This window comes from Megalops cyprinoides, chromosome 3, assembly GCF_013368585.1.
Source record: "Megalops cyprinoides isolate fMegCyp1 chromosome 3, fMegCyp1.pri, whole genome shotgun sequence".
Lineage (NCBI taxonomy): Eukaryota > Metazoa > Chordata > Actinopteri > Elopiformes > Megalopidae > Megalops > Megalops cyprinoides.
The window spans coordinates 44,693,675-44,837,853 of record NC_050585.1 but is presented as its reverse complement, the minus strand read 5'-3'; the positions used below and the strand labels follow the sequence as shown (position 1 = coordinate 44,837,853).

Genomic DNA, 144,179 nt, shown 5'->3' with positions numbered 1-144,179 from the left:
GCACAACAGAACATAACTACATCCACGCAAGTTAGATGAGCAACAGTGTCAGACCAGGTTAACAACACTCACAGACCAATGATTGTGAGAACAACAACATTTAAGCCCTACCACAAGTTAACTTGTGCAACCTGACTAGGCAACGGAAGCCAAGTACACTAGAAAACAGGATAGAACAAAATACATCACGACAATAAAATGTGCTGAAGACATTTCCAGGACAGACGAGAAACTGGAACCGAATAAAATGAGTCACCAGATAGTCTGCTAAATGAGTCATTTCTACAGAACTGACCTCTCACACTTCCACACTACTGCTCCAGTGCAAACGATCAACTGAAAATTTTCAGATATCGTACGCCTGGCAAAGCAGGCCGTCTTTAGCGCAATCCTGCGCAATCCGTGCTCAGTGAGGGTCTTACCTGCTGGAACAAGGTGGATGAATAGAATGACAGTGCCCCCCAGGAAGAGTGTGGAGGACTGGCAGAATTTTCTGGGGCAGTACTTCAGCAGTGCCAGTGCGATGAAGTACGCAGGGACCTCTGTGACAGCAGACAGGAAGCAGTTGAAGTAAGGGTCCCCATGCAGGTTGGAGGTGTTCAGGATCAGGGCGTAGTACCCCATGGTGATGATCATCCTATGTGAACAGAAAGGCTGCAATGAATCAAAGTAAAACTGACCTTTCCAAAGGATCATAAGTGATTAGACAATTATTCAATCTCTACTGCACAGTGTCTTCCACCTACTGTAGATGTTACATTTACATTTACATTTATTCATTTGGAAGACACTTTATGAAAGATGTTCAGCACTGAGGAGGTCATTTTCATCACAGTTGCTGTAATTTCATTTCCTCATGAAACATAATAAAAAAAACAGGTCAATAAAAGAAAAATAATATTTTCTTTGCGCATCAGAGGCTGGAGGGACTGGGAGTTTGGAGGAATTGCTCAGTCTGTGAAAGGAAACTGACTGTTGACAGTGCCTTGGAAGTGTAAGGGAGAAAACGACTCACCAAAGAATTGAACATATAATTGTGATCGAGACCATGTTACAGCTCCTCAGGATGTCGAGAATGTTGTATTTCCTCTCTTTCTTAGCAAGGGCACCCTCTATCTGTGAAAATAACAAATCAAATAAAATCTTTCATAAATATCAGTTTTATGACTGATTTTGGAATTAAAGGCACGGAAAAGAGGTTTTCAGCAGACTCTAAAGGTCTTCGATGTGATGTGGGGAGACAAACTCCCCACTGATGGCCATAAAACAATTAACTCATCCTGCCAGGTTTTTCTGATTTGATAGTGCCACTGTCAGATATGCAAATCAGTATTTTGAATCAGGCTGACCTTCATCCAGACATCTATGTCTCATCTGTCATCTGTACGTTGATAAAGAAGACAAGCCTTTACCAAAAACTGACAGGTATTAATGTGTTGTAACCTTGCCTCAACAGGTCAGCTTAATTGGTATAATTATCTAATTGTAATGGTCCGTACCTGGACCACCAATTTCTTTATGAGCCACAACTGCCTTGGTTGGCAGTAGTTAAATACAAATGTAGATGAAGAGCTAGAAATTACTTTTGTGAGAGCTGGGAGAGTTGTGGCTGGGTTCAGGTGACTTCTGGTCTGTGTATGTGTGTGTTTTATTTAATAAATGATGTTTTGTAAAATTCTTTGCTTCTGTTGGTTTGTTCTGGTTACCTCTGTGGGAGTAAAGATGACCTCCGGGGGAGTGACCCCATTTCTCCTGGCAGCATCTCTCAGTATGGCTTCAGCCTCCTGCACTCGACCCTGAGAGAGCAGCCATCGAGGGGACTCTGGGATGATCCTGCAGCACACACAAAAGGAAAATGGCGGTACAGCACAGAGACTCCAGACTGACTCAACTTTTGCCTGTGTTGTATATGAGGTAGACGGTAGTGTAGCATAGTGAGCAGGATGAAAGGTTGCCTGTTGTAAAAAAATTGTAACCTATGTAAGCTGCTCTGGATAAGGGCGTCTACTAAATGCCAATAATGTAATGTAATGTCGACAGGGGACAGAAGCTGGCCATTAGCTACAGCCTGGTCTACACCGGAATACTCCAATGGGAGACAGGATTGTATTTTGGACCTCATCAAAGGGAGTTTTCCCAGAAAGAAGCATTAAACACACAGACATGCCACAGCGGTGACTGAACCTCATGTTTCCCATCCTCCCAGTCTCTTTGGCAGTAAATCTGTTATTTTACTATATATAATTAAATGATTTACTCTGGATTCGAGTGTTCACCCCCTTAGTGAAAGAGCATTCATCAGAGCCATCTGAAACCTCTAACCTCAAATTACTTCCTGATTGTTTCCTCATAACACAGTTTCCCTTAGGTTCACAAAGCTAATTCATTTAGTTTTGGTCATAGCTCTTATAAAGATCACACTGTTTCTGGATCACATCTGTGTGTGATAGAGGCCACTGTCTACAGACTTTAAAGCATATAAAATACATGTACCAATTCATTATTATTCATACCAATTCATTATTCATTGTTTATCAAAATATGTTCATTTTTTGTTTATATCCCTCCACAGTATTTGAGTATTAGTTCACTGTCTTTAAGTGCAGTGCAATTCAGCAGATATATTTTATGCATACTTGTCCACATTGTACCATTGCCCACAATATTTTGATTTAGATGATGTCAGCCTAAGAGACATTACTGTAAAACTGTATGACAACTCAACAGCCAGTCATTACACATTGCGTGGATTTCAGTTAGCAATCTGGCTTTTTTCTTATATTTGTGTTTTTGCAGAAATTTTCTTATTGGGTCATGTGTCCTTCTATTTTTTCATGTTTGTGTGTGTGTGCGTGTGCGCGCGCAAGCGCGTGCCACATTGTGTACATGTACAAATTTTTATTGGTGAATCGTAGTGGTCATTTCACTGTGGAAGCAGTACATTAACAGAAAATGGCAGCCTTCACACCGTTCCCTTCACACTCACCACCACAGGGGAATGTAGATGAGTCCAGAAGCCGCCATGGGCACCAACAGCCACCTCCAGCCACGGATGAAGTAGGCCACCAGTGGCATGGCCATGTAGCCCAGGGCGGAGCTCATGAACACCCCCAGAGAGCAGAAAACCACCCGAGTCCCCGGGCTGAGAATCTCTGAACCTGTGGGTCAGGAATTATGGTTATAATATAGTTATTAATAACTATATGCACAAGTTAAAAGCGCAGGCAGTCTATTGTTTAAATTCATAGTCTCCTGTGTTTTAATGTGACATGTTTTCAAATGGATTGACCTTGACACACCTAGTACATATGCGATCATGTAGTTTGAAAATCCACCACAGCCCGCAAAGAAAAAAATGGCTGTGAACACCTCCCAGCTGGGCGAGAAGATCTGGGCAAAAATGGTCACAGTCTGTATGACCATCATTGCAAACAGCATCGGCCTTCTGCCAAACCTGCTCAGAGGAATACACAGAAAACACATACTGAACTACATAAAGCTCTACAAATGATTATGATTATGCTTTCTTCTTTGCACATTTCATTAACATCTATCAGGTGGCCCTTGACTAGTGACATGTAAAGCAGAGTGATAATGTTGTAGCATTAAATTTAAAGATCTGCTACTCTGAACAGTGTAATTAATGAACCTTGAAAACCTGGTGTAACCTAATTTCATGCCTGTGGTGCTTCTACAATATGAAGCAGTATCCAAGAATTTCTGACCAATCCCACAGTTATAATAACGCACAACAGCCTGCATGATGATGTAACAATTAGGCTGATGTTCCAGCCAGTCAACAAACAATCACAGAGCAATTGAAGGTTTAAAGGTTACAGCTATAAAAGGTTGGCCATTCAGAGGGTAGCTGTTGGTATGAATGCAGTTACATACCAGTCATTTTTACTAATCCCAGTACATACACACCTGTCTGACATCTGTCCAGAAATGAAGGTCCCCACCAGCACCCCCAAGAAGTTTATTGAGGATGTAAGGGGTGCTTTAAACTCATTGTCACACACCAGGTCCCACTGCAATGCACACAGAACATTATTCTTAGCACACCCTGGTTTCCTCTTTATGCCGGAAACGTCTTCATCATAGTCCCTACATTTTAAAGAAGGTATGATGCACTGAAATGGATCACAAATTGATCAAATGTTAAAACTCGCAAAACAATTTTGACCTGCATCACACATGTGTAATTCTGGGAATTCTGATGTGAACCTGCAAACAGTAATGGAGGATCACTTACAAATTTTACAAAGTGAGCTAGCTTGCAATCTGAAATGCTATGTAATCACACAATTTCTCACAGCACAGCAAAAAAAAACTATTTGGCTGAATATTATCCAGAGACATATTTAAGACACTAATCGAAATGTTTAACTGATTGACGATGTTTGGTCAGGAAGCCAGACAAGACTTTATTTAAAATCTCCACATAACACTGTCACAAACACATTGCAACAATCCATATGTGGAAAATGACTTGACAGTGTTATGAAGCATTCTGCAACACTTGCCTCATACTCTCTCTCTCTCTCTCTCTCTCTCTCTATATATATATATATATATATATATATATAAATATATAAAATATACACACTATATTATACAACAAAAACAGCATAAATGTGTTGTATTGTGTGTTTTTTCTTCATCAGTTACTGAATTAAAGCAGAAGGTTCTTCTCAACAGTAACTACCTGTAAGGCCAGCAGACGTCACTCTCCTATTCACATGCAGGCAACTCACACTTGGAGGGTATGTTTTTGTACATTTTAATTTGGTGATTGTGAACTGATTGATTTGCATGCTGTGTTTGAATCAATAAGAGCAATAACTCTTCGTGTTGGTGGATATATATGAGACAGTAGTGACATACATTCCCCACTGAGTAGGTTACAGGCTTGCTGAGGTTTTGGATTTTTTTAACACAACCTGATATACACTATATGGACAAAAGTATTTGGCCACAGCTGTGTTTCAGAGTTTGGGCTAGGCCCCTTATCTCCAGTGAAGGGCAATCTTAATGCTTCAGCATACTAAGACATTTTGGACAATGCTATGCTTCCAACTTTGTGGCAACAGTTTGGGGAAGGCCCTTTTCTATTCCAACATGACTGTGCCCCAGTGCACAAAGCAAGGACTATAAAGACATGGTTTGATGAGTTCGGTGTGGAAGAACTTGACTGGCCTGCACGGAGCCCTGACCTCAACCCCATCCAGCACCATTGGGATGAACTGGAACGGAGATTGCGAGCCAGGCCTTCTCGTCCTTCTCGTGCCTGACTTCATAAATGCTCTACAGAATGAATGGGCACAAATTCCCACAGAAACACTCCAAAATCTTGTGGAAAGCCTTCCAAGAAGAGTGGAAGCTGTTATAGCTGCAAAAGGGGGACCAACTCCATATTAAAGTATATGTATTTGAATACAATGTCATTACAATGTAATGGTCAGGTGCCCGAATACTTTTGTCCATATAATGTATATTGCGTTACAGATTGAAAGACAAAGGATGCTAACAGAACTGGTAATCAGAGAATAATATTTCACATTGTCAATGCAGTTTCGTAAGTTTTACTAATTCATTTATCAAGCAGATGCTAGTACGATACCTAGCAAACCAGCCGGGGAGAATCGTATCACTTTTTCAAATCACAGAGCAAACACAGAAACGTATCTGAATCCACACTGTGTGAATCAGCATTAAAAGGGAGGGTCTTTAGCCACTCCACAGAAAACAACACCCCCAATGTACCCTGCATTTTCTGCTACACAGTGAGCTATACAGGATCCTTCCTCCCAGGACATATCCTTAGTTTTAGCTCTTCACAGTCACATTGTAATTGTCAAATTAAATCTGAAAACAATTCAGCAGTCAGGTATGACCTTTGATTTGCTCTTGGAAGCATTATGTTCTTTGCTATGCATGTTCTTTCATGCTGCCCGGCTTCTGTTTATGTCCCAAGTTTTCTCCCGTTTTTTTTTTTTTTACACCGATTAGATTAGATAAGGTTGTGCATTTTGAGCAGATGTCTACCTGTCAAATTCATCTCCTTCTGAAGAATTTCATAATCTCTATTGATGATCTTAATAAATTTTACAGTTCTGAACACATGTGATTTTCATGCATTTTCATATAATAATAATAATATAACAGCTGAAAGAGGAAGTACAATGGACTACATAACCAAGGGAATGGTCATAGCCCCAGAAATCTGAAGTTCTTATTGTCAAGTGAAATTCCACTGCTATTATACAAATGCAAAACACTTGATCAAGATTAGCATACCTCAGTGACAATAGTTGAGTGGTAGATGTCGTTGCTGTACGTCCAACCGTGAAAGCATTTTTCTTGCTCTACTGTGCTCACGTTGACATGCACATCAGGGACGAGTTTGAGATCAGAGAAGTTCCTGATGACATCCAGTCTGTACCTGGTACAGGCACTGCGCTGCAGTCTCCCGTTCTGCATCACCATGGGGATGCTCACATTCCGCCAAACCTCGCTGATGTTGTACTCCTCCGGAATGCGGCACTCGTGAGGCGGAGTATCACCTACAAAAACAATATAAATACCAATGAAACCATTCGGAAGGATGCTTACAGCCAACGAGAAGAAAATGAGCCGCTGGAACGGCCCCCATGTCCCGAGGAAAGCCGTTATTTCATCGTAGTCCCTTGTTTTGAGTGTCATCTTGTAGCTCGTGTAGCTTCTTCGCCTTGTCTATGGAAAACGATTATGTTTCAAAGTGGATGGAGAGATTGTTGTAGTGTTGCAATAATGTCCCGTCACATTTGCCCTTCTGACAATACACCCACACTCGTTAGCGTCCAAGAATAGGTGTTCTCCTCATTGAAGGATCCTTTTGAAGTCAAGAGAGGAGTGAGGATAGATTATCTAAGGCTTGGTGCGCACTTCCTCTCTTCTGCACTCTAGACCAAAGTTAAACTGAAATTGCACTGATAATCATTTCTGAATGGATGATCTTTGAACCTCGTTTCACTCAACTATAAACTTACACCCACTATACACACATGTACAATAAACTACAAAATAGCAAAGCAGTCTGTTCCAGAAAAACTCTTCCAGCCTGTTCTCAGCAAATCAGTCAGTTAAGCACAGCATTGGTCCTGCTGCGTTACACCAAAGGAGTGCACTTGCATCTACTTGTGTATAGTCCTTCTGGCCACCCCAGTTCAGAACACTGAAGCTAACAGTTAACACTGTGAAGCAGGTGAGACAGCCACATACCCATGCATACGCAAAGTAAGGGGCTGTGGTGCACCCACTCCAGACAGTGAGTGAGCAGATTCCCATGCCGAAAAACTCTTCTGAATAAATCCGGACAGTGTATGATGTAACAATAATGACACAATGGTACCAGTTAGAAAAGCAGTGTGTGATGGATTCGTACATGTTCAGATGCTGTCTATTCAGTACTGTAATGTACTGTTGTTCCTGACTTTATTGGATGCATGTTTACAGACTTGCTTGGTAAGTACTCTGTATCAAAGTGTTTTTTAAATGATGAAATATTGTAAATGACACAACTGTGTTAATTTTTTTTACCAACCAGAGCCACAGTCCTGTTCCATACTAATCAGAGGAGAGATCCAAACAGCAAACCATCACTTTGAACAAAGTAACTTGATTCGTGTCTCTCTACCATGGGCCAAAGTGATGTTCAAAGTGATGTGCTGCAGAATGTTAAGACATGAAAATATTTTTATCCATTCCCTTTAAATTCTAATTGCATATCTGAGGACACCTTCATGTGAAAGGTGGAACTTGCTAATGGAGTTTTCCCAGTATTCCACTTGGTAAGGTAACTTGTAACTAAATAGGGCTGAAATGCCATAATAAAAAATAACCCAATCGTGAAATGATGTCCTGGATCTGCTTTGCTTTTTCATTATACATTACTAGATTAGCAAATAATGGCAGCGTGCTGTCTAACCTAGTGAGTCATTTCACAACTAATAAACTCATGAGCTTTAATGAATAGCTAGGAAAGCAAACCCCTTGCTTCCAAGTTGGCAGGATTATACCTACAGTAAGAAACAGTTTGAAGACTGCTGAATATTTCATACATTTACATTTATTCATTTGGCAGACACTTTTATCCAAAGCAACTTACAAATGAGGTAGTGTACAACACAAGAAAAAAACCATAAGGAGTCAACAATATTAGAAGCACTGCATGGCAAGGTTCCAATGGTTGGCCAGAGAAGGTACAAGCTAGCTGGTAAAGCTAACGAGTGCGTTAATCCCTCACATTTTTTAATAGTTTAGTAGGAAATAGTTTTGAGACATCAGAAATTCCTTCAGGGGGTAGCGTTTCAAGTGCTCAGGTGAAAGGGGAAGAGCTGTGTCTTCAGATGTTTCTTGAAGACAGAGAGGGACTCGGCAGAATGGATGAAGTGTGGAAGTTCATTCCACCATTGGGGGACAACGCTGGAGAAAAATTCTGGATAGTAATTTTGTGCCGCAAAGCAACAGGACCACCAGACGCTGTTCGGTAGCAGAGCGTAGTGGTCGGTTGGACTTGCAGTAGTGAGTTCAGGTAGCTGCAGTTTTGTTGGTTACCCTACATGCAAGCATCAAGGCCTTGAACATGATGCGGGTAGCTACAGGGAGCCACTGGAGCGAGACCAAGAGAGGTGTAACGTGAGCCCTTTTTGGCTGGTTGAAAACAAGATGTGCAGCCGCATTCTGTATCAACTGCAGAGGCTTAATAGGCCATGCAAGTAGGCCGGCCAAGATATTTCATGTAGCAGAACATCAGAAAAGATATTAGAAACCTTTCCAAATCTTATCATGCACAGCGTAAAAAAGAACATTTACCTCTATTGTTTACACATTACACGGTTACACATAGCCTGATGTAAAGTGTAAAAATGAATACGACTATAACAGTAAAAAAAACAACAATAGCAACATTTTTAAAACATGGTAGGCTACGTGCATTGTAGGCCTCCCACCATAAAGAGAAGTTCGTATGTGCTTTAACTAAACTAACAGCACAGTCTTTTAAGGAAATGAGGATTCAAATACAGCAGCGCAGAAAGTCCCTACAGCGGTGAGGAGCACATGCTTCGATCTGCTCAACACTCAAGTTCCTGTTGAAGGAGGAAACAAACTGAGGAAACTCACGCTGTAGATAAATGCAATTTATTCTCAGTAAATCCCAGTAATTTCTCTCAGTGCGTTTACAGTTTCACATGTCCAAACAGCACAACTAGATAAATACAGGTGGCTGACTTTTGAAAATCAACAAGGCATTTGTCTGGGCTAGGCAACTACTATCCACTAATATACACAAATGGAGAAATCTTTACAGCATTATAATTTAAAAATGGCAGTTTTTTTGTTTGTTTTTTTATTTAATGCACATTCAGTGAGTTGCATATGGTACAATAAACATTCAAAAACTAAAATAGGTGGCTTCACTGGTTTAGGTACAAATTCAGTTGTGTGTTGATATAATATGTAATCCTGGCATATGACAGTAGACGTACACACCATTGAGCTTCAAGCAAAAAATAAACTAAGGTAAAATAAACTATTAATCCCCAATTTCACTCAAATACTGTGGCTTCAGGTGTCTTACCAAGTCAAGTAAAAACACATATGCCTGTATTTTTAAATTGTAACACTAGATGGTGCCATTGACGTATCTCAGCATTGTTAACCATGGCCCTTATTTATTAACGTTGCGTAGAAAATGATTAGATTGTGCCTTATAAAAGAAGGTTAGAATGGCTCTACACACCAGAAGTATCTATCAAACATGCGCACGCATGCCGGAATCAGTTTTGATACATACGGGTTGTTCTTAAACTCCATGTTCACGCAGGGTCCTAATTACTTGCACGGGAAATGCCCCCAAATAACCATACATGGTAAATAAACATCCCTTTAAAGCCACTTGGAAATTGGGTATGGCACAAAAGAAACTCCCTGAAACAGAAACAGAGGTGTTCGTTACGGAGGCTGAGTCCAAACAAAAATAACTTTTTCGATCACTTAATACAAGCATGTCGAACAACTCAAGCGTTAAAATATTACGTGGGAGCATGCCTTTTGTAGGATATGTCAATTAATTTCACGCCAATCTGTATTAGGCAAAATTCCAAGTCATCAGTCAATACGTTAATGCTGAAATGCAAGAAAAGTTCAATCTTGTCTGTTGACTGACTGTGTTGTTGTTCCCCTTTTCTACCACTTGGTGTCATTGTAATAATTTTTAGCATGCAACCTATACACATGCGCAAGGTTGCTCCCTCTGTGAATGTGGGAGACTGAAGCGAGTGCCCGACGTGTCGTAGTTATCGTTATCGTAGTGGCATGGAGGGAGGTGTGGTGTTTAAGTCATTCTATCGAATAAACAGGCACGCTACAGTAGTTTAGCACTTAGTATTTTACCTCTTGTAGTACTTTTCGATTACTACTCTTAGTAGCCTGATGCACTTACTTGGAAGTCGCTCTGGGTAAGAGCGTCTGTTAAGTGACGTATTGTAAGTAGTGTCTGCCTTACCCATCACTAACGCGGACAGAAAACAGAAGAGCACATTTCTGCCTACCTTACACCATGTATGCGCGTGGTCGGCACTGTGCGAAAATTTACGCACAAAAAATTTTCTCAAGCAAACATAGAAATCGGTAAATCTCACATTTTTCTTAAAACAATCATATACACAGTTTACGCACAGGTTTGTGCGTACGCAACGTTGATAAATGAAGGCCCAGGTTTCTCAACAGAACATAACAAAGCGGTTTAGTGAAGACGGAGATGCTAATGAATACACAGGCTTATATAAAATAGTCCAGCATAAAAGAAAAAGGATGGGGTTGTCACTACCAGAACAAAGAGGTCAGTGTTACTGTTTAACTTCATCTATCCTATTCTAATAGTGACAAGCCCATTTACTCTTCTACACTTTAGATGTACAAGTAACCAGGATGAAGGCAGACAGACAGACACACCATACACCACACACATAAACACACACACACGCTGCATATTAGATTACCTCCACCACCTGCATTGCACAGACTGAAATGCTTTGGTTTCATTTCATGCTAAAGACATTCATGGTTCAAAAGTTGATATGCATGCTCATAAACAGAACATGGTCAATAAAGATCCAGCTCCATCATAGTCATAAACAGTGATTTACAATATGCTTTACAACAGGTCTCCGTAGGAAGCTCCTGTTGTGCATGACTTTGGGAGTGTTTAATTGTTTATAAATGACTATGATCTGGAACAGAATGTCTTAAACCTGCAGATGTTTTTATGTTGTTTCTCACTCATATCGGTGATGGTGGGTGGATAGGTTGTGTTACTGTACTGTGTTACCCATAAACACAGCCTACCTGCTGCACTTCAGTGAAGTTCACACCCTCCACAGTGACCGGATTCTTGGCACAACATGCAGACCAGTGTATCAATTTGTGAGAATGTAAAATATGATTTTTTTCCCCCCCACAAACTCAAGGTATCTTGTTTAAAAATGCAAACCCAAATCTGAACCCTATGTTGTGGATTAAAAAAAGAAAACCCAGTTGCTGCCAATGAAGTATTCTGATACAGCTCTCAAAAGGAGTAAAACCATGACATTACAATGATGCAATCACCTAAAGAACACACATTCTTGCTTTACTGTTCAATGAGATGTATGGTAATTAACACATTTCTTGTAAACAAGAAATATTTTAGTTCTTGTCTAATGTAAAAGTTTGTGCAGCTTCTCTCCTTAAAGCCAAAGAGTCACTGTGAAAGTGAACATTCTTTCCATCACAAAGACACCAATGGAAAACACGTGCTTGTACTTTAAACAGTCTTAAGTGGCATTTGAAATTCATGAAGCGCATTCAGGTTTGGTAAGAATGACTGCTTAGTGTGAGCACAGAGCTTGAACATGTCGCTGTAATTCTCACACTTCTTTGTGAGCTTTTTCATTTGAAAGCACCCTTTATTCAGTGTCAGAATTTGCGTTTTGTTGAAAGGAAAACAGTAGAACGATTCTAGTCTTTTTAAAAATGGATTCTGTAAACACGACTTAGAATTTGGGTTTAAAGTATAGAGCCATCTGTGTGGAGTTCAACTTACCTGGAGTGACTAAATTTCCAGACATTACTTTGAAAGCAAATCGAGGGAATGTCAGCAGACACAAAAATGTGTCTTATGGCTTCCTAAAAAAAAAAAAAAAAAATAGTTTCCTGCAGATACAGACATACAAAGGTATTTGCCAAGTGTTAGGAAAAAAATGAAATTGTTTGAAGGATCAATTATTTCACTGCAGTAAAACAAAATTTGGGGAACAAAGGATGGGGAAAAAACTACCACTGCGGCAAAGTGACAGTTTCTATCACCTATTTAAGGGGAGTTTTCTAGTAGATTGACAGAATGGGAAAACATTTTTAAATGAGAGAATGATTACGTAATGCGATTAAACTCAAGTGGTCTTAACTACCATTTGGTCAGTTAAATTTTTAAGCTGTTCAAAATGTGTTGTCGGATACTGATGCATACAAACTAGTCTTCTCAGGCTTCATGTTTTCTTCGCTGTATTAGAACGTAGAATAATTTTTTTGGAATGCTTATACGTTATAAGTAGACTAATGCTAAGGTAGACTTGTAAACGTGTCAGCCTTAACTTAATGCTATTTAACCAAAGTCATTATTTAATGCATTTCACCGATTTCACCATAGCACCGATTGCTACTTCTGAGGTGGGATCATGGGAGAAAAGTTGTGAAAGCGATGTTTTCTGGACCAGTAATAGAAGATCAGAAGAGACACCTGGCAACCCTGGTTGCAACACTCGTGCGTGGGCTTTTACGGGAACGTTATCGGATTGGGCAAAGGTTAACCGCGGGAGATTTATTCATTATACATTTACATTTATTCATTTGGCAGACGCTTTTAGCCAAAGTGACTTACATAGGTTACAGTTCTTTACAATTTTATCCATTTATACAGCCGGATATTTACTGAGGCAGGTTAAGTACCTTGCCCAAGGGTACAGCAGCAGTGTCCCAGCGGGGATCGAACCGGCAACCTTTCAGTTACGAGTCCTGCTCCTTAATCTATGCTACACTGCCGCCCCAATTGTAACTAATTGGAATATGCAGAAGAAAGTTCAGAAAATGAGAGAAGGTAGAAGTATGTAAACAGAACAGTAGAAAACAGGGAGGCAATGGAATATGGAGAAAATGGTGTGGAAGAGAAGAGAATGAGAATGAGTGAACTGAGGAAAGAGTGCATGAAGGAGACAGTATGAGGGGTCAAAGGAAGTCAGAGACTGGTATGGGGGCAGGAAAGAAAGCATGAAGGAAAAGATAAGGAAAGACAGATATGGACCTTAAAGATTGGGAGTGTCTGTGGAAAGAACTGACACAAAGAAAGCTTGAGAGGGAATGCATGGAGAGGGACAAAATTGGGGGAAGAAAGCAGAAAGGAGTGGAAACTTAAGGAGATCTGACAAAGAGGTGGACAAAGCAAGACCTCAGTCACTTATGGAGGACTGGGAGGAGAAAGTTGAAAGAGCAAACAGAACATTCAAAGCAGGGTGCATCATGTTAATGAAGGTATAGTGCAGAGGAAGTGCAGATGGAGCTGGCAGGAGAGGATATTTTAATCCACATTGAAATGCATCATTTCTGGAAATGACACAGCCATTTGTAAAAACCTAGCCCCATTATACCTGCCGGCCTGCATTACTACACCTAGAGCTAGAACACCACATGATCCAACCAAAAGTAAACAAAGTAGTATGGGTACCATACCTGGGGAATCAGCTGTGGGACGGGGGCAAGAGCGAGAGAGAGACTCCTTATGGTTTTTTGCTCGTGTTGTACTCTACCACACTTTGGATTAAAAGCGTCTGCCAAATGAATAGATGTAAATGATAAGTGTGTATTACAATTTGACAAATTTGTAATAGATCCAGGTGGCCCAGAAGAGACTACAAATGTCAGGGCACAGGCACAGACTCACACGCAGATCAAGCAAGAATGGGAGAACAGGCAAGGTCAAAAACCAAGAAGGCAGCCTGAGAAAGAATCAAAGTAGATATCAAAAAGCAGGAACAGGCTGGGTCAAACCAGGCAGGCAGGCAGACAGACAGATCAGGCAACCAAGGCAGGGTGGCAGGCAGGGACATGGTCAGAAGTCAGAGCAGGATAAACAACAATAAATAATCAGGTAGATACAAATCAGACAAAAACAAGCCAAAGACAAGCAGGGAATATAAAGGGCTGGGGTTGACGAGAAGATAGGATGCAGGTGGGCAGGCAGGCAGGTGGAGGCAATCAGGTAATCAGGTGGGCGGGGACACAAGGAAACAGTAAACAAAAGCACATGGACCAAAACAACAGCTAGGGGGCTGGAGTACTGACAACAAATTTCAAGCATACTTATTATTTTTTTTCTGTATTTTTAGGCAGTGTAGCTTAGTGGTTATAGCGAATTTATCACAGCAGGATGCAGTTATGCTACAGTTGTACCTTTAAGCATACAGATCATTTCTGATTTGCCTATCTGCAACGCCACATATTAGCCAAGAAAACAATAAAAGGGACACGGGAAGTCATTTCAAGAGGTGTTATTTGGGGTACATGCAAGGAAGAATTTTTCAAGGAAGTATTTTCAAGATCTTAAAATTCCTTATAGTTTTTTCCCCACATATGGTGACGTGTTAACTAATCACTTAGATTACATCGTTAGGGAAACTCAGCAATCGGTGGAGCTGACGCTAATGTCCGCTGACAGTTCGCGGTGGGACCCCAGTAAGACTACCGCTGTACTTTGACCCTTTCATGAGTTGCAGGTCAACTGTCGGTGAGTTCACGCTGCAAACTCCTGTCCTCGGCGAACTATAAAACACCGGCTGCAGGGATTTTCGGCTCCGATCTGTTTGGACTAATGACTTTTACTAGATTTTATTTACAATGCATATTAAGGACTATGATGACACCGTCGCATTTCTTGGAGAATGGGGGCCGTTTCAACGAATAGTGTTTTTTCTTCTAAGCATGAGCATAATCCCTAACGGGTTCACAGGTTTGTCCATTGTGTTCATCGGCGATACACCGTCTCATCACTGTCGGATACCCGTAAACATAAATATTAGCGCCGAATGGAGAAACAATGCTATCCCACTGGAAGTAGAGAACGGGGTGAGAAGTCAAAGCAAATGCAGCAGATATAAAATGGATGTGATAAAACGTTTCTCAGACGACGGATACGTGCCTGGTGTCGATGTGAATGTTACAGAAATACAACAAGAGGGATGCGAGGATGGATGGGAGTACGATCGAGAGACCTATGTTTCAACGATCGCTTCCGAGGTAAAGCAACCTTCAGGAGTGTGAAAGTAAACTGTATAAATGCTATTTGTAGCGTATTGCGTTTGGGAATGTGTTATGTATAGTGCAGACTTGAACACTTACACTTATTCTTTCTTGTCGTATTAAAAATAAACATGTTTATAACACTCATGCTGGATTACGTGTAAATGTAGGCTACATGATGCAGCTATGGCTCACTGGAAGCTAAATTACTTTAAGTAAAGTTCCGTTCAGTGTTTTCTGTGTTTTCTTTACCAATAACTCATCTTGACACATTTGCTGTTACTTGACTTCCCTTTGTTTTCGGACGTGGTGCAAACACATAGAAAACATATACAAATGTCTAAGTGACATTAAAGCGTTTGCAGAAGAGTACTGCACATGGGAAGTACTGCAGGTAAGAGTAAAAGGCGGAGGGAATGTACAAACAAGTTCACCGGCACGGAGTGATCCTGTTCAGAAGGATCAGAGCCCGCGCGTGCGTATGAAAAACTCGGGTGCTGATTTCAATGGACATTGGCGAAATCAACCGTCAGTGACGAGCTTTGAATGTCTAAAACAGCATATGCCAACGCGAGGCAGGCGTTTGCTGTAAGCAGCAGATGCGCATCTGAATCTCTGAAGCACACACGGGCACATGTAATTGCAAATTCCAGTGGTGGCAGCACGCATAGGGGGTCGGTCACGTGGTTGTGCCATGTGACTGGAGTTCGCCGGGAACTTTAAAGCCTCAAAGATAAAAACCCTGATGAAAGTCTAATGCTAATACTATAATTACTATTGTTTATTGTAACTCGCTCTAGATAAAAGCATCTGCTAAGTGACGAGGTACGAAGCTGTACCTTTCCATAATTAGGAAAACTGCCCCCTAACCATTTTCTTTGTTGCCCCATGTAATTCTGAGTTGTCAAACTGTATCTACAACACAAGTTCTTTTGTTCATGAATTTCAAAGCATTAGGACTACATCAACATCAATTTGAATGCCCTCTTTGAAAATGAACAGTCTCTGTTTTCTCTACAGTGGAACTTGGTGTGCTCTGATTCATGGAAAGTCCCTTTCACCTCCTCTGTCTTCTTCCTTGGAGTGCTAACCGGATCCTTTGTTTCTGGGCAGCTGTCTGACAGGTGATGGTGTCAAAGAATGATGTGGGTCAGCATATTACATTGTTATGCGCTTTTAATGGTGGATCATGATCAGTTTTCACAGTCCTGTGTGGGGTCCGTACAGTCCTTTACAATCCTTGAAAAGAGTTTTGTCCTGGAATGTTGTGGACTGTGATTAACTATAAGCAAAGTTCAGAAAAATACAATAACCTTTCTAGCCAAATAGATGTCAAGTACTTTCAAGCCTGGTTATCAGTGTGCTGATATTACTAACACATTGGTTAGCTTGCTGGTTTATACATTAAATCCATGATGAAAAGTCATTGGTCACTAGTATTTGCTGCCAAGTTAGTGTCTGCAAGAAAACAAGACATTTCAAAAGTACCTTCAGAGTAGCCCTGTTTCACTGGAATTTTACTTTTGCAGCAGTAAAAATAATCTGTGAAAATCTGACACTGATCCTTAAAATGCCATTGACAGGAAAAATATAAATCTGTTTTGACTGGGATCCCAGATGGCTGTAATCCACAAGTTTAATAAATGGAAGTATGCAATGTAGGCATTTAGTTTGATGGTAACTTTAGACACTACTCACTGTTATCCATGGATGAGAATAATAATAAGTATTATTTTCTCACTGTCAAATATGCTGGCCTGTGGTTACAGAGATTTCAGGAAAAAGGTTGTAGAAGGAACTTGGGAGTATTTTCTGACTCTGACTGTATTTTTTGCATTTTAGGTTTGGCAGGAAGGTCGTGCTGTTTGCAACCATGGGGGTTCAGACTTTATTCACATTCATCCAGGTTTTCTCCACATCCTGGCTCACATTCTGTGCTCTGTTCTTTGTCGTTGGGATGGGCCAGATTTCAAACTACGTGGCAGCATTTGTTATAGGTATTTTTAATTATGCATTATTATTTCATTTAGGCCGTCATTCTCCTGAAATTACAGTGGATGGACATACAGTACCAGTCATAAGTTTGGACACACTTTTCTTTCTCTAGTATTACTACTTTCCACATTTTAGAATAATAGTGAAGACATCAAAACTATGAAATAGCGCAAATGGAATTATGCAATTACCAGAAAAAGTGTTATAAACAAATCATAACTATCTTATATTTTAGATTTTTCAACATAACCAAAATATTTTTTTTAATTAATTTTTTGGGTAATTTATACATAGGCATCAACTTCATCAACATCAATTTCAGGCATTTAAGCATGTCTTTGAATACATGTTTCCTGTTATCTTAATGAGGTGTGTCCAAACTGATTGGTACTGCATTTCCATCGACCTGCTGTTCTGTTTACAGAATGACCTCTTTCTCCGAGAAGCATTGTGAGTAGACTGTGGACAAGGACTGTGTATATTTATTTCCTGATATTTATATCATAATCTTTGGGTTTTATAGTTCAGCATTATTCCTTACACACGTAAAGCACTGCAGCATTTTTCTAAATTGCTTTCCCATTGATGTCTTCTTGCCAAAAGGAACTGAAATTTTGAGCAATTCCATTCGGATCATCTTCTCCACCCTGGGAGTGTGCATATTCTTTGCCATCGGGTACATAATGCTTCCACTGGTGGCCTTCTTTATCAGGGACTGGAGGATGCTGCTGCTGACCCTAACCCTGCCAGGTTTCTTCTACATCCCCCTCTGGTGGTAGGTGTGTGACACCACATTGCCTCATATCCCTGTGTTCTCACTGGCTGGCCCCCTCTAGTCCACAGACTCGAGCAGTACTTTCCCCACAGTTAATACGGTTGCTTCATTCAAGTGTGACTTGTCCATGACTACCAGGATTTTCTTCTGTTAGAAATCACAACGCCATGTTGACACGATTGTTGCGGAGCATCTGCTAAATGCGTGTAATGTAATGATTTCACAATGACCAGCTTGTCCCCAGTGCCATTCTTATTTTTTTATTGCTTCACACTGCCATGTATGTTTAGCAGCATACCTTGACAATCAGTAGCCAGACCAAACCGATTTTGTGCCATGTTGTGGCGGGACAGGTACATCCCAGAGTCCCCCCGATGGCTGCTTTCTCAGGGTCGAGTTAAGGAGGCTGAAGCCATACTGAGACATGCTGCTCGGAAAAACAGGGTGACACCCCCGGAGGTCATCTTTCAGCCAATCCAGGTACTTCTCTCTTTTTTTTAAAGAACTTTTTAAGACATTGTTTCTGTTGGTGGTTCTAGCTGTTGTGTGTAGACAATACTGTCCTTAATATCTTTTGCATTTTGGACTTACAGCAACACTGGATATGTTTCTATATTTTTCAAGGGCCTTCCAGGCCTGTTATGAGGATGTGTTTGCTTTTTTGGTAGTGTGAAAACTGGACACCCACAGCAAGTAAGCTCCCTAGCAGTAAAGTAGAACAAATCATCCATACATAAATGGACACCCATAGATTGTGGCCTGTAAGTTTACATTAAGATAAATACACAGCCGATCAACTTAAAGTGGGAATGAAATTGTATCAGAATAACTCCAGAATTGACAATAGATGTCACTGTGCTGAAACAAATTTACAGCACCAAAGATGTAAGTCTATTTCAGAACAAGGTTTGACTAGACTGAGCACTAGGTAGGCTACTGGACCTAGACAGCACACTCACAGCCAAAGTCATGCTCTAAATGTGTGTTCTTGAGGTGCAATAGCTAGACTCTTTCAAATGGAAAATGTCTGTCTGCAGTGCTTTTTTTAGCTTATGTCTTAGTTTCTGCTGCATATCATTTAAAAGCAATGGTAAGGTAGCCATAAGTATAAACCTCATGTCAATAATGATAATAATCATAATAATAATAATCAATATGCAGTCAGTATAGTACATTATGTAAAGCACTGAAAATAGCAATAAAATCTTGCTACTTTATTTTTTTGACTACATCTCTTATTATTTTTCTTGGAGCAACTTCAAAAAAATCATCAACAAAGTGTTGGGAGGTGAGCTTCATGGTTCATAAAGTTGAGCATTATTTTTAGCTGTGTAGATTTCTGAGGAATGAACATTAATTAAGTCAGCTTAAGCATTGCACAAGTGCCCACTAAAGCATAAGTTATGCAATTAAAATTGTTCACATATTTGTGTTTTTTTTTCCCTCAACAATTTCTGAATGAACATTCAGTAACAATGGAATTATAATCCTATTGTGTGTCCAAATTAGGAAATCAGTGTTATGTAAGCAGAATTGTTCACATATTTGGAAAGTGTTTTTTAAGGTAATCAACATAAATCAAATTTATGGGATACTAATATTGTGGCATGCAACATTTTTTAGTTTATTAGGTTTGATATTTTGCCTTTGAGAGACGAAGTCCTGTTTTTAAACTCTTATTTGTTTGAATTGTTTTCATGGAAATATGCTATTTTTCTGAAAGTTAATCTTGAGCTGATGTGCGTAAACGCTGCCGTGACACCTTTGAGCAATTGTTTCAGTAAATGGAACAAGCTGTGTAAAGCTGTAAAGCTGTGTAAATGGATCATGTCTAACAAGGACAGTTATGTAAGTAACCTGATATAAAGCTGACTAATAAGCACATTACATTAATTTGAAAACAACATGTAATGTATAAACTTGTGAACATCAATATAAACATGTCACTTGCATGTTGATTCACACCAAACAGTACTATTATTTCTGTAATGGAAAAAACATGCAAAAGTGCTCTTCGCAGTGGCTGTATCCAGGATTCATGGAACAAATTGTTCCATGAGCTTCAGAAAAGACTATTTGTGTCATTCAGAAGACAGGTATCACTCCCAGCCCTTTGACTTCACAAGTGGCAGATTGTGAGGACCCCTCAAATGGGTTTCACTGGGTTGGCATAAGAGCATGACCCACATACCCCTACTGAGCCTCCAGGGATGTGTCTTTGCTCTGGGTACCAGAATCACCAGAGGTTATTTCATCGTGCATTAGAGAAGGGAGCAGAGAACTGTAATATACTTGTTCTTCTTTTCATCTCCTTGATCTCCTTCATTCTTTATCTCCTTCATACATTTTCTTAATATCTGCAAAGGGAAAAGACTTGACTGTTGGTAGCTCATGCTGTTGATGAGCCCTGGGTCTGTATGGGGCGGCAGTGTAGCATAGTGGTTAAGGAGCAGGACTCGCAACCAAAAGGTTGCGGGTTTGATCCCCGCTGGAACACTGCTGCTGTACCCTTGGGCATGGTACTTAACCCACAATTGCCTCAGTAAATATCCAGCTGTATAAATGGATAACATTGTAAAGAACTGTAACCTATATAAGTCGCTTTGGATAAAAGCATCTGCTAAATGAATAAATGTAAATGTATGATTGTTAGTTCAGATGTCCACTGGATCCAGCTGAAGGCTGACTCTCCACAGCACGTAGCATACTTGGAATAGCAGCAGGCGGCCCCATGTTGGACTGGCCCTCCGTTTTGAGATGCGGGCTTCATGTCACATGCGCACCCCTCCCACTGAGAAAGGGACGAATTCTGACTGGGGAAGCACGCTATCTGCGGCTCATAAAGTTGCCGCGTTACCTCGTTTCCCCCTCATTTTCTCCTCGGTTCAGTTTCAAAGCGACTCCGCGAACGTGCAGATGTGGGATTGTTGACGTTGTCCGCGCTGTTTTCGGCCTGGAACCGAAGCAGCCCGACCAGGGTCGCTGTGGTTCACGCGAACTTGTTTGTTGTGACACGTGTGCCTTAGGAGGAAAACAAGCCCGGAAAGGCACACCACCACAACATCTGCGATCTGGTGAGGTCCGGCAACATCCGCTGCATCACCACCACCCTCTGCTTTGTGTGGTGAGTGTCCCCGAACCCCCTGACGATGATAACAAACACATGGGGGAGCTCAGAGCCAACGACAATAAATCTGCTCTTGCAGTGTATGACCAACTTTTTTCTAAATAATTTCAGGGCGAGTGGGAGACTGATACATGCAAATGTCTTTTTTTTCCCCACCATCTTTCCAGGATGACTCTGTCCATCGGATACTTCGCGTTATCGTTAAACATCGCCAACCTGCACGGGAACTCCTACCTCAACTGCTTTTTCTCGGCGGCTGTCGAGGTCCCGGCCTACGTTTTGGCCTGGCTCATGTGTCGCTACTGCCCACGGCGCCTGTGTCTCTTCTCCACGCTCTCTCTAGGCGGAATCGTGCTGCTGCTCACTCAGGTCATACCAAAAAGTAAGAATCTTGCCAAGACAGATCCAGATGAGCCATATGAGCCATGGGTGAAGAGTTAGTCATCTGCTGAACAATTTTTCCTGTGAAATGAGGCAGCCAGACAGAGCAGATGCATAATTATGGTGTGTGAGACATTATGCAGAGCATGTCAGCATATTAGGGGAGCTATGCTTTCAAGACAAAATGGAAGAAGCATGTTTAACAGAGGAAAATTCGATCGAAATATTATTACTGTTGATTAATGTCTGGAATGCCTAGATTGCTGTGTTGATCTGGGCTGATAGGCATTAGTGCTCAATTAACTGGAAATAATTAGAGTTAATGGGGTGTGTCCAAAAAAAATATGATGTCCCTCCTTTTTTTCCATTTTGCTGGTAGACTCTCAGATTCACATGACCCTTCTGCTGATGCACGGTCTTGCGATTCGTGTTTTCGCTGCTGTCTCCTCGACAGACCTGAGCTCAGTGTCCACCACGCTAGAGATGCTGGGCAAGTTTGGCGTCACAGCGGCCTTCGCCATTGTGTACCCCTTCACGGCGGAGCTGTATCCCACTGTCCTGAGGAACACGGCTGTGGGCGCCTGCTCCATGGCCTCTCGAGTGGGCAGTATCACTGCACCCTTCTTTGTGTACCTGGGTCTGTGAGCCGACCATTACATCACCTTACATTATTTAGCATACATTACATTATTTAGCATACACTCTTATCCAGACTGCTGGATGTTTACTGATGCAATTCTGGGTTAAGTACCTTGCCCAAGGGTACAACAGCAGCACCCCAGAGGGGAATTGGACCAGCAACCTTCCCTTTACAAGCCCCACTCCTTAGTACTACACCACACTGCCGCCCCGAACGCCAGCTAGCCTCTTTCTTCTCTGACAGCTGTCTCATCACCGTCTCGCCAGACATGCCTGAACCTTAGTTTAGTTTAGTTTATTCATCGGGGGCCATGCACAGCATGTTAGCTGCACCAGATTTAGCAATGTAGCTGTTTTGCATCTGTTGTCCACGGGCAGGAAGCACATTAAAATGTTAAAATACATTACAAGCAGGAAGCCTACTGTAGCAGCTTAATATACAACATTCACAAACAACACTAGGAAGGAATTAAAAAAGACAGCAGTATTACTTTGATCATCCACATAAGTAGTCATAACAAAGGCAAATGTTAGTGACTACATGCTTGATTCTTCTTGAGCCAAACTTTCAGTGTTGATCCCCCCATGGTGTCTCTGTTCTCTCGTTAACAAGACAGCTACCCTGTACCCTAGTTTCTACCTACAGTCGACCAACCAATGCGAGTAAAGAAATAACAAAACAACATTAATAATATGTGGATGCAGTTATATCTGTATAGACAAAATGCAACAACTTTCTCTTCCTCTGCAATTTTTGCTGGTATGTTTTGCTTTGTTTTGCCTGGGGTTAAGATGATGTCCCTTTTTGCTATTGCTTTCTGGTTGTTTCATACAGGCCGCTATAACAAGTCATTGCCTTACATTTTAATGGGGGGCCTGACTGTTTTTTCGGGGTTGCTGAGTCTCCTGCTGCCAGAGAGTCGTGGAATGCCTCTTCCTGACACCATTGATCACATGCAGAAGATCCAAGGGTATGGAAGTCATTTCTCCCCAATGAGTCTCAAATACGCCCTCTGCTGTTGGCACTGTGCTCAAGCACCGTCCTGGCGACTTAAATGGAAATATGAAATTGATGGTGCCTGTGCTACACAGTACACAATCTTCCTGATGTTTACTGACGTATTGGTCAAAATGGGGAAACGTCCAGGAAGTAATTTTTTGTCTTTTGTTCTCGTCAGGTGTAAAAGGAGAGCTGCATCAGACAGTCTCACCCATGGTGCAGCCGAGGAGGAAAATGGCTCAGAGACTTTATAATGCGTGGATCACCGCAGGGATATTACTCCTCTCAGATGTAACATGTATGTGTCACTGTTTAGGGTATAAGAACACACTCTGCTGATATAGATTTTTACTACAGTTTTTTGTATTGTATTATGTTTTATTAGACACAGAGTATTATTTTTTATGTTGAATCTAATATGCAACAGGGATGTATACCCTATAACCCCTGTTTCTGGAGAGACCCAGTTTCATGATATAAAACGTTCATTCACTGATTTTTATTTTTTTTTGTAGAAAATGTTATTAACCCATTACCGAAAGACAAAATACAGGTGATAAAACATGGCTATTTTAATAATGGATTGTAAAACATTGTGTCTGATTCCTGTATTTTAAAAACATTAATACAGTGCATTCTGTAATGTTTGTTGTACAAACAGTGCAAGACTCAAAAAGGCTAAAGCCATCATACTTTAAATAAAACAGACAGATTATTAACAGAAAGATTACTCCCTCCAGCTGCACAAATACAGTGGTAATTGGCATTGATAGGGGCTTGACGTGGACACGTCATAGACAATAGATTCACCCATGTAGTTCATTTTGTCATATGGCTTTTGTATATATACATACACATACAGTGCTGGCCAAAAGTATTGGCACCCCTGCAATTCTGTCAGATAATGCTCAATTTCTCCCAGAAAATGATTGCAATTACAAATGTTTTGGTAGTAATATCTTCATTTATTTTGCTTGCAATGAAAAAACACAAAAGACAATGAAAAAAAAATTAAATCAATTATCATTTTACACAAAACTCCAAAAATGGACCGGACAAAAGTATTGGCACCCTCAGCCTAATACTTGGTAGCACAACCTTTGGACAAAATAACTGCGAACAACCGCTTCCGGTATCCATCAATGAGTTTCTTACAATGCTCTGCTGGAATTTTAGACCATTCTTCTTTGGCAAACTGCTCCAGCTCCCTGAGATTTGAAGGGTGCCTTCTCCAAACTGCCATTTTCAGATCTCTCCACAAGTGTTCTATGGGATTCAGGTCTGGACTCATTGCTGGCCACTTTAGAAGTCTCCAGTGCTTTCCCTCAAACCATTTTCTAGTGCTTTTTGAAGTGTGCTTTGGGTCATTGTCCTGCTGGAAGACCCATGACCTCTGAGGGAGACCCAGCTTTCTCACACTGGGCCCTACATTACGCTGCAAAATTTGTTGGTAGTCTTCAGACTTCATAATGCCATGCACACGGTCAAGCAGTCCAGTGCCAGAGGCAGCAAAGCAACCCCAAAACATCAGGGAACCTCCGCCATGTTTGACTGTGGGGACCGTGTTCTTTTCTTTGAAGGCCTCGTTTTTTTTCCTGTAAACTCTATGTTGATGCCTTTTCCCAAAAAGCTCTACTTTTGTCTCATCTGACCAGAGAACATTCTTCCAAAATGTTTTTGGCTTTCTCAGGTAAGTTTTAGCAAACTCCAGCCTGGCTTTTTTATGTCTCTGGGTCAGAAGTGGAGTCTTCCTGGGTATCCTACCATAGAGTCCCTTTTCATTCAGACACCGACGGATAGTACGGGTTGACACTGTTGTACCCTCGGACTGCAGGACAGCTTGAACTTGTCTGGATGTTAGTCGAGGTTCTTTATCCACCATCCGCACAATCTTTCGTTGAAATCTCTCGTCAATTTTTCTTTTCCGTCCACATCTAGGGAGGTTAGCCACAGTGCCATGGGCTTTAAACTTATTGATGACACTGCGCACGGTAGACACAGGAACATTCAGGTCTTTGGAGATGGACTTGTAGCCTTGAGATTGCCCATGCTTCCTCACAATTTTGCTTCTCAAGTCCTCAGACAGTTCTTTGGTCTTCTTTCTTTTCTCCATACTCAATGTGGTACACACAAGGACACAGGACAGAGGTTGAGTCAACTTTAATCCATTTTAACTGGCTGCAAGTGTGATTTAGTGATTGCCACCACCTGTTATGTGTCACAGGTAAGTTACAGGTGCTGTTAATTACACAAATTAGAGAAGCATCACATGATTTTTCAAAGGGTGCCAATACTTTTGTCCGGCCCATTTTTGGAGTTTTGTGTAAATTGATACTTGATTTGACTTTTTTTTCTTTCTCTTTTGTGTTTTTTTATTGCAAGCAAAATAAATGAAGATATTACTACCAAAACATTTGTAATTGCAATCATTTTCTGGGAGAAATTGAGCATTATCTGACAGAATTGCAGGGGTGCCAATACTTTTGGCCAGCACTGTACACTATATGGACAAAAGTATTTGGCCTCACCTGTTTTTCAGGGTTTGGGCTATCTCCAGTGAAGGGCAGTCTTAATGCTTCAGCATACCAAGACATTTTGGACAATGCTATGCTTCCAACCTTTTGGCAAAACAGTTTGGGGAAGGCCCTTTTCTATTCCAACATGACTGTACCCCAGTGTACAAAGCAAGGACTATAAAGACATGGTTTGATGAGTTCGGTGTGGAAGAACTTGACTGGCCCGCACAGAGTTCTGACATCAACCCCATCGAGCACCTTTGGGATGAACTGGAATGGAGATTGCGAGCCAGGCCTTCACGTCCAACATCAGTGCCTGACCTCATAAATGCTCTACAGAATGAATGGGCACAAATTCCCACAGAAACACCAAAATCTTGTGGAAAGCCTTCCAAGAAGAGTGGAAGCTGTTATAGCTGCAAAAGGGGGACCAACTCCATATTAAAGTATATGTTTTTTAATACAATGTCATTACAATGTAATGGTCCGGCGTCTGAATACTTTTGTCCATATAGTGTATGTGTATATACTGTATGCTCAGCCTATAGAATCCCTTCTCATGTCTTTGAGGAATTTTTGCTTGAGTGGCCAAACATTTTCTACACACGATGCATCACGATGCATTAGGCAGTAAATTGTCATAACTCATGCATAAAGTCAAAACATGTGATACATTTCGCATGGCTGATCTGACCTGAGCTCGCTTGAATCAAGAATCACAAGTGAGGGGTCATCTTGTGTTAAAACTGTCAGAAGAATGCAGTGGCGTAATATTGTGAAATACTGTAAAGAACTGGACTATAAATGTATTTGACTGCAAGGTTTTGACAAGACAAAAAGTTTACATTTAATAACAAAAACACACTTTCAAAAACATTGTTTGGTGAAAGTTAAGACAGTCTTGTGACTACAGCTGGCTTTCCAAAAGGGTCACAGGACTGTTGACCTGTTCTTTAGGTGGGTTTCTTTGTTCACCATTGAGACATGTGCACTTCAGCCTAAAAGAAAAGATGAAAAGGTAATCACACCAATGTTATCATCGTCACCAGATGCATCATGTGACTGTTATCTTTGGCCTCTCACCGCTCTCGTTTGTGCATCTGGGCAATGGTCTCTGGTAAGGGCCGTCCAAAGCTCTCTGGCAGGAAGACTGTGCTGGCTGCTGACAGCAGGGTGAGACTTCCCAGCAGAATGTAAGGCAGGTACTTGTGATATGCACCTGTCAAGAGAGGGAGAAATAATTAGGTGTGTGTGTGTGTATGCGTGCGCACGCCTGGTTCTCAGCTTCAAAACAAATCGAAGAACATTGTTGGACCAGAGCATTTGAGTTTCACTGAGAACATTTTTATAGCAGCCTCACTCCCTGCTTTATTTTGAAGCTGTTACAACAGATCATTTGCGTTTTCACGATAGCTCCCTTCTTTACACGAGGACATTGAATGGCTTCGGTAAGAAGCCGATACATAGTCTTGAAGCAGATATGAAAAGGGAGACTTTCTATCACATGGCATAACTCGCTGCATCTCGTGCTATTGACAGGCTCGTGTGAAAAAGCTTCCGTATTCTCCTACCCAGGTGGATGAAGTAGGGAGCGATGGCACTGCCCACTCGAGAGACCATGGTGCAGGCCCCCACGGCCGTGTTTCTCATTACTGTGGGGTACAGCTCCCCCGTGTAGACGAACATCAAAGCTGTACCGGTGGCCATGCCGAACTTCCCTATCATTTCCAGGGAAATGGACAGGACGGGCAGGCCTGGAAATAAAGTAAACAGAGTAATCTGAGCATAAATAAAAGCACAGGATTGTGGGAAGGGCACCCTGTTTATGGGGTCAGATAGAAGGCGCTGATAGTGTCTTACTTGGCGGTACGAGCTGAATGAAGAAAAGCACCCCTCCCCCTAGCAGCATGCTGGCAGAGGAGCACAGCCTTCTGGGTAAATATCGCAGGGCCAGCCAGCTGGCAACATAGGCTGGGACTTCAATGGCAGCTGAGATGAAACAGTTGAGGTAGGGGTTTCCATGGAGATGGGATGTGTTCAAGGACAACCCAAAGTAACCCATGCTTAGAGTCCACCTGAAAATACAGAGGCACAGAAATCCCAGAGAGTCATTGTATTGAGATGCTGTGGAAACTCAAAGTTAATTTTGTTTTCAAAGTAAACAAATTGTCTTAAAAACACCACTGAAATGGCATTCAACAAATGCAACGAACTGTGATTTATTCTCCAGAATGTATAGTGTGCCCCATTGTGTACAACAGCTTAAAGTCTAAGTCTAAGGAAGACTTTGCTGGACACATCATTTAAATAAGACCATAAAATCTGAGAGTCTTATATGATATTAAAATGTTTAGAAAACAGTCAGTTTCTGTTCATAGGGCACATCCAGGAAGAGCCTTGGGGTTATTTCCCAGTGCAGCTTTAACTTAGTTCAACAGATGGCTTTAAAAAATGTTTACATACATTATCCTCAAGAAACATTACAATTAGGGATGGTTTAGAAACTTATTGACTATTGTCACAAATAGTTTGCTGCCTTTCCCTGTGGAGACTATCCATTATGCCCCAGAGTGAGTCAGGCATCAGATCCACAGCTGTTTTCCATTTGGTTCCTATCAGAGCTAAAACTTTAGTCTAGTTTCATAGTACTTTCTATGGAATTGCTGACATCTTTGTAATCTTTGCAAATCTCATTTCTTATCTCATTTTTTATCTAAAGATAAAGCTAATCTTATCTGGTTTCAAGGCAGTAGTTGTCCCTTGACTATGTACAGTATATGACATTATTTGTTTTATAACTTAATCTTTAAAAACTTAATCTTTAAAACCCTTAGATTATAGACACATGCATTCAAAGGAACAGAAACAAGACCACTCATTACATTTGGCGGCTTGATTGTGTTTAGCATAGCCCTCAATGACGTCGTACACGCCAGAGATATTCTGATCCTGATTTTGTAAACTGGCAAAGGCCCAGTAGATGTTTTCACCACCTGTGTCATTTAACTAGAAATCTGACACTGTTTACCCAAAAGTTAATTTAAACGCAGAATATAATATTACATGCAGCGCACAGCGGATGTCAATAAAAGCTGGACTCTGACCATTCTCGCAGCATAACATCTTCACAGAGAGACCAGGCTGATAAGGGGGAAATATGCAACCCGTTCACAATGGCTAACTGTTGCTGTGTAACCTGTAGGAGGGGCTGACAGAACACATGTAGGAAGGAGGAAGACAACCCACAGCAGTCCTCTGCACCTGTCTTTGATGCTCACCACACTAGAAACAGTATGACTGTGGTGTGGCGGATGTTACGGCTCCTCAGCAGGTCAAGGAAGCTGTGGCTTTCCCCTCTTTTACATGTTCTCTCTTCACCCTACAAAACACACACGTTAAATGTGATGATAAAAAAGTGACTTGAATGTATGTGCACATGTGAACTGAAACAAGCATTTAGTGTATGCACATGATAAAATGTTTTTTTTTTTGTTTACCCTGCTATGCAGTTAAGGTGGAAACCTGCAGCATTGTTTATCCTTTCAAAGTAATCCAAACCACAAAAAAAGGACTACCTCTGTGGGAGTAAAGACGAACTCCGGGGGAGTGACCCCGTTTCTCCTGGCAGCATCTCTCAGTATGGCCTCTGCCTCCTGCACTCGACCCTGAGTGAGCAGCCATCGAGGGGACTCTGGGATGAACCTGTGGCAGACATACGTGTCAGAACAGGCATCATTTCCGCGGTCATCTTCAGAACACCTGCTGCAGGAGGCAGCCAATGATAGTCCATGATTTTACACTCACAAGCTGTCAGAGGAACATCATGTCAAAATCCACCTGACTACCATTTAAAAACAAGTTTGGACCTACACATTCAGAAATGACCACATTACAAAAGGTTTTTTTTTCTTGTTTTAGTGAATTACATTAACCAAAGCTGTTTACTCAGCTGCACTGAAGTGACGTGAAGATAAATGTCTGAGGCTGTGTTGCTGCAGAGATTCCACACTTTGAATTTGGTTACCGGCGCCAAACCCAAGAAGTAAATCTAACCTCAAATAAAATTAGCTGCAAAAGCCACTGTGAGAACAAGTGAGCTGACTGTCCAACGAACATGTTTTTATCTGGAAAAAATCACTAGGGGGTTTGTGCTTAGACAATGATTAAGGACAATGGATCTGAACAGCAAATGCTCCAAACTTGCGTCCATGATCTACCAAAGTGATCCATGATCCACTTGTGTCCATGATCCACCAAACAGCCCAAATCCAAACCATTTGCATAGCCATCGCCATAGATCTTGAGAACAGCACAACTTATAAAAGGAACTTCCAGAGAACGAATATCTGGGGACAGGCAGAGTCAAGTGGGGGCTGGTGAGTAGCTTTCAACAACCTGCTCTCCTTCCCCTGCCCAGTTACGTCTGGACAGGATGATACATGTTCTGAGGTTGGTAAGATCTGGTATTCAGTGATTTAATGCCTCCCAGCATTGCTATAATTTTCGGTTAAAATATTCCTTGATGTGCTCGTGTACTGTTTTTAAATAATGATTCATCCCTTGACTTGCTGCCTTGGGTTTTGTGTTGTCTTGTGGTGTTGTAAATCTGTAAAATGAATAAAAAATTCAGCCACAAAAAGTGTGTACTCAAAATGTGGGTGAGGAGAGTGAGGATGATGGATTTAGCTCATTTTTCAATGGAGTATCATATGATATGCAAAACCTAAAGGTGTGCTTTCTACACTGATGCGGGAGCTCAGCCCATGGAGTAAAGGTTTAGCCTGTGGAGATGGCAGTCCCAGCATCAGGGATGTCTTCAGCTGTGCAGCGGAATATTACATTACATTGGCATTTTGCAGATGCTCCTATCCAGAGCAATTTACATCAGTTACTGTTTGTTTTATAATGTTATCCATTTATACAACTGGATCTTTACTGAGGCAATTTCAGGTTAAGTACAGTATCCAAGGGTACAGCAGTGTCCCAGTGGGGAATCAAACCAGCAACCTTTCAGTTACAAGTCCTGCTCAGTAAAAACACACTGCCAATATCAGTAAATGATAAGGCTGTCATGTTGACCACTGAAAGGTATAGGGGTCTAAACATTGTCATTGGGGCCAATCTAGAATCTCTTCATTTGTACAAATGCATCACTTCTGAAACAGCTTAAGACAAATTTACATTGCTGGTTACGCTAGGATCAATGACCCTAACTCCGTCCAGGTCTGTGAGGAACCTGGGGGTAGTGATTGATGACCAGCTAAAATTTACCAACCACATTGCTACAACTACCAGATCATGCAGATTCACGCTTTACAACATCAGGAAAATCAGGCCGTACCTATCTGAGTATGCTGCACAGTTCCTTGTCCATGCACTGGTCCAGGCTGGACTACTACAATGCTCTTTGGCTGGCCTACCTGCATGCACTATTAAGCCTCTGCAGTTGATACAGAATGTGGCTGCGCATCTGGTTTTCGACCAACCAAAAAGGGTTCACGTTGCACCTCTCTTGGTCTCGTTCCACAGGCTCCCTGTAGCTGCCCATGTTATGTTCAAGGCCTTGATGCTTGCGTACAGGGCGACCAGCAAAACTGCACCTTCCTACCTGAACTCACTAAGCCTATGTGCCCTCCTGACCACTACACTCTGCTACCGAACAGCGCCTGGTGCTCCCGTCGCATTCTGGCACAAAATCACTATCCAGAACTTTCTCTGCCGTTGTCCCCCAATGGTGGAATGAACTTCCACACCTCATCTGTTCTGCTGAGTCCCTCTCTGTCTTCAAGAAACATTTGAAGACAAAGCTCTTCCGCTCTCACCTGAGCACCTGTAACACTTCCCCCCTAGACGAACTTCTCATGACTAAAACTATCTCCTACTAAACTATAAAATAAAATAAAACAAAATAGAATCTGATGGTTTAACACACTCATCAGCTTTATCCGCTAGCTTGTACCTTGCCTGGCCAACCTTAAGAACTTTGTCATGCAGTGCTTCTAATGTTGTTGACTCTGTATGGTTTTTTGCTTGTGTTGTATTGTACCTCACTTGTAAGTTGCTTTGAATAAAAGCGTCTGCCAAATGAATAGAAGTAAATGTAAATGTAAATGCTGGTTTGAATGGCAAATTTATGCCTCTCATTTGCACAAAGCACAATGGCACAGGTCAGCCAAAAGTAGACTCATGTACTCCAGTCCAGCTATTATTAATCGCAAGAGTTGGATATTTCCATTTTACACCAGGAGCCAGACTCACCACCAAAGGGGGATATAGGCAAGACCAGGCACAGACAGGGCAACCAGGAGTGTCCTCCAGTCCCGGATGAAGAAGGCAATGAAGGGCAACATCATATAGCCAAAAGCAAAGAACAAACACACCCCAAGAGAGGAGTAGAGCACACGCACAGACCCAGTCAGGATCTCCGTGCCTATCCGCAACAGAGACAGAGAGGAAAAAATAAAACATTTCAGCATGTCTGTTACAATCTCAGTGAGCTGCTGTTACCGCTCCATCCTGTCACTGAGCAGAGTGGTTTTATATTATGCGTCTTCTATTAAGATCCTACAGTACAAAGCAATGCAGGGGTGTGGTTGTGTGTCAGGCACAGTGAAAAACTGAAAGTGCCAATATACCCAGTACGAATGCCGCCACATAGTTGGAGATCTGCCCCAGACCCACGATGAAGAAGAGTATGGAGAACACTTCCCAGGATGGAGAGAAGACCTGAACAAAGGTGAAGAGTGTCTGAACCGCCATCGTCATGAAAAGGACTGGCTTCCTCCCAAATCTACACAAAGCACAAGATTGCGACTTCAAACAAGGTGGAGATTTGTTTGAACAATACGCAACCAAGTGCAATTCACAGCCCAGCCACAGTTTTATTCTTTAATTTTTCACTTTAATATAATATATGCAGTACAATGTACCTGTCTGACAGCTGTCCTGAAAAGAAAGAACCACACAGTACACCCAGGAAGTAGACAGAGGAGGTGAAGGGCTGTTTCCATTGATCACTGCAAACGAGGTCAAACTGCAACAAGTGTATTTACACTCAGTAAGAACAAGCCTTGCAATCATCTGAAATTATCTCAAGAAATCTGAGCCTGTGTACCATTAGTCCATAACAAAAGCACCTTTCTCCCTCCTTCTATGGTATCAGTTTTACAACTTGATTCTGCAGAGAAAACTTTTGGACTGAATGGATATTCTACGTGTCAGCATATAAGTCATAATGTTTCATAAAAAAGCACATGGAGACATTACTGAGTTCCGATCAAAGTTTTTTTTTTCTTTTTTGCATAATTTTGTTACAACACATTTTACTCTCATAATAATAAAAAATATTCATGCATTTAAAAAAAAGAGAAACAACACAACATCACATACATGCATTCTCTACCTATTTCATTATCCATTACTAAGAAATATAATGTCTGTCAGCTTCCATGCAAACTAACCTATGTCACAAAAATATGAGCCACGCAGGCACAGAACCATGTGCTGAGCTGAAAGTCATTCATAAGTCAATCTTAGTGCAGTGGGGAAGTACAATGGGGAAACGCTCTACGTTCAAACAGTGTGATATTTATAGAAGGGGTCCTCACCTCTGTGACGATGGTGGACTGGTAGGTCCCGTTGCTGTACGTCCACCCGTCGACACAGCCCTCCTGCTGCACGTCAGTGAGGTTCACATCCTGTCCGGGGACTAGGTTCCGGGCCGAGAAATTAGCGATCAGGTCCAGCCTGTACCGCCTGCACCTGCTGTGCTCTATCTCCCCGTTCACCACCTCCGTGGGAATGCTGGCCCTCCTCCACTCCGCGCTGATGTTGGCGCTCTCTGGTATCAGGCACCAGTGTGGTGGGCTGTCTCCCAGGAATATGACCGAGAAGGCGCTGAAGCCGTTGGGGATGGTGCTAGTGCAGAGCAGAAAGAAAACCACTCGCTGAAAGGAGCCCCATTGCCCCAGGAAGGCTGTGTCCTGGTCATAATCCCTCATGCTAGCAAGCCTCTGACGGCTTCTCTCCTCCTGTTTTTAATGCGTCTCAGATCAATGCCACAACCATGATTGCCCAACCACCTCACCTAGTCAGCCTGAGTATTAATAGACATATTGTGTGGCATTTTTTCATGACTATTCATTAACTACACTGCACCAATGATTGACAGCTTCCACGTAGGAACTCTAAAGGTACTTTCGCCGTTTGAAGGAAATGGGAATGAGCTGCCTTGTAATCCTTGTAATTGAAACATCCCAGCACATCTCTCCATGTCATTCCTGATCAACCATTTCTTGACTATTGGGTTTAAAAGTCTCAGTTAAGACAGGCTATATTTAAGAAAGCCTGAATGAGTTTATCCTGGATTCGGCCTGGTAAGCCTCGCTCAGAAGTCTGGCAGTGCCAGGGCTGTTTGTGGTGATTCTTTTCCCAGATTTTCAGCCATTATTTCTTTTCAGCCTCTGCATTGTCCAGTAGGTATTATGAAGTATTGCACAAAAGACCCCCTCATGCAACATAACATGTTTTGAAAATGATAGATTGACTTCTTCTGGCATTGCTTCCTAAGAATGTATATATATGGAAATGTAAAAAAAAAAGCTCAAAAACACATTTGATAAGTGTTCATTTTTAGCCATGAAACTGATTTAAAAGTAACAATCAGATTTCACACAAGCAGTACTATTCCCCATCAGAGAAAATATAAAGGCAATATGATTCAAACAATCTTGTCTGTTCTACACCCTTTTCTTACAAAATGCTTTGGGAGCTAATTTCATGTAAGTGTATCAATGAGAATGTAGCCTGGCTGCCTCAGTACACCTTAAATTGGTGTTCCATGTAATATCTACATGGGCCTCACAGAATGAACATAGTGATTTTTCTTTCCCGGAATATTGCGTGAAGATTATTCAGACAGAATCACACGTTTAGTTCTGAAACATTCATGGGCTAGTTTTAAAGCTCACATCATAAAATTTTATAGCTGTTCAATATTGCCAATACTGATAACTTGCCTAGATATAAAATGCCCTGATTTACACAGTACAGAATACGATAGTTTTTGATTTTGATTTTGATTTTGATTCCACCCTACATTGTGACAACAGATAACCAGCTTCTCTAGTTCAATGTCAAGTCGTGCTTTTAAGCCAGGTTAGATGCTTTCTTTTTCAGTGCCATATGTAAGCGTGACCCACTGACCTCAGTTTCAGTCCTGATAACCTTACCCCCAGTGCTTTAGATAAAGCTGAGATCTCCTTACAGAGCAGGCTAACAGTAAGGCACCTTACATCGCATTTAGTTTATGATGAGAATGCACCTCCTCTAGGTGGCATCAGAACCCTGTTTAAAAAAAAAACAAAAAAAAAAAAAAACAAAACAAAGTTAGGCCCTGACTGCACTTTCTTTCTGATTCCCAGACCGCTGTATGAGTAATGTTTCAAATAAAAGTGGATATAAAATGATATTTTGGAGGTAACAATGAAAGGATTTAACATGTTTTATGGGGAATTAAAATGCCTTGCACATGCTTGGTTTTGATTCAGTAAATGTATTTGTAGATTACTTGTTCAGACTTGAAAACCTCATAATGGAAGCAAAGGCACCAATGAGGGTGTAGATGAGCCTGTTAGGGGTGGAGCCATGAAGTCTATACCTCCTTTTAGTGGACTGACTGTGAATGAACCCTGTTTGCCTCTTTGGTTAGAGATTAGTATGCTAACAAGGTTTATATGGTTAAATTAGTACTAGGTCAGCATATTGCCTAGAGGTACTGTAGCTAGCTTGCTGGTCATATATTTATAGCTATTTTAGCCTTGTGACAGTGATCAATATATTCACCCTTTTTTGCTCACCCCTAACTTGGAATTGCCAATTGTACATAAAACTGGCCATACTACAAAATCCTCTATGCACACATAGAAGTTGAGTTGCGCACAGATGCAATCCTTTGATACACTTGCACACAACAAATGGCTATTTTTTTCACACTTCAAGTCCCACAGTTTATAACAGTGGAGCAGATGTCACACAGGAACATCTCCATTGACGTCATCCAAGTAACTTGCAGTTGCACTTTGCGCCCCTAGAGGATGCTGCTGAGCACTGGGACAAGGGGAACCAGGCTGACATAAGTCACCCTGTCCCTGGAGGAACAAATCCAGTCCTGTTCCACCACTGTGAACACCCCTGTCACTGTAGAGTAAGGACATAAAAGTGAGGACTGGGCTGTAGGTATTATTCTGTGTTAAGGCAAGCGCTTTAACTGAATGAGCTACTCAAGAACTGTAAGAGTATCAGTGAAAGAATTTTATACAGAAGAACAAAAGAACATTAGAAGTTAAATGACGCGAACAGGTCATTCAGCCCAGCTAGGTTCAACATTTTATCCACAGACTAGACTATAAACCTGGTCTAAGGATATCTGCTTCAAATAAAAATCCCAGCATGCTTTTTTGTGCATTCATAACTCTTGAGATGAAAAAAAAACTTCAGTAGTATCACGTTTTACACCTATGTCGTCTTGTTCTGCTGATAGAGCTAATCTTAAAATAGTTTCTGTGGTTCACCTTATGTATCTCTTCTAAAAATGGAAAAACTTCAGTAAAATCTCCTCTGACTCATCTTATGTATAGGCTGAAAAGATTAAACGTCTTAAGTCTCATACCTTACATGTCTGACGCAGGAAACCAGGAAATCTTGTCAGCCTTCTCCGTATTTTTTTTCCAGACCCTTCATAGTATGGTGCCCAATGCTGGACACAGTACAAATGGGTCTAACAGAGGCATTATGTAATATTAATATAACCGCCTTTGATTTGTAATCAATGATTTTTGCTTTGTATCTCAGTATCCTGACTCCCTTTTTTTCACAGCTCAACTTCAGTGCAATGTTTGGAGTCAGTGTATGCCTCTGCCTTGCTGAAATGACTGCAAAATGCAATACACAGCCACTGAGAGTAACCTCACTGCTGCTATCAAAAGAAAATAAAAATCAATCAACAAAGACAATGACAAAATGACCATACTTTACCTTGTATCTCACTGAAATTAGCCAGCTAGATGCCCTTTGCAATCAATGGGAACAGACAGGAATTCTCAACAGCCACATATCTCAATTAGGATTGATAGGCACACCACTCACCTTGGCCGCAGTTAAATGTTTTGCAGGAAATGGTCGAAAGACATGATAGAAGTTATCCTGTGTCAAATTCTACACTCAAATACCCATGCCTGTAACACTTGTGTATTCGGTAGTTATAGTTATGTAGCTTGCTGTGAACGTGTATGTGTGAATGTACATACACATACACCTGGTGGTATATACCTTGTAGATGCCTTACTTGAGGCTACAAGAGTAATACTTTTTGTAAGACCTGAACACGCAATCCTCTGGTTACAAGTTCCTTTATATGATGATTTGATGATTTAGAACCGCTATATACCATCCAGTATTGCAGTTGTTAGCATCTTGTGTAGAGCACTAATGAGGCAACATGACCTTGTGGGAGGTTATGATTATGTGCAGTTATATTACTACCCCTTCCTCCAACCCCACACAGTTCCTCACCACAAGAGAGGGCAGGGATGGTTCAAACGCTTTAGGTGAAAGGTATTATGCTGCCCTTTTACAAGGTGGAAAAGCACACTTATCAAACTGTGACAAGGATCCTGCTTTTCTGTTCTGTTCATGTGAGGAAAAAAAAAAGGAGCCAAGTGGTTAACGTCTGGTGAGTGTTCATGGCACATGGTTTTTTAAGCAATCCTAGGAAAAGACCACATGAAATAACGCTTACCAAGCTTTGATTGGTGGCTGCTGGGAATCTCTAAGGGGCATCCCCCCTGCAGGAATCCTCGTTTGTCATCGAAAACCCTGCCGCCTCTATGCAGACACGTGGTCTGCTTAATTGTGTTTAAAGCTGAAAACTTTAATCAGCTAGCCTCGTAAAAAAATCACTTTCTCCTGCTGTTTTGTTCAAGCGCCTCACAAACTGGATCACCTCCAAAAAAGCGCCCACCCAAACGGCCATATGGTAAAATACATTGGTTAGTTCTCGCTCTGTGTATCTGGATGCTACCCACAGCACACAACCAGGGTGGGGTCGGCTCGCAGGAATGCCAACATCAGAATATTGCAAGGAGACAAAAGAATGATGTATTTTAGATATGGTCTTAAAATAATAAAAATTGCTGGCCTTGCCAGCATTTGCTGCAGAAACACTGCCTTTGTGTAAGTGTTTAAAAAAAGCTATTATTACAGAACCTCAGTCATTTGACGGAAGAGACATTGACCTTTTGTAATGAAGTGGCTGCATTGTTGTGTAATCAGTGGTAAGCAGATTGCTGTTCAAACCTCTGACCTCCATGGATGGTCAGCATGCCTTGTTTTTTTCCACACAAGGTCACCCCTTCCTGACATATTTCTTCCTTATCTGCATTCCAGCCACCAATTAAAACAGCGTAACACCCTCCCCATAATCATGAATCTGTTTTTATTTTTCTTTTTTTTTCTTGGCTGTAATGAGGTACAGAGGTCAAGGTCCGAAGAGAGTTATCGATATGGCTGTGCTGACAGAAGGACCACGGCCAGTGAACTCTGAAAACTCTTCAGGAACCACACAGACAATGATTTATTAAGGACTAGGAGTGGATTATTTGCAAAGTCAGGGGTATTTAGCATTGTTTCCACTTGCTCCAAGGAAAACAAAGGCTTCAATCTTCATCTACTCTCAATATTTCATTACAATCAGTCTTTGTGCATGCAGGGGCCTGTGCACTACAGAACAAGCTCATTTTAAATGAACAGGGTGTGGCGTTCAACATGTGCTGGAAATGCTAGAGACACGGCAGCTTTTGTGTCACAAAGAAGCTTTTGCGAAAATCAAGAATCCCTTTCAGGAGTCAAGCAGCATGATGGTTGATCTGCAATGTTTCCGTCCAGGCCAGCACTGTCACCCGGCATTTATGAATTCTGTTCCACTTTAAAGGGCCGCAAGTCCCCTCTGACTTTTTAAAATCGCTGTCGACAAATGTGGTCCTGGGATTGTGGGGGGTGGGGGTGGGGGAACAGTGGGGGCCCTGTTCGCAGCCCATGATCAGAGAGCCTCCAACGCATGAGCGGCCTTAATCAGAGCTGCCATTACGTCACGCGAAACGCCGGAGAAGCCCGGGATCCGTGTCCAAAATGTTCGGGTGTTACTGTTACTGCAACGGTGAAGAAAAAAAAATAAAACAAGAAAACGACTGTTAAAACAGCTGCAGAGGATCGCGGCTCCCCGCTCTTCCATGGAAACCGTCGGGCTGTCGGCAAACAAGTGCTTCCCCTCCCTGGCCCGGGGAACAGTCCCGTCGTCATCCACCGTGACCTCCCGTTGTGTCGGCGGACATGCTGAAAATGCCACAGTAACATTACACCATTCATCTGTGCAGTGGGACCATGGGCCAAAATCTCAGAGGAAAACAGCAAAAAAAAAAAAACAGTACGCGCCGTGTCAGCTGCCCCAGCTTATTTCGGCTAGGTGGTTTTGGCCTTGCAGAAAGCGCACTGCCCTCATAGTGGCTGGAGACACTGAGATGACAGTACAGGTTGTGTATGGACACAGGAAACAATATATAATGAGAAATGGAAGGGGAGGAGGAAGCATTTGGGTAGGCATATAAATGGACAATACAGAGTGGCACTGGGAGTAGCAGACACTGCAGCTAGTCATAAGCTAATATGACATACATATTACAAACTCAATACACAAGAGACAGTTCTGTTTATAATGTGTGGCTTACCTGGATAATTCCCTGTTCTCCTTCTGGAATGTTTTTTTCATATCTGCAATGTATATTCATAAATATAATAATGGTATAAATATAATAATATAATGATGCACATTACAATCCTATGCATTATAAAGGAAAATTTGATATACTTTCCTTGATATTAGCAATCTGAGGTACTTTTGAAGGTTTTGAGTGATGATATAGTCAGTACTATGCAGGCTATGCAGCTACCACCATTCACTGAGTTTAATCTCTGTTTATAGTGGTTTATCTATTTTTTGTCTCTCTCTGTAAGAGCAGGATCTTGAACAAGCAATCTGAACTGAGGGGTTTATGAGCTTGTTCTGCACTGTCCCAACGATGTTTTCCAACAGCACAAGATTGATGGAGGAACTTTGCTTTGCCTTTACTTTAATATACAATGGGCTTTATTTATTTTTAGCCTCCCCCTCACAAGACTCATGGAAAGAGTCATGTCTTTTTTCATTTCCAGGAGTCTGTTGTTAATCTAAACCATATTCCTTGTCCCTCTCTCTCGCTCTCTCTCTCCCTCTCTCCCTCTCTCTCTCTCTCTCTCTCTCTCGCTCTCTGTCTGTCTCCCTCTCTCACCGTGTCCAAAATAGGACGTGTCTTGTGTTCCCAGAAGCCTGCATTCTCTGACTCAGCACAGCGGAAGTAGGGTCTCAGATTCTGGAACAATCCGCTCCCCTCAGTAAAAGGAAAATGTGGCATGAGGCAAAGCCGAAGGATTCTCCTGGATTTCTCTTTCGGTGAATTTGACTCACCGCTGACTGCTCGGGCAGATGAAAGCTCCCTTTTTGTTGGGGCGAATAATATGAATGTTATTGTGATGAAGAAGGGAGGGGTCTCTCTCTCTCTGGGAGGGAATTCCTCAGATAGTTATGAACAGCTCTCTCTGATGCCTGAACAGTTTTATGATTAGGATTTTTCTTGATTTTTAAACACAAAGGACTGGTTGACTTTTTCGCAGTAGTTTCTCCAGCTTTTAATTGTGTCCTTGCACAGCTCCCAGCCTTATAAATAAACTGATCCTGTTTTCTGAGCATTAAGAGGCTACATGCAGGCCGTGCTTTTTGGCTTCACTGGACATTCTCAACACAAGGGAGAGATTGAGGGGAAGTGAATTAAATTTATTGATTTATTTTTTCTGGCAAGCACTTAAAAGGTTTCTCTGCCCTTGTAAGCCAGAGAGACAAGCATGTCTTTATTTGGCTCTGCGTCCATGACGGAATGCCTGAAAACCTCAAAAGCAAGGCCAATCGAGCAGCCCAGGCCAGGGGGATCCTTTTTATTGCTGCACAGGAGGACTAATATTAGTGACGGATCAACATGTCATTCAACAATGCTCTCACTCGGCAGTGTTTGGGGATGCAGCGGCCACAAGTGGGACATGAACCAGTCAGGGGATGTCAGTGCGCTGAACACCTGTAGCAACAGGTGTACAAGGGTTCCCCCTGACTCCCCACTGGTTCTCCTGCCAAGAGAGTGCATTCATTGAAAGAACTTTTGGGATATAACTCAACCATGTCCAGATCATAGACTCTTAAAATTCTCAGCGCTGCCCAACACGCTACATAATTATCAAGGATATGGAGGCAGCTTCTAAGATGGTATGCGGTAGCACATGGGTGCTGAATGGCAAAACTTTCAAGGCCTCTTCTTTTGCTAAAATATTTAATCTCCCCGGCACCATGCCCATTTACTATTGGCTGAGAGTGACTTCATGCCTTTAACTGCATAATATATAGATGTGGTTTTACTCAAGTGGTCTTTAGGAAAACCCAGCACATCTGTAGATGCCTTGGCGATTATGTCATATTAGCTGAACCATAATTAAACCAGCCATGTAATTTCAAGAGTAGCTCTGTGGATGATATGTATGAATGGTCTCTACTCTTGGAAATGCATCTAGGAACATTTTTTTGTACCATGAACTTCTTACTGTGGTCAGTACTGGAAAGGCGACAAGGCAAAAAAAGCAAGTTCTACCGAGTCACTCAAAAATCCCCAAAAATATTCACATGCAGTATATTTTATAAGTTGTGGAAAGATCAATGAAATAGATTTCAAAATGTAACATTTAAATGATTTTGTGAGAACCAGCCCCAACCGTACTCATATTCTTTAAATCCGGTGGTGAACACATTGTTGCCCACACGCGAAATAATAAAATGTATGCCTCATCAAATTGTTACTCTAGTATTTTTTTTCAGGCCACATCTACAACTAACCGTGTGATCTGAGATATGGCTGTAAGTGGGTGAGTCCCCCCAGAAGAATTGAGCAGTCAGAGGCAGGCATATCACTGGCAGAGAAATTCCATACACTACTCTGTAATAAAACAGGAACTTCCAGCTGTGGGTGGCCTCACTAACCCCTTGCTGCACTGCATCATGGCTATTTATTCCCGATGTGAAGTGGGTTCGGGGGAAGTACGTGTTTCGCAGGGTATCGGCGATGGCGTGTGTCACGGCAGCCCAGCGCTCATCGTGTTGATTTCAGCGCCTCTGGAGTGGCGCTCCTCGAGCTGTTGCTAGGCCACGGAGCAAACAGACCCAGTCAGTGCTGGGGAAAAGCACACGCCTGGCTTGCCAGGCCATTGTTTCCAGACAAAAAGAGACCTCCGGTTCTGCACACAGGCTGACTGCTTCCTGCCTCCATCGCTCCATCTTCTGTTCATCCTCTTTACCGACTGGAATTAAGTCCAAACATTGACTCACCCTCTTTTTATAAAAACAAAAAGCACTGTGCCAAACTGTGTTGTAATGACTTCTTATAGGTATTGGTTTATCCTAAAATCTGAATATATTATATTATATTATATTATATTATTATATGCTTTTGGAAGTTGCAGTTAAGGAGAATACTAAAAAGTATATTTATGTGTATATTTATTCATTCATTTACTTTTGTTCATTTGTCAGGGACTATGCTCAATGCTTTGTATAAATGGTGACATTTGATGTACTGAGTTACTGGAGTAGCTAACTTTCATCACCAGTACAAATGAAGATTACTGTAACAAATTTAAAAATCCCCCCCCCCCCCAAAGTCAAACCACTGACAGTCAGCAAATTACACACCGTCACTTGAAGTGGTGATGGCACTAGGCAGCCTTTCCATCGCAGCTTCAGCTGGGCTTGCTTGTTTATTCATATGCAATCAATAGCATTGCAGCTGACATGTTTTTTAAACAGAAAACATCTGCTTAGAGCCTACAGAGTTCAGAGCACACAACGTATAGTCGAGTTATTTGGAAATGCGCGTAAACACATACTATGTGCGTAAACAGTTGCAAAGTAGAGCTTGCTAGCCTTAACAATCTTGGTGAAGGCAATCACACTGCTAAGAGTGAATTTCTGCAGGGTTATGTTAGCATAGCTCAGCGCTGCCCGGGCGATGCCAAATGTCCACAATACGTGCTGAAGCTGCACTGCTTACTTTGGCCCACAGACGTTTTCAAATAATTTTTTCTTCCTCGGTTTCTCCTTTTTCATTTTCTCCCTGTATAGCCAGGAGCAGGTTCAGCTCAGGGAATCATAAGTGCTTGCCCAGTCTCTTTCACAATCTCACTTTGAGGAACGAGTCCAGTGAAAGACCCCAGGGCCTTTTTAATTGCTTATTTTTCGTCAAGGAACGAATGTAATTTCGGAGAATGCTGTTACTCCACAGAAATATGTGTTTGAAATGGGAAAGGTTTGAGATAATGGAGTAAGGAACACAGTGGAATTATTCCCCACTCTATTCCCATGTCCAGACTTGAACATTGACAATTTAGACAGCTTTATTTGAGTGAAAACTCACAGGAGAATAACTATCAACATGGAGTCATCTCATTTGCGGGGGTTGGTTTCCCATAACAAACCACCATGCCTTGTCTGACTCGGCCAAATACCTTTCCAATTCCCTACCTGATAATCCTGCAGCTTTAGTTTAAAAATTGAATTTTAACACTTTTTACCTGGCACATTTCTGTCCCAGCTATTTTGCAAAATGCAAATAAAGTTGTGTGGTGTGAGGTCCCTCTCAATATGTCTTGTTTATATAGTAATGTAATGCAAACAGACAAAAACACAAATGTTTTTCCTCAGCACTCCACAGCATGAGTCTGTTTCTCTCTGTGACCTGCGAGCTGGCCGACAGGGACCAACAAATGTCTGACCTTGAAAAAGAGCTGTTTAGAATCATCCAGAGATCTTACATATGGGACCTGGCCTGTGTTCACCTGTAATATAACCGAGGAGGTTTGCAGAGGGTGAAAGCACGAAACCCCAGAGCAAGTCACCTTTTACACTGCTGAGTAAACTAAGGCAGTTTCACACTTCTTACCAAGCCCTTATTATTATTATTATTTTTGTTATTATTATCATCATTAGTAGTAGTACTAGTGGTAATAGTAGTAGTAGTAGCAGTAGCAACAGCAGCAGTAGTGGTAGTGGTAGTAGTAGCAACAGCAGCAGTAGTGGTAGTGGTAGTAGTAGTAACAGCAGCAGTAGTGGTAGTGGTAGTGGTAGTAGTAACAGCAGCAGTAGTAGTAGTGGTAGTAGTAGTAACAGCAGCAGTAGTAGTAGTGGTAGTAGTAGTAACAGCAGCAGTAGTGGTAGTGGTAGTAGTAGCAACAGCAGCAGTAGTGGTAGTGGTAGTAGTAGTAACAGCAGCAGTAGTGGTAGTGGTAGTGGTAGTAGTAACAGCAGCAGTAGTAGTAGTGGTAGTAGTAGTAACAGCAGCAGTAGTAGTAGTGGTAGTAGTAGTAACAGCAGCAGTAGTGATAGTGGTAGTAGTAGTAGTAGTAACAGCAGCAGTAGTGGTAGAGGTAGTAGTAGTAACAGCAGCAGTAGTAGTAGTGGTAGTAGTAGTAACAGCAGCAGTAGTGGTAGTAATGCGGTAGTGGTAGTGGTGGTAGTAGTAGTAGTAGTATTAGGAGCTGTTGCAGCAATAAAAGTGATTATATAGTGTATAGTAACAACAGTAATGTACCCTCGTATGGCACCCATTGAATTTGAACACATCAGTTCCTTATTGCCCTGATCTAATTCAGAAATGTTGCATTACTGGGAAATAATTGAAATGCCACAACCATGCAACACATGGAGAAGTTTTAACCTCAGGTTTTGGGAGAGATTCTCTCAGCCAAGCGCCACAAATCAAATCTGACAGAAACAACAGGTCTGCACCAAATGGGAGCAGAAGAGTGAAACTCTCCTGGAAGAAATAATGGGATTTAGGCCTGGTTTGAGGGCTTGGAAAGCTGCCTGCTTGACAGCCTGCTACAGTAAGCACAATGGCATTCATATCAACTGAAAAGTAGCACTCTTATCTGATATGGTTGCCTGCAATCATTACTGAGGAAAGTGTGAAGGGAGATGGACGACAGAATACCTTTATATTCTTCATGGTTTTTTATATTAGATTTAATCTGCCTGCTTGAAATGCATATGGCTTTGTTGGAACATCTGAAAAAAAACTTGATTTGTATGGTTATGAGACATGCAATACTTGACTGAATGGAACATTATAATCAAGAGGACACGACAATATTTTTTTAACTCTCAAAAAGGTTTTACTCACTCTACTGCCTCTTGGTTTGACTCCGCCGAAGATATGTGGACGCTGTCTTCTCAGTATGCCTTCTTCATAAAATGTTTACTCGAAGAAACTCTTCGCTATTGTCAGACCACTGATACTTGCCATATAACACAACACAGACTGTCATTAAGTCATGTGAAATGTTTACTTACATTCTGAGCTCAGTGTTTACACAGTAAAGAGAGACATGTTGAAACACAGTAAGAATTAGTTCCATAAAGCCAAGGGCTCTTTCTCAATATCATCATGCTTTTATCATCAAATACACAATTGCACTAAAATGTAGGCCTACTTGACCAGTTCAGTTCGGTTGACATGAAGACGAAGTTGCAGTTAGCAACTTCAGAAGCAAATTTGCTTTTGTTGTGGTTTTCTTAGCATTAGCACTTAGCGTTCTACATGCATGTCTAACGATCAGTGAGACAAATATATATACAATACTGGAGCAGCTGTAGATTCTAGCCAAAAATCTGAATGTTACAGAAATGAAATCTGATAGTGTTCTTTGTCCAAGAGAAAAAGACCTATGGTAACAGTTTGGGAGGAAAAAAGCACTCTGAACAAAGATGGAGGATTCCCAGAGGAATTTCCACACAGGATATTGTGTTCCAGGATATTGTATTCTGTTTAGTTTTCGTCTGAGAGGCGCTGCTTCACCACATACATCAATGTGCGTGTCACCAATTTGGAAAACTTTACGTGAGCGCTTTTAAGATCCATGTTCAGGGCCCTGTAAAAAAGTCACTGGCTGTTTACCACGCTCGCTAAGCTGCTGCGGTATATTGCTAACTGAATTCTTTCAATTAATGCCTGTTATTCCAGAGCTTTCTTCCTAGGCTTCTGGGTAGTGCCGCTGCAGCAGTGCTAAAACGTGTTTAATGAGGTATGAAAGGGTCCCTTGCCTTCTGGTTCTGATTAAGAGACAGGCCATTAAAAGCAAGCCATACATCACAGTTGTGTGCTGCCCCTGTCAGTCGCCCTTAAACAAACCACGAGCCTCTCAAGTTACCCTGCACTCCCACTGCTTTCTCAACAAACTTCGGCATAAGAAAAGGATGTTCTAGAAGCAAATGCAGCTTCACCAACTAACACAGAATCGCTAGGGTTAGCCAGAGAACTGGTAGTAGTGGTTTGCACAACACTAAATGTTGCCCCAGGTTTGTTTAATTTAGATGAATAATGATCAAAATTTTTAATGGACAGTTGCCTCAAAATGAGACATACAACACCTAATCATTGTGTAATGTGTGTGTAATGTGGCATCAGTCTCTTATCAGGAAAAAACCAGAATACTTCTGGTCCGTCAAGGGGCTATTGAGCACGAAAAGCTTGCACACTGCTGGGAAACTCCAGTTTGTATGTATGAGTGATGTACTGTACTGCTACAGGTGAAACTTCCTTTAAACAAGAAATTCTTCCGTCGAACAAGTACATGTTTTATCACTGTGCAGGGGCAATAAAAATAAATCTCAGCAAAGATGGAGTGCAAAACAAACTCGGTGCACTCCTGGGTGGTTTTGCATTTTTTTCCTCTTTATTGACACTGAAACCGAGTGGAAGAACCAAAACAAAATATGTTGACAAAACAATAAGTTAAAACATTCAAGACAATTCTTGCTATGGTCTGTTAGCATTTGGATGGTGCAGACATGTGGAGGCAAAAAATGTAATGACATGTTATGTTTGTTAAATGCGTTGCAAAAACATATAGCCAAAAAAGCAACAATAATATATACACAATAGTCAGGACACTGAAGAAGAACACATTTTACTGAACCATTCCACATAATTTACAATGTACCACTCCATCTCGGTACACCCATGATGAAAGCATGGGTCTCTCTAAATGTTTCAAAAGGAAAGTAAGGCCTTGCACACATTTTTTCCCATTAGTATTTCTTTCATTCACCCATAGCTAAAAAACACTTTTCTTTTTGATCTTTTAAATATATTTCAAATATCTTACAAACTTCATCTTTCATCAACCCATTAATATTCAGTTTAATTAGTGTTATTGCCAAGGTAATGCATAAGTGGCAATACTCAAAGCAAATTGATAAAGAATGTTTCCCTAATGATATTAGTAAAAAAAAAAGTTATTAAAATTGTTACACAAAGCAGGGGACATTTTGGCCCCTCTCATTAGCCTGTAACTTGAATCATCCCCCTCCTCAGGAAATGTCAAAAGTCCAATTTGTAAAGCTGGCCATTGTGAGACATTTCAAATTAAACACTCTTTCAAACCCAGCCCATTATCCAATGAGGACTGTATCTACAAATAAGTGCCAAAACCTAAACAAATGAATATTATTTCCACATGTTCATAGGTTCATGGGCTGACTTTCGATTATTTTCCAACTTCCCGAAGCTTTTAAAAGCTGTAGTGAGGAGACAAAAGGCCTTCTGGTGTGGCACAGGAATGTATTTAAACAGATGTAATAAAGATGGCCTTTCGTGAAACTATGTACATCGAGGCAGGAAGGTTAGAGTTCCATTCTCAGCCATGTGCTCCTGCCCTGCCATTCCATGTCATGTTATATTTTTTTCATTTGATTTCATACAGAATTTGCCCCAAGAAAGATGCCATTTATCTGCATATCCAGGTATTTTAAACCACTTTTTTTATGAGATGCCATGGTAAAAGTGCTACTGATGTAGAAACAAAATCATCCCTCTTCTAGATCTATGGGTTGCAATGGCCTAATTCATTTCAGGTGTGCAGAGAAACCAAACCCATTAGGAGGAAAACCAGCCAACTAAACACACAAGTATAGTATGCTGTACTGCAAGTGCGACAGGCAATGAGAGAAACACACACACCTCTGAAATCTCCATCTCCTATCCGTATCACCATCTCCCCAGGCGACAGCTTGGATATGCAGTGCATAGAAAACCAAAAAAAATGTTACTTAGGAGGAAGATTCTGGGCGATGCAAAGGGTGACGATCTGGGGTGGGTGGGAGCTTAGACCAGCTCCACTTTGGAGTTGGGGTAGACCGCGACGACGTCGTAGCCCTCAGGGGGCTGCACCCGGGCCTTGGCATGGGTTTCGCAGTAGAGGTTCTCTTCGATGAAGAAGTACCCCCTCTGCTTCAGGTTCAGGCCGCAGTCATCGCACATGAAGCACTCCGGGTGATACAGCTTGTCTCTCGCCTTCACAATCGTGCCCCTGCGTGTGCACACAAGATTGCCAGTTACCAAAGCCTGAAGACACAGCTCTTCTGCGTTCACCCTGAACACCTGAAACACTACCACCTATGTATTTCTTACATCTTAAACTTTACTTTCCTTAAAAAATTTCTTTGGTTTCATGTACTTATATCTCTACTAGCTAGCTTGTACCTTGTCTGGCCAACTACTGAAACATGGTCATGCTGCGCTTCTAATATTGTTGACTTCTCATATGGGTATTTGTGTTGTGTTGTACTCTGCCTCACTTGTAAGTTGCTTTGGATAAAAGCATCTGCCAAATGACTAAATATATAAATGTAAATGTACCAAACAGCAGCGGACAGTCGTTTTCAGTATCGTTATTTCTGTTCACCTTAGCGTGGCTTGCTTTACTCAGCCTTATCCCCCAGGCAGAGGATCTGGCTGTGCTTCAGCATTCAGCACCTTACGCAATAATGACATGACATCACTGTTTACCCCTGGTACTGTCTAATTTGGAAATTACTGGTATCTCTTGGTTTCAAGGACAGAGTGGGTGGAGAGAAGCCTGTCATAACCGAAAGGCATATGTGCATTATGTTTCTTTATGTGTGTATGTGTGTGTGTGTTTCTGTCGACAGGCATGCTGGAGCAGGCCAGCGCAAGTGTCCCTAATTGTGTACTCACACGATGCCGTTCCCACAGCGCGTGCACTGGGGCAGCTTCTGCAGGCCGGATATGGGGCTCGGGATGGGGCTCCCCAGTTTGGGCACCGGGGACCTGACGGGCGACCTCAAGTTCCTCAGTCTGTCGGTCGGCGAGACACCTGCAGGGCAAACGCAGACAGAAATGACGACAGTCAGGGTTAACCTCGGCCGGCGGTCATCGGCAGGGAGGAGTGTTCCCTGACGACCCGGTGTGTTCTTCACACATCTATCCGAGTGCTGAGCTCAGGCGGCCTTCCACCGCAAAGACGTATCTCGACATCGCGGGTGCGTGTTACTCCCGGGGGCCGAGCCGGGCCGTCGGCCAAGGAGTGGCCGGCTCCCCCTGCCAGAGCCCTTCCTCGATTCACATGTTAAATATGGCCGCCGCGCCAGGGCTGGCACAGCAGGGGCGCATCAATTAGGAAGAAAAACGCAGCTGTTGGCAGTGCAAACATTCCACATTAAGGACCAAACACTCGCGCGTAAGTGTTACAATGGCGTTCTCCCCGTGGCCCGCGGACTGTTGCCGCGCCAAGCCGGGGCAATTAGCTCAGCTCTCTACCTCCCAAAGTCACTTCAAACCAGGGGAGGACTTCAGAAACAGCGTATTACACTGCACCTGCGGCCAGATGGTTTCCATAAGTCTGCGCCTTTAATACACATACTTTGCTACACTGACAGGCGGGCCTGATTTCAGCCGCTCATTAATAAAATTCTCTTTGCGGGGAGGCAACATGAGAAATAGCGCCACATGATCCCCCCTTCTCTGGGCCAGACTGATTTAATTTGCTAATCCTCCCAACCTTTTTTTTCCACATGTGAGGAGGGCCGTGCCGTTCGCCGGAGTGAAAGTTAATTTTATTGGCTGGGGGGTACTGATTACTGACACTGGGAGAATGCAGAAAGCTTGCGTCTCACACCCAATTAGAAACGCTTTAAATGCATCACCCTCCCCGATTTCCCTCCCGTGACACTCCCACAGGTCTCAAAGTGAGGAGGGGAAAGGATGTGAAGGATGACTTCATGTTTACCGAGACCTGAGGCCTCTCCTTTGGTGGGGTGGATCGCAGCTTCTGTTTGCTTGAGCTGACGCGAATTCCAGTAAATATTTCAAAATGATACGGATTAACAGAAAATGAAGGACTAAAACTGCAAGCCTTACAGGATCACACTGCTCAATGATTCAAATGCGTTTTTTTTTTTTTCAGCCCAGGTAGGAGGCATTGAAGAAAAAAAAAAAACACGCTCACAAGTAATCCTTGTTCTGAAATGTAAGCTAAGCCCTTGTTTCTAGCCTTTTTCTCATGCAAGACCAAGAGGACATTTCATCCACCCCAGAGCCCTCAGACACTGCAGATTGCCAGGGCTCACAGGAATGTGCCATTTCGCTCACATGTTTGGTTTTGCCTGCCTCTCAACTTTTAGCTGGACAAAAGCCGTCATTTTCAACACAAAGACGTACATTACAGCAGCTGTTGCCGTCACCAGCAATGTAGCCTTCCACACTTAAACGATGGGATTTCAGTCGGATTTTCCACCGGCAGACAGTGCACAATAACTATGACAAGGGCTTAGGGGTGACATTGTTTCCATCCAAAGCTTGTCACGACTTGCTAAGAGCCTTAAAGTGTCGTGTCAATGTAACCTTTTGGTAATGAGAGAAAACTGGCATTGTGACTAAAGGTGGTTTAATTTTAGTCTGTTACAACATGATTTTATACTTGTTTAATCCCTTTAGCACCTGTGAGTGATTAGCAGCAAATTAAAAGAATAACATGAATTGGCAATGAACCAAACCAGTCACTGTAGCTAAGACACTGTGCTGACTCAAGGACTTTAATTTGTGTTGCCGTTGATATATCGAATAATGCTTGACCTCGCAGATCTCAGACACACTATTTCAAAAGTGCACAAGAAAAAAAAAAACAATATTTTACTTTTTCCAAGCACTGTACCTCATGATACTGTATTTCAATGAGAAACAGTTGCTATTAAACCAAGCTTCAAAAGCTTACTCTTTGACATATTTACTGTCTGTGGAAGGAAAACTTCAAGTTTATGCTGCAAGTCTAAATTCTAAAGTACAAACTGTTCTACATGTCAAGTCACATCACTGGGGGAAATCTTACACCTGGCGCTAAAGAGACATTGGCTAAATTAATGCTGCTTTTCATTTGCTCTCACTGTACAATAAATGAGCAAAGCTTAAATTTATGAAGGACTCCCTCTTACCTCCATCCTCAGCTTCGAGTATGCCCTGGAGATAGCGGAAAGATCCGGACTGTTTGGGTGCGGAGACGGGCTCCTCGTTGTCCTGCAGCATCTTGTAAACGTCCGACTCCGTGTTGAAGCCATTTCGACTCCCCGGGGAATGGACTCGTGGCTCGGGACTGAAAGAGACACATTGCTGACGCCTCACGCTAAAGGTTTGGTTTAGTTCAGTGATCTGTAAGCTCACTAAGAAAGCCCCAACTCCTTTAACTTTGCACTCTGTCCCATGATATGACATAAAACAAGTCCAGTACTAATGCATCACTACACTGCTGCACATGGTAGTGCACTACTGTGACCACATAATAGTAGCTACTGTTACCTGGATAGCGCCTACAGTTACATAAACAGTTCCAATCTAATGAAATCATGGGATTGTTTTCTGACAATAAAAAAAAAAACCCAACCACCAACTCATCGGCTTTTATAAAGAGTCCGCCTGAGAAGATAAATTGTGCTGTGATGACTGCAGCCCAAGGCAAGCTTTGTTCTGCCGGATATCTTCAGCGCCAACAGGACATTTACTGCTGAAAGTGTGCAGGACACATGCTTGGCTGAAGCCTAGTGAAGGGTTCAGCTTGTATGTAAACAGTCACGTTTTGCAGGGGACTGTAAATTTCAAGCACAATTCAGACAAACGTCATAAACATGTTACCGAATCCCGGCACAGATTGTCTCCTTCTTTTTTATTATTTTTATTTTTTTTTTTCCAGGGACAGGTCAAGGTACGCTTAACGAGGCAGATGCGAGAGAGAGCGCAAGGCGCCAGAGAGCGCAAACAAATAGTGAGGCGTGGCTGCGATTTCCCCGCGCGCGGGGGAGGTCACGCCTTGGATGTGCGCACGCATTCATCACTGATCTGAGACGCCAGGCAACAGCGGGCAGCACCGGGAGGCACGGGGCGCTGCGGGCTGCCCGGCACGGCTCACCTGTGGGGAGAGCTGAGGCTGAGGCCGCCCATTTGTTTTGGCAAGGCCCCGTCCCCGTTGTTGTTCGCGTAGAGCCCGCCGGGGTTGTTGTACTGGGCGTTCACCTTCGTGCTGCCATTGTTGAGCGGTGCTTCGGGGACGTACGGCGCCGGCTTTCTGCTGGGCGCGCTTCCGATCGGCCTGAAATCCTGAGAATAAAAGGACAAAATCAAGTCAGAATACCGTCAGAATAAAGGCCACGTTTGTTCCTTCCCTGCATTTCAGTTTGCAGGTGGCAGGGTTTTTTTTTTTTTTTTTAAATATATATATATTACAGAGTTCAAGTGTAATCCACACATGCATTAACTCGCACAGGTGCTAAGCAAACAACGCCTTCCTTAGCTTGGGAAAGAAATACAATACCCTCACACTGTCCTAAAGCTCCTGGGTGAGTAAGTATTTATTTATGTTAAAAGTACAATAATCTGGCCACAGCTGCACAAGGAAGACCAGAACGGTCAAAACTCTGCACATAAATCAATATGTACACATTTTGGAGCTTCGGATCAGTATTGGATATTATTTATTTATTTATTATCTTTGCAGCAGAGCTTTCTGCCTTAAAGACAGAAAAAAAGGCCCCTGGTGTCCAATGAACTGAACAGCACTGTTAACCAAAAATGACCACTGTCACCCCCTGTGTTATTAAGCTGACAGATAGTATATAACACTACATTTGCATGACATTTTGAACGATTATATTCTTATATTCTGTTGCGTAGATATGTTTCCAATAAAGTAAGAGAAACATCAAGCTGAAACAGCACAGACTAAAAGCAGAGCTGTAAGAATCTCACTTACGTCATAGGGTTGGACTTCAACATTTATGATGCAACGCTAATACTGACATCCACATAGCACAGAGATAAGTTCAACTGTTTACAATTTCACTTCTCCTGGACTGAAGATAAAGAATCCCCCACCGCCTTTAAATGATCTAAACTGCTGGCATGGAATTTATTTGTATCAGTTTACCTCCAGAAGATACACATTCTAAATGGCTATTGAAGCATGTGTACTCCCTGCTTCTCTGTAAATATTTTGTCTGAGCTGGAGCGGCTTGTTTGAGTTGGAGCTGGAGATACGGAGAGGGGGGGTTGGGGGGGGGGGGGGTGTGTGTGTGGTGGGAACGCGCGATGCTGTGTCATCCCAGCCGCCCGGAATGTCTCCGAGAGGGCGGTGATTAGTCGGAGGTGACTCCGGGGGTGACTGCCCCCGGGAGGCTGAGGTTCATGGGCTCTCGGCAGGACGCCCGTCATCGCTGCTTCCCCCCCACCTCGCATATGTGGCCCCTCCTTGCCCCTTTCCGTGGACCACCCAGGTAGGGCCAGCTTCAATCAGGGCCCCCCCACACACCCCCAACAACCCACGCACTGAACTCGAGCCACCAGGCCATCCAAAGCGCTCCCCTCTCTGGAGCTCAGACCGCACGGGCTGCACAAAAGCAGCCCTCTCCCCCCCTATCATTCCAACCTTTCTCCTCCTTCTTCCAGGAGATTACTACCTACCGGTAATTGTAGCAGGCCTGCCTTTTCAAGTTTCTGCGTCAGTACAATAGAAGGAGGAAAAGGCTACATAATGCGGTATTGCATTACCGAGCGTTCCTGTAGCGACACGACACTGAGATTTTCCTTTAATGACTTCTTTAATCTGAGCAAACATAACGTGTGGATGGATTCCAAAGATGCGCTCATTCTCCTACACCAAGGAAGAGCACAAAAACGATTCTGTGCTCTCAACAGGATGAGGTACTCAGGTGCTTGGCAAATACCCAGACCTCAGAAACTTAAAAAACACTTTGTAGTATTGACTTGATGAGGACGAATAATGGCTTTGGTTGGTTGCTTATATCTCAGCACAGTTTTTCAGCTTGACACTTTATAACTGGCGCATTTCTTGCCCCTACATATCCAGGCCCTTGTTACTTTAGCTCTTATGACATGCACTGTATTGATCTTGCCAAGTCGCTTTGGAGCAGGGTGCCTGTGCCAAATAAATGGATAATAAGAAAAAGAATCCATCAATCAGGTCAATTGCACGTAAAAGAGGCGTATTTAAGAACCTTCGTTAATCGTCGTGCTAATGCAATGTGCACATTTTATATTTGCGTGTTGAAAATACAGTGGACATGTTGCACAGACCTTTCCATAATCTCTACTTTAGCGGTCTCTCATCTTCTGCTAATAGATATTTGCTTTGAGTGGATGGCAGATTTATTAGCCAGCACATCTGGTACAAGCCTTATAAATGTGCTGGTATGATAGCTAGCTAACGTTCTAGACTCTGGGCTGTTTTTTTTTCTCCTTAACTTTCGAGTTCCCTTTAGATAGAGAGGCTTAAATTTATTTCATTAAACAAATCATGGTACATAGGGTCTCTGATTAAACAAATTTATTTCCCCTATTTGGGGTTGTTACAAGGATCTAAAAACAGCAAATGTGAAGCACACTTAATGATAGCAGCGGTCAGTGTTGACACACTCAGTCCACATTTCATATGTACCATTTTTACGTCATATCACAAGATTAATAGCCTGGCAACCTTATCTTGTTATTTTGTCAATACGATCCAGCTTACTGCTTAGTTGCTAGGCCCTGGCTGTTACAGTGCAGCTCTTCAACCTGGGTTTCACAGGTATTGTGAATTTGGACAGCTACATTTCCAGCTATCAAATGCTCTGTTACGCAATGACTTGCGTAACAATGCAGCAAATCTCCCCAAAAACAAACGAAGGAAAAAAGGTTTTGAATAACCGGGAGTAACTTGTTTTTAATGATGAGGGGGGTCATTTCTGGTCATGAATCAAAGGGTCATCGGATTTTGCTGACCTGTTTTGCTATGGCAGCCAAGCGTAGCCCCCAGTCCCAGGTGACTGAACACGATGACCCTGTGTTTGAGCTGGGAGCATGGAGAAACAGAGCCCATTCCATTTTGAAATTGAAGCAGCTATTGGTTGACGGTCTCACACACAAATAAAAACCTAAATGTGCAAATAAGTGTCTGACAGCAGCGTCAGCGTTGCGGCCGTCATGCACAACAAACGCCGAGCAGCTTTTGTTTGAGGCAAAGTAGCAGGAAGGCCTAATTGAAGTCATATGTCTGCCTTTCGCCTGTGAGCTTTGCCTCTCTGACAGTCTCCTCTTGCCTCACAGTAATCCTCAGACCTGAGAAATTAAGCTTTTCGCATAGCGCTCCGCACTGCTAACCAAACACAAAAAAGGCCTTTACTGCTGCTGTTTAAATTACCGGGTGTGCACGACGGCGGAAGCCACCAAGACGAAAACGCGTTTGAGGCAGCAGGCGACGGCTGCGGCCTGGGAGATCTCTGTCGCTCCTGAATGTGCTGACAGAGGACTGACCATTCCGTCCAGTGAAAATAAAGATGTAGACATTTCCCGGGATTAGGGCTTGATTAAATAATTATTTCACCCAATTCTTAGACCTTTCGGGAAAACAAACATCAAAATAAGCTGGGTCGCAGGTTTTTTTGATCTAGAGCAGAATATGGTTCCGGTACGATGACCGTGACCTCTCTGCAGCACTGTGTTGATTAGACGTTTTGGCAAGAGGGAGAGAGCTGAATTGAACCGAGAAACATAACTGGCAGACATACTGTATCTGAGGAACCACATAAAAGGCACCCCGTTGAGAGTGGAAATTTTAATTCTACCTGCAACACAGCCTTTACCAGGCCTTCTCTTTACCTACAAATCGTGATAGGGCCATATCAGTTGGGAAAATTGTGAAAGTAGATTTTGAATACTGATGTCTGGTGTTTAAGGAATTCTTTCAAACTGCAAAACTGTCAATGTAAAACTGTTTCTTCTGTCTTACAGTCAAGTAGGCCTAAATTTTCAGTGGAAAAGTAAGGAAATCAGCTTCACACACACTAATAATTGTCTGATGAACATGTAACAATTAAATATGAAAAAAAGGGAAATCTCAGAGAAAAGCAGACAGTCATATCTGAAATAAAAGCTACTTGTTCCATTCATGAAGGAGATTCTGTCTTGTCCTGGCTTTCTGAAGTTACAAGAATTCCGAGTAATGAAAAAAGCCGTGCTTGACCCTAGCTGTCAGAGCTAATAAATGCTAGCTGAGAGAATTCCACCTCTCCTGCCAGCTTGGCAGAGTGTTTTGAGAATACGACTGTAGTGACTTGTATTTTATGGTTTCCACATTCTCAAATTCCGTATTTTCCATGGCCACTGCAAGTCAACAATAGAGATTCCATCCAGCGTCGGTGAAAAGTCAAAAGTGACTTCCCCTACTGCAGATCATATCTGTTCAGCTTATTCTTGGTGTACGTTATCAGAGCAGATTTCATGAGCGGTAACCAGGGCATATGGCAGAACTCCAACAAAGCCTGTACCATAGCCTTGGAGTAACCCTTATTTTTTTCTTTAATACAATTAGAATAAGCCTTCAAATAGCTAGATGGGACACAATGCCACAAATGGTAAGAATACTCATGTAATTTCCCAAGGACATAACCTCCGAATGGAGGATCAACTTGATGTGGAGCACAAAGAGGACACACCTCGTCACTTCCATATGTCACTTCCTCTCCTGGAAATGGGTTACATTCAGGCCAGTCGGTCGGAATTTCCACTGAGGCACTTGGAAGGTCTCTGGCACGCCTCTGATTATGACTAATATTTCTTGGAAAAGATTTGCATTTAAGGTGCCATGACCCTTTTATCTGACATCATCACCATGTATTTAACCACTGCAGAAATCTACTATAGGTTATCCAGTAACCCTAGGAGACCAGACGTCTCCTTTTCAGGTTTGCGAGGCCCCATTGTTGCCACTGATTGGATCCCCAGCTGTGAGTATGAACTGGCCTGAAACAGTAGCCAAACCTCTGCGTTTACCTGGCAGAAAGCGAGTAGGACAGGACTCAACTCTCAAACCTTTCTGTGTCAACTTCTAAAAGCAACAGAAAGCAACTCCTTTTCACATCTATATGTGGCTTGCGTGCATGATCCCCATATGTGGATATGATGTTCATGTTGATCCTTCCTTCCCTACAGTCTGGAATTTCCTAATGCTAATCAAAGCAAGATTTTCACTTTTGCTGAGGTGGGGAAATACAATGTTCCCTGTCCACTCCCTCGGTCAGTAGTAAGGGATGCATTGGGATTTTCATAATTCTTACCTATTGCCATGTAGGATTTGACATCATGACCCATTACCGTTTACACAGTCTGAGTTTATTAATATTTATTGCACCAAACACGTACCTTACCATAAGATTTAAACAAGCACCTTATTTCAGTGCTTTAGAATGATGAGACCTTCATAAAATCCTATTAACAATTGCACAATAAATCCAACAAATGCTTTTGTCTGCACTCAGTAGTAGAGCCAATGACAACAAAGAGCTTTTCTGAGCTTGTTTTTACTTACAGTGGCTACTTCAGGGCCTGTAATAATAGAATAATATATTGCCTGAGTGGATGTGTTGTTCTTATTAATTATGCAAAAACCTGTCTTTCATTACAACGGTTTGCTCTCCACCGAGCTGTTGATATAAGCCACATGTCTAGAACAGTATTTTCTATCTCCGTGTTTTCTATCTCTGAATACTGCAGCGTTGGGAGGAATGGAGGATGTCTGAGTGTTGCGCGGGTGGCAGGCAGAATTCTAATCTGTTTCTGGCAGACGCTTTTATCCGAAGCGAATTACAAGTGAGTTTCTGGATTATAAACATCTGACTAAACAACACAGAACTGCAAAAATAATTACTCGCATATCACAAAAATAACCACGCAAGTCAAACAAACACTGCAATGTTGCCCTTACCACTCTATACAGTGGGCTGTAACTGGCTGCATGCAAAAGCTCCCCATGTAGTATTGGCCTTTGCTTAATGAAACATTTGTTTGATCACACAAATTATATAGTGTATAAATCTATCTACTTTTTGGCTTTCCTGTGACTGCATCATTTATTGTCACAGAACAGTGAAATATATCTACATCTATATTTATATTTATTTCTGTCATTGGAGAAACTGATACTTTAGAAAATGAGCAAAAGGGTGACAAATGGCCCTAAATGGTGTGATTTGTGATTAATGATCATGAGACTATTTTCTGTGTCGCATATTTTTTAGTTACCCGTCTCACATTCATCATCGTGTATTTTACATAGCTCAGCTGCTTGGACAGAAACTTGGCAGACTCAAGTGGTACTTTTTGCAGGGGACAGTAACAGTCAAATCTTGCTGTCGCCTCAACAGAAGGCCAGAAGCAAATGAAGAAGAGCTTTGCTTCTTATTTGGTTCTTGCTGCAGCAAAACAACGGCGCATGACTAAAAACATTTGCCTTTTGGAATAGAGGTTGAACCAAGAACTCACAGTGGTCCTTACAGATCCCTCGGGCCCTTATTTCAAAGAGCTGGGGGGTCCCTGGTGTCCAGGCTAAATTCCTGATCTCAATCTGCCGATCTAATCACCCCAGTGATTAGCATTGTAATTAGCCAAATAATTAATAATGATTAATAATTAGCCAGCAGTAGAATTAGCCAAATACATCCCTCCCCGTCCACCACAGATGGCGTGTGGTGAGTGTTTCAAAATGGCTGCCATGCATAAGATAAGTTGATGTGGCATAATGGTGGTGGCTGAGGTGAGTCACCTCCTCCCCCCATCCCCCAAACCCTCCTGCTGCCCACTCTCAGAGCTTTTGAAACTCATGAAAAGTACAATATAAATGCAATCCAAATTATCCAAAGCATTATTACACCCTGTGTTTATTTTAATATCTATTCATGATCATGCAAGTGTACTTCCTACCTGCAGCTCGGGTTCCAGGTTCGCTCTGAATGGACTTGTTTTTCCATCTTCCAAAACAACGGGAGACCAGACCTTTCTTTCTGACCTGGAAAAAAAATGGATCCAGAAGGAGGAATTAGGAAGGTCTCCTGTCACGCCGGTGCTGGAGAACGTGACATTTTCCAGTGGCCGGTGTTCTCGTTCGGAGGTCTGATACAGCGAGGTTCCGCGGGCCTTTCCGCTCGGTCCAGGACTTTTCCTGTCACAAAGCCTACCCTAATGTTCTGCATGGCATTCAGCTGTTGGTCCTGCTACTGCAGTTTCCCTTCCACAGATATGTTTCAGAGGGCTGCCATTAGGGGCTGTTTTTACTGGACACATTCCTTTGCAAAGGGACTTCAAATATGGGATCAGAGGCCTAAGCGCACAATAACGCACGCTGCACTTACACAATATGACTCAAGCAAGCAGAGAAAAATGATGACACTAACCTTTCATTAAATACCACTAATAACAGTCAAATGCAAATGGCGGAGTGGTGGGTTTTAAATGGCTCATTGTATTCCAAAGTAAACGTTATTGCCTTTTTTATACTATATCCAGTGACAACTATGGTGGAATGCTTATTTTTTTCTCTCCCTTTCTTTTCTGCAGGGTACGGAAATGGAAGAAGGGCTGTGTTTGCGCTGTGCTGGACATATTCAGCGCAGCACAGGCATGAGTTACCATCCAAGCCACCTAGTGCGGTTCCTCCGCACCAGCGTGCTGGTCTGGGACAAACCAGGAATTTCATTAATCATGCTGCGCGGATGGCTTACAGTCCAGCACAGAGCGGTCATTTAAACACAATTCCTCATCCCATTAGAGACTCTCCCACAGAGTGCTAAGAGGAAGGCACATTAGCAACATGCCCAATAATGGCGCTTTATGGATTTCTTCCATGACTGGGAACGCCACAGGTCGCATTTTGCCCAGCATAACTCTATGTATCAAAAAAAGAGACTTCAACTCCACAGTGAAATGGTTTCTGGCCAATCTGACCCAACTGCGCATGAGAAATCAATGTGGATGGCAGCACTGAAGCTATTGTAATTGCACAGAGCTGCAAATGCCTATGGTTATTAGGCAAAAAGATACAACTCCGTAGCAGTTCAAGCAAGGGCAGAATTTGCAAAGCTTTGTGTTTTGTGAGTCAGGTGACATGTGTTTTTCAAACTGATGTATTCTGCATGCTGGGAGAGGACCCTCAAGACAATACTGGAATCATTACGCATTGTTCAAAAAACTGATACTGACAAAAACTGAAACTGAAAGATTCTCTGCTCAGGTTCTTTCCCGGACAAAGTGATTAAAAATGTCCCCAGCTAAATGATTCAATCCTGAAAAATTGCAATATTCATTTCATCAGAAATCAGATCTTGCATCGCAATCACTTTATGTAGTTCTTTCTTTATTTGAGCAATTCGGGTGAAGTATATTGCTCAAGGGTAAAATGGAAGTGTCCAACTGGGAATTTTTCCAGCTCCTTATCTACTACATCACACTACCACCTTGCATATACTTTGTGATGCAAAAATGTATTCTTTAACTCCTTGCCTCACATTTACATAACTAAGAAGGTCTGATTATGCATTTCTCTAACCCACAAAGTGAAACATAAGACTATGAGCCCATGACTAAACAACTGTGGATGTGAACTTTTACAACCAAGAACACTATAATTCACAGCTTATATGTGTTTCTTGGACAGGCCTTAAAATTTATTGTATATATTTCACAAACCAGACATGTAGAGTGAATTCCTCACAAAGAGCAAAGTGCCTGTAGTAAAACCAATGCTTTAAATAACGTGTCTGCTCACATATTAAGACCAGCAAATGATTTAGGATAGTCTGGCCACTTCTGGAAATTTCTGACCATTAAAGAGAGAGGCCTGAGCAACTGTTTCAAATTCTTCGGAAGCTGAAGACTCTTATTCGTATGCGTGTTGATATTACATCTGCAGCTGCAATGCGTTTTCCAAGCTTCCAAATGGACCGGCTGCATGACATCAGCTCGCCCCAAATGGACGCGGCCAGAAGGCCGACAGGCGAGATTCTTAAAAAACAAAGCGCCGTTCCGCGGTTTTCCTCTGTCCCGGGTCAGTCACTTACACCTACACAACAGCATGCCCATGGAATGAGCGCAACAAAGAGGCCTCTGTAACCCTTCCACTGGTGGAAAATTCACAGCTCGCGGGTTGATGTCACCCCGACTCCGCGGAGCAGGGGCTGTGGGGCGGGATGAGGCAATGCTATGGAACGGAGTGGAGCAGACAGAGGTGCTCGTATCTCAGCGCTTTCGTGTGGGCGCCGCGGATTGACGACCGCCGGGTCCGAGGGTCACCGTTTCGGCCCAGCCGAACCCAGAGGGTCGGCCGTGATGTCCTGTATCCTGCCAGGGCCGGGCCTGCAGACAGATCTGGGACGCGGATTTTTTACTCGAGTGTCTCGTTTCCGTTCGCTACCCGAACGTTTGAAATGGGAAAGCACCCCGCTGGGAAGGAATATTTCATTTTCCAGCCTGGTCAGTTTTGCAGGATATGTGTTTCTGCTGTGTTTTGTGCAGGGTCAACTGAGGTAAGGACAAAGATGGAAATAAAAAAGAGCAATTATCCACCATTGTACTGAGTTTAAACAACAAATGGTTGATGTCAAATGCAATATGGATCACTATGCAACACTCAATAAATATCCACCTGTGTGAAAAGTACATAAAAAGGATCTAGCACTGAAATGCAGAAAATACTGTACACATATTTTATTAATGGACACTGGGTACAAATATGTTTACTAGCACTGTGGTGGTGGACAACTGATGTCATCATTTATTGCATAATAAGCTGCAAGAATGCATAAACAACAGGCATGGATACTAGCCAGACATTTTCACATAACAGATTGCATTTATAAAATACATTTTGAAGATCTGGAATCGCCTTACAGTGAAGAGGGAGGTGATTCATATAAACAATTACCAATGTGTGGCACCCTCTTAGGTAATGCACATTAATTTTGCACCAGAACTTTCAGCATATATCATTTGAGGTAAAGAGGGAGGGATATATTTAGGTGTATTGGGGCCTGATTAGATGGGCAGATTGACAGAGTCAAATTTTTGATTCGGCCGTTACACCAGGGAACTGCCTAATCTTTTCAGTAAATGCCATGGGATGTTTAATGAACACAGTGAGCCAGAACCTTGGTTTGATCACTCATATGAATCATAGGTACTAATACACAAGTAGTAATAAAAATGTTACGGGAAAAAAAACTGATCAGGGGCATCTATGCCCTTGACATTTAACCAAAATTCTGGGGAATGATGAGGAAACATTTGTGTCGAGTTTTGTCAAGATCCACACATAACCAGTTGAGTCATGGACCGGAAATTGGAACAAATAATATCAGCAGCCTCTGTAACGTTGACCTTTGACCTCTGAGTTATGGGGAAAAGGGAGGACAGTATTTGTGACACTTTTAATCAAAATCCATGCACAACCCGGTCCTTAGAGAGAGCGGAAACGGCTTTTGTGACAGAAGGACATTGGACTTCGACAGAGGGGCCCATAGAGAGGGAGCTGGAGACAGAACAGGCAGACATGTTCTGATAAACACCAACTGAAAACACTCAATGGAGCATATTGTTTTCCGTCCCAGTCAGTAGAGCATATCCTCCTATATTGAGTCAATATGCGAGGGATTTGAAGGACTCTGTGAGATTTCAAAGCTATGCGGAGCACTTGGGAAGAACCTGCTTCTTTTCACTGGGCATCAGTGCCAAGGCTGCAGGAGGAGGGCTGGGGCGGATATTCCCGCAGAAAGGTATTTGCTGCAGTGAGACTCGCAGAAAAGGAAAACTGACACCTTCCCCATATATGACACATTCAATCTGCTGTCCTGCCGTTCCCAGCTCATAAACGGGGAGCAAACACATATATCACACCAAAAAGAGACAAAATAAAAATCTCGCAAGTCCCCAGTATGCATCCGGCCTTCAGGTCATCGTTACTACTTTTCTAAAGCATTATAACTTTCCCTTGGTAATATTTTCCTCCCTCTGGCTATTCTGCCCGGCTTTCATTTCCTGATTCTGGAGATTTGACGGAGGCTGTGAACGGTTTACTTTGGCTGTGTGGGGTTTCGCTCACCGCATTAAGCGGAGGAGAGGTTTGCCACAAAAAGAGATGCTGTGCTGCAGCACTGCCATTGGGTCATTTCCTCCCATCTTTCGCAGCTTGGATTGAAAACTGACTGCCCAGTATTTTCTACTTTGACTCTTCCATGCTTTAATTGGGTGATTTTTTCTCCCCTCATGATAGCTATCCTGTACAATAAATCATATATATGGGTCCTTATGAGAACAGTGACTGAAATAGCCGATTTGACATTTGACTCAGCCCTTCCATGAGAAACTGTTTTGATTCCACAGCACACGCAATACACAGACAAAAAACAAGCTTTTTACAACCCCCTTATCAGCAGGGTCAAACAGCCAGCGTCTGACTAAGACAACAAGATCGATGCCAGAGAGACATCCAGAGTCATCTCGCCCCGGCTCCACTGCCGACACCGCCTCAGGATCTTGAGGCTTTCTCCCTTTTTTTTCCCCCTGAGAGGAACCACCCCGCCCCCCAGACTTGTTCTTTACTCACGACGTGTCATCACGAGTCACCACCATCGAGTCATGGTCACAGTCGGCAGGCCCTCCCTGCCCAGACCTCATGACTCGTGCCTCCTGAACCTTCCAGGCCAAGAAAGGCTGGCGATGACATCATGCCACTTCTGAGGAACCGGCTTTCCTCCGTCCCAGAGCCCTTCATGGCCGCAGCGCTTTTAAAAACGAAGAGGTGGAGGCTCTCACAGCAGGCTCACATCCTCAGCGACACGCCAGGAGAGAGACGTTTGCGACTCCTTGGCAACGCGGTAAAAGACGGCGACAATGTTTCAGTGGAGGCCCTTGGCTTGCACACGGCACTGACACCGCGGTGAACTCGGAGTGCGCCTGCTATCCGAAATGCCAAATCTTTCCCAGCGAGCCCCCCACTTTGAGGCCACTGCCAGAAATACAGTGCAGAATTTATGGAGCAATATTAATTCACACTGCCGCATTGAGAGATGATATTAGAGGCTTCGAAAAGTGGGACAGCTAAGCTGAAACAGGCAGCTTCAGTTGTTCGGAAACGGACCCGCCGCCTACTCCCTCTTCCCTCTCACTGTAATACATGTGCTAAAAAGAACACCCCTTGATCCCGACGTAACACTAGTATTTGAAGCAACATCTATTTGCCTGCTAGAGCTACACTCCTGGCTTCCTTCAGTGCAGGATATATTTATATGTCACAAAATGAGGATTTGCGCTTGCTTCACTCAGTTTCAAGGTCTCCAGTCAGACATGAAGGTCTCTGCTGCTGCTATTTTAAACGGATCGAGCAGAAAAAAAAAAAGGTTATGAAACAATACAGAGGCATTACGACGACATTCTTGTACATAAGTGCCTCAGGCTTTGCTCCTCTCGCAGCAATTTGGGTTCACAGCAGACGTGCACGCTCATATATTTACCCAGAGGCACCACCAGAAAATTACAGATTTCCCTGTCTTGGCTATTTGAGTGCCTTCAGTTGTTGTTATATAATGACAGCTTGGTCTAGCGCTCTCCACATCATAACTCTCTGCGACTCTCTCGGCACAATTGGGTTTTATTTTGGAGGCGCTTGCTTCACTGCATTTCCAGTAAACAGCATTCTCATCAAGACGAATGCCATGTACTCTATGAATTCTCTCTCTAGCTCTCTCCCTCCTTCTCTCTCTGTCTCTCTTCCTCTCGCTCTCTCACCATTGTGTATTATATTTTATATATTGTATGAATAAAGCTGACATGCAAGGAAGAAGTAATAACTGATATCTTCTAATGTAAACTCCTACTTGGCAAGTTTCTCTGGATAACAGGGCCTCCTAACTGAATGTAAAGACTCCATACATTTTGGATTTTGGAATTTAACATCGATCACTTTTGAAAGAGAGAGGAGTAGTTCAGACTGAGGCTAGATAATCCTCCGCCTGTGGAATTTTATTCTAAAAGCTTGTTTCTTATAACTCATTCCTCAGTCATTCCAAAAGACGTCACAGAGAACTACATGTCAAGATGTGCAGATGCAGTAAAGATGCCACAACTGCAAGCTTATCAAGATCGGAGATCCACAGCTCATATTTTCCCTGTTTATAACGTTGACCTACATCTTTGTATCACCTCTGCTGCTTGGGTTACCCGATGTTTGAAATTCCCTCTTTAAGTTACATAAAGGGAAAGAAAACTGCAATGCCTCAAAGCCTCTGCTCCATGGAGTGAAAGCTAATGCTGCGCTACGCTATAAAGTCCATGTAATTGAAATTGCAGCCACACATAGCACAGCAGAATCTGGGCTGGTAAAGCCATTCCAGTGCCCTCCCCGGATTTTTCCTCTCAGGAAGCTACGGTGCTCACCTCTCTGCCCCCGTGTGCATGCACGAGCAACTTGGACCACTTCAGGAAGGACTGGAAGTCTTATCTCTGCAATCCAACCCGCCCGTGGCTCAGCAAGGCTGTTCAACAGTGTTTGCTCATCGTTAACTGCCTGGAGGTCACGTACCAGCAGATACCAGGCCTCGTTTTGCATTGAAAAGCCATTATGTGGCCTAGTTTCGGTGTGCGATCATGTGAAGCCACGGAGACAAGATACGAAAACAGGCTAACTAACAGATGACGCGAACAAAAGCAATTATTCACTCTTTTCAAGAACACTAGCCAATCATAATTTGCTGTTGCGCTCTCTGTCCAATTATATGCTCAGCTGCCTGGCTTGTTGAAGAAATATACTTCTCTGTACCACTGAAAATGCATTTAGGAGTAGATGTGTAAAGTGTATATCAGAGCGAGTTTTAAGGGATAGATTCACAAAGGGGCGATAAATGTCTTGGAGTTATTTGCCGTGTCATGGAATTTGATGAAAGCTGGAACAGGAACAGGAACTCAGACCCCAAACTTCTATAAAAAGCCACAAGAAGCCTCCCGCCTGTCATGTCTTTTTATGGGAGTGCAGTTCCCAGTCTAACTAAATTTCATCACTTTCATCATTGGACTAATATATCACCCCTTTTTTAAATCTACTCATTATACTCCACTCCAAGGCAATTTCTCTGAAACGCCTGGCTGTTGCTAGCGCTTCAATAGGACTGCTCATAAAGTCATTCTAAAACCATAAGGTAAAACATTATTATGGCACATCTGGGTTGTAATTGACACCACCCTCTAACTATTTCTGAACACTTTACATGACACCAGATTTGGGCGAAAAAATAAATCTCACATTGATATTCATTCAACAGACAAAGTCTCTTTATGGGCAAATGTTACCCTCTGAGGAATATCGGCTGCTCGTTCCCTTATTTGGAGAAAAGCAGCAGAAAGTTCAATCCCCCATCCTTGTCATCTTAGCCCCAGCTTCCTCGTTTGCTTCTCATCTGAGCCTTTGAAACCCTTGACCGGTGCGCTCTGGACAGTTCCACATTCCTTCGGATTTATTCTACATCCTCGGCTGCAGTGGAACAGAACCCCAGTGAAGAACGCAGATCACCACTGAATCCCACTTTTCCAGAATGTTAATTACTCCATGCTTCCATTACCCTCCCGAGAGGAATGTTCCGGACAACCTCCAGTGCTGTCAGTCAAATTGTAAGTGGCGGAAGTACATATCTGGTATTATCTACAGTAGAGTGCCTACAATAAATCCCTTATAAAAGTCTATCACATTGACCAATCACATATTTCAAAAATCTGGGATAACTGTCATAACTTTTTACATGGCTCACTCATATTGACCCTGATAATCCGGACCCAAAGTGTGTCCCGTGTCACCTGGACACAAAGCACTGATCCTTACGTTATGTGGATGGCCCAAGAACGGGCACAGAGCATGAATATGAGGCATCCAGATGTGTGAAAGTTCAGAGAGGCTTCAATGCTTCGTGTCAGTTTGTTTTACAGTGTCATGCTGCGCAGATGCTGCACAGATTCTGCAGAGATTCACTGATCCTCATGGCATGCAGGTGCAGAGAATGGCATGAGCCATCCAGATGATTTAAAGATCAGTGAGGCTGTGCAAAAATGGCTTTAAACACAACCATACTTAAAGCATGTACCACTGATCTGGAATATCGGCTTCCGCTTGAGACAAGGTAGAATGTAACTACCTAAGGGTTTTAAGGTAAGGAAAAATACTTGAAATTATGATTTTTTCCCTCATTCCCTCAATCTAAGGAAGGAGACAACATGCAACCATGATAAATGCAGCTCCTGCAATTTGGAGGGCTCCGTTACGTTTCACATTAACTGCACAGACAGAACACTAACTCAACAGTACTTGCATTTTCGCTGAATCATTTTAAGAATGGTGACCTTATTCATTCATAGTATATTCCATATCGGTTAATGTGACAATCATTAGCACTTCATTAATGGATTGAATTTAGACATATGCAATGTAAAAAAAAGCAGTAGCAGTCAGCAGTATTTTAACAGGGGGTTGATACTGTGATGGTCTAAGCAGTTCTTACACTCTGCAGTTAAGAGTTCAGATGAACTCTGACCCTCGGCACTACCTGTTGACGGCCAGGACGAGTTTATCGGTGGAGGCCTTGATCCTGTTCTGGGCCTCCATGTGTGTCATCGTCTCTGTGGCGTCCCCATTGATGGCCAGGATGGTGTCCCCGGGGCACAGGTCACTCTGTGCGGCTTTGCTGCCAGGCGTAATCTGACACAGATGAACAAAACGGGAGAGAAACGCACACATTAGGGCGGTGTGTGTCACACCTGCGGAAAGGACAACAATGTGGCAGCATATGATATTACACCCGTTACAGTTCCACCATTTGCTCCCGTCAGTTCCAAGACAGCAGCACAAAGGCACACAGCAGGAATTGAACGAATCCCAGCAGACATAATTCAGAGATCCAGCTACATCTGGAAGCTTGAAACAATCTTTTCACACTCTAGCCAGGAGAGTAATACAAGTGAAAAAACCAAAATACAGCAATGTTTACGTCACAGTTTTTTTTTGCTTAATGAGGGAGTTAATGCAAAGTGAAGTTCAACACACACATGGCTCTTGAAAAGCTGGATGACAAAACACAGCTTCCCTTTCTGTTTGCTCTCAACCCCTGACATATTGTGACTTTGTGGAAGTCCGGAGAAAGGTCCTCTCAGAGGGGGAGGTCTCACCTTCAAGAGGGGCCTTCGTTTACACATGTCAACAATTTTTGGTAATTATCCCACAATCCCCTCTGTGCCTGCACAACCGGTCATCTGGATGTGGCGGCAGAAGAGTTTAAACAAAAACCCGCCCATCACTACATCCTTCGATACCACCACGTCTTTAGTTCTGTGCTTGCCTCTTCACTCTACTCCATCTGGGAGGTTCTCTGAGGCATTAAAAATAAAACAACAAGTTTTGCAAATAGAGCCAAAATGGCGGGAGGAGCTCGCTGCAAACTTTCGTTGCCAAAATCGAGCATCAGTAAAATGCTGGCAGGCAGTGTGAAAAAGCTGATGGAAGACACAAGAGAACCCCCTCAGAACACACTGTTCTCCCAAGCATTCACAAAGACAAGGGGATCAGAGAAAAACATGCAGATCGATCACCCTGATGACAGACTGACACTGTTACGCACTTATTTCTGCATTATTTCCTTCAAGGGGAATGATGCATAGCCACTCAGCTTCAAAGGAGAGTAACCACAATTAGATTTTTTAAAGATGTATAATGCCTTCTAATGCGTTGTCTGCCACTCACTGATGCAACATCAAGCTGTGTTGCTGTTGGAGCCAGTGCTTGGAACGTATCTGCACTTTGAAATAATATTTTGACACTGCAGGAGACAAATACATTGCAGCCCACTGTATGAAGGTTCTTAGAAAATGCACTGTGAAAATGTGGTAACTTTATACCTTGACAGCAAACAAGTCTTCGGTCCCTTAAAGAAGAAGACAAGTTGTTACTTCTCATGGAAAAAAAAAGGTTAAAGAGCTCTGAGTTCTTTTAAGAAATGTTTTTTTATGCTATGTTATGCTTTATTCCATGCTAAACTTTCAGTGAAGTGTGGAAGTATGCAGGCACATACTTCAGTAGCAAATGAGCACAAAGAAAAAGAAACATTTTCTTTATTTCCATCCACAGCTCATGCGAATGAAATGCAGGGGGCCCAGACGGCGTAGGAACCCTCATTTGGAGCTCTTGATTCTAATTTTGACATAGGCTCAACTGTGAACAGGGAGCATTGAGCCACAGGGTCCCTGCCTGTGAAAACAGTTGTGTATTGTGAGCCCTCTGGCAGTGGCATGTCATGTTCGTGAGTGTGTTATTTCAGTGGGACCAAGCCAACCTCGGGGTCAGGAATGAATTGCCATCCATGACTCACTGTCCCGGCTGGCTTGTAGAAAAGCCCCTAATTATCAACACACACACACACACGCGCACACGCACACACACACACACACACTCACACAAATGAATCTGACACTTTCAGCGGAACAAGCAGGCTTTGTTTAATGAAAACGTCTGGGTTTCCAAATAGACAGGTTTGAAAAATGTTCACGTTGAAGGATTGTCATATGAGCACAGGCCTGTGCATTGACTCCACCTCCTCTTTTTGCAATTCAATCCCTTTCAAAGTGACTTCTGTATGACACATTTTTGCTCTGAGTCAACTACACTTCTAAAACCTGCAGTAATGTAAAATAACAAACAGAGGGCACATTGATGTGTAGAGTTAATTCCCTATGTAATATGAGAAATGGAGGGTTTCCCTATGTAATATGAGAAATGGAGGGTAATTAGTACAACATTTATTAAGTAAAAAGAATGAAAACAGAATCAATCTTCAAAACTTCATATGAAACCTTATTTATGACCTACTTAACAGCCAGCCAAACAGAGAGACAACAGCCTGCTCTAAGCCTTATTCAATTAAATTTCTCAGACTGAAAGTGAAATTTACTACATGGCAACTAATGCAATCAAAAGAACTCAATGTTTCTTTTCTGTAGAAAACTGTGATATAAGCAGTCGTTCTATGCTGGTTCTACACTAAGTGATAACTGAAAATTATGGTAGCCTATACATTTACTCACTGGCAGATTTTTTTTTTCCAGCAATAGCCACATACCGCATTTTGAAAGTGACATACAGCAAATGATATAATGCAGCACAACAACCAATCGGATTGCTAGGGGGAGCACACCCAGCAAATAAACATTTGCTGGGCAGATGTGGGATCAACGTCGCTCAGTCGTGTGCAAAATGTTGACAGGTCAAAGCTTTCTGTGGTGTCATCACTGCACATAAATATCCTGTTTGTTTGGACAGTTTATTTTGTGGTCCCGAGAGAGTGCCACATTGTTAGAGTGCTCAGGCAAGCACAGTGGTGGATAATGCTGGCTTTTCGGCATCGGCATTTGATAATACCTCTATTGTTTCCCGTGTTTAATGTCTGAAACCGTGGTTCTAGATCTGGAGACATTTCAAAAAAGCATTAGCAAGTAAGCAATGAGAATTCAAGTGATATGTTACACTGACTTATTATATTTATAAACTGTCTAAATTCTGCCAGTGACACAAAGAGAAGCAACTGTTGAATAAATACTCTGGTGTTATTATTAAAGAGAATGAAGTGCTGGGGGTAACTGATTCCAATAAACATAGTAAAAAATGGTTATGTGCATACTTCTAAATATAACTTAGTTAACTAAACATCTGCATCACGTGGATCCACTGCATATCCAATTAGTATGCCACCAAAGGCATTGGATTGTTCTTTCTTTCAATTAAAACTGAATTTCTAAAACTAGAGGTATACATCATATACATACACTGGAGGGTTTTGTGGCACTATGAAATACATCCACATGCTAAAAAGATCAGTAGCCATTCGTACCTTGTTGAAGGTCAACTGATGCTTACAAAAAATGTCACATGTTTGTCATTTGTTTATGAACACATAAGCTAATCTCAAAGCACAGCTTGCCACTTAGCGGAAACATAAACTGTAGAAACCCTAGACCTTTTCAAATAGAAACCATATTGAAGATGCTGAGTTACTGCAATTCACCGCAATATAACCAGTTCAGTTTCTATGCTTACGCAGTTTTGCTAGGGCGCCTCTCCCCTCTTTCCCCTGACACATAAAAATATCACCAATTTGATTAAAGATTGCTTTACGCCCTGAGAAAATAGCAGCCGAGGAGAAAAGGGCTTTGGGGACAGCACGTTGATAAATCTCATTTCCTTTGAAGTCACATGGCACTCTGGAATGCGGGAGGAATGGTGGAGAAAACGCTGAAGAGCACAGGAACAGAGTGGCCTGCCCAGAGAGGTGATGGAAACACGTAGCCTCACTCCCAAAACAAGTGCAAGGCCTGCTATATTACCACAGAGAGGAAAAGAGAAAAGAGAGGGAAAAACAGACACAGGAAAACAGCCACAGCAGGAAATGTCTATCAAAACAGCGGCGTTTGTAGCCGAAACAATTACACCACTCAATCAAAGATGTGAAAATAGAATTTTAAAATGCCTGGTATTAAATTGAACTGACTCTGGACAATACCTGTTGGTGAAAGTCTTTCTCAAGCTAAAATGCTTGAGGGCACTGGTGCCTTGGATGTACAGTATGTGATACCTGTTACGGCAGTATGTTCTCAAAAAAACCTGCCTGGGCAATGAATCTTTCAAATGAGTGATCCAAACTTGCTAGTCAATCCTGATTAATTGCCTGATTGAGAAATCTGTCCAAAAAAAGCTCTAGAGCTGTTTTGACCTTGTGCCATTTTCACATTTATTTAACCTGGTCACTGATTGGGAGTGTCGACTGACATTGAGCCAAGAGTGAGCTGTCGGCTTAAGATGGAGACTGTGAGCTGTTCTTAACACCTCTGCTTTATGTTACGTAGCCAGAAGTTGTTCTGGGAAAGAGTGTTTGTTGATGCACACTGTGGACTGGCAGGTTTAGTTTTTGAGATTTCGTCTGTTTCAGTGAGGATTTATCGCACAACTGCAACTTTCCGCACACTCCCACAACATGCTTTAGCGATTTGGGCTGCGGTCTTACTGGCCCCTTTTGCTCCATAGACAGTAAATGAAGTTCACTTACGCATGTCATATCCTATCTGTAAAAGAAAGATGTTACACATTTTTTTTAAAAAATAGCACCTTTGCCACAAACAGCTGCTACAGTTCACGCAGTCTGCCAGGACCCCAAATGTTCATGGCCTCAGAACGCAGGTGTTTTAGATCATTAACTAGGAGAAATGTACTGTGAATCTCTGCTACTTGGATAGCGCTGGCTACTTAAGATAAATGGAAAATCCTTGCAGTGTTTCACTGCTTAAATATGTCAGCTTAGAGCTGGGTAGCTGCTTGGAGTAACTTGAGTAACTAATTTGTAAAGGAACAGTTGTATCATATCATGTGAAAGGGTTGTGTCTACATCACATGTTGGACGCTGGGAACGGCTACATAATGGGACATGCTGTGCAGCACGGACTACAGCATTTGCTTGCTCTGCAGACGTCCTTATCAGAAAGAACTTACATCACCCGCATTTTACACACCAGCAATTCGTACAGTGAGGTATTTACCGAAGCAATCTGGGTTAAGTGTGTTGCTAAAGGGTACAACAACAGTGTCCCAGCTGGGAATACAACCTGTTCCTTTTCAGTTGCAAGCCCAGTTCTTTTAGCAATGCACATCACCTCGTGAAGCAAGGGTATCGGTTGCATGGCAAGAAAATGCAGGCCCTGGATAGATGAACAAATGGGATTCCTCTTTCACTTTCTTATGCTCGGGCAGTTCTTGTATTTCTATATGCACACACAAAAAACATAACACATCTATAATACACAAAATGGAATTTAATTACATACTTGGTTGAAAAATATACACTACAAAATTGTTTGCTAATATTTTCAAATTAAGCAAATAATAAGGCAAAAGAAATATGCGCAAATCTATCCTGACCACTAGAGCTAGGCTGTGTTTCTTGGAATTCCTCACTGACGTCATTGGCTAATATATTTTGCGAGAAGGCTGACTGCAGCAGCTGAATCCTACTGGTAGCACTGCGGTGCAGAATTCACAGTGTTACCATTCTTGTCTGCTATGACATAGCAGCACATAAAACCAGCAGAGACTTGATGGAGTGCAGCTGATATGAATGGCAAACTTCATGTACATCCTCTTTACTCTTCCTCAACAGCAGTAATTATACCAACGGTTGGAGACACAGTAATGAAAAACAACCATTAAACTGGTCACTGCAAATGAGATTTAGGATTATACCCTCTGGTTGCTCAAATGGCTCAGGAGGGAGGGCGGAGGCAAGCAGCCGTGGCAACACCTGGAACCTTTCAAGCACACCACAATCACTGATGACAAACAAGAGTCAACACCCTTCCCACGCTGAGTGCCAAGCACTGTTTACACTGCAAGACCGACTATTCTCCTCTGCCTCACTTCTTTCAATGCCTTGTTAGTGAGCTTTTTGAACCACACTCTTACCCCACTGCATGCCTGTTTGCATGGTTTACTAATAAAATGTCACTGGAGTTTTATGGGTATGGCCATTTAGTGAGCACACAACCTAATACATGGGCACATATCTTACACTGCGCATTGCATGATTGAAAATATGGAAGCTGTTCACATAAAGGACCTTCCTCCAGAGTCCAACAGTTATGCCCCTCCCAGGATCTGAACCTGTATCCTTCTGGGTTCAAGTGCAGCTCCAAAATTTCTATTGTACACTTGCAATTCTAGAGACAGCAAGAAACTGCTCGTAGAAGAGGTCTGGTATCACCATACAAGGCTATAAAAAGAATCCGCTTCTTCGCTCTACTTGTTTTCTTGATCATATCACCTAGAATTAAAACGTTTGTAGTTCATAAGATTGGGGACCGTTCGCTGCAAAACGTTTTTGTACACGCATAACTTTGTTAAGGAGTAACTTAAAGATCAGCACGTCCGTTAATAGCACAGAATTACTAAATGTTAACAAGCACAAGGAACAATGGAAAGCTTTAGGCTATCGTTATTGAAGCGTAGCATAGAGTAATGAGTGCAGTGCTTCAGTTTCTAGTAATACTACAAGATTCATTCATTCCACATTGCCTAGAGAAAGAGCATTTCATTTCATTCAGCACATTAAAAACTACGCACGGACTGTAGAGGTCCTTGAACAACGGATTCCTTCAGCAATTAATTAAAAATATAACAGTTCGTGTTCAGATAATCGAAAAGTAAAATACTCATAAAGGACGAACCCTCAATAATTTCTTGACTGTCACTTCACTCATTTTCTTCCTAACCTAACGTCGATACAAATCGTTAAGGACCAAGGACCAAAAACTAAGAATTCGATATTTCAAAACCTTTTGTATCAACTTCAGCTTACGATTCGCATTAGGTTCACGACTGTTAAAATTAGTTAAACTACGCTAACTTCCCGCACGGTCAAATCCAACGCTGGGTTCAGTTCTGACCACAGGGTGAGCACCGCTCAAAGTAAAAGAGGAACAAACTCTCATGAAGTCACCGGCAAATTTCCTTTGAATACGCTTACTCCGTAAGTTTATAAGCAGGCTCGACACTCCGCCTTCCTACCTAATATTGAAGGAGAAAAGTAAATAAATAACAATAGCTATTACGTACCCTTGAAATAGTTAAAGGTGTACTAAAATCCCTTCCACCCACAAGCCGAAACCCCCAAGGTGAGGGTCCGTTCAGGGTTACAGTCTGGGACATATCTCTGGGGTGAAAATATCCAAAAGTCCGCGCTGAAAACTTAGGTGCACTGCCTAGAAGCTGCTAGGCAACACTGTCTCTCTAAGAAAACTTTCTTCGCTCACTTGATACAAACTTAAATAATAAAAGCCCTCCTGACGTTTCAGAAGGGGAGTTGTACTTTGTAGCCGCCTCGCACGGGATTGAATGGGAGGGTGAAACGCGGCGCTATGGCAACGGTCCGGATCTTTGCGGTTGGCGATGACAGTCCAGACGGTTCTGCCCATTGTAGTTTCAGAGCTGAAGGAGCCAGTGTCGGAGACCATGTTTCTAGACAATTGCACTACAGTGCCCAGAGGGCCGCGGACATTTCTTATTTAAATAAGGTGTGGTTTAACCGTGGTCGAAGTGGTACTGGCATGATGAATGAACAGTACACGTGTGATTTAGCGCATATGTGTGCAGGGAGAAGCTATTATCGTCGCATTTTTTTCGCTGTGTATTCAAGAAATTATGTGATCTGAAGTAGGTTTTTTCGATGTAGACTGGTCGTTTTTGTTCATTAAATTTACACGGAGGTCATTTCTATTTGTTATGACCGAAAAAGTAAGTTTTTTTGTTTGTTTTTTAAACCAAGATCACGTCCTTGACCGCATGCAGCTACTCAGCACTGAAAATCCGTTCATTCATACACTCTGTGAAATGTCTGTGAAATGTTCTTGAAGCCCGGTAGTGACTAATCGTCATTTTGTCTTCCTTCTTTTGTCATTTGACGTAATTCCCAGACATTCCTGTTGTATCTTGTGCCTCTGTCTGAATACAGGATGACGTGTGCGCTATTAATCTAGTTCATATCATGGTGGACAAGGTGAATGACCTTCTCAGTTTAAAGAGTTTTTTTTTTTTTTTCTTTGAAAAGTGCAAGTCATCATCATCACTTAATCTCTCTGCAAGCATAAACACTGCCTTTGTCAGGGTAAATATCACTACAGGATATGAAATTATGCATTTCATCTTTCACCAACATGACTAGTTATTTCTCTCCCAAGAGTATTTTTGCCTGGATTCTTTCTTTATGTTAAAGCAAATATATTTTTCAGTTATGATTTTATATTGGCAAAGCATTTTATTTGCACCTTTCAGAGTATATTGGAAGTGAAAAACATAGCACATCTGCTACATTATTTACAAACGGCCATGGATTGAATATATTTGAGAAAACTGTCTACTGAAACACCTTCCACTTTTGGGTACCCTGAAATAATATACCACTCCTACATGGGTTTACTTCATGCTTACATGTGAGGTGGGATCGACAAGTCTTTATTGCAAGCTGTTAACAGGTCTGCATGTTATATGCTAGCATGCGAAGGTTGTAGAGACTAAATAGGTTTGAATGATGTAGTAATTTGTTTCTCAATATCTTTTTACTTTGATGTTGTGGGTGTGTATGCGCACGTGTATGCATGCATGTGTCTGTTCATTTAATGATTCATATTTCTTATCCAGAATATTTGCCTACAGAGCAGTTCTATGTCTGGCACTAGCCAGAGACCAGAATTAATACCATCAGTCTAGGACATTGTATATTGCCTGCAGATGTACAATTGGTAACATTTTCTCGGCATAAAAATGAAAAAGGCTTGGCTTGGTGGCTTACAGCGAGCCTGAGAGAGAGATTTATGTCCCCTCACAGCGTTGAAAATTATAATTCCTATGACACGTACTGGAAACAATGGTGATACTAAAGATACACTGCATAGGCTCTCTTGAGGAAATGAAAACATTTATGAAAGTTATTTCTCTCGATTAATGTGGGAAGAATAAAGGTCGGCGGAGAACTGGCAGCGGATGCAAGCGCAGGACTTGCAAAAAGGAACCGCCATAGATCAGAGAGTGACCGCTAGTAAATGTCAGCACGTCCATTACCAAGGTCAGGGGGAGCTGTGAGCCCCATGATCGCCTGAGGGGCGAGTGCTGTTGGGTTGGTTTTACTACGGACTGGCTGAGGAAAATGAATTGCCTCCACTGTCTATAGCAGTGACTTTTAAATAAACAAGCGCCCCATGTGCTCGGTTGTGTCGGGGGATGTATGCCATAAATACAGCAGGTGTTTTAGTTGAATATTTAATGATGCATGTGGATGAAGCAGCAGGAAAGATAAACAGATGGAGATAGGCGTTTGAGCTGAACACATAAATATTAGATTTGATCAGGGAAGAGTGATGTTCTTGCAAACTCACCATGCCCTTCATCGGTGGGTTAGGCAGGCAACAATGAACGCTACAGGCCACATATATGAGGATCACACTATTTCTGCAAGTGTACTACTCTAGTTGAGAAAACAAGTTGTCCCATTTCAAATGGCCTACACAGGCTCCCTCATTTTTATCCAGAAAGGGAAAAAAATTTTCTCCTTCATGATTGGAGAGTTGAAAAATAAAAAATGAACTCATATTACATAAATCATTCACCACCAAAACTGCAAGATAACATTTCAGTTCTCTTTAGTCTGTCCATGGAAAGGGGTTTGGAAATAAATTTATTAAGCCAATGAACAGGCTATTAAATCATCCTTTAACTTTAGAATAGTCTGTCAGCAAGTAATCAGGAATGTTTAAACAACAATGAAAATGTATCCTCAAAGTTAAACTTCAACTCTTTTTCTTAATGAGAAAATGATGTGGCTCACTTAAAATAAACTTATATTAGTTTTGTAATGGGTACACACAAGCACAGACAGTCTGCTTAAATTTTGTCTGTGCTATCATCTTATCAAAATAATGGGATTACCGGGAAACCAGGATACTGTGCAGTACAATACCTGAAAATACCTGAAAACCACAGCAGATTTTTTTCCATCTCTGTACAAGGGAAATAACATGTGACAACGGAGTCAAATGGGGAAGTCCAGGCCAGACAGTTTGGCCCACTGTACAGTTTCAGGTTCATGCATGAAGGTGCCAAAGCAGGTTAGACCATGACGCTGAGTTCCAGCTAACGCGCTGAAACTCATGAAACAAAAATAAACCTACAGTGGTGTCATAAATCTATTTCCTCCAATCCCCATCCCTGAAATTCCTATGCAGGTAAGTGACGCAAGGCATGCATTTTCTTTCTAAGAGACCATAAAGTCCATCTTCCCTCAGTGAAGAGCCAACAGCCCCTTCATTGGCTTCACATGCTTCTCTCCTGGGTTGGGCATGTAAATACTAAGAAACACAAACACGTTCAGTCACAGAGCAAGCCAGAGCGCCCATGAATGCTTCCAATTATACATGACATAAACCCCCAATGAGAAAGCGGTGGAAGGGACCAGATCAGCCCCCGGAACGGCAGCGCGGAGGAGGGCCGCCCTGGACGCTGAGCTCAGCCCGCTACCCCACTTTGTTCTCCCCAACAAAACCACCCCCCACAGCTGAGCCCCATCCGCCGGTGCCAGCGCGCTCGCGTCAGCATCGTTTTGCATTTGATGTGTCATCCAAACAGATTGCGTGGCAGCTGGTGGACAGCTAATTACTTAAAAGGGGGGGTCTGAATGCTGTAATGGGCCCGGGGCGTTGGCCGGTTTTCTAAACCTCTCCCGACCTTATTATCGATCTGCTCTCGAATAACGCCCTGCTGTGTCGGACTGTGTCTGAGTGCATTTCCCCTTATGACTGTTTGCTTTCTATTCTAGTTAGCCGTTGGGACAGGGAGAGATAGAAAGAGTGAGACCTTTTATGGGTAATTATTGGGCATCAGAGATGCACCATATGACAAAGGCATCGGGTACTCATGCAAAACAGGACAGAGAAAGCTGAGCAGAAGGTGGAATTGCTCTTTCCCCAAAGAGGACTGAAATGTTTAGGAATGTGCAGTAAAGGCCCTATTACATAAATATTTTGAATGACTCCATATTAATATGATGAAGTGTAGTTAATTTTACTAAACCTCTCATTTACAGTGTCATCTGCTAGACTGTTGCATTCTCATATTACAGTGTTGATTTACTTAGGCACGTAGGGTTTAATGTTTGAGGCTAGTATTTAATGCTTTTGGAACTATAGCTGTAACTAAGTACAAAGTTCAACAGCTGTTGTATGACCAGACAGACAGAGAGATTAAAATACAGTAAGCTGTTTAAACCTTGTAAGCTGTATTAGAGATTAACTGTGTTTTCATTTGTTGAGTAATGTACTTAAATTGAATTAAGGCCCAGGCAGAGTAGCTATTTAAGTGTATTAGGAAAAGACAACATGTACTAATTTCATTTTAGACGTACAGACCAACAGAGGACATTAGGAGCCATAAATAGCCTGAATATATTTATATTCTACAAATGGAATTCACGTTCCATTATTCCATCCAGTTATGGGATCATCTGAGCACGAACGTGCTCACCATCTCATATTGAGCAAAATCCGCAGGTTCCGAGGGACAAGGAGCAGTTTTCGTTCATGTCTACAATGAAAAACATGTTGACAGGTATCCTCACATCCATAGGTCTGTATTTTGCATGTTCCAGCTGCTAGAGCCAAGCTCTCTAAGCTGTCCACAGTGAAAGCATGGTAGTACCTCTGGACCTTGACCCTTCCCATTCAGAGAGTGTGAAAGACAGGAACTGGCACACAATGACCTGGACATCAGGCACGGCAAACAGTGCCCCTCCAAAGCTACAACACTACATAGGTGATGACAGAGGCCACACGCTTACAGGCAACCATAAGCCATATCCAATGTTACTGGAGCAAACGAATTTTTATTATTATTGTTATTTTTATTATTATTATTATTATTATTATTATTATTATTAAGCCCCAATAAAGACTAATTGGCCGCAACCTTCCATCCATGCATAGGGTCACAACACCATCTGCAGGGCATGCAAGAGCCATGTAAAATACATTTCAGATGTAAAAGTGGGTGACCTGGAGGACTAGCAACTGTTCAGAGTCCAGATCAGGCCCTATCCTTAGGAACAGAACTGTCAAAGGTATCAGGCAGCAAAAGCCATCCTCCACCAGTATGCAGTTGGCAAGAGGGTAGGGTGAGATGCTGGATACAGTGGACACAGAACCGAAAGTAAATCAAAACCAAGATGTGAGCCACCAGGTGCAGATTGCTAAACAATTGGAGTAGAAGTGAAATTTTGGGAAGTGGCAAGCAGGAGGAACAGAGGTGACCCAGGGTCACGGCTCAGGACCCCATGCAATTACTTCTTAAATTGTGGCTTTGAAATATTATACTATAAACTGCTATTACATTTCGTTTATAGGGTTTCGTCACAAAATGAAGATGTGAAAGTTTGCTTTGGATATAATGTGACGTCTGGCAGGCCATTTGGAAAAGTATGCTGGAAGGGAAGTCCTTGTTCTCAAATAATGCTCATCTTCTCGGCACAGAAGGGCTGCTAGCAGTTATGCTCAAATTGCTTGATGACATAACACCACAGATTATGTGGTCAAATCGCATGTCTACAAAGAAGGCCTGTCTAGCACACTCATATGAGGAGAAATGCAAAACTGGTAAAAGCAGGATCATCTCTGACCACAGTGACAGTGCTGTGTGCTCTGAGGAAAAGCATTTTTCATCCTCACCATCTTCAACACTTCTCCAATGGGGATATTAGTCACCGAGTGATTCTTCTGTACATTTTTGAACCATTTATTAGATATGAATATCTTAAGGGTGATTAGAATATGAATTGCACTGTGGTCTCTGCCCACATAGCTGAATGTGCAAAGCACTAGTGTGGAAGCTTTTATGTTGACATGGAAATGATAAGCCGAACAGACCGTTTCGGCAACTTTTAGTTAGCTGGCTAGGTAGTTTTCTGTATGCTTAACTCACTCTCTAGAAAGCACATGAAAAAACAACAGAGCATTTCTACCTAATCTGAAGTCTGAGCATCTTAATCCAAAGCCAATTAATGTCAGCTAACTGTAATATTTAGATACGATTACAGCATTTCCCATTTTAGACAGCATTACCTCAACCAGAAAATGACTTAGTCACAATGATCTCAACATGTAATGTTACCATTAATGCAGACGGTTTGTTTGTCCACTTCCATGTGTCTTATTTAAATTGAGATACACTCTTGTAAACACTCGGGCCTATTTTTCTTGCTTCATTTTCAAACTACCGACATTTCAAGTGAGTATGAATGTGAAGTAATGAGATGCGCTTTGTACTTCTACTTTGTAACTTTGAACTTGCACAACTGAGTTAGAGACACGTTTGTACATCTTTTGTTGGATGGAAACTTTGATGGCACAGATGCTTGAAGACAAATCTCCTTATGTAAGTGGCAACATGGAGCCTCCTCCCACACGCGCAACAGGAAGACTGCGCAGACACCAAGCAAATGACATGACATGTTTACACCCAAAAGCAGGACTGTTTCTTAAGTGGCAACCATAAACTGCATTTGTTGTACCTGCAATGAAAAAATGTTACCGTATCAAAGAGAGATTGTGGGAGGGGCCGAGGAGAAAGAGATCTGCACAGTCAGTCCAGATATCTGCAGTGGTCCTTACAACACCACTTGCCTGTTCACTTACTTTATAATGCCATGACATGCTCCCTGTAATAACACCAAAACAGGAAAGGCACTCTCATACAGGGGCGATCATTATCTTCTCATCTGACAATGCCAGCTGGAAAAAAAAAACCACAAATAACTTTGTGAAGCAATGTCAGGGCGTCTGTTTGACATGAGCCCCAGTATAATATCTGGCTTGTAAAAATTATATTGCTTAATAAAGCCAAGCATGCATGCAGAACACAATCCGCTTTTACAAGTTTTGGGACGTCTTTACAGGTTTTTTTTTTTTGCTGTAGGTAGCTACGCACAATGACAAAGGTGAGGAATTCAAGAAAGTAAGCAGTAAAACGCATGTTATTCATCTTGCTGTTCCCTCCAGCCGCTGATAACACAGAGCACACCGGCTCCACGGCGGGCCGGAGAGACCCCTCTCCTGAAGGAATTCTTATTTATATTCTGGCCTCTAACCTCCCCTGTGGAATGTCTCCCAGCGTTTATGTAAAGCGCAAGGCTGCAGGAGCTGCCAAAGACACACACCTACAGGAAATGGCTGGTCTCTATTATTTCTCGCTGGCTTTTATTCTCCATATCCCACTATGGAGAGGTATGAATACCTTTACTTCTTTGTGAGGGTTTCTTTCAGGAGAATTAACTGTACCTTACTGCTCAGTTATACCACTGTAATAAAATGCACAGCTATGCAGTAAAATAAGGAAAGAAAGAGAGAGGAAAAAAAGGAAACAAGCTTGTAATTTGAGTTTATTGTGGTTTTGGAAACAACAGAGATTTTTCCCCTTATCCTCATACTTAAAACGAAACATAGACTACCCAAGGCAAGAAGAACCAAACTCTTCACCAGTGCATTCTCGAAGTGTTTACATTTCGATCTTGTTTGTTGGCATCTACCAATGTGGATGTACCAGTGTCTCCTATTTGCAATTTCCTTTGAATGGCCGGACTTTTGAGGTTTTTTGAGAGTCTGTAACAGAATGCCTTACCTTCTTTGCATAATCGCTTCCAGACTATCTTCTGTTCCCGTCTCATTAAACAGCATACCTCTGTTGGGGAACATCGGGAAGTTTATCTGCTCTGAAAGCTGACCTCAAAAGCTGTCATTTGGTTAAAATAACAGTTGAAAATAAATCAAGGGAACATTCTGGCTGGTTTGTTGTCCTCATTTAACCTTTTTTTTAAAGTCCCTCAACACTTTTGATTGATTTCAGTCTCATTCAGACCACAGACAGAAAAGAAATTGAATTCTAGTTGTATAATTCTGCATAAACCATATATTTTTTGTTTTCTCAAAAGCTTTAAACTCAACAACACAATTATGTATTTTTCCATTTTACACTGAACAGGACCTCAATATTCTAAAATGTACTGCCAAAAGTAAAATTTCTGATCAATCCTGTGTATGTAATTATCAATTAACCGCAACGTCAGTCAATTAAGATATTATGCAGTATATTGTGAATGGCAGACTTCAAGGTTTTTGTGGCATACTGGAATCTTTCACTCAGGAATTTAAATCGCTTTTTAAACAGACTGTGGTGGGGAAGGCATGACTTTTGGTCTGAAGTGATCAAATACGATTTAGAATGAATTGCACAGAAGACCTGGGGGTCTGGAATCTCTCTCTCTGAACTCCACTTTGAAGAGTTTCCATGCATCCTTGTGGCTTATGATTACTCCAACACATGTCACAGAAAATATATTTTTCTCTTGGTCCATGAATGTCACCAAGACAAACCCTGTTCTTCAAATGTAAATGGATTATTTAACATGCATGTTAAGAGGGCAGCCCAGACCCAGAACTGAGCATCCCCTTGTTCCCTCCTGTTTTACTGAGCCCACTGCTAAGCATTGTGACTTTCATTTGTCTTACCGTGTACACCAAGCTTCAACCTGGCTAAACCTTTATCAATCTAAATTGAAGCATTCCCTCACTGAACTTTGACCTATCCCGTTATATGTGCCTAAATGAAGAATATCCAGTAGCAGCTGCATTGTGCCTCATGGTCGCTGTCTTCTTTCTGTATTTTCTGCAGTATAAATTGTGGGATGACTTGGGAGGGTAGGGGGCTGTAATCACGGCTTGGTGCGCATACCTCAGGTTGACCCACAGAGTCCCAGTCAGCGTAACCATCCCTCCCGTAGCTGAATCACAGACGTTTCAGACATCTGGGCTTTTTGTTTAGTCCCGGGCTTCTCCCACTGCTCTCATAAAGCTCCGGGTCCCGCAGTCTGGAAATCCACAGGGGTCTGTGCCACTCCGGCAGCAGCTCCGCTTTTCAGTTTGAGGAGAAACATCGAGAAGCTGGCCTCAGAGGTCTCTCTGAGTCCCGCGAGTTATTTTTAAGAGCTGACTCTTTGGTGGCACCGAACATGTGGGCGCTGCAGCCTCTCGTCTAATCGAAGGCAGCCTGTGTCAACATCGCCGAGGCCATTAACTCCGCGATACTGGAAACATTAAAGTTCCAGAATGCTTGTGTGACACGGTTATTACTCCAAAGGCACACATTACTAGGCTGCAGCTGCCGACAGCACCAGATAAGGCCGCTAACCACACAGATGTGAGACGTGAGCAGTCTTACGGAGGTCTTGGACCGTGATATGTGGGACAGTCTTGAAGCGCTGAGTTTGTGAACTTTCCTGCATGTGGTTGTTATAGCGAAAGTGTGACAGCATTGAAATGACTGCCAGGCCGGCAACACCAGCCTGCTGTTGGAAGCAGAGTGTGAATACCACTTTGTCGCCTCTCTCCCTGGAGAACTCATTTCTGCTGTGCTGACTGACACATTTGAAACCTGAAGCCCCCATGTTGACAGGTCACCTCTGAGTCATTCCCTGGCAGGGCCTGACATGGCAATTCCCTCCCTAAATCTCTCTGTCTAAATGTCTTTTTATCAGTTCATTGTTTCGCACTGTACTCTGGATGCCACACAAGAGATGCACGGTCAAGACGGCCAAGTAATGCTTGCTGTTATTTTTTCCAATGAGGCTTATGAGAGAGTATGAAGTCAAGAGGGGACTGTGTGTCCCTGCTCTGGAGTCTCAGCAACGACCCACGGCATCTACCCGCGACCTTCCGCCCTGCTTATGTATGACTAACAAGGCAAACCCAAGACCAGCGTAAACACCATCGTCTGGAACCGCTCTTCCATCTGGAAAAGCTTTACTAAAATAAACGCGTTGGGTAGGAGCTGCGCCGGCTTTCTAGCAATGCTGACATGTTCACAAAACACAGCTACCTGTAGTCAAACGACACCGCTAACACACGTTATGCTGTATTGTCAAGGCTAAAAAAAAAAAAAAGAAAACTTGTGCTCACATACTTTAGATGGTTATTATGCAATTGTTCTGTTCTTCATATTTTCAAATGGGTTTCTGTATTTCAAGATGTGTGGCATGCTGCACATTCATTATGCAGCCTGTGTAATTACCCCCATTGCCCTGCATTCCAGAGTCCCAGCTCAGGTGGAACATGCAGTCCAAGAGGTGTGTTATTTTTCTCAGACTCAAACCGTGCCCAGCTAATTCCTTTCTACATACTTCAGATTGACTCTGCGTCAAAGACAAGCTAGCTAAACCGTCTCGGTATGGCAGGGATGGGCAAGGTAATGCAATGCAGGTTTTCACAAACTTTGACTGGCATCATGCCATGGGACTGTACCAAAGGAGATTGGCATTTAAGGCCCAATGGTTGAATTTCCATGGAGGGATTTTTTTATGGAAATAAAACCCTTTTGAGGACATGTATACAAAGCATGTGCTTTAAACCAGTTCCCAGGGTATCTTGTACATGCGTAGGCTTTGGTTAAACAGGGGCCAGTTGATATATAACAATGTTGTGTTATATTTTAGTATTGTTATTAATGACAATGATGATTATGGTGATGGTGTTATTTTGTAGGTACGATTCCATATGATGGAGTCCAGGGTGAACCACAAACTTCTGTAAAAGTCATGCCCACAATGACTTCTAGCAATGACATCCTCTCCTAATGCCCCTGTGGTACCGCCTTCATGAGTGCACACGTAGGCTACACTAGTCACATGTAACTAAACACATTTCAAACCGTGTAAAATCATGTGCCGTATGCAGTTACATTTTTCGCCAGCTGCCTGCTGCCTGCTGCAGGCAAAACGGCATCGTTTGGGGTGTGGCTCAATTTGTATGTCTGTGTTGTTAATTTCTCAATAAAAATGCAGAATACATTTATGATTTTAATTGTCAGTTGTAACTTTTATTTAACTCCAGCAGTTAGTCATATTCTCCGGATACGAGACAGTTCAAATGTGAAATTGTAATACGTAAGGTAGTTTTAAAAGCCTAAGTAAATATGAACCGTGTATATAGCTCCATCTGCTGACAGTTTCCTAGAGTGCACTCTCTGTTGTTCAAACAATTATTTACATATAGGGTCCACGGTTTTCAGTTTTTATTATTCAAAAATTCAAAAATATCATTATTTATTTTATATCAAAATAATGTGTGACAATATGACAAAAAAATCAAAAATGTAAAAATCTATGTGATAATCGGAGTTATATTATTCTTGCATGAAAGGTGGGTAAAGTCAAAACCATCGTTACCATATTATCAATATTTTAGCATGACTTACCAAGCGCTAAATGTTTTGTCAGTATCAGATTTAGTTCATCTCTGTCGCGATTTCTCCAATAGATGGCGCTGTTACCTAATTTAAAAGGTTGCATTAATCAGATCAGATGTCAGTTTCACGGGCTACGTGCCTGAAAACATGTGGGTGAATAAAGTCATAAAGCTGGGTGAAAATCGGTTTAATCCAATTTGGTATTTTCAAACGTCTGGGTATTTCAATATAAACTGGGAAAAACGAAAATGCTGGACCTTATCTATGTTAAATAAAGTTGGTTGTACACACATCATTACACCTGTATAATATACTATAAATGAAGCTAAGCAAGTCATCATTTTAAAGTTTTTTTTAATGTATGCCAAGAAGATTCAAGCTTACAGATAGAAAATGGAATTTCTGCAAAACATGAAACAGATCTTTGCTATAGGTATTGTCTTTAAGTGTCACTAACATAGATTAACATCTGTCACTCAAAGGACAATTACTGAAAACACTTAACCAGTTGTACAAAAGAAAGAAAGAAAGAAAGAAAGAAAATAGTAGTTTTAATGCAAAATCAGAGCTATGTGACTTCATCAACATGACTTTGGACAGAACTTGAAATTATCAAATAAATACATGTTCCATTTAAAATGTTTACACTTTTCAGCGGCTAATACCTTGTAGCCTAAGGTACAGCCACACCAGGGTTTTAACTAGTGCCAGCATCTGTCCTCTCAAGCTCAGAGGGTGATTTTTACATTAGCTTGCCATGTCTCTCCCCCAAGCCAAGTTAAATATTTGGCGGGATTGGCTCATGTGTCTTTCCCATACATTGAAGCAGTGGGAGGGCTCAAAATACACTTAATGCCTACTTTCAACACATCAAACTGAAGCACGGACTGGCTTCAAAATGGCAAATTCTTGCCATTTTAACACAGGACTCCTGTTGAAAAACAATGACTTCCTTCGTAGCTTAAATTCTCAAGCGTGTTTATACCTTAAGCCATATTCCCATAAGTGGCACAATGTCTCCACCTGCAGGTCAAAAAGCTAAAAGACAGGATATAGACATCACAGGAAGTTGACCTCTGGAGCATACTGTAGCTGATTTACATGTCAGTGACAATTCACACTGTCGTGATAATAATCAGACACAGTTGTTATAACAATGGACTGTAAAGTCTCTCAACTTGAGAAAACAATCAATGGTTTTGCTGCATCATTCTCAGTTAAAAACACCCTCTCTAGTCATCTATTTAAGAACATAAGATGTACTTTCCACAGTAATTTTAACACAGACTGTTCAAGCAGACACTGATTGGTGGTTTGTTCACTCTGTGGATGGCAATGGCTACCTCAAACAATATGTATGACTGTGTTGTGCCATGGTATCCTATCTCTCTTTGTCAAGAAATGACAGAGATGAAGAGGGTGCGAAATGCTCCACATCAATATGAAAGGTGCTGTCTGTTCAGCCATAAATCTGTTTTCCTGCCTTCCCTTCCTTGGATTGAGGTCTGGAGACTGAGATTGCCAGATTAGAATATTTTTTAGTACTCAGTTACCAATTTATTTGTATATTTGGATGAATATTTTGGATCATTGTCATACTGGAATGTCCCTTTTCAGCCAGGGCTCGATATTACTGGCAGGAGAACTGGGTTTTTAACCTTAACAAGGGCTCAGGACCTGTAAATGGAAAACAACTGAAAACATACTACAACACCTCCCAGATTTCACAGAAAACACAGGTTATTTTTCTCACAAGCTTTTTATGTCAAACATAATTCTGATAAGATGTCCAAAATGGTCAATGCCAGTGTTGGCTGACCATAAGAAATGCTTCAAGTTATGATTCAGAAGTAGTTCAGGGCAAGTATGTTTTTGGTTTGCCTCCAGAAAAGGCTTCTTCCTACCACAGTCATGAATGTTGCATTCATGCAGACTTGCCTCCTGAACCACTTGTCCTGCCTTAAGGGAAGGCACACATATATCCTCATACATCCTGGCAGGGTTGCACTGTACTACTGGTAGCCTTAAATTCATTTATTACTGTGGGTGGAAAGCAACAACCTCCCATTCAGTACCAGTACTATTTTCTTCATATGGTTGAACAGAGTTGCAAAATACTGCTTTGAAGCAGTCAGATTGTGGTCTGACTAGAATAAATCATAGACATGGATTTATTATATTCTAGATTCATAAACAGGTTCTAATTCTAAATAGTACATTGGTCAATTTGTTGAAGCCACCATTTACTTAATATACTAATAGCGATGTGCTGTTTTGTTTTGGATGCTTTTTAGTCCCCAATATGTTAGTGCTACCTTTTAGTCTTTGGCATTCCTATGTGGCGAATATGCAGTCAGCTATCCCCCCCCCCACTCAATTGACCTGACAAATTATTGTTTCAATGATAATTCAGATAATATTTCAATAATACTTTGGTGCCTGTAAAACAATAGCCCTTTTGCAAATGTAATTTAGTGCAGCTGAAGGCAAGCCTGCTCACTGCACCCATTCAAAAATAGGCAGCCATAAATGCATGGCTATTTCAGGAATGGATAATCATGCCTTGCGATGTTGGAGAAGCAGGAGAAGTTGGTCCCCTCCCCAGTTTGCCTCTGGTAAGTGTACTGCAAACGTGCAGATCAGCATGGCTTCTTTTACCGTAATACCATTTACTGTGTGGTGGAATTTCTCTCAAATGACTTACAGCTAGTCTTGACCTTCACGTGCACAAGGAGTCTGTTTTTGCATACGTCCCCAGCTTGCAGTTTAGCGTGTGCTGCCGCGGGCAGTCGATGCATTTCAAGTCAAAGCAAGTGCAACCAAACAGCGCAATCATAACTGCTTCACTTTTTAAAAATACAGTGAAGGGCAATCCACGTTTTCAAACAGGCAAAAACACATTTGCTATTTTCACATTTTTTGTTAAATTACAGTAATTATAATTAAGCAAAAAAAAAAAAAAAAACAAAACCACTAACCATGAGGTCATTGCATTTGCAACCTCCCCCCAAAGTCTACAGGGTTTCATTTTCATATATGGACCCATTTATGTAGGCCTATACGTTTGTAAGCGTTTGTCTTATTTGTTGTAATGTTTAAAAATTCTCCTGTTTTAAGCCCTTTATGATTCCATTTTTACTATTCATCTAGGTTTATTAATTTCTTAAAATTTGTTTTAATTAAGATTTAATTTCTGACTATTTCCAATAAAGTTACACTCTTGGCGGTCCAAATACGTCTACGTGTACTGGGATCAATGGTAAAACGTCGAAATCTGGTAGGCGCACGTGATTCGCAAAATAAACATTGCGCATTTTGCAGAAGGCTTACGTTCTAGTAGAGTTTGTGAGGGTTGAAATTCAGGGGAGGTTCCATACGTGGCAGCGAAAGAGAGCTGTGCGAATCATAAACACCAGAGCAGGGATTTCACCACTTTCGCTCAGCGAGGTCTGAGGAGAACTTCAAGTTGAAGGAAAGGTAAGACCTGCATGTTAACCGCATCGCTCCCGATATACTCATCCAAAACGCCCGCGACACGTAGCACGCTAAAAACCCACTGCAGCATGCTGGAATTGTTTTGAGTCAGACAAGAATTGCGTGTTTCCCCGGCATCCTAGAAGGTTTATGTTAAGTTGTACCCCGGCTTTGCACTTTCGGAATTAATTTGCAAGTTGTTTAGTCATTACTTGTTTATTTCGGAATGTTAGCTGCCATTATAAACAAGCCTTCCACATGTCTGAAATGGAAATAAAGAACAGAACATTTCGTACTGGCCAGCAAGTTGATACCAGCTAGTTAAGGAAAAGTTTTAAAACAGAAAACAGTGTTGATGGATTTATAACGAGAGGTTAGATATTTCGCCCATTTGTTATGTACGGCACTATTTTGTTAATAGTTGTTTGTTGGCAACAATTAAAAAGTTGTGTTTAATTAATCTCAACAGCTTCATCAAAATATTCGCAAATACTTCCTCGAGCCGGCTGTCGGGGTTTCCAGAAACATCCTTTAGCTGGCGGACGCAACTGAGACCTTAGTTACGTAGCAGCGAGAATGTTCTTCAGATTTTGAACTGAATCCATCGGCAACAGTTGGTCAGGCTGAAGTCAAACTTTGTGAAACTTACACAGCTGCGTTAGCTGCTAATGGCGTTGTTTGAACTTATTTCTTGTACCAAATAGCAAGAGTCGAAAATGTTACCTATATTACATCATCACTCCAGCTGTGTAAGAGATTTTATTTCGCCCTTCTGAGATAAGACGGCTAGAGTTGATTGCTTGCCTGCTAGTTGCAGAATTCAGCTAGTTGGTAGAATTGTTCTTTAACGCGCTTGATTAGTCCTAATTAATATTCGACACGGAGTTTATCCAAAGGCCTGTAGCGTGTTAGGCTCTTTCACATTAATTACAAGAGCATGCCCGGTTCTGTCTTTAGCAATATTTGGACTAGCCTTTTGGAGCTGAACTTACTTCTTGATGGTGTGTAGTTTATTAGGGTGTGGGGCAGTTCGTTCTGCGCTGTTTGTTACATGAGTGGAAATGAGCATCCTAACGGAATGCAGATGTGTGGATTGAACATGGTAGGCGCACGTACGTGGAAACCGCTGTATGTGTTGAATGTGTATGTGTTGAAAGTATAGTATAGTATAGTCGAGATGCACAAAAAGAATTAATGCGAATATAGTTGGTTGTAATTACAACACACTTTTCAAAAAGGACACAAGAAATATGAATAATTGTGAGAAATAAACCTCATCATTCAACCGTGTTTTCTTACTGCTTATCTCTTTAATGTGAATGATCATGCAAGCAAGGATGTCAAATACATCTAGTAGTTGTTTTTTCACATTCATAGCTTGTATAATAATATTATCTTTCTTGATATAAAGATGTGACTTTGAACTACTCTCTGTTCATACTGCTTTCTCACACTAAAAAAGCAGTAGCCTGATAATTTTAATTAAACTCCATGAATGGCTTTAGAATTTGGGCATCACAGATTTTTATTTATTTATTTTTTTTTCCCACTCAATCCCTTGATATGTTAGGGTGCCACTCGGATATGATACCCAGATGCCCTGATGACCTGTCTTTACACACTTCTCTTGGCAATGTCTTCGTACTGTTTTTTTTTACTCTCTTATTTTTGCTCATTTTCCAAATTAACTTAAGTCCCCGCAAATGCAGCGTGTCTCTGGCTCTGTTGCCTTCAGAGCTTGTCAGCTGTACGCGTTCTCCGTCGCTGGCTCCATGGGGTGGAAAGATGTTGACGGAGTCTGCGAGTCTGTGTGCCATTAATGTTTGCACGATGGATGCTTGCAGAGCAGCACGTATGGGCTCCAGGAAGAGTCAACATGTGCAGGCTTTTATGCGCTCTATCCCTAATGCACTTAGTCCTTATTTTTTTAGTAAGGAATATAAGTGTTGCTGTTTTTTTTTATTTTCCATCTCTCACATAAGTTTATGAATGCAGTGGTCACTGATAAAGCAGTCTCCACTGGTTAAAAAAAAAAAAAAAAACAGTGCCACAAAAATGCTGAGGTTGATTGACTAGAGACCAGATTAAACATTCACTCGATGGAATTTCAGTGATAACCTACAGGACTGTACCCCTCAGACAATTAGTAATACCTCAGCATTGTGCTTCTCTATTAATAAAAGACTAATGCCTTTTATGAGGTTGAGGCCCCATCCAGTCATTTACACCAATTAAGCAATTAAGACCTGTGATGTAATGGAAACCAGGGATCCCTGTGGTCCTTAATGACCCTGGTTGTAAACGTGTTTTCCATTATAGCCAACACATGTCCGATATGAGGAGCGACATGGCTGTCCCAATGTGTATCAGTCTAAATCCAACCAGGTCATCTAGAAGCAGGTCACTGTAGCACCCGCAGGCATCTACCACCAAGTGCTCAGAACTGTTTCTTGCGGATAGCTGAAATCTGACAGGCTACCTAAATGGCAGCTGTTGTACAGAGTGCTTCAAATATCACAAAGGGTGTCACAGGATGAGATGAAATGGTAGCATTGGTAGTGTCTTAGTTCAGTATTGAGTTGTTAGTGCTGGAGAAGGGTCTGTGCTTGTTTCAGGCTCATGTTTTCCTGCCGCCTGTGTTCTCTCATATTCGTCTCTGGGGGAGACTTGGATATGCTCGATATGAGTACGCTAGTGGGAATGCAGAGTTGGCGGATATTTAATGGGAAGAGTTGCCTGTGCGTTGTGTCCAGCGAGCATGTTCTGTTGAACTGAAACAAGTATACGTGTCACACAGCCCCATTCAGTTTGTCTCCAGGCAACATAACTAGGTAGATATTGCATGACGTTAATGCTTTTTGTACCTGTTTGTTCCACCATATGAATATGGGTTGTATAAAAGTGCATGCTGCTGTTTCTAAGTATTCATGTTTTTGTGAAAATCATTCAGATTTCTGTGGATAGAATTGCATTACTCTACCCCACGCTTTCAAAAGAAGTTATCTGGCTGTCCGCCTGCTGTCTTTGTTGGAGAACTGTTCTGGTTCATGTCTCAAAGTCTTTATTTTTTTCTTAGATTGGTCTTTCACTTCAAGTGTAAACAATTTTGACCTTGACCTTTGCAGGCTTTTTCACACTCCAGAGAAAGGTATGCTGTCCCTGATAGAAAACAAAGACAGGACTGAGTAAAGGGGTGTGGAGTGATTGCTTGGGTCCTTGGGTACTGTAGAAGCTTTCTTAGGTAAAGGAGTTCCCTGCTATGTTCACCCATTGCAAAAATGAATACTTTCTGGGGCAAATGCGTGTAAGGGGAAGACTCAGATTAGGTGTAGTCTTATTGCTTTGTAACAAAAACCATGTATCGTTGGCTGCTCTCTCCTAAGGGGGTGAACTATTTAGAGCGCATTGGGTGTAGTCCTATCTTTCAGATTTATCACAAACGTCTCCTCCCTTTCATTCCCTGTCATTTTAGGGGAACAATAAATTGCATTTGAATAAGAGTTAAAGAATGCTGTGTCTCAGAGTGGGTCCGTTATCCATCTTGCAGACTTGGGCTGTTAAAATGCTTCAGGCCTCAAGGCAAGTGAAGACCACCAGCTGCTTGAGGATAAACACAGATTGACAGCAGGAAAGTGTATGGATTCCTAGAAAGGTGCCAGGGAATACTAGATTCTGGGCCCTAAATGTGGTGTAAGAAGTTGTGAAAATAGGGAAGTGGTTAAAGGCAGACATTTAGAGGTGATTTTTCTTAAGGACATTGTGAAAGAAGGAGAGTGTAGGTCAATGTTGGCAGGCAGCTCATGCCATCACTGGGGAGCTATATACAAGAGAGAAGGTGGAAAATAAGTATGCCAGACACTGATGATCTCAGCAGGCAAGATGGGAGTATACAGTAGGAATAACAGTTGGGTTAACTATGGACAGCAACAGAATGATCATCACGGCAGTAGACAATTGCAGGGGTTTCAAACTCAAATTTGAGGTGCAACAGGGAGCCAAAGCAGGGAACTGAGAATGGTAGCTGTATCAAAGAGTGATAAGAGGAATGAGGGAGAGGGACCAGGGAAGGAGACGAGCAGAATCACGGGAGAAGGACGATGTCCTCGCTAGAAGAGGCTAGCTAATGATAGAACGATAGTTTACTTTGAGCTGTGCTGCTTTGGAATCTCAGTGAATGTTGTGTTTGCCTAATGACTTTGGTGGTCATTTAGCAAACGAGACAATGTGTTTGGTTTGGTGCATCTAACCTATGTTCACTTTTGTCGACTTTTTCCGGTAAGGTAATGTCATGTTTCAGATATGTGCTTTAAATAGTTATTATGAGGTAGATTACTGAGAATTTATATATGAACACCCCTAGGCATCTCTTATGTGACAGCCTACAAAAATGAGTGTAAAATGACAGGACGGACTTAATCTTAAGTGGGTTGACTATTATTAGATTTCACGGGTAGTTCAGCAAGAGTGCATATAGATAGAGAGGCATTTTTTTTTCCAATTTGTGTAATAGTCTTCCAATACCTTTCACTATACCAATTCAGATGCTGAGCGCTCAAAAGCGTTTTTTGTCATTTGATCTGAATCTGTAGGTGCATTGTCCTGCGTGCTGAGCAAAAGTTCAGCCCGTTTGCTCAGCAAGAGCTTTCCTGGTTCTCCTCCACGCCCAGCTAACACAGTGTGATAAATCTGACTTTCTTCTCTGGAATCACGAAGCTCTTGGAATGCCGTGTTTTGTTCTCGCCAGGTGCTTTCGGCTTTCAGTCCAAAGCCCCCAGATGGGCCCGTTAGCTTTGTTTTTCCCCTTCCAAGTCTCAGGTCGCCCCTTCTTTCCTTCCAGGCACAGAGAATAGTGTCACAAAAGTGTTGCACGTGCCATTTTAGATTTTAAAATCTCACCCTGGCAGCTGTCTTCCTTGCCCAAGGCTGACACAGATAGCATCATATTAAGTACATGAGTGTTATTAAAGAAGGGAATATGCCCACTGGGTTGAACACTGAAGGACATTCTGTACTTTCACATTAGGGTGTCATATAAAAAGATGGCATTTCAGGCAGAGTTGCATTCCGCACATGAGGTGAGCTGTGTTTAATTAAATCAAGAGACTAAAGAGTCGTTTCAGAAGTATGAAGTGTGATTGCAGCTGGCCTGAGTTTGGAGCCAAGGAATATTTGCTGATTTGCTGTCAGGTGTAAGAGGATTCAATCAGAAGGAACCTGCAGCAGCTGGAAAAGAGCATGTCTCACACGCAGCCAGAACAAGGGTGTTCTTCCAGTGTGATTCTGATATATTTACCTTGCTGATTATTACTGCATAAAACTTCTAAGTTTTGTGTTTCGTTTTTGCCCATTTTTCAACTGACAGTGGAAGTGTTTCCCTTTTTAAAATTGCATCACACTGAGGCTTATTGCATCACACTGAGGTTTTACTTTTTTCGTGTACACTATAAGAAGTATAAAGTATAAGAAGCTCTTGCCTGGTGGTTTGCCTTTTTGAAGCACTGAATTATATCAGACTTTAAACTACATAACCCAGCCTCTGTCTTGAAATGGGCTGGGTTTTTTGTAGAACTTTCCTTCAGGCACGGAGGAGAGAGGTGAGCAGTGTATTCAGGCCCCCTTTTCTCTGCGGTTCTTGCCCAGATGTGATTGGTAATTGGGAGTCTGCTTGGCACGGAGCGCCGATCGGATGATGTAATTAGGAGTACTTTTTCCTCAGGCATGCCACGGTCACCCGCAGGCAGGCCCAGACCTCAGCAGCCACATATAGCACAGAGGACTCCCCATTCAAGCGGTGACTAACCTACAGGAAAGAGCTGCTGGAAAATATGAACAGGGAGCATTGTTAACCAACCATCTCAAAGTCCTTTTTTTTTTTTTTTTCTCAGCACAGCGGTGGTGTCTGTGAATAAGCAGAGTGTACTGCATTTGAAGCCTCTTTCCCTCTTTATATGTGTTTTATTAAGATGACCTTATCCAAGGCAGCTTGTAAGGCAAGCAGTTGAGTACCTAACCAAGGGGGCAACACTTGGGAATCGAACTACACTCGTCTGATTGCAAGCCCTGTTTCCTAACCACTGACTGTACCATACAGTCTTATTAAAGATGTACTACATGTTGGTGCCCCTCATGAAAAAACAGCCTTTGCTACAGGATGGAGACCTGAGGGACATGACTGAGGTTTCATTTCTCTACAGGTTCTGCCACGGTGAAAATGAGGATGATGAAGAGGTGGATATTCCATGCTGCTGTGACCCTCTGCTGGGTTGGCTGGTTTGCCAAGGGAGAGGTCTTCACCTCCATCGGTAAGCTTTAAACTAATAAAGTTCATAGTTAAACAAGTCATGTTTCTACAAAGGTTTTAGAGTGACCGGCATTGACACCAGCTTGTATCAGTCTGGAATGTGATCCTATTGTGTGGCTTAATCTCATCGTCTTTTTTAAAAAAGTGTATCACAGTTGCTTTCCTTTTTGTGTCTAAACCAATTTATTTAGTTAGGCTTTTAATGCAGTATTTGCTCTGTGAGTGACTTGGCCGGGAGAAGAAGGAGTAAGTCCAAAGATAGCATGGGCCTGCACACACATCCCCTTTCAGACATTAAGAGTAATCACCATGCCATTACATGTAAACTGGAAAATGCATTCACTGATGCTAACTTTGTTTACCTCAAGCAGGCTTAGAGTAAACATGTTATCTGAAAGCCAGCAAACTTCCAGGCTTGCAGGTCAGAACCAAACCACTGAGGTGTGACTTCAGCAAGCCTATGAAGAGATTTTTCAATTCCAGCTCTTAGAAGCAGCGGTCAGTTTGCAATTTGCGGCTTTCACAATAATTTTCCCGACATTTCAGCCCATGATGTTTTTAGCCAAGGTCCCAAAGCTCAACTTGATGGTAATCTTTTCCCAGCACAAGCGCAACTCTCTGAAGGCGTGTATTTCTTGCTGTCGCAAGCCGACACGTCTGCTGAGTCCTCAGACTGCAAGATAGAACACGTAACCTCATTTCTCCCTTTTGGTTGCTTTTGCAGTATTGGCAGCTTCGATTGACGCTTAGCCATGTTTGTTCTGGATTACAAATCATTTGGCTTTCAAAGTTAAAGAAAAGGCAGCACAACATGCATTGTGTATTTGTTTGGAAATAATTTCCTCTCATCACAGTGATGTCCTCCCTGACCTTGAGATGATGATAAATGTCAAATGTTTGAGTAAGTCTGGCCTTAGAGAGTGTAGCCTCCTTCTCCATAGTTCTGCTGTTTGGAAGTGCTCACTCTCTCCTTGGATGTAGGTTGGATTGTCATAACACAAAATGCAAATACACAGTAAAGCTGTCTCCATGGTGTCCACAGCAGGTTCACTTCAGTTCGGGGTTACCATGGCATTGTTTTCTGTGTGCAGCTGTCTTGCCGCCTATTGCCTCCAGAGCTTGTGGCTGCTTTAGAGTCAGTCTGGTGACGCTGAAAATGGAAAATGGTATGCTCTCAAAAGAGGTCACAGACAAGGTCTTCTTGTGGGAGATTCTGACCGACCAAAGGCGTGCACAGCCTTTTTTTTTTTTTTTTGCCATCCACATTGGAATGTCATGCTCAAAAAACCAGTCAGTTAGGAAACGACTGCAGCTTATTTTAATACATTTCTCTAACATGCTGCCCTCTGCATCAATGGCTGATTTTTACAGCAATAATAATAAGTATAATAATAGTAATAAAAACGATCACATTCCGTTACAGTCAACAGTGTTTTTCAGACAGCTTCCACTGTCTCCATGCTTTTCTCCCTCAGTGTGATTTCTGCCTTGTCACTTAGCGCTTGGCGATTTCTGCTCTAGGAGGGTAATTCATTCAGGAGCCTCATAGATTCATGGGTCTGTAACCACAAATTGCATGAGCTGCAGGATTCTGGTCTGGAAGCACAGTGCATTGAAGCCCATGCAGGAATAAAGGACTTTTAATGTCGGTTTTCTAAAAATTAGCTGAGTATTCATTATGTGATCCTGACCAGCTATGAATGTGTGTCATGTGTGTTAACACATCTGTTGTGTGATACTGATGAACGAATCAGTGGCTTCGCTTGGGGTTTTCAGCTCAGTATCTTTTTTTCCCTTCCTGTCCTCTCAGGTCAAATGACAGACCTGATATACACAGAGAAGGAGCTGGTCCAGTCTCTCAAAGAGTACATCCAAGCTGAAGAAGCCAAACTAGCTGCTGTGAAAAGGTACACCTTGATGGAAGATGAAATGAAGTGCAGTTCTGCTAGTAGTACAGAAATGTCTGAGTTTTGCAAGGAAGAAATTTTATGTATGTTTTAAGGAGTTGTCATTTTATGTATGTTCATGCATATCACTTTAGCACACATTTTAATAGACTTGTTATTGTTGTTTTATTTATTTATTTACTTGCATGGAGTTTTGCAGTATGGTTCAGTGGGGCCGTACAGTGCAGGTCGAGGTAGAATGGTAAAAAAAATTACAGAGATGCTTTCTTTCTGTTTTGGTCAGCTGGGCCAATAAGCTGGACACGCTGACGCAAATCTCGACCTCTGACCCGGAGGGATACCTGGCGCACCCGGTCAATGCCTACAAGCTGATGAAGAGGCTGAACACGGAGTGGTCAGAGCTGGAGAGCCTCGTCTTGCAGGACTCTTCTGATGGTAGGGGAGGGGATGGGAGAGGAGGGGGCCAGAGGTGGTCATTTGAGGGTGCGAGGCAGTAAAGTGTCACCTCGGCAATGCAGGTGACAGCCCAGCATCCACACATCTGCTCAACTTCCAGCAGAGCAGCTGGAAACCTGCACTAAGCTTGTCCTAACACTCGTGTGTGTGTGTGTGTGTGTGTGTGTGTGTGTGTGTGTGTGTGTGTGTGTGTGTGTTTTGTCTTCCTCACTGTGGGGATGGCATTCCTGCCTGTTACTGATTATGAGGATCTTGAGGTCATATTTGGGTCATTTGTTATCTTTACGTATACAGTGCTGCAGCATCTGCTGCATATTTAAACCTTTAAACTTTAAATTTCAGCATTTGACTTGCTTATATTACTCTGTGTGTTGATTCTTTCCTGGAGTGAACGCAGATGTGGTACGGATGTTTTATCTAAAAATAAGTCTGATTGTGATTGAACCCATATGGTATAGAGACTGTTTAAGCCACTCTCGTGTGTGTTGGCTGGCCTCTCCACAGTGTTCATCGCCAACATGTCTGTACACCGGCCATACTTCCCTGATGAGGAAGATGAGAAGGGTGCAGCGAAGGCACTGATGCGTCTCCAGGACACCTATAAGCTGGACTCTGAGAGCTTCTCCAAAGGGAGGCTGCCAGGTAACAGGGCATGGCCTTGGTGTGTGAGCCACTTTACAAGAGGCCTCCAGGCATATCTCTCTCTCCTTGCAGCCTGTCACACAAGCCTCCAGTTACAACCGTGATTCCAATCAAGTGTACAAAGTACACCTGTTTAACAATTTACCCCCCCCCCCCCGCAACACACATTCACACACAGACAGACAGACACACACACATGCTCAAGACAGATGTTCACAAAGCGATTCTTGCTTTCCCCAGTGATTTGCGTGGCTCCTGTAGAAACGCAGACACGCAGCCTAATTCAATTAGAAAGCAATGCACATTGTGCCTAGAAATTCATCCCGCTTCTCATGACTGACCAACAGTGTGGCGTCAGTCACTGTCAGGGTGTCCAATCAAAACGAATGGAACAAATTGGTCTATTAAGGGCTTGATTTGAAAAGGGTGACAGCACTGAAACAACCTCGGCCCTCACGCAGACATTCTAGGCTTCTGATTAATAGACTAATGAATCAGAATACCGGTGGAGATTAAATTGCAAGTCATAAGCGGTACCTCTGGAGTTTTAATTTCCTTGAGATTATTATGAGGCGGCAGCTCACTGGAAACAGGCACTACGTGGTATTTTAAGTGCCTGTCACTGTGTCGTAGAAGCTGATGACTCTGTGCGGGTGCCTGCAGGCGTGCGGTATAACGCTCACCTGACAGTGGACGACTGCTACGACATGGGAAAGACGGCCTATAACGAGGGGGACCATTACCACTCGGTGCTGTGGATGCAGCAGGCCCTGAGGCAGCTGGACGCGGGCGAGGACGCCGTAGTCTCCAAGGCTGACGTCCTGGACTACCTGAGCTACTCCGTCTACCAGATGGGCGACCTGCCTCGGGCCATCGAGCTGACCAGACGCCTGGTGGCCATCGGTAAGCCTCACCTCCACACCCCCCTCTGTGTTGCCTGGTTACGGTCTCAACATCTGGTCCACTGCATTGCCTCCCTAAGTTCCTGACCCCAGCTCATACACAAGGGGCAGCAGTGTGGGGAAGTGGTTAAGGAGCCCGGCTGGGAACCCAGAGGTTGCAACGTAGGGCACTTCTAGGGTACTGCTAGGTACTTAAACTGAATCCCCCTCAGTAAGTAGCCATGTCTGTGGATCCATTCCCACAAAATGTACTTCTCCCATTCATTTAACGATGCTCTGGAACACCCAGAGATATCCTCCAACCTCCTCGGTCCTCTGCATCAACAGCTGTGTGGGAGCAATTCACACGCACTTGTGAGGTGAGGGTGAGAGAAGCTCGGGTGGAAATGTTTGGACTGGGTTCTTTCTTTCTGTAAACCCTCTCAGTTGAGCCCCAGGCCTATTCTCTCCTGCTGGGCCGCTGAGTAGTTCAGTAGTTCAGTTGTCTCCTGCCGAGCTGTTCAGTAATCGGCTGATCATGGTTCACTGCTTCCCCTTTGCTGTGACTCCTGTGACCCCGGCACTCTCTTCCTGAGCAACAGGGTGGTGTCAGATTCTGGCTGCAGTTTATTGGCTGCTATTTTTCAACACTTCTACATCAAGGCTGTGATTAGTGGTAGGAGCCTATGATTATGGGGTTTTGACTGTTTTGTTGTTCATGTGTAACATACTTGCTCGACAACCAGACATCTTAACCAAGCATTGTTAGTTTGCCTTAAAAAGTTGAGAATTGTCAGGGTTTTTTGTTACCCACTTTTAACTGTTTTCCTCTGATTGATTCTGTAGTGAATGCATTGCTGCTCGAGGCTCCTGGGGCATCAATTATCAGATGTGTGTACTCTCAAATGTTCGCATATACTGTGGGAGTGCTGCACATTACCTTGCATGAGAACAATGGAATTGTTTAGCAGAGGCAAAAGGAAAAAGTGTACAGAAATGGCATACACATTCTAATAAAAGTGAGTTATTTTAAAGATAAAAAGGTATTTATTGAAAATATCCATACATAAATTTTCATATGAAACTACATTTTTCAGTACTGAGTCAGTATTCACATTCAGATTGACTTGATTAAGCCAGGCAGTGGAGTGTCCCGCATAATGCCATTGATTCTTTTGTGCAATGAGAAGATGTGCGTGCTGCCCTGACCAACTCCGGGTCACAGTAAGGCTGCTCTTAAGAGCCGCTGGATGTTTTTGCAGTCACTTTAACAGTAAACCATTTCTTTTTTTCTCTTGGACTCTCGGATGTGGCGGCATTTATAGTCGCAGTGATCTGTTGCCAAGCAGTAACTTTGCTCCAACCTGTTACGCCTTTGCTTTAGTGAGCCAAATAAAACCTCTTAGGCTGTGTCCCCTTTAGACCACAACAGCTCTATTTAGGATTCGGAGGAATTGTTTTTTTTATGTTTTTTTGGAGTATTCCATTGTATTGACAATGGGTTTCCCATAAAGCTTTAAATGACTTTAACATGTGTTGTTTCTTGGGGCGGAGTTTATAAATGTTGATTTTACACAGTTGTACGTGGGTGCTAGGAGCAAAAACAGTCTGAATTCATTAATCAGTGTGTGTATGTTGGTCATCATTTTTTTTTTTTTTGAGAAATCACGCATTTCCTATCTGTATTATCATTCTGAATGCTGCTCATAATCCTTTTAAAAGGCCCATGTTTATGTACGTTTTGCAAATGAAGCTCCTGGCCTTTTTGTCTTTGTTTGCTTTGCTGCTGTTGGGACAGATTCCCCTTTCTCTTCACAGCTTAACAGTGCAAAAAAACAAATGGCTGCAGACACTGTCATCCACAGACAATGTCAAATTTGTCCTAGTTTTTTCTGTCAGATAAAATAAACTCATAAGTTGGAAAGAAGTCCTAATTGTTCACCATGGTAAGAAATTATATATATGTAGATATGATGTGACAGTAGGTTGTATGTAGTATGTATATGTAGTGAATATATATACTTATACAGTATATATGTAGACAGTATATATATGTAGATATGCTGTGACAGTAGTCCACTATGAAGAACAAGCACTTGTAAGCAAGTGTGAATTGGTTCAGTCAAGACAAAGGTGTAATGAGGTGGTTCTGTCTGGGGCTGGAGCTGGGATCAGTGGCCTCCATTTACATAATTGCATTTGACCTTGCCTGCCATGACCCTAAGGGTGCATTGCGTTGCCATAATCAGTGATGCCAGAATCAGATGTGCTGGAATAAGATTTTTTTTTTTTTCTTTTCTACGCTATGCTGCACTATTGTCATTTAGCAGACGCCGTTATCCAGAGCAGTTGACATAGGTTACAATTTTGACATGTTGTCCATTTATACCGCTGGATACCTACTGGGGCAATTCCGGTTTAAGTACCTTCCTCGGGAGTACAGCAGCAGTGCCCCAGTGGGGAATTGAATCGGCAACCTTTTGGTTAAGCACTCTGCTCCTTACTCCTATGCTGCTCTTAACGCCAATGTCTTCCAAGTCACCCTCTTGCTCTCTATTTGCTGTGACAGACCCCAGCCACCAGAGGGCAGGAGGGAACCTGCGGTATTTCGAGGGGCTGCTGTCCAAAGAGATGCGGGAGAGAGAGAGGTCGGCCCCTGACCCCGCCATGGAGAGGCCCATCCAGCTGGGCACATACGAACGCCCCCGAGACTACCTGCCCGAGAGGGAGACCTATGAGGCCCTGTGCAGGGGAGAAGGTGTCAGAATGGTGAGTGTCCTGACAGCTTCCCCTCCGCTGTAATTGCACAAAAATAAATCTCTTTGTATGTGCACCTACTGCAGTTATACTTTGTAATGACACATTGTATCTCCTGCGGTCAACTAATTATATTTGTAATCCATTTATGTTTATAAAGAACAACCACTGTAATATCTGTATTTGGCGTGTTTCCATGGTGTCTCAGGTGTGATGTCTTTGCAAGTCATGAGCTTGTTAAACTTCACCAGAAGTGTTAATATTGTTTTCCAGCCACTTCACTTTGCAAAGTAATAGGTGTGGAAATTGAAAAGCAAAGAACTGTTTTCTCAGTGCAAAATATCTGAAATTTTGTTCCACAGTTTCTGCTCATTTCGATGTCAGTGTTAATATTCATCTTGTTTACTACATATGTAATGAGAGGACAGCCATTTTTTCTGGTTTCCATATGAGCTGTGAAATCATATAGAGTTCCCTGTCCGGAATCAGTTAAACCATTTTATTAAAGAATTGATATTTCTAAAATTATAGTTGAAAGCTTTTAGTTGAATCTTAGGTAGCCTTTAAGTTGGTTTTTGAAACCACTGCAGATAAGTTTCTGTTCTTAGTCATTAAAATTAATGAAGAGCTTTTGATATAGATATTCTCTATATCAGAAGTAACCAAGAGAACAATACACTTTGAATTTACTGTGAAGTATTCCTTTATCTCACAGTGATAATTATTTTGCACTCCCCTACCTGTGTTTGAACATTTTTATCAGCACAGCCAGCAGGTTTGAATAAATGAAAGAGTAGAACTGAATAAGTCGGTATGAGATCCTCTTTGTCAAAGTGTTATTCATGAATATGACCCTCAAACACAGCTCGCTTATTAAAAATGTCAGGCTCTTCCACAAAACGCTGTAGACACAATACTGTTTAAATGGAGGTAAGAAAAACTAGTTCTGCAATATGCTAGAACCGCAGTGGGGACCCCCAGAGCTGTGCTAATGATTATGCACTTGAAGCATTGTGGGAAACAGCTTGGGTACCACAGATGATCTAAATCATAGAGGTAGAAGCCTTGATGGCTGATCAGCACACTCCTGTCTTATGTAACAAAATCCCAGGTATGTACCTGAATTTATCTGATTCATCTGATAGGCAGTGATGCAAGTGATGCAGGGAGCAAATGAACAGTGTGCCAGCATCACAGTGCCAGCGAAAAGGTGACGGTCCTGTCCCTGTCGCCCCCTGCAGACCCCACAGAGGCGCAGCCGGCTCTTCTGCCGCTACCAGGACGGGAACCGGAACCCGCGGCTCCTGCTGGCGCCCATGAAGGAGGAGGACGAGTGGGACAGCCCGCACATCGTCCGCTACCTGAATGCCCTGTCCGATGAGGAGATCGAGAAGATCAAAGAACTGGCCAAGCCCAGGGTAAGTATCCAGCAGTGCAGCCGCACAGTGATGTGAGAATGGGGGGACAAAAATTTGGTCCGTCACTAATATATTTTTCCTATTTTTGTAAAGCTTGCAAGGGCTACTGTTAGAGATCCAAAGTCAGGCGTTCTGACCGTTGCAAATTACAGAGTATCCAAAAGGTAAGGATCATCTGTGTCATCCTGATCCGTGTCTGAGGCTGGAAAAGAAGAGCTGCAGTTCACTGTATTTCATCCGCGTCTCTGTCTGCAGCGCCTGGCTGGAGGGAGAGGACGACCCCGTCATCGCCCGCGTCAATCAGAGGATTGAGGACATTACTGGCCTGACAGTGGACACGGCCGAACTGCTCCTGGTCCCCTCCACCCCCCCCCCCCCCCCTCCCTCAGCCCCACGTCAGATCTCCCATGAGTCCCATTGATTTCCATTTGTCCTCACATGACTTTTAGCTTGATACACAGCTCCCTCTACCAGCACCCCCTCCTCGCCCCCCGCCCCCCCAAGCCCGCCATGTAAGCCTAAAAATAACAGTACATCTAACATCCAAGACATGATCCGTCTGCCTTTCTGTGCGTGTTTTGGCCCTGAGCTGCAAGAGCTTTTGCTGTTACTGAGGCTTTTCTCTCTCTGTTGTCGAACAGGTGGCCAACTATGGTGTGGGAGGCCAGTATGAACCACATTATGATTTCTCAAGGGTAAGCACACTGGACAAGGACCCTTCTGTGCTTTCTGGGAAATGCCGCACAGTTAAACAATCAGCTTACTCCATATTAATGTTTGATGACACATACAGTTGTCTAACTGGTGTAAGGAATTTCAAGAACCATCAAACAGGTGAAATCTATCACAAATATATGATCAATACAGAATTGCTCAGAAAAGCTCAGGTTAAAATTTAAACCTTAGTCAATTCAAACCTTTCTGTCAGCACCTGAGACTCATTTTATTTTTTTTATAGCTGAAAAAGCATTATAGGGAAACAGCCTGGGATTGCAAGGGAGGGGAGTTTATCTGCCTTTTATGTGATGCTAACTTCAGATAGCATTTTGTAATGCTCAGAAGGAGACGGAACAGAGTGAAATGGCCTAGATTCTTCAGTGCAAGGCTAATACCTTTTGACCAGTGCAGTCTACCATAATTTTAACAACTGGTGACTGACAAGATGACCAGCAAGCAATTCACATGTTAAATGTGTGTGTGTGTGTGTGTGTTTGGTATTGCCCATTTATGTGACCACCACAGCAATCAGCTTAGTTCAGTTTTCATAATTTATTAACAAGACTTAATTCATTTATTTATAATAATATATCATTATTTATTGTACACGTAATTGCATTTATTTGTAAAGCATGTAATTTATTTACAAAAAATGGGTCTATGTACCTCCAGAGAAGAGGTAAGGGGACCAAACCAACTGAGATATCACATTACTTTATATGGCATCAGTGGCTTTTTAATATCCTGTCAAACCTAGAAATTAGTGTCCCACCTCTGTAAATCTGCAATCACAACACAACTGTTTACTGAATCTTATTTGGGTATTTAAGTCATATCAGTATCGCATAGATATTTGGCTACCTTGTTTTGACATGTTGATATGTTCACTTAACACCTAAAATAAAATTTATATAAGTGAGCAGATTGTGATGAAAAACAATGTCCCCTGCACTGACAGAAAAGACTTATGTAATATTGATGTTCCCATCAGTGCTACATCAGTACTACACATTAAAAAAAGACCAGTTGTGAGTCCTCTCCTCCTAGACTGGCTCGGGCTTGACCTAAAGTATGCATCTAATCCTTGTTAGGCAAAAGTGGCGATCCTTAGGATTAATTCTTGCACTTTCATTTTCTTTTGTTAATGTCTTGAAATTTCAAACACCAGTTTGACACACTGTATGACAAAGTCCTATGGTTGGTCCCAGCATGAACAATCCTTTATTTTCAAGGCCAACCTGGATACATTCAAACTAGTAATGCATTCATTGGGAATGGGCATAAACCTGACCTGTGCACTTTTAATAATCTTAGTCACCTTTAATGATATTTAAAGGTCTTAAGCCTGTCTCAAAGGCTGTCCTGTTCTGTCTTGGATGCCCTCAATTGAGGTTTCTTCACCTTCAGAGGAGCACTTAACACTAAATTCAAGCAATTGCCACCCTAATGGAACAAATTGAATCATCTTCCCTAGTTCTGTGATTGGTAGTCATCAGTGCCCTTTTCATTGTATTCCTGGCCTGTTGCCTTCTGTTGGTTCCCTCAGCTCTTAAAAATTAATCAAAATCTTTTATTAGGAATAACCCCTTGAGATGTACCATCTCATTTTTGAGGGGGTCCTCAACGACAATAATACAGTATAGACACAATTTGACAAAACATTCAACATGAAATGAGATTTGAGTCTGTAAGCTGTAAGCAGGTTGTATTTATCCAATGTGAAACCAAACTCATTTCTGTCTTCTCCTGTAGAACAAGAGTAATACATCAGAGGGTAACAGGCTAGAAAGTGAATGCCAGTGTCAAAGGGGTTTTACAGAGTGAGAGGTAGAAAACGTAATGGAAGATCAGCATTGGGAAGCCCTGGTTTAGGTGACCAGGGCATCATCAAATGTAGTTATGAGGAACTGACATTGTGCTTTGATTGGAAACCATGAAAAAATGTCTCATCTGGAATCCTAGCCCTGAGTCTGATCCTCATGTGTGCTAGCCCCTTCCCAAAGGCTGTGCTTGAGTAGTCTCTGCGCTTGCAGTTGTCACTACTCCACTGTTTTTTTTTGCTTGTTTGCTTTCGTTTTTTAATGATCCAGCCCTGCTCTTTCCTCAGAAGATCTCCCAGTTCGATTGCACCATCTTTCAGAAATGAGCCGTGACCTCTATCAGCTGTCGTCCATTTGCACTATACTGACATCACAGTGTCTCTTCCCTCACCCACACAAAAAGACACGTTTTCATTTGTACAAATTCACTTGTTTTTTGTGTGAAATCATGTGTGAGCCATGCATATTTCCATCCCAGTTCTAACTCTCAGATGTTATTTCCATCATAACATCTTGCTTTTTACCACCAAAATACGATGACTATATTGACGCTTCTCAGACATTTGATTGACGGAGATCATTTTCTCGTGTGAGGAAAATGATCGGGGTGCATGAACACCAATCGGCCTATTACCTCAGTCTTCCCTCCCTGGCCAGTTGAATGCTGGGTAATTGTTCCCAAGCCTTGTCCAGCAGGGAAGGGACAGCTCCACTGTCCACTTTGGGTTAAAGTTATACGCATCTGTTGCAGCGACCTTTTGACAGCACCCTCAAGACAGATGGAAATAGGCTTGCAACCTATCTGAACTACGTAAGTACATGTGTGTGCTCCCAGAAGACCCTTAGCTGTCCCTGCATTTATTCTCCAATTTTATCTTCATAGAAAGATGAGCCTGATGCTTTCAAAAGATTAGGCACTGGAAATCGTGTGGCTACTTTTTTAAATTATGTAAGTATGCGCGCACAGTTGCTGGTGTGAATAAACTTGAAGAAATCATGTTTTTTTTTAACCTGACTTTGCATAGTTGCTTATCTCCACAATACATGATCTTGTTTCAATATTGCACTTCAATTGACTGATCTGCCAATGGTAATCTCCCATTCGGCACACAATGTTACTGCATATATTTGAAAAGAGCAGTGACAAACTGGAAAAAGCAGCAAATTCTTCAAATGAATTGACACCCAAAGAGTGCTTGTGTCAGTCAATTTTAGTCCATATTGTGGAGACTGTTTTACCTCATAACATGCTGCTATATCTGACATCGTAACTCTATATTGAGCAATGTGTGAGAGTGAGAGGGAAAAAAACCATGAAATGCAGCAACCAAACCAGTCTTCAGATGATTTTTGTATCTGCTAAATATTGGCCTCAAAAAACAGCTTTGCACCAAAGTGCCCGTTCCAGAGGACCTTATAGGTAGTTCTCTGAACAGCTGTTTGGCTGATTTATATTGCAATAAATGCTTTTCACTATAGTCCTAACTAAGCGGCTATCTTAAAGCCGTGCACCACCAGCTCTGTCGCCGTAACAGGCAGCCAATTAGGGCATCCGCTGCAGTCGGCTAGCTACATGGCCTGCTCTTCCTTACGGACTGCTGGCTGCAGCTGTGGCAACCAGCAGTGCCTGGGGCCTTCACCGCTCAAGGAACAGCACAGTGATGTATTCGCTTTAATGGCACCTTGTCAGACTGTTTTTTGAAATGGCTGCTGCTGTTAGCTTCATCCAGCTCGCTGCACACGTCTGTCCCATGCTTCATGTAGATGTGGCGAATGCGGTGAATGGTGTATGCTGCCTTTCATTCTGTTGTGTATGTCTGTGAGTTGTAAGTACAAGTATGGATGTGAGATGCATAATTACAAATGTTACTTTATTCATGTTCACGTTAAAGAATATTTCTGTAGTGGGAGTGATGGCTCCCTTTTGACTGAGTTTTGTTGTATTTACATACCCAAATGGTCTGTATATTGTCACTGACAGGTTTAGTGTTAGATTCAGGTAATAGAAACCAGGTCAAGAAGAACTGAGTCATTAGACTCCATTTGTGACAATAAATCAACAAAAAGAGAAGAAAGACCATATTAATGTGTCAAGGTTATGCAGTTTTGTGATAGGAAACTGATTTTTAAATTTTTTTTAATTTTGATGGTCAGATGAGTGACGTTGAAGCGGGAGGGGCCACCGTATTCCCAGATTTTGGTGCAGCCATCTGGCCCAGAAAGGTGAGAGGGACGTGCTTACACACCTCTCTTACATTACACACTTTCACTCATGACCCCACAGAATCACATTTCTGATGCGTGCACAGCTGGACTTCTGTTTCGGAGTGCAATTCCGAGGCAGGCCGTCCAGACAGCAGCGGTGTCGTACAGTGACTCATCTTGGTGCTCTTTCTGTGCTCCGTCTGCAGGGAACCGCAGTGTTCTGGTACAACCTCTTCAGAAGTGGTGAAGGAGACTACAGGACCAGACATGCTGCCTGTCCTGTTTTAGTTGGAAGTAAATGGGGTAAGTGCACTGGAAACTTTCAGTTATAATTAACTCTCACACAGAGTGGCATCAAAGCTTAGTTTAGTTCTAGTTTTGGGCTCGGGTAATTCGGTGAAACCAGCATTTGTCTGGTGCCTGTCGTTAACGGGCGATGACAGTCCTGCCATCCTCACATAATCACTGTGGCTCTTCATAAGTGCAGAAATGGCTTTTAATGTGATGCACATTCTGGCATTCCCGGCAGCAATGTGGCATAGTGGTAAGGAGCAGGACTTGTAACCCAAAGGTTGCTGGTTCGATTCGCTGCTGGGGCACCATTTTTCTACCTTTAGGCAAGGTACTTAACCCAGAATTGCCTCAGTAAATATCTGGCTGTATAAATGGATAACGTAAAAATTGTAAAGTGTGGAAGTCCCTCTGGATAAGAGTTACAGTAAAGTAGTGTAATGTAATGGCTGGTAGTTGAGGCAACAATGGACAGGGGAACAGGGGCACGTGTGGTGACTTTTGTGACTGACGGGTGCCTCTCTCTCTCTGCTGGTAGTGTCAAACAAGTGGATCCACGAGAGGGGCCAGGAGTTCCGGAGGCCGTGTGGATTGACGGAAGTGGACTGAACCCTGCACAAACCCCCGCCCCGCCCCCTGCAGGCCTCGAACCTGACCACCGCACACACTCCCTTCTCCCGCTTCCCTCAGGACTCGTGCTGCTCCTGGAAGCCACACAGACCTGACCTGGATTACCTGGAAGAGCTGTCTGATGCGTATGGAAATCTGTGGACAATGGCGCTTCCACTCGTAGCCCACGGACAATGGTCAGATGGTGTGTAAATACAGGTGTTTGTCTTATTTTGAAAGATTTTTTAACCCCTATTTTTCATACAACAGACAACAATTGTGCCATAAATATCCACTACAATCTAAAAAAAGAAACACCATAAAATTGGACTTTCTGATCTAATCCGTGTATGTCACATATTTCAGGATTTATTTATAACCTGTATAAATTATTGCATTGTACCATAATATTTTCTTGTGGTGCACTGAAAATGTTTGTGGTACACAATAAATAAATGTTTTTTTTTATTTGATTTAATACAGCAACTTTGTGTCTGTCTATTAAATATTCATATGTCCCTTTTTATTTTCTGTCTTTCTGTGTTAAATATTTCTATGTCCTCTATTGCCATCATACACCATGTATTTTTAAATTACAATAGACTCCATGCTCCACACAAATGTTCATTTCAGGCAGATGAGTTTCAGGAAAACAGACAATGTCGAATGAATCCATGGTGTAATTAAGCCACAGCAAACAAGCAGCTGTAGCAGAGTTTTTCCGGAGGAAGACACACACAATCGAATGTCTGTTCATTACCTAATTAACTTTGCTTTTATTTAGACATGTTTTGTTCTGTGGTAATCAAATCACATCGGACATTTAATGATATCCAAAGAAATGGTTTGTTAGAAAAAAATGGAATTCACATTAAGTGAAACAACAAACCACAAGTTACATTTTGATGAACAATAGCTTTTTCAGTGTCTACTGAGCAAATAGATAATATCATAGATATAGAAATACAGAGTTGAGATTTGATGTGGATATTTCACAGAATCGTCCAACCTATGATTACTAAACTCGTAACCAGCAACAGCTCTACTGTTCTGTAGTTCTATAACTAAATAGCTAAAGCTATATGACTGAATAGCTTGGTCAACTCTAGGATCAGAGACTACAAAAACCAGATTGCTGGCAGAACTGGTGTTACTTGACTAGTAGTGGGCTCTCTTACTTTGATGGCCAATACCTCAACACAGTCATGGGGATACTTCTGTCGGGGGTGTTACCTGTAAGGGTTTAAAACTCAGTTTTTATACCTTCCAAACGAGGCTCTTGAATTTCTGTGGTCGTGAAGAAGGCTGTGATGTATGAGACATCCTTGCTGAATTTTACACTCCACACAGCATCTGAATCATCCCCTGCACCTAAGTTATACACTATGTCCTGCATTGCAGGTCAGCTTTGCAAGGAAGAAGAGAATGGGGTTATCTGTCAAACCTTTAGGTTTAAGACATTTTGAAACATTTTGACCTCTCATTCTTAGAAATAGCCCCAGAGAAATTTACCATGTGCAAGTACTATTTGTTCTCTTGTCAAGGCATATATCCTGTTCACCCATCTGAAAGCAAATTTGTCCGCTTTTGGAGATTTTTTTTTTGTGGTTCAAAAAATGCAACTGTAAGCCATGGTACCCAAACAGCAGCTTAATTGTAGGAAACCTCATGGGTGGAACGTTAGTCTCTTTCTTGATCCTATGATTAAGGCAGTAGGTGTTCCTAGGGCCTAAATATGAGGCAATGACATTGCCTAATCCCTAAACATCCTTACTTGTTTCCCAAGACCCAATCTGTAATTCATATAATTAGCACTGATGTTATGAATTAGATGCCTTTAAATCATCACTGGCCTCTATCCCAGGATTGGAGTGGAACCAGGAAGTTCCCCCACCTTTGTTCACCTGCCTGCAGTTCAGCTCTAACAATAAGAAAAAAGAGATGAATAAGCATAAATGGATGCATCTAGCTCTTGACATCATCATTTACTTACACACAGTGTACACATAGTTGTGATTGGTCTACATATATCACACAGGAGGATTAGACTAGGACAGTATGCAATAAGCACAAAGTAGAAAGCAACGTACCTATACGACATTGTGCCAATCCAGCTTAGCATTTAGATTAAAATAATGGATTTTCTTAATGATTCTCATCATTTGTATTATTGTACATTACCATTATTTACATGACCAGATATAATAACATAACTATATACTATAATGGGTACAAAGCCATGTGTAGGTTTTTGGTGTTATGGAATTAAAACCATGTCATCAGAGAATTGAATTGAAATTGATTGGGTTTGAATTTGTTCTGAGTAAATTAATGATACAATCTGAATGTCACTGTTTTAAGTACAATTTAATAATTAAAATTGAATGTCATCACTGAATGTCCCCATTTGACATTGAATTTTATGTTAAATTATATTATTAAATTAAATTATAATTTAAGATATGCATCCTTTTGCAACTCCAAATGCAAACAAGCGCAAAATACCTTTTTGCAAATGCAAACAATTGCATTCAAACTCTCAAATTCACTTTCCTATGTTCAAATTCAAAAAGTGAAAGTTTTCTATGGGGAATGGTAGTAGAACACACAGACATACTTAGAATCCCTTTTAAGTATTGATGTGATTGGCCTAAAACCCTAGTATGTGCCTACAGCACTGCACTAGTATATCAGTCCACTCCTTCTTTCCCTCTATCGGCAAAGTTTTGTACGTGTAGCAAGATAGCGTTTGAATATAGCTTTCAATTCAGTTTCAAACACAAAATCCATGGTATGACATAAATAATAAAAGATTTAAGAAGTGTTAAAAGGGGGGAAAGAAGTGTTAAAAGGGGGGGGGGGGGAGAAGATATCTTGATGATGTTTCTCACAAGGATAAGCTAAGTCAAGCAAACAAACAAGTATAAGTACAAGATAAACAAGTATTAAAAATCCCTGCTAGTAGCAAGCAGGAACTAGACCAAAATGCTCTGTTTTGTGGCAGAACCCCTTGCTTATTATGGACAGCTAAAACTCCAGAGTCAGTCAAGTTTCACACTTTCACAAAGCACACAGCTCTATAAACACCATCTGCACCACAAGAGCTCAGGTACTCTGGTGCTGCAAATTAACATTACATTACCTTAATTTAGCAGAAACTCTTACCCAGAGTGACTTCTAGCACAACAGAACATAAGTGTATCCATTCAAGTTGAATGAGCAATAGTGTCAGACCAGGCTAACAACACTCCCAGACCAGTGTGAGCATAACAGCCCTGCCCTAAATTAACCTGTGCAACCTGACTAGACAAGTAAAGCCAAGTACACTACCATATATAAGTCACTAGATCACATAATCCAAAACACATCGCAATACCACATGTAAAATAAATAGCAAGTACTGCAAGTAGCAGGTGCTAGGGGGCAAGGACTGAGGTGGACAACCAAGATGCAGTCTGAAGAGGTGAGTCTTCAGTCTACATCGGATTATGGCCAGTGATTCTGAAGTTCTGGCCACTGTGTGGGACATGACTGGTAACTGACTTCTTGCAGCCCGTTTGTTCACAACATGCGCTAATGTGAGGCTGAAAAGTCTCGTTCAGCCTCATTACTTGTAATTTCGCGCATCTCTGTTTGGCAGGATTTGCAAGACAAAGCGTATAACACGTCTTTACTTGTGTTGCTTGCAGTGGTAATTTGGTTTCAGTGGATTTAAGGTATTCCCTCTGCAGATTAAGACACTTAATGAGTCAGTGAACCTGTAGCTGCAGGACTGCCCACTTTGATTGGTAGCTGCCGGTTTAAAAGGCAGCAGTTTTACCCTCCCTGACTCAGTAAGGCCGATGCAGCAGGTATGTTTTAGTGAAAAATACCAACTTTATGGTAATCAGAGAGCCTAAACGTTGTAAGTGACTTCACGGCTACACTGGTCCCAGTTTTTTTTTTTTCATCACGATCAGCCGTGGAAGAATGGAAGTCAAATGGCTACTTTCCTTGTTCCTGTACAATTTCCTTCTCTGGACTGCAAATGCTGAGTTCTATTCCTCCATAGGTAATATATTGTCTTATATGCATTACATATTAATCGTACGCTTGCCATTTTAAGACATCTGTGATGATTAGGGTTGGGTACCGAAACCCGGTGTCGTTCCTATACGACTGGTGTCTAGCGGCCCTAATCGCAACGCAGATTTCGGTCCCTCATTTCGGTGCCACCTAACCCTTTCGGGGGTACGATCACACCGGTGTGATTAGCCGTTTACCGCATATGCTAAAACCGGTGCGATTAGAACACTAGATTGGAGAAATTCTAGCTAATATTAGTTTTAAGGAAACAGCTATTTAACGTCAAAAATATAGCAGATGCTAACTGAAAACTGTGAGAAGCTTAATAACGCTAATGAAAACACAAGGAACCATGTAAGGTAACACCAGCGCTACATAGCATAAAAAATAAATTACGTTCGAAACGGTTGTTAAGGCGCCACTGGTATGTATTCGATGTTGATATCACAGCAACAGCACTATGCTGCTTCCACGTGGTAGATAGAAACACATGACTACAAAAGAGTGAAAACATATGCCAACAATGCGATCATTTTATAAGTGTTTTGTATTTATGTATATTTATATATTTAAGTATACTTTAAACTGTTAACCGTTAATAATATCGTTCAATTTCAAGTTCAAATTTGCCTTAGCAATAAAAAGCCGTTCTTTAATGTCGTCGACCATTGTTTTGTGTGTTGTTGTTTTTTTTAAGTATCGGTTCAGGCACCGGTACCGTTTTAAAAGTATCGCTTTAAAAAAAAACCCAAACGATACCCAACCCTAGTGATGATAACCCACTTTCTATTAATATTAGACTTGCTCTGATTCACTAAGCACCTTAACAAGAGACCTTAAAAGCAACAACTTTGGACATAGAAAAAAACATATTCCTGCCATTCTTTTTCCAGACTTAATGTCAGTTTCCTTACATTTTCAGCTAAAATGTCAATGCATAGAATGCATTTTCTTTATTTTATGTGGCTTCTGTCCTTCATGATTACATGATAAATATATGTTTGAATAGCGTTTTGCTCACACTTGCCTGGTCTGAGACTCTTGCTCATTTCAATTGAATGGGTACACTTATGTTCTATTGTGATGGAAGTCTCTCTGGATAAGAGTGTCTGCTAAATGCATGTAATGTAATGTTTGAGGGGTTATTGTAGAGAAATGAAAGTATCTTGTGCTGCGTAATGATCTGATATTTGAACATTGGAGCTAATTACACACAATAAATGTTAGTCTGCACTAAATATTTGAACTAAAGTCAAATCAGTTAGTTAAATATATGAGTGACTGTTTAGTTGTCATGAGACTGTTTTGGGTTGTGATGAATAATCTATAAATGTAGTGTAAAATATACCTTTCCTGGAATTTGATCCCACAAACTCCTGTTGCAAGTCTAAACTGATGTGTTAATCTTTGCAATAGATGAGTGTGGTGTGTTGCAAGACTGAAATGTTTTCCAGGCCCATCTAACAACGTGTCTCTGTTTTGACAGACCACATGACTAAGCTTGTTGCTACAGAAAGGGACCTCATTCAGTCCTTCAAAGATTACGTCACAGTAGAAGAGGCCCATGTAGCACATTTAAAGAGGTGACATCCTTCCTCTGGTTGTATGTATTACTGTAACACAGAGACTTGACTAACACAATGTTTTGGGTAGCTTTTCAGAAAGAACAAACAAGTGTTGGTAAACTAAAATTGAAAGGAGTTTCCAGTTCACATACCTGAACCTGAACATACCTGAGAGAATGTCAGGTTGAGATCTGTTAACCAAATACACCAAGAGCCAATGCCCACTGAAGTATGTCATGTTTTGTGGTATCTTTGTTTTTCACTGTGGTTTTAGTGATGTGAGTGACGTCTGTTAACTGAAATGAGTGAGCTGTTAAATGGGTAGATGTTCCACAGTTAAAACATTGCTCCATCTATGGGCACTGATCTACTCTAAGCATGAGCTCTCTCAGTAAATGTAAGCTATTTCATCCACGGCTCAAGCAATGATGTAAATACGACCTTTGCAGTCACAATGTATCTTCCTTTGACATCCTGCTCTGTGAATTATTGTTATGTTTGTGTCTTCCTGTTTCACAGTTGTCTTCAGCTTGTTGAAAGCTTTCCCAGAGATTTTCCAGAAGACCTTGAGAAATATATCAGTAATCCTTTGACAGCCTACAAGTTAGTGAGAAGACTGAAGAGTGAGTGGATGATGGTGGAAAAAGTAACCAAACTGAGTCCCGCACCGGGTAGGAGACTATCACCTTTGCCTTCACCTGCTTAATCAAAAACATGTAGAAATGCATTTGCATGCTTAGAATCAGTAGTTGTGACTTGCAGAAATCCTGTAGTAATACTGATTTTCTCAGCCTCTTTAGAATGAGTGAAATCATTTCAATTTGGAAAGAGACTTGACTACTTCTCTGTGGATTTCTTACTTAGAGTTTTTGGATAGTTTATCAGTAAAATTCCAGCAGATCCCCAGTGACGAGGATCTGGATGGAGTCGCACTGGGCCTGGTGAGATTACAGGAAACCTACAGACTGCAGCCAAAGAACATACTTGAAGGAGGACTCATGGGTAAGACTGTTGATGCATTCTGTGCCATCAGAAGGTCAATTAGAAACACATTTTGTTTTTTACAGAGATGACATATGGAAACAAAGTGGGAGGGAAATTTCAAGGTCCAATCAGCTGTAGAGGAGATAAATAGGTGACCAGATCTGAGTGGCAGTTTTGTGAATTAGAACAGGACACAAAAACTGCTATACTTTCCGTAAGCGTCATCGGATCCGCAATAACCACAATGTGTCAGGATCTCCGTGTAATATCTCATCCAAAATAAGTAACCTCCTCCAGCACAGACTACTCATCTCTGCATTGGGGCACTGGATTGGCATAGGCCAGAGAAGTGAGAGCATCATGATGGCTTACTAAAACGACATACAACAGAGGGTCTCTCATCCAAGTCATAAGCAGGCCCAGCCCTAATTAGCTTCCATGGTTCAGCTGGCATGACTGGTATGACCTGTATGTGCTCGACCGGGTATAAAAAGATCAGACATCAAGGTAGCCTTGCCAGACCTCCAGCTGTAACTGAGAAAGATCTGAGCCACCTGTGGTAGTCAATCAATATGCTTACACCACTTAGAGATTCAGCATGATTACCATGGATTCAAAACAGCATGTGGTGTGTTTTCAACGTATAACTCAGCTTAGAGCAGTGAATAGCTAATGGGCTGCAGCCTGCAGTGTCAGTGGCTGTAAGTTGCTGATTCCCTCAAACATGTCATTTACTCCAATCCAAATCCCTATTCCCCTCAGCAATATATTCACTTTATCAAATTGCAGATCTGGTTTGCTGAGCTGAGAAGAGTGAGATTGTGCTGGAGTGCATGCTGGGGCATATTCTGTAGGACTACAGATCTGATTAGGGATAAATACTTGGCCCACAAAAGTGCTGCTTCTGTATGAGTGCACTTTGTGTTAATAGATCATTATAGTAATTTGTGTTACTGTACTTTACAGAACTGGGGACCATGGAGACTTTAAGTCCTGACGAAGCCTTCCACGTTGCAACAGTTGCTCATAAAAACCTGAAGTTCCACTACGCCTTCTTGTGGGTGCAGGAAGCTCTTAAACAGCTGGAAGAAGGCAGCGTGGCCAGGGTCACCAAGAAGGAGGTCATCAACTTCCTGGCCCCGTTCAGCTTTCAGATGGGTGACCTGGCACAAGCCATAGATCTCACAGAGCAGTTGCTGAAACTGGGTGGGTGTTCTGACCTCCGTCTCTGCTCCCATTCCATTCTGTTTGCATGGAATCCAAGCTGCAACACGTTCATCTGTTCAACTCTGATTCCTTTCCCCAGATCCCAACGATTTCAATGCAGCGAACCATTTGAAATTCTATAAACACATGAAAGAGAGCATTCAGAGGAACAGGACTGAAACGCCTGATTCAGGTGCACATATTTATGTGCCAAGCTTTCCGACAGAACAACAGTCATACGAGGCCCTCTGCAGGGGAGAAGGCATAAAAATGGCGAGTAATCTGTGTAATTAATTAATAGGTTTATGACTGGGTTAATTGACTGGACTGGGATGCTACAGAAAGGCTAATATCACCTTTATAATGTCTTTACACAACAGACCCCCAGAAGGCAGAGGGCGCTGTTCTGCAGGTACAGCACTGGTGGTGGGAACCCTCGTCTGATCTATGCCCCAATCAAAGAAGAAGATGAATGGGACCAACCACAAATCACCAGATATCATAACTTCATATCTGACAAAGAAATTGACGCCATAAAACGACTTTCCAGGCCAAAGGTTAGTCAGAATGAGCAAATGGATATAAGTAATATTATTGATAATATATGGGTAGCACATAGTGTAAATAAATCTACATTTTAATGATTCAGTTTCTGGATCAAATAAGTGTCTCATCGAAGGACACAAAAACAGTAGCATTACAACTTAAATTTAAGTTAATAATTGTGGTCTAGGGCACCAATGTGTACTTCACACAACTGATTAACATATTCTTTATCAGAAGTTCAAAAAAGCATCTAAATCCAAGTCTATTTAAGGAAACAAAATCTACTAAAACTGAGATGATTCTTAATCCCATTCATGATTCTCAATCCCATTCATTCTTAATGAATTCTTTATCCTGTTTCTAATCCAAGCTTGCAAGAGCAAAGGTTTTAGACCACATAACTGGGAGGAACTTTTCTGCTGAGATTCGTGTTTCTAAAAGGTGAGTTCAGTTTTTAAAGATACCACCTAATACACAATCTGTGTTTTAGTTAAAGCACTCCATAAATAACTCCACATATGACTCAACCCCAAAATAATGCACCCCACATTAAATATGCTTTCTGATGCATTGAACATTCAGTTCAAAATCCATCTTTTGAGCTTTGTGCCTTTGCATTCAACAACAATTTAACAGCATAAATGCATAAACCTTAAATATACAGGTATACAACATCTAGTCAATACTATGCTGTTGAAGGGTAGCAGGAATTATATAGAGCACATATGTATGAACATGTGTTGCATCAAGTTCAATACTTTGGATTTGTTCTACTAAAGACTCTTTTTTTTTCCAGCATAGGCAAGACCACAGTGACACATGAACATGAACAAATATAAACAGCCTGAGTCATGCAGCTGTTTGTGAACCTTTACACCTTAACATTGTTAGTGTATGCAAAAAATATCTTGATATATCTGCTACAGTGCTATGTTCTGGCAGTGGCAAAAAATGTTACAGCAAAGTATGACCACATAAACCAGAAAAGATGTTAAGAGTGCCTTTCTCAAGATATGCTTTTCATTTTATTGACGACACCATGGCTTGAAAAAGTTCCCTCATATTGTGCTGATCAGATAACATCAGATGAGGGTATAAAGAAACTGAAGCTCTCTGAATCCGTTACAAAATAGAAGCTTTTTTTAAAGGTGAATTAAACAGTTGTGTCATCACTACAATCGGTTGTAACACACCCTGGATGGCATCAGAATTTGGACATATTGAGCATGTTTTACATTGAGGTGTCACGGATGTGTTTGATTTCTGTATCTCCTGTTTCCAGCACATGGCTGACTGAAGATGAAGACCCTGTTGTTTCCCATGTGAATAAAAGGATAGCTGATGTCACTGGTTTGGATATGCAGATGGCAGAGGAACTGCAGGTATGGTTTTTTTGCATTTTTGCATTTTTTGCATTTACAGAGAACTTTACATCAGACTATGTATAATTTTCTGTTTATTTATATATTTCTGTTTATTTATTGAGTCAGTTATTTTTTTTTTAGGTTGCGAACTATGGCATTGGAGGGCAATATGAACCACATTATGACTCAAAGGTACTAACTAAAAGTAAGAGTAGTCTCTCAATACCCTTACAGGTGTTTGCAACTGACAATTCCGTTGAACTAAAAATCATTTGTAACTTATGTGGCAAGTGTAAAGATTATTTCTAATGCTCAAAATCTAACACCCAATAGCTGGCTAACAACTCCGAGTTAGAGGCAGTTGGGGGTAGGATCGCAACCACCTTGATCTATGTAAGTTATCCCACCTTGGTATGTGAGTCTATCCTAATCTAGAAAATCATGTGAAATCATAAATGTGAAATCTCAAACTTTGTAAGCCCAGTGTGTTTTGACTGTGTTCATTTTTTTTTCCTTAGATGTCTGATGTTAACATGGGAGGAGCCACTGTGTTTCCTACCATTGGAGCTGCCCTACAACCCAAGAAGGTCAGTGCTTGTAGCCATGTATTGTGGCAGTTATGATGTCATTACACTAACAATGTCCTTTCATTAGAGCCAAAATCAGATATATCCACACTCATAGAGACCACCAATATCAAGACATGGGTTGGGACATGTACGAATTTGCGTATGGACCTCTATGTTCAAAACATGTCTGTTCCACCAGGGTTCTGCGGTGGTTTGGTACAACCTTTTGCAAAATGGACAGGAAGATCAGAGAACCCTACATGCAGCATGCCCTGTGCTTGTGGGCAACAAATGGGGTAAGTTACTCACAGGACACTATAAACTATCCCTTCTCTGAGTAGACATACCTTCAGATTAGATCTGTGATGGAATGTTCAATTTAGGGCAAAACCAGATGCAGCTCTGTACGGCAGTGTACCCACTGGCATTCACTGTGAATCAGAACATGCAAGTTGTTGCAGCATAGGTGGGTTTTACTCTTCTTAATCCTGATTTCAGTCTCCAACAAGTGGATCCGGGCACGGGGCCAGGAGTTTAGGAGAAGGTGTGCTTTATCAGAGTCTGAATGAAAGCTGAAAACCCACTGGTGGACAACTGGCTCTGTGCATGCACACCATTCTTATCTATGAGTGAGATCCTCAGCTTCAAGATGATCACTAACTGGAGCCACATGCCCCTGATGCCATGCGACAGTGATTGTATCATGGGGCAAGATGGGAAAAGGTAACATCGGTATATGGGGATGTGTATGTGCGTGTGTATTTTTTTTTTTTTGCACTTCTACATGGTAAGATCAGGGACTTTACCATATTCATTGGGTAGAAGTGGTAGTTCAGTGAGGACATTGTTTTACAAGAATCATGAAAGAATATTGCCTTTCTGGGATGTGAACATTTTTGTTGTCATTTTGTCTGCAATTTGTTTAGTTCTGTGTATTTTATTTTAATCTGTTTTATTGGTATGGTTATTCTCCCCTATACCTTTGTCTTTTTTCTTTGTCATATGCTTTTCTAAGAGAAAGAAAACATGAAATTAGTAAAAGATAACTACTATAACTTTAATACACTATGAATAATTGAATTAAATTAAATATAAATTCAGGCCCAAAAAAAGGCCCAACAAATGACCAACCTCTGAGCAGAATGAAATGCATATGCTCGACTCGCAACTGGGAAAATGCCATGATGCATTTGGGCCACAGCTGCTTCACTACTACTAAGTTATGTGTGAGTTGTGTCTTGATTCACTGTGCCATTATTGTCTAAATAAAAGTAATAACTGAGGATGATTGTTGCCTTTGCAATTATACTTGTAAGTTATATGTGTAAATTGGTGTAAGCCAGAAAATGCTGACAGTTTCTCTGCCGCTTAATGTACTACCTGTTTTACTCAATCTTCATGAGTCACTAGAAAATATAGAACAGAAAGCAAATAAAATAGTAAAAACCAAAATTGAATCATGTTTCATCCCTTTATTGTAAGATTAATTAATTATCATTATTTTACCCATTATAGAAAATACAGTTCCATTAGGTCACATGTGGATTTTAAGTTGATGCAAGATTTATTTTACATTAGAGGACTACAACTGAAGTACATTTCTACTGACTGTACATGATCAATTGACCACCAAAAATATTGAATGACGATTTAAAATGGCAACTTTTTAAAATTTCAGATCAGAACAGGGCTCATAACCAAAAGGTTGCTGGATCACTTTCCCAGTGAGGCACTGCTGTTGTATCCTATTGCTGTGAGCATCTGCTAAATGACAATAATGTAAAGTAATGTCAACCATGTTCTAAGAACAAGAATTGGGTCTACATTTGATCAAAGAGCATTGGAGAGGAGGATGAGAGAGAAGGACAAGGAAAGACAATGTTATGAGGCAGAGGAAAGGAGAAAGTGCGCAAAAGAGGGGAAAATGATATGGTATCATGAGAAAGACTGCTAGAGATCACAGGGTGATGTGTTACCATGCAGACCGTTGGTGTGATGCAGAGCCAGCAGTATTTCGTCACGGGCAATGGCCTGTAGCCAATCATGTTCTCGACGTTGCTGTAAAACCGCTCCGTCCCTGTGGAGTGTATAACAGACATATGGATTCAGAACAGATCTGGAATGTTGCCACTGGTCCATAAACCACAGATCATAACCATCTCAGGCCACTTTTAATATCCACCCAGACAGCACTGCAAAATAACGATTCATTATTCTGGATGCATGAATAATGAACATGCAGGAGTGGACACACCGTATAGCCAAGCAATGCCGACGGACTGACAGGAAGACAGGAGCAGCAGTGTGGTTCCACTGCACAGGTAATGATCAAACAGCTGGAGCAGGTCTACCCTGTGGAGGAACAATGCTCTCATCAAATGAACAAAATCACGAATGATGATTCTCATCACAACACACATAGTCATAAGGCTTAAGACTTACAGCAGTATCATACAAGAACCTAGTCTCAACAGCTCCACTCCACATATTTGGAAATCATATCACAAATCGCTGACATGGAGAACTGAAGGAGGAGGGTAGGAGGCAGTGAAGGTGATGAATCTCTGGAATACCTACATTTTTTGAATAAATGGAATACCTGAATAAATGGAATACCTGCACCTGTACTGTGACCCTTCCCCTTATCTCCATTTCACCTGTGCTGTGACCCTGACCCCTCACCTCTGTGACCCTGCTGAGTCCCAGGGTGACACACACCAGACACACTACCAGCAGCAGCAGCTCCAGTCAGAACCTTCTACGGAGGGCTGTGGGGAACAGGTCAACTACGGAGGTCATCGCACACTCCAGACCCACAAACTACAGGCAGACACACAGACAGGGAAAGAGAAAGAGAGTCGATGAGAATATCTGTGCAGGTCATCAGCCAATCAGTCAAAAAGCCATCAGCCATCATGGAGATGTTCAAATACTCCTTTACACATTACACTTCTCATTATGACCCGACTGCAGCAGGAATCATTGCAATATCTCTTGAATTTTATGTGCTGTTTATGCTGAAACAAGGTGAGGGAGGAGATGTGGAACTGGGAAATGGGAAATGGGAAATATTGCTGGCAAATAGTGAGGTGGCAAGGGTTTGTTGGGAGGTTAGGGACAGAAGGAGGAGATGGACTTACTGAACCCGCGGCTGTCCAGCCCCAGCAAAATGACCATGATGAAGAAGCAGACGGCCCAAACCTGGGGCAGGGGCATTATGGCCACCACTCAGGGATATACAATGACTGCCAACCCAGCTGTCCTACCAGATGATGTATGGTGGGACACTACCTTCTATCAAAGGTAATTTAGCCCTTTTTTAATTGCCTCCTGTAGCTACACATTTAATAATCCATTATTTTCAGGGTAACCCTCCACAACCAGGAACTAACATTTATTACAGGTAAGGAAAATCTTGTGTAATTTAACATTTTGCCACCCAGATGGGTGCGCTGATACCATCTAATGTCAAAACCAACATTGTCAAGTTGTGAAATGAATCATTTGGAATCATTTAAGCCATGAGATTGACATACAGCTTGGGGGTGAGGTCCTTTCCTCTCCTACTCCTTCATGTTAAGCACTCTAATTAAGTCTAAGTGTGTGTGTGTGTGTGTGTGTGTGTGTGTGTGTGTGTGCGAGTGCGTGTGCGCGTGCGTGTGCGTGTGTGTAAACATTTTTAAGTTCAGCAACAGTGAGTGTCCATTGACTTGTAGTAATTGATTTGACGTGTTGTACATGTAGCTGGCCACAGAGGTCAGGAAGCCCAAAGCTGATGGTGTAAGAGAGGATCTGTTTGCCTGTGGCCATAATAACCTGAAGCAGAAAGCACAGACTCACTGCACAGGTTCTGAGATAATGTACATGCAACTATGCCAAGGCCCAAGGGTGGACGCTGGTGGTACTTTGTGTGATGCTACATGCCACATGAGGCTTACCTGCAGGTCAGAAAGGCACGGTCATGTCTCCATTGCATTCAGTTTTCACTTTTAACTTCCAGGATGTGTCATTTGAATAGGACAGTACTTCATTTTTGTAATACAGGTTTCATTTATCATGTCTATGATCAAGGGGGGGGGGGGGGGGGGGGGGGGGGTTGGTGTTAACTTTGCTAGTAATTACTTGTATTAAACAAAGTATCACTTAAAAGTAAGGGTTTGGGACAACGGGTTTACAGTGCAGTGCCGTTTGCGGGGAGAATGTGACATGGCGTGCACACACTTGCATAGGAAAATACCTTTTGGAAAGAACATCTTGTTTTTACGCCTTCCTATCACCTCCCTTAGCTGAGCGAGTCCTCTAGCCTACCTTATGGCATTTGGCAACGGAGGACCACTACATTTGCGGCATCGGTTGCCCTATAGCTTTACCAGCAGATGTCATTGTGGTGCGTGCTTCAAAACAATGTACACTGTATGATCTCAATATGGATATATTTAGCATTTCAACTATGCCACAATTGGTTCAAATAGGTCATTGCTTCCAACCAGTCTGTGATCCTCATCACAGCTTAATTTGAGGAAATATCCATTAGTTAGGGTATGTTCTCTCAGGTAGATGGTTGATTATTATTAGCAGTAAATATAGCCTACATTGACCAATGAAGGTGAATGTGTGTGTGTGTGTGTGTGTGTGTGAGAGAGAGAGAGAGAGAGAGAGAGAGAGCACACAGATCAAATATATTTGAAACATACACATATTGGAAATTTCACAAACATGATATACTGTAGAAGCACAGAAGGTACCACAATGGTAGACTGACCAAGACAGAAACTGTCGATGATGACGTGGATAGAACCAAGGAGCTATTTCTGTAATATAAAGCAATGATATTCATGGGGACTTGTCTGTCTACGGAACGCTAAACAGGAGTTAAAATACTTGCAGATACTTCACACACTCATTCAAGACCTTGCTAAAAGTGTGAACAGAACGCTCAAGTTAGAATTCTCTCATCCATGCAGAAAATACATTCATCTGGGGAGACTGCTATTTTGAAATAATCAGTCGATTCTCTTTACAGCCGGAAGTTCTCCTCTGTTGCTCTGCATACGAGAAGCACCTCGCTTCACGAAGCAATCCGGAGCACCCCCTTGCACACGAACGGTATTATCAAACAGCGAAGAAGCCGAGGACAGTAAGTAGTTATCTTCGCTAATACGTTTTTTTTTTATCCACGTCAACGCTCGTCCTCCGTTTATTTCGATAAGAAAGGAATCTGTTATTTACATTGGCTGAAGATCCGCAGAAGTGACTCGTTCTCTGCTGCTGAGCATGTGATATACATCATGGGGGTCTGGCCGTAATTGACACACACACACAACTGGACAGATGCTTGAAGATGGTTTAAATCAGACATCTTGACATTGTTACTATTTTGCACCTAGCTGTCTTGACTAGCTGTCGATCTATGAGCTAAATCTTACACTGATTTTTTATATTTGGATGCAGCCTAGATACATCCACTCCAAAACAGAACACAGAGAATGGTAGCATTTTCATAGTCAGCTTGGAATGGAAAGTTCAGTAAAAATAGATTTTCTCGAAGCGCTCATCGGAGTCGTACGATTGAATCTTGGGTCTGTTTTCCAATGAAAGGTACCTAAGCGAGATATAAGTAGTAGCAGTAATACAACGTACTGTATCCTTCCAGGTTGCAACAGTGTGTGGAGTCTAGCTCTTCTATGAGCAAGCTCTTATGCCACCGGTGTTAGTTGATTAGCGAGCTGGCTAAAACGGTTCGTTTTAGGGTTAGCTAGTTACTTTAACTGCAGCTTGCAAAGCGATTGGTTGAACTGCAAACACGAGATCTAACTGACACACATAAATCGCGTCCTTTTAGGAACCATTGTTTTAAACATGTTATACGTTTTTTTTTCCGTGCATTTGTACCATTAAATTCTGACTCGGAGGGTCGCAACTGGAAGCGCTCTTTCTGGAATGAGAAACATAGAAAATGGTTCATTCCGACTGTTAAATTGGTGTTCAGTTTGGACGCGAGTTGGTGTTTCTTGACCCATATGCAATCACGGTTGTCAAAGATGGGAAAGTGAATCACAAGCAAACGTGCCATCGCACAGATGTGCAGATCAGAAATGTAGACACTCATCCGATTTGAGTGATTAGGTAGACCGGTGTTACTCGTCTTATTGACACAGAAACATATTTGACAATTAAGGGAATGTAAATCTTACGCTTATGTAAACAGTATTGTGCACGATCTATTTTCTTGCTGTTTATGAAGCCTGCAGTTTGGTCTGCATGCAGCATGATGAAATCTCTTAAAATTATTACACCAAAGATGGCTGCTGGAACAGAGCAAAGAGCAAGAGGCATCCTATCTGAAGCACTTTGTACTGTTAGCTACCTAGCTAATAATTGTAGTCCCTTGTTACTGGACAAGGGTCCATACCAGTAACAATCTCACAGAAGAGACGGGTTTCCCGGAATGAGAAGACACGGAGGCACGGTTGTACTTCGTTCTTGTTGCAGCTGTTTTTTCATCCCTATCTATGAACACGTTGAGTATCAAGATTGGTTAGCCAGCTAGCTACCTCCAAAACCACGTCTTTTGCCTTTTTGCACAATAAATGCAGCTGTTTACGTCATAAGTCTGAGTGTTCTAAGGCCAACATTTATGATCCCTTTTTAAAAATATGTCGCTGTTGATATGAATACGCTTGAGTAGCGTCACTATTAATGATTTAAATGTGGGAGAAACGTTTTTTTTGTCATGGACCATGGGGTCATCTGAAGTCATTGCATCTTATTGATATTACCGTACGGAGCAAGAAAGGTTAAATAGAACAGGCCATTACGTTCTAAACTGTGCTGTAAACCTAGATTGTATATTAACTGCAGGCATAGATAATCATGCCATGGTCTAAAACAACATGCCATATGTATTGCCTACTTGGAAGGAAGTCGGTCATTGATTGTTTTAATATTATTTATTAAACAGATTATTACAAGATCATTGTATGCGCCCTTGAGAGATGACCGTTAATTTAAAGTGGAGGAAAAAGTGTTGTATAAAATTAGTATAAGAAGATTTAAGATTAAGAAACGATTAAACTGTTGTGGACAGCAGTGAAAAAGCTGCTAATATCTTAGCATGTTTAGCGAACATCTCATCACATCTGCATTCTTTTCCTTTTTCAAATAAGTTGGATAAGAAATGGATCACATATCAAGTAGGACAGGTAACACCAGAACTTGAATACCTGGCGATGAGCCAAGTTGTAACTTTGAGTCACAGCTATGTTGCTGCTTTGAGGATTTATGTAGCGCAAAGCTTGTGGTGATCTTACGCTAATACAGTATTATATTACCAAGCATGTTGCAGATGTGTACCACTTTATCGGATTAGCAGTGTTCGTTGCAGTCTGCCATTGCTGTTGTAAAAATAGCTCAACTGCAATTGTTCTTTTTTTTTTTTTTGCTCTGTAACTGTTTCGCAGGAAAGCACAGCCTATGGCTAATTTAGAACCTGAATAAAATAGCTACTAATATAGAGAGGATAAAAGATGCCTCGGTGTTGTTAAGACGCACTTTGTTTTAACTAGTTGCTTCGTGTCATATAAAGGTAATCCTCCACCCACTGAGATGCGGTTTATGCTTTTGATCACGGAGGTTGCACATTGTCCACAGAAGCTTGTTCCCCAGTTTCCGCTCCGTAGTGTTAGGTTTTTGAGTGTATGGACTGACACTCACGCATGAACTCATACCCATCAGACTGCTAGTCAATTAGCAGCCCTCGATCAAACAAATGTTCCTCCTTTTGATGACCCTTCAGGCCCTGTAATTAGAATTTTCCTCCTTTCACAGATGCAAGCAGCATGCATTCCCATTGTCATCAGTAACTTGGCTTTGTTAGATCATAAGTAATATTTCACCCTGGAATATGCTTAATATTGATGGGTCTGTTTCGATATTAATTTTTTAAACAGGAAAATAATCGGACATTAAAAATTGTACTGTTACTGCTTGTAAAATGATTGGATTTTATTACAGGTGATGCAGTAGTTAAACGAGTAAGGGTGAGCATCTTTGTATTCTTGACCTTCTAATGAAACGGCACAAAGTCAAGCACTTCATTGGAAGGAGGAAGTGATGTAAGCAAATACAGTAAGCCAGGTTATTTGCTTCTGTGCTGCAGAAAAAGAACAGGACAACAAAGCTGTTATCCCTCTTTCTCTTCAGTGCTCTCCGAGCCTGCCAGTTTCAGAAACTGCACAGATCTGCACATACTTAAATTATCTGGATAGGCTCATCTCTTTTGCAACCACTGTTGGCCTATGTCGCCAGGAAATCACTTGATTTTGTTGCAGACGGAAAAGAATTTATTGGCCGGCAGAAGAGAAGGGCTTTTGATTTTCATGTCCAGTACAGTTTTTTCTAATGATGGGACAGTTTTTTTTTTTTTTCAAGCATTGGTTTGAACGACTGTCCCTAAGGGATAGTTTCGGTTTGACCCCTTGCAGTACTCGGAAAAACCACAATAGTGGTTGCAGATCTGGGGGAATGATTAGGAGTCTGTTTAAAAGTATAAAAATATGTGCTGCCTGACATACTCAAATGGACAAATGGTGGCAGTCACAGTTGTCTTTAGAAGCCCAGGTCAGCGGTGGGGTCATGGAAGGTCCATGCGGCCATGGAGAGGTGTGAAGGAGGCTTTGATTTAGCTTTCCATAATAGGGCCCGTCCGTTAGTTTCCATAGCAACACTGCTGAGTCAGCAGGTCTCCTGTAGGTTTTCATTAGCGCTGTTTTCTCTTCCCTTTTCTTCTGAAGAGACTGGCTGAGCTTCGCCATAGAGCGTGTGCACGCGTGCGTTCTCATCACTCCGGCGAGATGACACAGGCGTTCCTGTCTTGCAGCTGGCCGGCGACGTGCTTTCTGCTGTGGCATCAAAATTTCACAGCGATGGTCTGAAACAAAATACCCTTTGGAAACCCTTTGACCCTTTCATGGTCATAAAATTTCTTTCTGTAGCTAGTTCATTTTACATTTACTGTGTGACAGTATCGTCACTTTCTTGTCCCCAAGACAGTTTTAATTCCCTGTGTTCCCTGTGAAAAATAGACCCGTTTAGACTCCCCCTGTAAAAAAAAACCCCATTCCCTTCCTGCATTGTGGTTTCTGTGAAACTCCCCTTTGTACTCCATAAAACATTTCTGATGGTTAATTAGGGCACGTTCCACAGTTTTCACAGCAATTTCATACATCATAACAAGATTCAGGGTTGCATGCAACTGCTGTGGAGTTTTAACGTATTTCATTTATGTGTGAAAATGATGGTTTCCAGGATAAAAAAAAACCCATTTGAGATTCAATAAACAGTTTTTGAGGGGTCCCTGTGGTGGTTGTTTAGTAATACATAAAATCAAACCAATAAGCAAAAAAAAAAACCCATAAAAAAAGACAGCATGCACAGTTACTGGAACTGTGGCATTCAGCTGCATCGAAATTGTTCATTTTGAACCCCCTTTCTCCTTTATGCATCTCTCGTTGGAATTGCCAGGCTTTTATTACCACAACAACCTCCTGCAGTCGCGCAGGAGCACCGAAGCGAGACTGTGCATATTCATTCATTCATTTCTGAAAGTGACCCATGTCTGACATCGGTGTGAACGGACCTCCATTCTGAAATGTCCTGTGGGGGCTATAAATAACAGCAAAAGACATCGTGTCTGTCTAGTCACGCAGAATTATAACGACAGGAGCAACCTGTCGCATGCAGAGTGATGTAAAAATTACTTAAACATGCTTGATACCAATTTGAGCATTCCACACGCAGGTCACACATAGGCCTCAAGGCTGGATATTCGATTTATTTTCACATATTCATGTGGCCCAAATTGGAACTGAAAAGATTAGACTTCATGTGGTTTATTTATTTATTTATTTATTTTTTGCTGTTCACACTGTTCTAAAAACATCCCAACTGGGCCACATATGAAGGAAAAATTGGAATTGGGCTGCTTTTAGCTGCAGTTTGAATGTAGCCGTAGACAAAAGATTAGGAGTGTGTTTTAAGTTGTGCTATTAAAAGGATCACCATTTGAGCTAAATTAGAAATGACATGTAGCTGCCTTGCTCTTCCTACTGTTTCTGTTACTTCTGTTGTTTTCAGAGTGCACATGGATGAAATGTGACCTTCACTATCTTGTTTATTTTTTTTACTCAAATCACGAATAATTGAGCAAAATAAACAGGTTCAGTAGCTTCAGGGGTGTTGAATCGTTCACTGCAGTGCAGACTCTGTGTGTTCAAGTTATTCCCATCTGCCTGGACATGTCTTGCATGCTGAAGAATGATAATTATAGTTCATCTTCACTGGTGCTGACCTGTGGGGTCGATGGCCTCAGTTGACATTGTGTCACTGTGTAAGTCAGAAATGTGTTTCCTTGTGCTGCATTGAAGTGGAGTTATCTTCAAGAGGACAACAGATGTCTCCTTTTCCCCTGCCTCCTTCAAGGTGTTAAACAGCTACCAGCCAGTGTGACTGCTAATTAGCCAGGTGGAGAAAAAACAATTCAGCTTAACAAATTTAATATTCTCCTGTCTTGCTTGGTCTATAGCATTAGAAAATCTTAATGTTGTTCTCTTTTCCCATGCTTTAGTATTTTCTTTCATATGCAGCCAGCTAACAAGCATGTATGCAGGAAAGAGTGACTGAAAGGAGACCACGGTTGTCTTCCTCCCATATAGAGAATGCTCATTTCTTTTTGTGAGCATGTACAATTCACTTGGTATCGTGCCTGGCTTCTTTTTGTCCATTGGTTGCCTAAACATACCTACTGCTGCCAAATGTAGTGTAACCACACCCTAGTCACATCTGGCACACAGCTGTACTTAGAGTGACTCGCATTCAACTGCTCCTCACCTACAGCTGGCTTTGAGCGGAAGAGGCATTTTTGTTGTTTAACACTGTACTTAAATACATGTCGCTGGAAGACATATGACACCATAATTATGATGTGGAGAGCTATTGCAATGACATTGCTGCATCCTCTGTATTATACAAGGATACGAGTGGATCAGATTAGCCAGATCCCTTTCCAATGCTGTGGTGTGAAAGGTAATAGTGTAGGTAATGTCAATCTTCCTACCATTACGTGTAATAGCCTCCTGGCCTAAGGGCTTTTGAAGGACAAGAATGTGGCTTACAGGGCTCCACTGAACCGGGCCCTTGCTACTCAACATGACTGTAGCTTAAACGTATAATTTGCATCATATTGAATTCAGCTTTACTGTATATTACTGAACAGATGGAACAGATGCACAGGGAATACATTTTTCACAGTCTATGCTTTGCAGCCCACACGTATTATAGGTCTCAAAGAAGAGTGTCACAGTGCCAGTGCCAGTAAAACTATACAAAACTTTGATTGCTCTCAAAGTCAGGCTAGCAAGCATTCCTGCTGACCCCAAAGCAGTGACAGCAGAATTTCTCCTAGCTTGGCTCATCAATTCTGTGAAACTTTTCTCTATATACAGGTGTAAAAAAAAAAAATGAATGTCATGATTAGGTTCATCTGCAAAGAATTTCATTAACATTGAGCTAGCACCTGAAACACCTTTAAAACTTGGAGCCCAACCTTCCTCAAGGACAAAACAGCGTTGTCCTCACTGAATTAATGTAGAAGACAGGAACTGAGCTGTATGTTATTTCGTGAACTCCCTGGTTCTGTAATATGACTTCTTCATACTGAACTTCTGCTTCTGTACGAAGGATGGCAGCAAGCAGTTGCCCCTGCATTGTGGCTTTGTGTTCATATGAGAGCATCCAGCTAGCCAGATCAGATCACAGCATGCAGTCCTGACTCTGAATATGTCTGCCCTTTTTTTCAAAGATGAAGCTGTACCTCAAATATAGTCCAAGTACAGAGCATTTGCCAAGTTGCCATGCCAACTTAATGTGAAAGAACATGAGTGGACAGGGGAAGCTGGGTTTTTTTTTTTAAGTGTAAAAAATACATACTCACTTTTTTCAATAAATTGTGGGAATGGTAATAGTAAAAGATGATTATGATTTTTAACATAAGAAATGTATGTCCTGGCTTTTAAAAAAGTGTATGTGCAGTTTATTCACTGCACAGAAGTGCATTTTCCAAGATGAAATCCAGAAACTTCCAGAGTTTCTAGAGTTTTTATTTTTATAGATTTTTATAAAGCAGAATGTGCTGTTGACTTCCTGAGAGGCTAAAACAACTCTATTTGTGTGAGGGGACAGGTAGTTCCATACTCACTTTGACTTCTTTGACTTTTTATAAATCAAAAACAAATAATCACATTTCAGCATAGTGGGGATCTGGATCATAGACATTCCAATTCAGTAATAAAAAGTAAATCTAAACTACATTTTAGAAAGAAAAAAAAGATGTGACTTACATGTATAGTGCTTCAGTCTGTCAATCAGTCTCTTGAAAGTTTCCTATCAATATCCTAGCCAGCAGGCTAATGATTTCCCAGATGAATTTTCCTTATCAACAACTTTTATGATCCGTGCTTAATCTTGATTAACCATCCATTTTTTGGTAGCTGCATAAATTTCTACAGACCAGCAAGAGCAAAGAGAAGTAATAAAGCTATGTCAGTTCAACATTGGCTTGTGAGCTGGTGCTGCCCCTCTTTAATGCTGATTTTTTTATTAACTGAACTACAACAACAAGCTGTAATAATATAAACTGTTATTACCTTCACCCAACTGTCAGATCCAAGTTTTTTTGATTTACTTACAACATAACGCTGTACCTGCTGTTTTTTACCATGGCATTATATAAAGGTGAACTTGACACTTAGATTTTTAGTATTTGAAGCAGTTTAGGTTTTTATTAACATTGCAACAAGGCTTCCTGTCTTCGATGTCTTGATGAACAAAGTGAACGTGGTTTCTCTGCAGCTGTGCAGCTCCTTGTCCTGAAATGACACAGTGATGCACAGCAAGTGACGCAGCTCAAGCTGTACCGCCATTAAGAAGAGCGACCGCGTTTTTAACGTGTTATCCGCTGGTCGGGGCAAAGCATGTTGCACAGTTATTGAAGTGCCCTTCATTGTTGTAGTGTATGTCACTGCTGATATGTCTTCATTTTTGTGAGTCGTGCTTTCTGTTCTCCGCAGATCACCATGACTGTAGAGCTTCCCACAAACATTAACATTAAGGAGCCACGCTGGGATCAGGGGACTTTTGTGGGAAGAGCAAAACACTTTTTTACCGTTACTGATCCCAGGAATATTCTCTTATCCAATGAGCAACTGGAGAGTGCCCGACAGATCATTCATGACTACAGGTAAGGAGCTGCGGGTGTTTTTTGCCAGAGGTTTTGCTACTCCACTTGCACACCATTACGGGCACAAATATACATTTTTAACTGTATGAAAACTATCCCAATTACACTAGCATTCCAGTTTGAATGATATTATTCATGATTACAGATACACTCCATCATGTGTCATCCACATTTACAAATTCAGTCCACTGGATTGTTTGTGATTAGAGGTACTAAAATACATTTCTGTTTCACTGGAAGATGTCACAATATGTTCCTGCTGTTTCCATGGAGATTCAGAGAATGTACTTTGAGGCAGTGTTTTAGGACTTGTTTGTCACACTGTTTTTTATTCTTTTATATTTTTTGCAGGAAGGGGTTGGTATCCCCGGGCCTCACAGAAGATGAACTGTGGAGGGCAAAGTACATCTATGACTCTGCCTTTCACCCGGATACAGGGGAGAAGATGCTCCTGATTGGTCGAATGTCTGCGCAGGTCCCTATGAACATGACCATCACAGGATGCATGATGACATTTTATAAGTGAGCGTTGAATTGTGGGAGTTTATCAATGGAATTCAGAACCACTGTAGAACTCAAACCAAAGGAGCAGTTCCCTTCTGTGGGATAGCTTATAGTTAGCCGTAGCTTTGCTTAATTCCCTGACCTTCATAATGTATTCTGTAGTTTTATTTATTTATTCATTCAAGCTGGTGCGAGTGGGCAGTTTTAGGGGGTTACAATATGTTTTAAAATTTGTGTAACAGTAAATTATTTGTTTTCTCCCTTTACCTTTAACTTGCAACTCCAAGTTCAGCTATAACCCGTAATATGTTTTAGGATCAGTTCCACACAGAGTCAGCATGTACTCTCTGACACTTATGTGACCTGGACAGCTCATCTGAATTACTGAGCCCCCTATATCGGCAAATCTACATACAGTAATAATCAGTGAAGCTGTGCAGCACTGATCCCAGACCAAGCCCTTATACGCACATACACCTTACCAACAAAAGTTGTAGAGTAATTTATAAACTTGAAATAGCAGATTGCCAAGTGCAGAAACTGACTGTGAAAGTTCGGCTTTAGATGCCTTTATCAAGGGTAGTGTACAGTTCTTTCATCTTACACATTGTGGAACCCATTTACAGTTTGTAGGTGGTGTTGCAATGGGGCAACAGAGGTTTTGTACCGTGTATAACAGCAGGGATGAAGCAGCTCTAAACAGTTTGAACTTCGAACTCTGCACTGTTGCCCCATGTAGGTAATGGAAACTCAGCAGGCGAACCAGAACAGGTCATAAATAATCAAATTCTCTCTTCAGGACAACTCCAGCGGTGGTGTTCTGGCAGTGGATCAACCAGTCTTTTAACGCCATAGTCAATTACACCAACAGGAGTGGGGACGCCCCTATTACTGTCAGGTAGGAGTGGCAGCCAATGAGCCGGCAAAGTCACAATCCGTAACGTTTGCATAGTTTTTTTTGTTGTTTTTTTTTTTTTTTTTTTTTTACATATAACCCCGGAGGTGGAGTGTGTGCACATGGAAGCTAACTTGAATTTCTCATTTCCAGTCAGCTGGGTACAGCCTATGTGTCTGCCACCACGGGTGCCGTCGCCACCGCTTTAGGGCTAAACGCACTAACCAAGGTACTCATCCATCTAACAGTCATTCCAGTGACCATTAATGGGATTGTGTCACTCATAACCACGGCCTTCCGTCTTTAACTCAGTCAGCCCATCTCACTCTTATTTTTCTCCCTTTTTCAGTTCTAAAGCACATTTGATTTGGTGTTTTTAATGTTTGAAATCCCTTTTGTGTGTGTACTCAAGTGACAAGTAACATCAAGTAACATGTTTTTTTGGGTAATACATAACATCTTACGAGGATGTTTTTCTTCTGAGACATGGTAATGCAGTATATGTTTGATTTTTACCATGTCCTTTGATTCTGAGTGAATAACCTTTTTTTTTTTCTTACACAGCATGTCTCACCTCTCATAGGACGATTTGTTCCTTTCGCCGCTGTGGCTGCTGCTAACTGTATCAATATCCCATTGATGAGGCAAAGGTAGGATTGCCAGATGTATATGCCAAAGTTCTGTTTCAAATTCTGTTGAAAATGACTTACTCTTGACTTGTCAAATATGGCTTTGAATTCTTGTTCGGGGGTTGTCCATAATTACGTAAATAAGTGCGTTAAATATTTTTGAGCCATTTATACTACATGCTGCTATTTATTTATTGTAAGTGAATCCATTGCAACATAAATCTGGTGATAGCAACCACACTGTGATGTCTTCTCTTTTGTCATGTTAGAGAGTTGAAGCACGGTATTCCTATCATGGACGAGAACGACAACAGGTTAGGGGAATCCACAAAGGCGGCCCAGCAGGCCATTACACAGGTGGTCATCTCCAGAATCCTCATGGCCTCCCCTGGAATGGGTCAGTAATCACAGTCCTACTGATTGTGCACTCTAGCAAATGCAACAGATCCAAGTGTGGGAAAGCCAGTTGGTGTCCGTGATAAGTTAATCTATCTGTTTAGGTTAAGTTATCTGTTTGTCTGTCTGTCTGTCTATACTGGACAGTTCCAGTCCATAGGTAAAGGATTAGGTTCAGCTGTGCATCAGATCATGAGCAAGGGACTCCATACGTTTAAGAGGTTCTTCTGACAATGGTTCAGTTGTTATTTTTTGTAGAATATTTTGCTTGAATGCTAATGGTTTCTTATTTTTGTGTCACAGTATGTACAACATGTACATGCTGTCTACGCATCTGGTTTAGATGTACCCTCTCCGTAATGTTCTTGACATAAAGTGAAATTCCTCCCCTAACAGACACAGTTAATGAACACTGTTCTGTCAGCAGAAGTTAAACAGTGTCAGATCTTAACCTTGGCCTCAGGGTCCAGGGGCAGCGTATCTGGCTGTGTGTACAATTGCCCTTTGTCTTTACCTTCATACATTCTCTCAGCACTGTGATAATGCCTTCATGTTTAGACACATTCATCATCATCAAAACATCAAAATAATGTCTGAAATGATATTGTAAACCATTGCTGTGCTGAACAAGGAGTCATATTCGCTGGCATATCTGTAGGTGCTTTTTGAAAACCCGAAAAACGTGCTATGCAGATGTGTATGCAAATAAATGCCAGTGCAGATGTAAAATTAACCCAGTCTTCTATTTAAATGAGTCATTTTCAACATACTTACACAGGCCTGTGTTGGTTCTTCTTTTCACAGCTATTCCACCATTTTTAATGAACACACTGGAAAAGAAAGCATTTTTGAAGGTAAAATTTGCTTTTTGCCTTGATATTAACCATTGATCTGTCATTCAACATAAAACATGGTGGTCTCCCAGTGTGTGACACTACAACAAAAGGACAAGTTTAAGCAATGGTGGGGGGTGGGGGGGGCGATTATTTTTTAAAATAAATTACTGTTTTTGGTCAGTTTTACTACGTCTGTTAATTTATGTGTAGAGCATCGGCCAGCTCTGTCACACTTTCCCAACCTGGAATTCTGAGCAAAAACGGTAGTTTTCTATTAATTTTACACAAAATACAATAAAGTTAAAACGATATGAGAAAATGTGAAACATTTGCTTTCTAAGTCACTCCTGAACTAAGTTTTAGTTACATACAGTTTTAGGAAATCACCACTTGGACAGCTTGTCATGTATTTAAAATCACAGTTTAAGATCACAGTACATTCTCAGATTCAGTTAGTTTTCTCTCTTTCTTTTGGTGTCGAGAGTTAGATTGTGCTGTTAATCGAAAACTGGCAAACATGAGATTTTTAACTTTAACTGGGAGGGGATTTTAACTATTGTAGTGCCAGCCACAGTAGCAATACACATTGATGCAGTGTGGCACTGACTGTCCTTTTTGTGGTAATGACTTGTACGGTATGCACGTTGTTGCTGAACATGCATCCATAGTTGCCCTAAACCACAGCCTCCTCAAGCTCCTGTGGGCTTTGTGGCCTCCACCTATATAAACTCTCTGCTTTTCAGAGATTTCCATGGATGAGTGCACCCATACAGGTGGGATTGGTGGGATTCTGGTGAGTAATGGCGGATTTGTACTTACTTAGCCTCAAAGTGCAAAGAATAGGCACTCTCTTACTCAGCCTTCTTAAAAAAGCACACCACAAGGCATTCTGTGTGTGTACCATGCAATTATAGATAGGATGCTCTTCACAAGAATAAATGCTTCTACAGGGCTGCGGTGTGGCAGAGTTGTTAAGAAAATGGACATGTAATCAGGTGGTTGCAGGTTCAACTCCACTGCTGTTGTACTCGTTCACATGGTAGTGTAACAGGGCTTGTAATCAGAAGGTTGCTGGTTTGACTCCCTGCTGGTGTACTGCTGTTGTACCCTTGGGCAAGGTACTTAACTCACAATTTCCACAGTAAATACCCCACTGTATAAAGGGATAAAATTGTGATTCACTCTGGATAAGTGTGTCTGCTACATTACAATAATGCAAATGTAATGTAATTTACTGGGTCAGTACACGTCCAGTGGTATGAATCATTGATATGTAACATTCAAAGTAGGCTCTGTAAATTTCCCTGTATAAAAGGGCTAAAGTGAATGAATAATAACCTGGTATAGTAAGCTTGGCACTGTGTATAGAAGTTTTGATTAAACTGTTAACTAGCTTCCCTGTCTGAGCATGCTGGAATATATTTCCCTGGAGGTTCTTGTGTATAACCCTATCCCACTAATCACTATGTGACATGCTCAGACAAATCCTGATCATTAACCCAACAAGGTAGTGATATAATTATGTGCTTAAAGGATGTGGGATGATAACACAAGTTACTGTAATTTTAGTCTTAAAGGTGAGGCAGAGCACTTATCCTATGAAAAGTGAAGAAAAATAAATGTCAGGTCACTGTCATTAAACTAGACTAGGCCTGTCCTCAGAGAGAATGATGGTAGACCACTGTTTTCTCAATGCTGCATTGAACCTAGTCACATAAGAGCAAGGGCAGTTCAGAGCGTCCTTCTAGAGACACCGTATGGATATTATGGGATGGTTTGTGATTTTGATCGTACTGTGTTTGTATTTTCAGCTTGGTTTTTGCCACTCCCCTTTGCTGTGCACTGTTCCCACAGAAGAGGTGAGTAGACCAGGTGCAGGACTTTCCGTGGGAGCAGAGAGAGATTGCCAAATAATATTTGTGGTGATTGGCAATCTGTGTCATGCTAGGGCTGGGCGATTAATTGAATTTTATTTTCAATTACGATTTTTTTTATATTTATTTTTTATTTGTTTTTCAGTTGAATTATATTTAAAGTTCAAGAAAATCCACCGTTAACCCTTTCGCACCCAACTTATTTCTATGCTATGTAGCGCGCCTGTTACATTACATGGTTCATTATGTTTTCATTTGCGTTAAGCGTCCCGTTGTTCTCAGTTAGCATTTGCTATATTTTTTAATGTTAAATTGCTGTTTCCTCAAAGCTAAAATTAGCTATTTTTCCAATCTAGTATTCTAATCGGTTTTAGCATATGCGCTAAGCAGCTAATCACACCGGTGTGACCGTACATGCGAAAGGGTTAAAAAGAAACGTTTATTTTTAAAAGTTCATTAAATGCAAGATGTTTCCAAATTCAATGAGTAATCGTGTTAAATAATCGTGATCTCAGTATTAACCAAAATAATCGTGATTATGATTTGTGCCATAATCGAGCAGCCCTAAGTCACGCTGTTTGAAAAGTGTCGTTTTGTGACTCCATAATAATATTTTTTACATATTGACAAATTTTTGACTGTATTTGACCTGTGTATTTTGAGAAAGAGGAATTTTGGACATTCTAATTGTTGTCTCTGCCTGTCTGCATCTCTGCATGGTGTCTCTAGCTCGATGTCGGTGAGCCGCTTGGAGCCAGACCTCCAGGAGAAGATTCGGGCGAGTCACCCAGGTGTGGAGAGGGTGTACTTCAACAAGGGGCTGTGAGGACCAAACCATCTCATCTCAGTGCACTTCCCAAGAACACAGCTAAAGATGACCCCCTCATTGTGTGTGCCAAAGTTCCCTCATCTTTTATCATGGATTCCAGAGTTGTAATTTTTTTTTAATTAAAAGCCTTTCATATGCCTGATCTATGTTTCGGGGGGGGGGGGGGGGTTTGGGGTTTGGGGTTGGGGGGTTTACTTGGATGTTTTTATCCTGCAGTATTGATTCTTCATTGTGAATCACATGTTGTGCCATAATTGCGTTAATTTTCCTCACGGTTCAAAATTAAGTAGTTGACAAAATGCCTGGTGTTTTTTTTCTGTTTTGGTTTTAAGTATTTATTTTTTTTGGTTTGTTCACAGTAGTCAGACCTCAATATGTGGATTTATTATGATATAATAAGGGTTTGTTAATCATTCTCAGCTCCTCAGTTTCAAAAGTGCAATTTCTAGAAGGAAGAGATCAGGAAAAACACAGCCCCTCCTACAGTAGGGCCTTTCATGTGCCAAATGTGGTCAAGCTCATTGCCATGTGTGACCCTGTCTTCAGGTCACCTCTGAATTTTGAAATAATCATATACTGTAGATGCATTCTGATACTGGTGGAATTATCAAGTCATATTCCCTGTCATAATGTGACCTGTTAATAACCCTCATGTTATCATATTGGTGCTGTGATATTATCATATTAGTGTATAACTTACTTCAGTCTGCCTGGCAGTCTGCATGAACAAACTGCAATTCTGGAGCATGATTAAAAAAAAATGTTGTGAAGTCACATTTCAGAAATCAAAATGGTTAAAGTCAGTTCTGAAAGCACTGTAAAACAAGACATTTTTTCTGGCAACTTAATCTCTTATTTGCGTGATTACACATTTTACAGCAACATAAATTTGTGTTTTTGGTCTGTTAGATCACAGCTGGTATGCTTTTTTATACTTTTGTACAGTGTACGACTTCTTGTTTCACTTTTTTCCAATGACATTTTTTGACCATTGCTTCATTCACTCAGGCGACGGCCTTGGATTCCACAATGTTTTCTTCCTGTTATCATCAGATTTTACAGGAGAATCAGCTTTAGTGACTTTAATCCAGCAAAGATTATTCATCCAAGCCCAGTTTGACAAATCTTCTGCAAAGTAACTACATTCTTCTGAAACTGGCTGGAGTAACTCATAACTAGCTAGCTAAGATATACTATGAGGGGAAAATGTCTCGACACTAGCAGGATATCTCACATGATGAGATGATTTCTACCTTATTAACTGCCAATGCTTAAGTTATCTTTATAACAGTATAGTATTAGCAATAATTAGCAACAGATGAAATTAACTGTTCCAAACGAGGAAAGAGTTAGCCAGTTAGCAGTAATGTTCCATGAATTGACTTTGCGTGATACATTGTTTACTACAAGCATACAGTGCAGTTATGTTTTTGGTGCCACCATTTAAACTCAATTTATACTCTCTTTAAACTCCTCCTGAAATTGACAAAAATTAGTTGCTCACAAAAATATCTTGTTTTACACTAAGTTTGTCTGAATAGTTGTGCAATAAACTACTTTCAGGAATTCTTGACTGCAGGAGGCCAGCGGTTTTGTGGGCTCTGGTTGTCCATAGCAAGTGTTTTTCAGCACTGAAAATCCTTAACACTTGACGTGCCAGCAGATTTCAAGCAAAGCTACGCTTTTTCCAGTTTGATTTGTAATGGCGTATTGAAAATAATAGATTATTTCTGCTTTCAGTAAGTAAGTTGCACTTTTATTATTTAAGCAAAGTACATTCCTGATGGCACAGTGCAGTGAAATTATACTCATTGAGGATTATTTCAGAAATATGGAATAATTAATGTTTTTACAAGAATCATTGGTGCTTTAATGATCTGAGCTACATTGCTGAGGGCCCCAATATTTACGTATTTACTCAAACTCAAAAACGTAATGCTTGAGCCGTACATGATCAAGAGAGACCGGACATGTTTGTTTTATTAATGCAACACTTGTGTCATACTGGCTGACAGTACTGGTGTTGGAAGCATGATATTCAGTGTGATCTTTGTTGTGTTGAAGGCCATGCAGAATGACAAGTTGAAGAGCCTCAATTATTCAGCTGGTTTTGGCTTCATTTTTTTTTTTTTAAATGTCAACTTTGTGTCATTATAATTTTGTTGTTTGTGAACATTCCGATGGGTCGACAGTGTTACCTGTTATGTTCTGATTCTGTGATTCAGTGTGTCAAATATAATTATACATATATAAATATATACATACATAGAGATATTTCCAAGGCTTATGAAGAGTGTAGGAGATATGTAAAGATAGTAAACACTCATGCATTGAGAGAGAAGAGTAGTGTTATTCCACAAGAATGAACAGTCAGTGTAGTGTGAATGTGAATTTTCTAACAAATGAAATGTCTAAGTAAGAAAGGTGTTGTGCAATTGGGCTTTGTTAAATGGATGATGATCTGAAGCTATCTTTGATCACAGATAATGGTAGAGTGAAAATTGTAGTATTAACAGCCCTGTTGGAAGTTACTTGCACAGAACCCTTTTACCTCTGAATCCGCATACAAGCACAATATTTTGTACAAGTTGTGACATCTCTTTCTGTCAGTATTTTGAGTGTTGTGTTTGGGGCTTCAAGATCCATTCAGATTAAAAAGAGGACATGCAATTCCTCTTGGCACCGAGTAGGTTATATTTAGGCGGAAAGTGTGTGACTGTCGATGGTGGGAAGATCAGTGTTAGCTGGCTCATTGGCAGTGAATGTGGATATCGTTGAAATGAGGGTCACTGACTTTTTGACAGTATTCAGTGGGTGGGATCTTAACTGAGGCAACCATATATGTATCTAGTTCTGTCCATACTTTTATGGCCATGATGGTATTTCAGAAAGCCCTAGGCCTCAGACCATCTCGGTTTAACAGCCCAAGATCAGCATCAGCAGCACAGAACAAACCAGTATCTCAATGTCAGATCGTTGGTGAAATGCAGGACTGTTATCTCAGTGGTTTAAGAAATGGCACCATCCAGTCCAAGATTCCTGTCCTCATACCAGGGTATATATTAATACATAGAAATGAAATACAGATAAATCACACTAGGGGAAAAGCAGAAATGTTTACAGTAATTGAGATGAAATGGAGATTATAACAAAATTGTGCAATAAAATGAAATGTTCTGATAGTACTTTTTTGTTTCTGTTAATGGGGTCACTGTGTTGTGTAGGTTGACTGGATGAAATAAAAATCCGTTATGTTTTAAGGAACAAACAGTTCTTCTCTTTTCAATTCATATAATTTCAGTGTACAAGAATATTCTACATGCTTTATCTTTCTTAAAATACAGAAAATCAAACTGTTTGGTCTCCAATTTAATGTCATAACATGTTATCCTACATTTACAATCTGTCAAATCTGTTTTTTTTGTTGTTGTTTTTATTTTAGTAAATCTAGCATGGTAATTTGGTATTATCTAGCAATGTTTTGACAACAGGAAAAGCAGCAATATTGTAAATTGTAGACAAGGGCACATTCATGAACAGATATTCTGGCAGTTAAGAGACATACCATGGGGTGGCACTCTTTTTACAGATTGGTTTTTTTATTGGAATTTAATTTCTCCGTGGTGAACTGTCAGGAACGTTTTATGAGCTACTACTAACTGTATGTAACAGGGGTGGTTAGACAAGGAGGATTTTTGGAAATGGGAACAGGCATGATTAATGTAGGCCGTGGAGAGAAATGCCCAGATTTAATCTAGCCGCAGCTGGCTTCGCCTTTATACACATGAGTAAATATTTCTCATTAATCATTTTGAATTTGAAATTCATTAGTGTCAAAGAAATTGAAAGATATAAGAGTTAATTACATGTATTTAAATGTGTGAAATGCATGGACAGAATGCATTACAACTAGATTGAATCCACACCAAAATGATTTAGAACACAAAATATCAAATTCTTGATCTTTTTTTTTTTGGCAATAACTCTAAATTAGACACTCAATCCAGTATGTCCTCTAAATACTACTTACTAAACAGTCATTGTCACCTATTTGTTCCATCTTTCATGCTGTAGGGAAATGGGAATAATATTTGTTGGTCCAGGCTTGTCCTTAAACACCAAATTAGCAACCATTGACTAACAAATCGTGGTCAAGAAAGGGATAAATCACAACAAAATGGCTTCAAGGGATCACCACCAAACAGGCTTTATACAGAAAAACATACACTGTGAAAACTGGTGTGCCCTCTGGAGGGAGTTATCAGTTCTGCATCTATATATGGTCTCTTTATGTGTGTGTGTGTGTGTGCGTGTGTGGGCACGCATGTATGGCTTTCACACAGCAATACACAAGCACACAGATACATAGACATTACACAGTGAAGTCATGACTATACATTCTGACATGAAGTGGATTGTGAATGAAGGGCAAACCAAAGGATTTTGTTGCCTGATCTTAACTGACATTAATAACCATGTATGCTATGGTGTGCTCATTTACATTACATTTACATTTATTCACTTGACAGACGCTTTTATCCAAAGCAACTTACAAGTGAGGCAGAGTGCAACACAGGCAAAATGCCCATACTGGCATTCTGTAACAAATCTCACTGTTATTACCCTAGGTTTGCACCCTGACTTTTATGATATTATTTATGTGTGCACTTTGTGTTGGCAATCCTCATGGCCATTTTGGCTTTTGATCATTTTTATTTCTCTTTCCCACATTGAAAACAAGTTGGTGCTAAACCACCATCCATAAGCAACACGTAAATGGATTGATCTATGAGAGATTGGACCAACCATTTAGATTTCACAGGCTGTTTTTGCAGAAGCATTTAATCCAGTTCTACACAATTTCTAAGTTAATAAACATATGACTTTAAACTGTTGTGTGAATAAAGGAGAGGTGACCCTATACTACCTCCAGCAGATTCAGACATGTCCTCTGCAGTCACTTCAGCTGAATTTTTAAATCACAATTGGAAAGTGCAGGCAACAGAATGATAAAGACCGTGCAAGGTTATATATTGAGAACAGGGATTCCTGTTTTGCGTGTTTGCAATCTGGCTTTGCCGCTGTCTGGAATAC

The 144,179-nt window shown here is 41.6% G+C and overlaps 7 protein-coding genes across 13 annotated transcripts in view; 4 read left to right on the top strand and 3 right to left on the bottom strand.

Moving 5' to 3' along the window:
• Positions 1-6,705, bottom strand: part of LOC118774547 (solute carrier family 22 member 5-like) — a 7,778-nt gene extending 1,073 nt beyond the window's left edge. The window contains exons 1-7 of the mRNA XM_036523897.1: positions 6,301-6,705; positions 3,928-4,031; positions 3,300-3,454; positions 2,987-3,158; positions 1,707-1,833; positions 1,016-1,116; positions 423-637 (exon numbers count right to left, since the gene is read on the bottom strand). Of these exons, the coding sequence (XP_036379790.1) occupies positions 423-637; positions 1,016-1,116; positions 1,707-1,833; positions 2,987-3,158; positions 3,300-3,454; positions 3,928-4,031; positions 6,301-6,705 (1,279 nt within the window). The remainder of the gene's footprint in view (positions 1-422; positions 638-1,015; positions 1,117-1,706; positions 1,834-2,986; positions 3,159-3,299; positions 3,455-3,927; positions 4,032-6,300) is intronic.
• An 8,235-nt stretch (positions 6,706-14,940) lies between these two features.
• Positions 14,941-23,555, top strand: LOC118774269 (solute carrier family 22 member 4-like). Its single transcript, XM_036523491.1, has 10 exons — positions 14,941-15,369; positions 16,393-16,496; positions 17,215-17,369; positions 17,971-18,142; positions 18,496-18,622; positions 21,169-21,266; positions 21,437-21,651; positions 22,105-22,287; positions 23,125-23,260; positions 23,468-23,555. The coding sequence occupies exons 1-10, from the start codon at positions 14,971-14,973 to the stop codon at positions 23,541-23,543; spliced, it is 1,665 nt and encodes a 554-aa protein (XP_036379384.1). The 5' UTR covers positions 14,941-14,970; the 3' UTR covers positions 23,544-23,555.
• Positions 23,556-26,712: 3,157 nt separating this feature from the next.
• LOC118774546 (solute carrier family 22 member 5-like) lies at positions 26,713-33,805 on the bottom strand. Its single transcript, XM_036523896.1, has 10 exons — positions 33,413-33,805; positions 32,735-32,838; positions 32,441-32,691; positions 32,064-32,235; positions 29,381-29,507; positions 29,084-29,184; positions 27,666-27,880; positions 27,377-27,559; positions 26,889-27,024; positions 26,713-26,803 (listed from the first exon to the last, which is right to left on the bottom strand). The coding sequence occupies exons 1-10, from the start codon at positions 33,803-33,805 to the stop codon at positions 26,713-26,715; spliced, it is 1,773 nt and encodes a 590-aa protein (XP_036379789.1).
• Positions 33,806-47,561: 13,756 nt separating this feature from the next.
• pdlim4 (PDZ and LIM domain 4) lies at positions 47,562-75,095 on the bottom strand. The gene is made up of 7 exons (XM_036524278.1): positions 74,835-75,095; positions 67,738-67,889; positions 59,084-59,168; positions 52,242-52,429; positions 51,274-51,431; positions 49,022-49,160; positions 47,562-48,353 (listed from the first exon to the last, which is right to left on the bottom strand). The coding sequence occupies exons 1-7, from the start codon at positions 74,925-74,927 to the stop codon at positions 48,149-48,151; spliced, it is 1,020 nt and encodes a 339-aa protein (XP_036380171.1). The 5' UTR covers positions 74,928-75,095; the 3' UTR covers positions 47,562-48,148.
• Positions 75,096-89,471: 14,376 nt separating this feature from the next.
• On the top strand, positions 89,472-109,839 carry p4ha2 (procollagen-proline, 2-oxoglutarate 4-dioxygenase (proline 4-hydroxylase), alpha polypeptide 2). 7 transcript variants are annotated; one of them, XM_036524074.1, is made up of 15 exons: positions 89,472-89,528; positions 95,720-95,827; positions 97,637-97,733; positions 98,017-98,168; positions 98,694-98,831; positions 99,495-99,734; positions 102,282-102,481; positions 103,711-103,887; positions 103,981-104,051; positions 104,143-104,242; positions 104,529-104,582; positions 107,308-107,373; positions 108,579-108,647; positions 108,836-108,932; positions 109,459-109,839. In XM_036524074.1, exons 2-15 carry the CDS (start codon positions 95,737-95,739, stop codon positions 109,527-109,529), a joined length of 1,623 nt encoding a protein of 540 aa, XP_036379967.1. In that variant the 5' UTR covers positions 89,472-89,528; positions 95,720-95,736; the 3' UTR covers positions 109,530-109,839. The 7 variants fall into 7 exon arrangements, with proteins under 7 accessions (XP_036379967.1, XP_036379968.1, XP_036379964.1 ...); XM_036524075.1 differs by lacking the exon at positions 107,308-107,373 and adding an exon at positions 107,176-107,235; XM_036524071.1 differs by having other exon boundaries at positions 99,468-99,734.
• A 5,246-nt stretch (positions 109,840-115,085) lies between these two features.
• LOC118774545 (prolyl 4-hydroxylase subunit alpha-2) lies at positions 115,086-120,397 on the top strand. The gene is made up of 13 exons (XM_036523895.1): positions 115,086-115,177; positions 115,679-115,830; positions 116,024-116,161; positions 117,110-117,349; positions 117,450-117,622; positions 117,730-117,906; positions 118,266-118,336; positions 119,178-119,277; positions 119,401-119,451; positions 119,593-119,652; positions 119,778-119,846; positions 120,028-120,124; positions 120,327-120,397. Exons 1-13 carry the CDS (start codon positions 115,086-115,088, stop codon positions 120,395-120,397), a joined length of 1,491 nt encoding a protein of 496 aa, XP_036379788.1.
• A 4,432-nt stretch (positions 120,398-124,829) lies between these two features.
• Positions 124,830-139,147, top strand: sfxn1 (sideroflexin 1). Its single transcript, XM_036524586.1, has 11 exons — positions 124,830-124,965; positions 132,953-133,122; positions 133,474-133,644; positions 134,426-134,524; positions 134,675-134,750; positions 135,086-135,171; positions 135,420-135,547; positions 136,351-136,400; positions 137,126-137,175; positions 138,194-138,241; positions 138,986-139,147. The coding sequence occupies exons 2-11, from the start codon at positions 132,959-132,961 to the stop codon at positions 139,080-139,082; spliced, it is 969 nt and encodes a 322-aa protein (XP_036380479.1). The 5' UTR covers positions 124,830-124,965; positions 132,953-132,958; the 3' UTR covers positions 139,083-139,147.
• The last annotated feature ends 5,032 nt before the right edge of the window (positions 139,148-144,179 follow it).

What these genes read in the sequence shown, in the direction of transcription:
- LOC118774269 (XM_036523491.1), top strand. Translation starts at nt 14,971, where the DNA reads ATGCATATTAAGGACTATGATGACACCGTCGCATTTCTTGGAGAATGG. An exon ending in CGTGGCAGCATTTGTTATAG is followed by an intron (nt 17,370 to 17,970) that starts GTATTTTTAATT and finishes TCTTGCCAAAAG; the next exon opens with GAACTGAAATTTTGAGCAAT. An exon ending in ACCACCCTCTGCTTTGTGTG is followed by an intron (nt 21,267 to 21,436) that starts GTGAGTGTCCCC and finishes CCATCTTTCCAG; the next exon opens with GATGACTCTGTCCATCGGAT.
- LOC118774546 (XM_036523896.1), bottom strand. Translation starts at nt 33,805, where the DNA reads ATGAGGGATTATGACCAGGACACAGCCTTCCTGGGGCAATGGGGCTCC. An exon ending in TGTGGCGGCATTCGTACTGG is followed by an intron (nt 32,236 to 32,440) that starts GTATATTGGCAC and finishes TGTTGCGGATAG; the next exon opens with GCACGGAGATCCTGACTGGG. An exon ending in CATTCAGCTCGTACCGCCAA is followed by an intron (nt 27,560 to 27,665) that starts GTAAGACACTAT and finishes CTTTATTTCCAG; the next exon opens with GCCTGCCCGTCCTGTCCATT.
- pdlim4 (XM_036524278.1), bottom strand. Translation starts at nt 74,927, where the DNA reads ATGTCCCAGACTGTAACCCTGAACGGACCCTCACCTTGGGGGTTTCGG. An exon ending in AGCCTCAGCTCTCCCCACAG is followed by an intron (nt 51,432 to 52,241) that starts GTGAGCCGTGCC and finishes TGTCTCTTTCAG; the next exon opens with TCCCGAGCCACGAGTCCATT. An exon ending in CGCTGTGGGAACGGCATCGT is followed by an intron (nt 48,354 to 49,021) that starts GTGAGTACACAA and finishes GTGCACACGCAG; the next exon opens with GGGCACGATTGTGAAGGCGA.
- p4ha2 (XM_036524070.1), top strand. Translation starts at nt 95,737, where the DNA reads ATGAGGATGATGAAGAGGTGGATATTCCATGCTGCTGTGACCCTCTGC. An exon ending in AGAGGTCTTCACCTCCATCG is followed by an intron (nt 95,828 to 97,636) that starts GTAAGCTTTAAA and finishes CTGTCCTCTCAG; the next exon opens with GTCAAATGACAGACCTGATA. An exon ending in CTCCAAAGGGAGGCTGCCAG is followed by an intron (nt 98,832 to 99,464) that starts GTAACAGGGCAT and finishes ACTGTGTCGTAG; the next exon opens with AAGCTGATGACTCTGTGCGG.
- LOC118774545 (XM_036523895.1), top strand. Translation starts at nt 115,086, where the DNA reads ATGACTAAGCTTGTTGCTACAGAAAGGGACCTCATTCAGTCCTTCAAA. An exon ending in CAAACTGAGTCCCGCACCGG is followed by an intron (nt 115,831 to 116,023) that starts GTAGGAGACTAT and finishes TTTCTTACTTAG; the next exon opens with AGTTTTTGGATAGTTTATCA. An exon ending in GGGGAGAAGGCATAAAAATG is followed by an intron (nt 117,623 to 117,729) that starts GCGAGTAATCTG and finishes TTTACACAACAG; the next exon opens with ACCCCCAGAAGGCAGAGGGC.
- sfxn1 (XM_036524586.1), top strand. Translation starts at nt 132,959, where the DNA reads ATGACTGTAGAGCTTCCCACAAACATTAACATTAAGGAGCCACGCTGG. An exon ending in GACGCCCCTATTACTGTCAG is followed by an intron (nt 134,525 to 134,674) that starts GTAGGAGTGGCA and finishes TCTCATTTCCAG; the next exon opens with TCAGCTGGGTACAGCCTATG. An exon ending in GGCTAAACGCACTAACCAAG is followed by an intron (nt 134,751 to 135,085) that starts GTACTCATCCAT and finishes TTTCTTACACAG; the next exon opens with CATGTCTCACCTCTCATAGG.